Consider the following 144,179-nt stretch of genomic DNA (forward strand, 5'->3'; position numbering starts at 1 on the left):
AGACTGGGTCACTGATCAACACCTCAAATGACAAACTTAAAAAAACACTAAGTCACAAAATGTTAGAGCAGATGTTACACTGTGACTTCTATTATAAGTGGGCTATAGTCACTCCTTTCCTGCAAAATTCTCCCACTGGGCTGAAACATTCCAAAAAGAATGGGAAAAAAAGAACACAATCTAATCTTCTGATTGATACCAAAAATGGAGTTTTGGAGGAAAAATCTGTCCAGCTTTACTGATGGAGGCTGGGGGGGCATTCCGTATATAATTTCTCTGCTTTAAAAAAAAAAATCAAGATCTTCATACACATAGATCTAAAAGACTTGAGCTTTCAAACTTCACATGTAGCTAGTTCGCAGTGAAGAGCTGTTGCTGTGCAAATTATAACTTATTTTTTCTAGGAGATTAAATATTTACTTTCGTGCATGGCAAATAAACCATTTCTACTCTGGTTTAAGATAAGCAATTAAGTGAGACGCTATGTAACTGTGCAAAACACACAAACAAGTAATTTCATAACAATGCAGATCGCATTTTCCCTCTTTCCTGGCACTTTATTTTTTAAAAAAGAATGAAAATTAAAAACTAAAGTTTTGTTAATGCACCATTAACACTGTGAGTTTACTGTACAACCAAAAAAGACACCAAGTTCTCACAGCAGTGCTAACTGATCCATACTGTTCCTATTCATTCATGAATGCAAATATCAGTCCAATTAGTAATCAATACTGGCTTGCAAAGTGGGTAAGTAAACATTGCAGTAAACACTTCAGCATTCGCCTTTTATGTTCTGTTATGAAACATAGGGCAGATAAAACATGGCTGCCTTCCAGGATCCTCACATATGCCCAGCTTCTTCCAGAGAGATGAAAAACGGCAGATAACGTTACAGCCAACCAGTTGGAATTGGGTGGTGCCTTGTAACTGATGGAAATTTCCACAACAGATCTATAGTCAAAGGTACTTTCAATTTGGACTGCAAACAGCAAAATTAAAAATAAACCCAACCATTTAAAGTCACTCAAGTAGCTTTTATTGAACTCTTTATAACGTACATTGAACTTTTGTGCAATAAATATAGCACATTGTATTGAATGATTTTTTCCCTTTAAAACATAAAAGACTTCCCTTAATCACTGTAGAGTGGCTTACATGTTGACATTAAACAGTAAGAAAGAGCGCTGAATGAAGTCTGCAATGGCTAATGTCATTTAAACCAGCGTGTACTACTTGCTGCATGAAGCTCAGTATTGCAATCTATAGGTTAAGACAGCCTCCAGTGATGAACTGTGTGAATTAGATTAAGTTTGTTAATTGGGAGCAATAGAATTACCTGGAATTCTAGAGAGACAAGGTGAGAGAGAGAGAGAGTGTCTTTTATTGGACCAGAAGCTTTCAAGTTACATGAAGGTCTGTGTGGCTCAAATGCTTCTCTCTCTCATCAGCAGAAGTCAGTCCATACAGGATATTACCTCACCACCTTGTCTATCTAATATCCTGGGACCAACATGGCTGCAACTGTACTACATACATGGAGTTCTGGAGTCAGCCACAGATATGGCATGGGTGGAAAGAAGGACTTTAAAGTTCTCTCTAAATCCTTATCTGACATGGGTGAAGTTACAAGGAAATCTTGCAAAGATCAATTACACAGATTTAGTTGAAAAACTCCCTTCATATAAGAAAACGCTAATGTTTTTACAGAGTCACTAGTAAACCAAAAGGGATGAAATTTAAAGAGAAAGACATACAAATGCAATGCAACATTTAAACAAATATCCCTGTGCAAAGTAGTTTTAAGTAAGGTGGCCAGCATCTGTTTACAATAAGCTAAATAATATGGAGGGCACAGACACACACCAGTAAAAATATTTCCAAAGCTTGAATAGAACTAAGACTTGAGTTTAACACACACAAACACACTTCCCTGCCAGCCTTATTTGGTCTTCACAGCACAGTAAATAGAAAGATTTTTAGGCAATCCTAACCTCCAGTTTGAGAACTGCTGCCATAGAGTACACAGGGAGCTTTGAACAAACCACTGCATTTGATGTCTTTTTGTCCAAGTCATTTCAGCACTGGGACGATTCTGTCAGATGCAACTGTCTATTAGATTCCCTTCCACTGGTATTGTTGGTGGGGAAGGGGGCAGCGTGTCTATTTCATTGCTGCACTGTATTAATTACTTTTGTCTACATTTCTCTTTCTAGCTCTGTTCTGCCTCTTTCTTGGTATTCTCCGAGTTCCTGACACTGACAGTTCCATCAATTTATTTAGTCAGAGAATTACTTAAATCAGTCCAGGACCAAGAGGAAGGCAGCATTTCTTTAATGCTATCTAAGCTACGGCTTGCAGCTGCTCACTGGCTCCAAGCAACAAGGAGAGTTTTTAAGTCTTTCAGACACTTTGTGTAACTTCTGTTATAAAACAGTAACTCGAGGGAACTCCTGGTGTTGAGGTAATCATACCCTGGGTTGAACAAGCTTAGAGGCCAAAGACAGAAGCATTTAGTAGCCATGGACATGACATTAAAGAGTTAACATGAAGCAGCCTGAAGTTATGATGAAATTTTTTAATATTCAACTTAAAAGAGTAAAGAGAAAAATCTACAAAACAAAATAGAGAGACTGTCACAATACAGAAGGTAAAGAAACCTCCAAAGCCAGCCTTAACTCTCACCTCCCATCAACATTCATTTCTCTCCTTTCCACACCAGCCAGGCTGCTGTCCCCAGAATAACTAATACTTTTGTTTACAGTGTGTTCAAAACTGAATTGGGAGGGAGGGGCTGCAGATTTTCAAACTGTAAAGCAAGTGTGACAGCATTTGTGGGGCTAAGAGACCCGCTCACCTGCAGAGACTGAAGGAAGGAAATGAAAATGGGGGGTGGGTGGGGGGGGGTGTGTGTGTGTGTGTGTGTGTGTGTGTGTGTGTGTGTGTGTGTGTGTGTGTGTGTGTGTGTGTGTGTGTGTGTGTGTGTGTGTGTGTGTGTGTGTGTGTGTGTGTGTGTGTGTGTGTGTAAAAAAATCCTCTTTTAGTTGATTGACAGCTGCAGATTCTTTGGGAGTTTTTGTCTGGCTTTTTGTGTTAAACTGGAATTTTTCTGCTTCAGCTAAAGGGAGTGAGAAGCCAAGACAGCCTCTCTGTGCTGGCAGAGAGCTTTATTGTGGCAAATAACCTATCAGAGGAGGATCACAGCAGTCATAATAGATATAGGAAATCGATTCCCCCCATCCCCCATCACTGTAGAGTTATTAGATAAACCACTGCAGAGTGGCTGAGAGCTGCTATTAGCCAGTGTACATGGTTAGGTGAACTGAACAGTTTAAGAAAGGGCCACACTAAACTAATGCAAGTCAGACACAAATGAGACTCCAGAAACCTCTGTAGCTAAAAGAAATCCAGAGTTACATGTAGCTAACTGCACAGCATCCCCTCTGACTGGCTCATCCAATGCCACTGCAGTGGGTCACTGGTAAGTTTGGTCACAGTGTGTTCAGTACACTCGTTAAATATTATGGGCCAAATTCTGCCCCCTCATACCTATGCAGCCCTATTGCCTGTAGTCCAGTTATATATGTCTAACGAAGGGCAGGATTTTGTCCTAGATGTGTTTATGTTTTGTTATACATCACAGAAGCTCGTGTTTCTTCCCTGCAGTGACATCTAGAGTTCAGAAGCACTTGAGGAGCCAGGGGGCTGCAATGAAAGGATCTTACAGGGCCTCCCCTTGCTCCTGACTGGAGAGAATTACATTATATGACCTACGTGTAGGCATAAGAACTTCAGTTTGAGGTAGAAGGTCAATCTTAGATAAAAGTTTTCAGGGAAATGCGCTGCCTTCTTGTTGTGCATGAAACACGCCACAACCAGTAAGAATTCGCTCTTTAGAGAGCTTGATCTGATTTTGATTTGTTGTTGTTTATGCCTGTGCTTATTCATCCAGGTAAAAATAAATGATATAAGCTGTCTCTTCACTAATAAAAAGGTGTGTCTTTTACAGTAAGATGACTCTCTTGTGTTAGCTACCTTACTGCAATACTTCAGTTAAGACAAGGCAAGTGATAACTCTGACTCAAAACAGCTGCTGGAGGTAAACCCCTATAGCTGGAGTCCAGCATTTACCTCAACCCTGTTTCAAGTTAACGATCTCATTGTGAAAAGATACACAAATGTTTTACAAGGGAAGGCATACCCATATTGTCACCAAATCCAGTGTCTTGGACTCATTCTATGTCAATGAGCAACACTCTGTCTCACAGACAATCTTTCTAGATCGCTCTTGCCTCAGCTGCCAACACAATGGCTTGGCTGTGACTGTTCAGTTTATTACCTTCAGTTACGTGTTAACAGTGTTTTAGACTTTAAGCACAATCAGTAAGGTCTAACATTTGTTTTTTATATAAATTCTATGCAGATCAACCAATTTCAGGAGGCTGAGAGCTAACAATCCCGAAAAGCTCTGCAACGTTTAGATGTGCTGTTATATCACAGCAGTCAGGATGATCCCACTGTGTTTATTTTTAGAATGTTAAAAACAAAAAACAGGAGATAGAAAATTCTAACGGAGAGAGAGAGACAGAGAGAGAGAGACACACACAGACACCCGATTCTTTCTAGAGACTGCAAAATGCCACAGAAGATGTTGCAAACAGAGTGATCCTTGAACTTAGGTGGCCCTTCTTTCCCGCTCCCGTGCAGTCACAAAGTTAAGCAAGTCAATGGCTGTAACAACGCCAAACACCATCTGTCTCTTACTGGAGGAGCCGTCACTGTGATCTACAGAAAAAACACAAGAAGATTTTTTCTACCTTTGCCAGCTCAAACCAAATACACACTCAATTTTTATACTACTGCTTTCTAAAACTAGAAGCCAACTATGACTCCAAAATACCAGAGGCCTGCAGGTATGGTTAGGAAGCCAACCTACCCAACTGATTATACATTCAGATGAAGGTGAGCTGCCACTCTTATTGACAGTACTCCAGGAATTACTGAAATGAAAGTCTTTGCTAAATTTACTCAGAAGGTTGCAAAGGAAGCTAAATAGTCATGGGAAGAGAGGTACATTTCTGTCACGGATCAGGAACTAGTTGCGTTTTCAACATGGAAGACGTTAGCCATGTAAGAGCCTCACAGTGCTGTACTAGGAGACTTAGTACTTAGCATTATTTGAATGATCTAGAAATGGGGTGAGCAGTGAAGAGGAAACATTTGCAAAAGACAACTGTTTAGGTTAGTGAAGTCTAGAGGGGCTTGTGAGTCACTTCAGAGGGACCTAACAAAGCAAACAAATGGGTAACACACGAACAGGTGAAATTCTGTATAGAAAAATGCAAGGTAATGCAGAATGGAGAGAACAAATTTGAATGACTCTGATGCTATGATGTGTTCTACACAACTTTAAGCACCCACAAAAAAAGCTAGTTGTCAATCATTTTCTCAATGCAAAGTGGTGCATTGTCACAATGCTCATAGATTCTTAGACTAGAAAGCCAGACGGGACCATTGTGATCATGTAGTCTAACCTCCTGAATAACACAGGCCACAGGACTTCCTTGAATTAATTCCTGTTTGAACTAGAGCAAAGTTCTAGGAAAACATCCACTCTTGATTTAAGAACTTCCAGTGATGTGAATTCTACCACAACTCTTGGTAAGTTTGTTATAAATGTGCACTTTTTTCCTGGTCTGAATTTGTCTAGCTTCAACTTCCAACTACTGGAACTTGTTATAAAACTTTGTCTACTAGCTGGAAGAACCCTCTTATCTAATTTCCGTTCCCCACGTGGATACTTATAGATTGTGATCAAGTCACCCCTTAACTTACTCTTTGTTAAGCTAAGCAGACTGAGCTTCTTGAATCTCACTATAAAGAATGTTTCTAATCATTTCATCGTTCGCGTGGTCCAGTGTTGGTAATGGTCTTATACAGGAATACCTACATGGGGAAGGTGGGTAAACCAGAGGCCTCAACCAACTCTTGCCACACAATATCTAATGCCTTAAACATAACAGCTCACAGTGTCATTTGGTACTATTTATATATACACTCCCCCATACACTACCTTTTACAAGGTGTGTTATGTTATACTCACACTGAATCTGTTCATGTACAACTAGAGCAAAGTGGTCTATTTCCAGGATATGCGAAAGTTTCCCCAAGCTGTCTTTCAGATGAATCTAAAGAGAGAGAGTTACCAAACTTAAAAGCAAAGTGTCCTGTAATAACAAAAGTTCAACAGCCCCTGCCCCCCCACCATCTTAGAGACCGTTAAAATTACAATAAATTAGCACTTGCATAGCATTGTTTGTGTTCAAAGTGCTGTACAGTACAACTACTACTTAATTAATTCACATCCCACTGAGTTCTTGGGGTTTGTTAAATGCTGTGGTTTTTGGAAAAAAAGCTGGACAAAAAGAAAAAAAGAAAAAAATTAAGGGGAAGTAGCACCTGAAATTTTCATTTTGACACACGTACACAAAAAAATAAAAGATAGGAGATAGTTTTTTAAAAAAAACTAAGATAAAAATCGGTGTTCCATGTGTCTAATGAAAGACTGTTGCTATGTAAACATGAGAATATACTCACCTGTACAACCCCAGAGGGAATGGATATGAGGGGGTAGGAAATCAGACTGCAAGTTGATTTGGAAAAAGGATGTTTTGGGGAGGGTAGCAGTGAGAAAAGCCAACCAAAAAAAACCCCAAACCAAACTCAAGCTAACATACTACTCAGAAGCAACAAAGAACTCAGAATCAAGAATTTAATGAACCTGCTTAAACGATTATAAGGCTTTTCTTTTGCAACACAGAACATTTAAGCGCTAAAGACCAGATTTTTGAAAGGTATTTAGCCACCTAATTCCCATGGGAGTTACGTGACTAATATGTTTAAAAATTTGGCCCTTCAGGCTGATCTCATTTGCTGGGTATTTAAAAGAAAGCACAAAATTGCATTCCATGCACAATCATGTTTTGGTATCATCTATGTGCTCCCATCAATTTGAAGACAAATCTGGCATATTAGCTGGGTGATTTTCCATCTGAAAAGTAATACGGGGTATCAGCTGTACCTTTTATAAGGACACTTCTGTGAAGTTACACCACAGATGAAGGACAAAGGCTGTACTCTATACAAGGCAAGTTCAAGGACCTCAGTGCTGGACTGGGATATAAATCCTCTCCTGTAAGTAATATGGCCAGAACTGGAAAATGGAGCTTGGGCTCCTATACTGTGAACTAGAGGAGACTTACACCATGTTTGGTTTTTTTTTTTTAAAGGGGTGTTTGTGTGTGTGGGAGAAACAGGACAGACTGACTGCACAAAGTCTTTATTTACTGTACGTGTGTGTGTGTGTGTGTGTGTGTGTGTGTGTGTGTGTGTGTGTGTGTGTGTGTGTGTGTGTGTGTGTGTGTGTGTGTGTGTAAATTGACAACAGCCCAGTTCCTCAAAGATATTTAGGCTTCTAAATTCGCACTGAAAATCAATAGCAGTTAGTCTGGATCCTCAAAGATATTTGGGCACCTATCATTTACATTTAAAAAAATAGGGAGACCAAAAAACCCCACCCAAGCTATTAAGGGAGAAGATAACTGAATTAAGACCTGGAAAAGGCTGGTCAGATCTTTGAGTCTCTTCTTCTGCAACCAGTGTGGGACTTTTCGATGTGGATCAAGAGCAGGATATGACTCTAAGGGATTATCTACATGGAAAGTTACTGTGCCACAAGCCAGGGCTTGACTCAGTAAGGCTCCAGGCAGACTGTGTGTTGTCTTCCACCTTCATGCAGGTTCGAGTTTTCCTTTCTTTATGACAGATATTTTATCTGCAGCACACTGACTTTAAACATTGCAGTTTAACACAAGTCTCAAGTCTAACTGCAATCATTTTAAGCTAAATCTATATAAATCACCTACTTTTCTTAGTCCCTGGCTTTGCACATAGATTGGCAAACACTAATGTGTGTCACAAATACATATACATGCAATGACTGTTAAAGTAAAGGTAAGCTAGGACAAGCCACGACTAGAGTGTACGATTTGCAACTACAATGCAAGCTTCAATTTAAAGTATTTGTTATTCATAATGGAAATCCTGGGAAACTTTCAGAATTTGATTTCGTTTATTCCCCACCATAACCTTTTAAAATATACCTTCAAGACTCCCTAAGACTGGAAGGGTTAGATATGATGGCATGCATTTTGCATATAAGGCCCAATTCAGTACAGAGGCAAAACTCCTTCTCATGTCAATGAAACTACCATAGGATCAGGCTCAAAAGTTTTCTTACCAACTGGCAGAAACTCTATCCTCTGGCTAACAGAGGCAAGATGTAGCTGATTTGTTCACTGGTAAATGGAATGTTGAGACATGTTTCATATCATCTGATTAGCTAACATATGGGGAAGGGTACTGTTTTCTAAACATGAGCTGCAGAGGTGGTTGAAAAAATGGCCCATCAGAACATTTTCATCAGAAAATGCCAATTTGACAAGGTGGGTGAGGTAATATATTTTATTGGACCAAATTCTGTTGGTGAGAGAGACAAGCTTTCAAGCTTACACCAAAACTCTTCTTCAGGTCTGGAAAACATGCAAAGACTGTCACAGCTAAATAGAAGGTGGGACAGGGAGAACATGTCAATTTTGACAAAAAGTTTCATTTGGAAAAAAAATCTAAGCAAAACATTTTGATTTCTTTATTTCTCAATGACTTTGTTTTGACATATTGCAAAATGTCAGTGATAAGGTGATAAAAAATTAAATTAAAGATATAAAAATTTTAAAGTTAAAACCCAAAACAAAATGTTCGAATTGACCTCTAACTAAATCTTTTCAAAATACTTGTTCTGTGGGAATTTTTAACACTTCGGTGTTTCACTTTGAATTGGAATGAAAACAAAGTTAGAAATTGTGGAATTCCCTGTCAAATGGAAATTCCAGTTCCCAACCAGATCTAATGAAGTGTCTATACAAACAGAAAATGCATCTCCCACTAAAAATTCTATTTCTCCCCTTCTCAGTTGACATAGCAACAACTATCTCATTGTGGGAAATTTCTCACGGATTAATGACCTGTTGGTATTAGTGACACAAGGCAATGCATAAGGATGCCAACTAATGCCTCAGGCCAGTTATTATTCCCCAGGATACAGCTCCTGAGCCATGATAATTACAGATACATTGTTACTTCATATCAGTTAGGAAAGTTTTATTTATGGAAAAGATTAGCTTACAGCAAAATAAGAGCTTGTTCCAGTAAAGATTCTCAGGTTAAAACAAATTGTGTATGTTGAATATGAACCACACAAATCAGATAAGGTGTAGCAGCCAGATTTGTGCAAGCAGAAATGAGCCTGAGAACATACAAACCCTTAGGCACCCAGAATTATTGGTGCAAAAAGCTTGGGTGCAAGAATAGAGGCTGATTTTCAAAATAAAATAAAAAGGAAATTTGAGGTTTAGTATCTCTTTTCTATTTCCCGTTCATATTAATTTTAATACTCTGGGGTACTAGCAACTTGAAGTTCTCCAAACACTTTACAGACATTCAGGAATTTAAGATGGACACCATTCCTCTGAGGAAGGATCATTATTCATGGATGGGGAAACTAATGCTCAGGACAGGCTAAGCAACTTGCCCAAGGTCATGCAGGAAGTTGGTTACTGCTCTGGTCTCTTTTCTCCATCATACTCCCTCCGCTGGCACCTTCACTCATGTGGAGTGGTATATCCACCTCCTGTAACATTTTTACTGCTCCTGCTAACATCTGATCCTGATATTTCCCCTCAGTCTACCTCTACTCCAAAAAAGAGTTTTAAAAAACTACAGAAAAACTAGCAACACACAGCCAATCACAATGACTGCTTTGACTGTCAGTTCTCACTTTCTCCACTGTGTCTGTTTTGGTCTGTTTAGTTTGGTAACTTCTCAAGGCAGCTGTTTTTTCCTATACACCTACATAATGCCCAGCATACTTTGGGACCTGCTGTTAATCCCAACACCACCACTCAGATTCCATGACTCTCAGTCTCGTGCCTTTCTCACAAGGATGGCCCATCCTCTCTATTTGGTAATCTGCAGTACCTGTTTTTGAATAGGTTATTTTATGACTGTAATGTTTCATGGTTTCAGGAGGGTAAATGCATATCTCAGTATTTTAAATCAAAAGAGTAATTCTTCTTCAAATGTAAGGTGACCAGTTGGTAAGAAAATTATTGTGACTGCCATACTTGAGAAGGGTTTCTTTTTTTCACTAGGATCACTTTACCTTCCAGTCATACCAACCATATCCATTTTATTTGAAGCGTGCCTTAACAAAGATCTGTTCCTTCAAACAATACTTGACATCATCTTTGGGACAATGAGGACTCTTAAATGTTTCCCAATTTCACTGGCACAGATTCCAAATTAGTTTGAAAATAAAAAAAGCAAACATCTAGGATTTTTTTGTTTTTCTTTTATATACTTAGATTACCAGCACCTTGGGGCAGAAACTATTTTTGTTCTGTGTCTATAGAGCACCTAGCACAATGGGGTTCTGGTTCCCAACTTGGGCTCCTAGGTACTACAGTAAGACAAAATAATAATAGCAGCAATTCAGATTTTTTTTAAAAAACAGAACTGTATTTTTGCCAGCACATTAGCAGTGGCAGATACTAGGGGACGGAGCTGGGGAAAAGAGGGATGCTCAGAGTATTTCAGGAGAAAACGGGAGGAGAGGCACAAAGAACTGACTATTACAGATACAGGCACAAGCAACAAAGGGACCAGCAAAGTGAGGGACAACAGGAACTAAACAGTTTTGTTACACACCAGAGTTTCACCTGATGCTTGATTTGACGTCTAGGGAGAAAAAAATATTTTTCTTTAATTTTGTCTATAAAGCGCTAGCGGCTCCTCCTTTTCCCAAGCTATAAAACAAGCAGCCAGTAGATTATACATGAGAATATAATAATTAGATATAGTTGAATACAGTTCCCTCCCTAGAATTTTAAATATTAATAATTAAAATCCATTATGGACTTAATTTACTACTAAATGTAATATTGAATCTAAAGCCTGAAGAAAGCTATATCACAATCCTTCCACACAAAGGAGGGCCTTTCACCAAAACATAATAGCTTACTATTTATTTTGAGTGTCATAAACTTCCCAGTTAATGATAACATCACCTAGCTCTTGTAGTGCTTATCAGTAGATCTCCAAACGCTTTACACAGGAGCTCAGTACCATTATACCCATTTACTATATGATAAATATGGCACAGCTGACTGCTAGGTAGACTTGCCTGGCATAATGCTTCATGCACTTTGATGGCAGTCAGAACTAATCAGTCACCAGCTTGTGACAATTCCAGTCTTTGTTGCAAAGCGAGCACTTGCTGGTTTCAACTGCCACTGGAATTTACACAAAAGAGCTGTTGGAAGTTCAATTATTTCATCCCATGGAGGCTCACACCACCCAGTTTTACATTCAGGTGTGTGCGGGGGGGACATGAAAAGAAACCCCTATGACAAGAAAAAAAGTCCCTATCAAACCCACAAACGTTCAATGGTCTGATGCAGCACCATAAACCAACTCAAGTCTGGGAGCCTGTCAACGACCCCAGGCTGAATTTAGAGACTGAAATGAGATCCAAGCCCAGGTCTGCATGCATAGTGGCACATTCTCAAAGAGAAGTTTGTGTATGGCCTCACTTCAAACCTTACTCCAGCCTATGCCACTGTAATGCTCGGACACCTACAATAATAATTGAAAAGTAAAGAAGTAAACAGAGAGCAGGATTACCTGTCTGAATTGCTTGTAGATTACTTTGCTGACATGATCTGATGGCTGAACTTTCCCAGCAAGTAATGATGAAAGCATGTTCCCAAGGGTAACCATTCCCAGAATCACACTGGAAAGAGGAGGTATGGTCAAACAATGTCAGACACTCCGGGTTTTCTAGAGACAAGTGAACTGCACTCTCAGCAGGCTTTCCTCAGAGGGATGCCCAAAAGTCAGTTTAATGGTGTAGATCACCATTTTCAGAGGTGGTGATCTCAGATTCTGAGGGTATGTCTATACAGCAAAGAAAAACCAAACAGCTCCGAGGCTCAGAGCCTGGATCAATCGACTCAGCCTTGTGGGGCTAGGAACAGCAGCGCAGATGTTCCTGCTGGGGCTACAGCCTGGGTTCCGAAACCCCTATCCCCCTCACTGGGGGGAGGTGGACAGTGCAGCTCTCCCTCATCTCTGCACTGTCAGTGCAGCTCTCCCTCATCTCTGCACTGTCACTGCAGACAGGGCCACCAAGCGTGTGTCTACGCAGTGAGTGGCAGCCCGCTCCGAGTCCAGGTCGACAGACTCAGGCTTACGCTTCTGCAGTAAAAAATAGCTGCATAGATGCTGCAGCTTGGGCTCTGTGGTTTAGGGAAGAGGGTGGGCTTCAGAGCCTAAGCTCCAGCATCTACACAGCTATTTGTAGCGTGGTAGCACAAGACCAAGCCTGTCGACCTGGGCTGGGAAGCTCTCTGCTGTGGAGATACCCCCCAAGCTAGTTAACTGCTCTGCAAGGAGACTCAAAACTTGGGTGATCAGACATGGCAGTTTTCTGGGAAAGCCTTGGGTTTGGATGGGAATGTCCTGGCTGGATCACATTTAAAATGAGAGTTTTCCCTAGTTTTGCTATAATTAGCCATTTTACTGACCTCCCTTCTACCTGGCTGTGCTCAACTCCCAGAGCCAAAATGAACTTAACTATGGAGTGTGCTGGCACATGCTAAATTCAGAAGGATTTCAAATGACAAGGCTGATGGACACTGTGGCAAGGACTCAGAGCTCCTACCTAGTAATAGAAGATTTTGGTGAACTAGTGGTTTTCCCTGTCTATCCAATCACTCAGTTGTCTGATCACGACTGTGTGTGGTTTAAATGAACTTGCAGATCTAAATAGTCTCTGCTGGCCTCCATAAGAAACCTGATACAAGGCTAAGGTCACTAGCCCACTAAAGATCAGCATTCAGCTTTCTGCCATTCGGCACGCTCACCAATGGAGGCTGAAGGAAAGAAGATGCTGGACATGGCTACAAGGTTTGAGATTTAAAACATTTCTTTAGGCCCAGGTTAGTGACCACTTTCCAGCTTCCACTGCAGCGAAATGCCACGAAGAATCTGGGGAGAACACCCAACCCTGCAGAGGTGATGGTTCACCCTCAGTTTTATTAAATGAGAAGTTTCACTTTGATCTATTCCTTACCAGGAGTTCACAAAGATCCCCCAGACAAAAATGGAGGGACTTCTTCATTATAGACAGACATTTCAAATAGAAGGTCCTGGTAGCTAGAGACCTACTAGACCAAGAGCGGAGTAGTCCTGACAGGACAGCATTTTAAATCTGAAAGCTGTGTGGTATGTAATATGACATTTCTGAACTCTTGCTGACCCTGCAGGAGATCCTGGAGAATGAAGTGACAGAAGGCACACTTCTCATTTACTGTGTGTAAACAATAGATGCATCATGGAGGCGAATGCCTGGCTGCGAAGATGGTGTCGCCAGGAGGGCTTTGGCTTCCTCGACCATGGGATGCTATTTGAGGAAGGACTGCTAGGCAGAGATGGCATTCACCTTTCGAGGAGGGGAAAGACCCTATTTGCACACAGACTGGCTAACCTAGTGAGAAGGGCTTTAAACTAGGTTCGACAGGGACAGGTCAGCAAAGCCCACAGGTAAGTGGGGAACATGAAGACCTGGGAGAAGGGTCGGAAACAAGAGGAAACGTGGGCTATAATGGCAGAGAAAAAGGAGGGTCAGGGCAAAACTGAGAGGCAAGATCAAACCAGTATCTTAGATGCCTATATACAAATGTGAGAAGTATGGGTAATAAGCAGGAAGAACTGGAAATGCTAATAAATAAATACAACTATGACATTGTTGGCATCACTGAAACTTGGTGGGATAATACACATGACTGGAATGTTGGTGTGGATGGGTATAGTTTGCTCAGGAAGGATAGACAGGGGAAAAATGGAGGAGGTGTTGCCTTATATATTAAAAATGTACACACTTGGACTGAGGTGGAGATGGACATAGGAGACGGAAGTGATGAGATTCTCTGGGTTAGGATAAAAGGGGTAAAAAACAAGGGTGATGTCGTGCTAGGAGTCTACTACAGGCCACCTAACCAGGTGGAAGAGGTGGATGAGGCTTTTTTTAAACAACCAACAAAATCATCCAAAGCCCAAGATTTGGTGGTGATGGGGGACTTCAACTATCCAGATATATGTTGGGAAAATAACACCACGGGGCACAGACTATCCAATAAGTTCCTGGACTGCATTGCAGGCAACTTTTTATTTCAGAAGGTTGAGAAAGCTACTAGGGGGAAGCTGTTCTAGACTTGATTTTAACTAATAGGGAGGAACTCGTTGAGAATTTGAAAGTAGAAGGAAGCTTGGGTGAAAGTGATCATGAAATCACAGAGTCTGCAATTCTAAGGAAGGGTAGAAGGGAGTACAGCAAAATAGAGACAATGGATTTCAGGAAGGCGGATTTTGGTAAGCTCAGAGAGCTGATAGGTAAGGTCCCATGGGAATCAAGACTGAGGGGAAAAACAGCTGAGGAAAGTTGGCAGTTTTTCAAAGGGACGCTATTAAGGGCCCAAAAGCAAGCTATTCCAATGGGTAGGAAAGATAGAAAATGTGGCAAAAGACCACCTTGGCTTAACCACGAGATCTTGCATGACCTACAGAATAAAAAGGAGTCATATAAAAAATGGAAACTAGGTCAGATTACAAAGGATGAATGTAGGCAAATAACACAGGAATGCAGCGGCAAGATTAGAAAGGCAAAGGCACAAAATGAGCTCAAACTAGCTATGGGAATAAAGGGAAACAAGAAAACTTTTTATCAATACATTAGAAGCAAGAGGAAGACCAAGGACAGAGTAGGCCCACTGCTCAGTGAGGAGGGAGAAACAGTAACAGGAAACTTGGAAATGGCAGAGATGTTTAACGACTTCTTTGTTTCGGTCTTCACTGAGAAGTCTGAAGGAATGTCTAACATAGTGAATGCTTATGGGAAGGGGGTAGGTTTAAAAGATAAAATAAAAAAAGAGCAAGTTAAAATCACTTAGAAAAAAGTTAGATGCCTGCAAGTTACCAGGGCCTGATGAAATGCATCCTAGAATACTCAAGGAGTTAATAGAGGAGGTATCTGAGCCTCTAGCTATTATCTTTGGAAAGTCATGGGAGACGGGAGAGATTCCAGAAGACTGGAAAAGGGCAAATATAGTGCCCATCTATAAAAAGGGAAATAAAAACAACCCAGGAAACTACAGACCAGTTAGTTTAACTTCTGTGCCAGGGAAGATAATGGAGCAAGTAATTAAAGAAATCATCTGCAAACACTTGGAAGGTGGTAAGGTGACAGGGAATAGCCAGCATGGTTTTGTAAAGAACAAATGGCATCAAACCAATCTGACAGCTTTCTTTGATAGGATAACGAGCTTTGTGGATACGGGAGAAGCGGTGGATGTGGTATACCTAGACTTCAGTAAGGCATTTGATACGGTCTCACATGATATCCTTATCGATAAACTAGGCAAATACCATTTAGATGGGGCTACTATAAGGTGGGTGCATAACTGGCTGGATAACCGTACTCAGAGAGTAGTTATTAATGGCCCCCAATCCTGCTGGAAAGGTATAACAAGTGGGGTTCCACAGGGGTCTGTTTTGGGACCGGCTCTGTTCAATATCTTCATCAACGACTTAGATGTTGGCATAGAAAGTATGCTTATTAAGTTTGCAGACGATACCAAACTGGGAGGGATTGCAACTGCTTTGGAGGACAGGGTCAAAATTCAAAATGATCTGGACAAATTGGAGAAATGGTCTGAGGTAAACCGGATGAAGTTCAGTAAAGACAAATGCAAAGTGCTCCACTTAGGAAGGAACAATCAGTTTCACACATACAGAATGGGAAGAGACTGTCTAGGAAGGAGTATGGCAGAAAGATCTAGAGGTCATAGCGGACCACAAGCTAAATATGAGTCAACAGTGTGATACTGTTGCAAAAAAAGCAAACGTGATTCTGGGATGCATTAACAGGTGTGTTGTAAACAAGACACGAGAAGTCATTCTTTGGCTCTACTCTGCGCTGGTTAGGCCTCAACTGGAGTATTGTGTCCAGTTCTGGGCACCGCATTTCAAGAAAGATGTGGAGAAATTGGAGAGGGTCCAGAGAAGAGCAACAAGAATGATTAAAGGTCTTGAGAACATGACCTATGAAGGCAGGCTGAAAGAATTGAGTTTATTTAGTTTGGAAAAGAGAAGACTGAGAGGGTACATGACAGCAGTTTTCAGGTATCTAAAAGGGTGTCATCAGGAGGAGGGAGAAAACTTGTTCACCTTAGCCTCTGATGATAGAACAAGAAGCAATGGGCTTAAACTGCAGCAAGGGAGATTTAGGTTGGACATTAGGAAAAAGTTCCTAACTGTCAGGGTAGTTAAACACTGGAATAAATTGCCTAGGGAGGTTGTGGAATCTCCATCTCTGGAGATATTTAAGAGTAGGTTAGATAAATGTCTATCAGGGATGGTCTAGACAGTATTTGGTTCTGCCATGAGGGCAGGGGACTGGACTCGATGACCTCTCGAGGTCCCTTCCAGTCCTAGAGTCTATGAGTCTATAAGAAATAGAAACTTGACTTATAGGTTTGTTTTGGAAGGGGAGGGAAGGGAGGAAGATATTGATATCTGAACATACCCACATTCATCAACCACTGGTGCCTGGTCAAATCCCTTCTCTCGGAGGATTTCAATGGTCTTTTCACAGGTGACACCTGGAAGCACTGTCAGGGGAGCAGAGAGACTTAATTCCTGAACTTTGAGGTGCCACCACCTGTAGACAAAACACATAGGTTTTACAACAACTCATCTGATCATTCTGAAATACCTTAAAATACCTTGCAGAATTTCCCCTCACAACCAGCAGAAAGGCTCACTTGGGTCTTCAGAACTCAGGAAGTGAAATAATTACAACTGTGTCCCTTTTCCATTTTATTTGATTCCTATCTTTGAATGGCAGATGGCCAGCAGAAATTACCGATACCTCCAGTTGGTCATTTACAAAAAAGGGAAAAGAACATTTTAATGGACTTGAAGCCATTTAGTGAGACACTTAGATAGTTTGTGGAGTCATGTGCTCCTATCAGCATTACCCTCAGCTTCCATTGCATCCAACTGCCTGGTACAACCACAGTTTGCATCTTGGCTCAAAACTAAATATCCATTATTTGTCATGCGTCATGTCAAGAGGCCCCAGCAAAGGTCACAGCCCTACTGTACACGGCACTGTACATACACAGAATAAGAGACAGTCAGTCCCTGCCCCAAACTGCTGACCATCTAAACAACTGTAAAAAACTAAGCTCTTTGGAGCAGAGTGTGTCCCTTATTCTGTTAGCACAGCATGTAGTACAGCAGAGTCCAAATCCTACCTGGGGCTTCTGGGCAGGGCTGGCTTTAGGCCAATTCCCCCGATTCCCCAGAATCGGGCCCCGCGCCTAAGAGGGCCCTGCGCCTTAGGCGCCTTTTTACATTTTTTTTTTTTTTTTTTTTTTACTTACCTGGTCCACTCCGGGTCTTTGGTGGCATTTCAGCAGCGGGGGGTCCTTCGGTGCCATGGAAGACCCGGAGCGGACCTCCCATCGCCAAAGAGCCACTGAAGCCCCGGGTATTCCAATTGGGCCCCGCAGTTCATAAAGCCGGCCCTGCTTCAGAGCATTACCACAATATCAATAAAGACATTAGAAGGTATTTTTCCAATTTGCTCACTCTGGGTCCGATCGGTGTTCTTTGTACAGACTGTTAGCAAACTTTTCTCCTCCTGTTTGTGTGTGGGTCTTCCAGCAGCAACAGGAGAGACAGGCAGGGATTTGTTTAAAGATGGAAAGAGGGACTGTAAAACCATGAAGACTAGCAAGGGCCTGAGGGCAGTTAAGTACCCCCAAACTTCTTTTAACTGTTTTGATACTGACTAGATGTCAAGTTGACAATGTCCATTTCACTGTACTTGACAAAGGATTATTATTTATGTTACTGCAGTGCCTAGGAGTGCTAGTCATGGACCAGGGCCTCATTGTGCTAGGTGCTGCACGAATAAAGAACAAGACAGTTCCCTGTGCCCAAAAAGCATATATGCATGTCACCCTGCCTAATTAATAGTAGATGACACCATAAACATCAATGAGACATTAAATCACCACGAATAACTGGGCTGGAGGGAGAGTTTAAAGCGTTTTCATTCACTTAAGAATTGCAGGTGTCACCGAGGCTAAAGTATCAAACCTTTCTCAAAGTGAATAACTCGAAAGATTTCTACTGAATTAAGTAGGCTTCACCATCTCACCAAATGTATAGAGGATCAGTTCAAACAGACAAGGAAACATTGCAAGCCCGCCCCATTGCAAGAGGCTCACAAAACTCAAGTGACCATGACTGCCTTACCAAGGTTTGTTAATGATGTCATCTTCTTCTTTCATGAACCCTTTCTGGGTCATCCATTTGTCATTCAAAAACTTCGACCTGGAAACCATCAAGAAAGCAAAGAGGTCATGAGCTTCCCCGCAGGTTACACTTGTGTTGGTAGTACATACAATGGCATATAGTTACATCCCCTATTGTATCCCCAGCACAGATAGCGGTATAATTACAAACACATAATAGCACGCAGTCAGCCAGTCTTTATGGCGAAGAGATATGTGGGTAGAATGTTTGTAAAAAGAAGAAAGGAAATGGCACAACCATATAATGAGACCGTTTGTAATGGAGAAGTGCTGGAAGGTATTAAATTAAATACATTTACAGCTTTGTGTTCCCAAGCTGCAAAATGGGGAACTGAGCAGTGTCGCAGAGTAAAGCTGTATTTTAAGTGTGGGGTCAGGTGAATTTAGTCACAGGACTTAGAGCAAGTGTAACACTGTATCGCTCCCTCCCCGCCCCATAAGCTGTTACTACAATAGTATTCTCTTCAATTCATAGCATAAGGCAGACAGTAGGGGACAACCATTCCTTGAGAAGTCCCAGAAGAGATCTCAATTAAAATGGTTAAAGAAACTCAGGACTCGAACTTTTCCAAAGTGACCAGTGACTTCTGGATGCCCAAACCTGAGAAACCTTAAAGAGGCCTTATTTTTGCTGAGTTCCCACCTTCTGGCCTCAAGTTGGGAACCAAAAACCACTAGACGCTGGGAAAAGCTTGGCTAAACTCTGTATGAATGCCTCACACTCCGTGAAAGCAGCAGGAATGAAGCAGAAAGACAACAGGGCAATTTCTTACATGTAGTTCCTGACAGAGTCGGGCAAGATGACAACACAGCGCTGACCTTCTGTCAAATCCTTGGCAGCCTTCACAGCAATGGACATTGCACTGCCAGAGCTTCCACCTGCCAACACCCAGATCACATAGTCAAGACCACTGCACGTGGAAGCCACTTGTAAAACAGGAGAATAAGACCAGAGAAAGGTGGGTCAAGCTCAGGGATGGAGAAGAGAAGTCTGGAGCTCTAATCCCAAAGCTGACAAGGTTTCCCTTTGACAGGTTAAGTGATTTACATAATACTGCAATCTAATTCACAGGAAACTTTGGAGGATTAGTACCAACTCTTACCGCACAATAATCCTTCCTCTCTGATTAACATGCGTGCCAAAGCAAAAGACTCCTCATCATTGCTCTTGTACCACTTGTTCACCACCTAAAAGAGTGCAGGGGAAAGGAGACAAAAGACATAGCTGATCGTATCCCCTTTTCAGGAAATGCTGTTCAGATGTTTCAAATTATAGACTTACAATTGCGTTCACATCCCGCAACTGCTTTTTTTTGGTCTAATTAACACTACTGTGGTATTAGTGGTGTTCCCTATACTAGTAGCCTTTTGGCTAAGAGAGGTGAAAACATTATCTAGTACTCTGCCTTTTAAATAAGGTGACTGTGGGAAAACCTAGAAGATCTGGTCATTCTCCTCCCTTCCCAGCTGACTCACCAGGAAAGTGAGTCCTACCTCGCACCTGATGTCACTGGACTAGAAGCTATTAGGGAAACCCCCCCGACCCCACCTTACCCAAGGCCCCAGGCTTTTTGCTGAGAATAGAGTAAGAGTAGGCCCTTCAAGAGTTTTAACTCCTGCTAAACTTGTTTTTCTGTACAAAGGGCACGCTGAGGCAAAAATTTGGGGCCCTGACCACATCAAGAGGAACTAGAATTGGATAAAGGGGAACCAGGAGATCTGTTAAGTTATAACAGCTGAGTTATAAGAAAAAGTAATAGAACGGTCAAACCGCAGACTTGACTGGCAAAGACAATAACAGGAAAAGCCATAGATGGAAGATTGGGGTTTTGCCATAGATGGAAAATTAATTGGTCAGCTTGCTTGTTATCATTATATTCCAAATAAGGCAAATAACATGTGTAACCAGCGTGCTACGTTTTGCGGTTTTAACCTTTATAAGCCTGGTAAAATTTGTAACATGTAGAGCAGCAGCCAGCCTCTTGCATTTGGTCTATGCTGTCTCTCCCTGCATATATGCTTGTATAAAATAAAGGCGTCTCAGGCTGTCTGATCAAATCATTGAAGTGGTGGTCTTTTCCCCGACAAGACCAAGTTGTGGGCTGGGTTTTTTTTGGCTTTATTTAAAGGGATTGTTCTGGGGAAAAGCTATCTGCCCAGCATGTTTTCACACAGTATTATGAAAGAGCAAGAGAAATGTGTCCAGCTCAGACATTCACCTGAAGCTGCTTTACCGGCGGGGATACAGTGGGAAGAGGATTTCATTGTGCTTCCTAACCCCTCTAATCTCAAAGAAACACCCTGTGTGCCTCACAGTAGCTGCCATGCTATTTCCAATTTCTCCCCTTGCCCCCCCACACTGCCCCCCCCGAGAGCGGAAGGCAAGGAGTGGTTAATTGAGGAGCTTGACTTACTGATCTGTCCAGCACTGTAGGGACAAAATCATATCCAATCCCCTCCACCTCGTACGTCGTCTTGTCAGTCTTATTCAGTTCTTCAGGCTCAGCAAGAATGGAGCCCTGGGGATCGACACCAATAATCTGGAGAAGGGGATTTCAGATTTGGCTACTGTTACACTGTTTTTTCAAACATAGCCATTAAATCAAAGTGTTATGTTAGGACTATTACCTCACAAAACTGTCATGCCGGCCATACACATACAGGCTGTAGTCATTGAAATGTCTTTTTTTCACTCTGTCCTTTGGCAAGTTCCCTTCTGCAAACCGCCTTGTTGCTCCTACCCCTCAGCAACTCATCCTACTTGGTCAAGGTGTGAGACATTGCAGGGGAAAGGCACAGCTCATTCTACGCAGATTTTATTTCGCTAAATGGAAGGTGTTTGCCCTGATCCCACTCAGAAGTCAGATCTCTACCATTTTGTACCAGGAGCAAGCAGAAAGTCTCCTCAGTGTAACAAGGCACTATTGCTAAAAGCTAGTGTCTTGTTTCCATTGGAAAACAGAAAGCAGCCACCGAGAATCATAAGGTAACAGAGACAGGAACAATATGTGCCTATTGAGGGACACACAAATTTGCATGTCTTGGGGCAAGTTTCATTTGGCCAGAAATTCAGTGATCCCAGAGAATTACCCCTTGTAACAGTGAAGGGAAAGTGCAAACCTCTTTTGGATACAAACAGGTGTACAGAATATACAGATTAGGGAGAAGAACATTTTTCAATATGGGCCATATGGAATTTGTGGTTTAATTTTCAGGATCAAACCCCGACTTGTGTCACAAGTGAAAAGAGAATGAGGTGGCTTCCTATGTTTTTTGTAAACAGCTCAAAACTGTCACCCAGCTCAGAACAAGCAGATGTGTCACAGGTAAGGATTAAAGTGCCTCAACAAAGATGAGAAAAATGGGACTTATTCCCACAAGGAACTTTGCAAGTCACTTACAACTAGAAATAGCTACTAAGATGCTTTAGTTTGCCACTTACTTTGCAATCTGGGCATTTCTCTTTCAGCTTTCTTGCAATGCCAGTAATGGTGCCTCCTGTACCAGCTCCAGCCACCAGCATGTCTATTTTTCCTATTTTAAGTGCAAGGAATCAAATACAACCTTGACAACATCCATTGGGATTACAGATAAAAATTTTATTGCAGACGAGGAATGCACAAGATATATTACTCTCTCCAACGAAAGCGCAGTTAACGTCAGAAAGGTGACAATGTAAAGTAGCCTTTTACCTCAAAGCAGGTGTATTCAGAGACCTAACTTCAGCCCTTGTTCCCCCTTCTCCCCCTCGTTTACTGCAACAGGGCCCAGATTTGTGACAGCCTTTTGTTTTCAAGGCTTTGGAGAAGGGCTGAGGGCTGTATGTGTTGTATTTGCCATCTGTGGATTTGTTTTATGATGTTTGGTGACAGATGTTGATCTATCCTTATTGTAGCTCTTTTTGTGCATTAATAGAATAATCAGGACTTGGCCAACAATTATTTTATCTGATTGTCTTTAAATGATTTATTACCAGAAATAAAAGAGCACTTCACTAACTCTTGGGCACTTATATAAAAAGTGTTGCTTACAAATCAAAAACATCCCAAGAAATAGGGCTTGATTCTGACCTCACACAGGTGTAATTTCATTGACTGAAGCAATGACATCAGACTTACACCTCTGACAGTGAGATCAGAATAAGGCCCATAGACTTTATAAAATGGATTGAGAGTCAAGATGAGGTCTGAGATCAGAATGAGTCTTCAGTGATAGTAAAACCACTTTTACACTTGTAAACTGAGGAAATCTGACATGGGAAGCATGCAGAGACAAACAAAAAAAACTCATTATATAATTCAGAATATAACTGCACTTTACATGCAGGTCATCGTCACTATCAAAATCTAATCTAGGGCTTTCTTACTTTAAATACAGAAATCCCACTGAGAAGCTGAACATGAGGTTTTATGACACAGACCAAGAAACCTTATGTGCAAGCTCCCTCTACTGGCCCCAAACACAACTTACTGGTAAGTATGAATACAATTGTGCCATGGTAAAAACATGCATAATTCCTGGCACTGTGACTGGAAAATAAATAATTTCATGCTCAGGTCGTGGTAACCTTGTGGACTGCGTTGCCGCGCATTAACAGTTTGTCAGTTTGTTTTGATTTACTTCTCTTTGAAACGGGACTAGATTCAAGTGAACTACCGTACTGTGAAGGCATGGCAACTGGGCCCACATAAATGGCAAAATTCCTGGTTCCGTGGCAGTCGTGATCATTGTGACACAATCATGTCCTTGTGAAAAAGCTTGGTTCCTAAACTATGTGTATTCCTGAGGACATCATCAATTGAGGAATGTCTTGTGATGGAGTAAGTGGACTTTACACATAGAGTTTTAGTATTAAACTAAATTAAATTTAAATTAAAGATAAATAAAAAAAAGATGAATAAAAGCCTCTCATGTTCAGTTTAGACTAAGAACTAAGAGTCAAGCCTTTTTAAAAACCACTTCCCATTCATGAACACTCAACTCCCTAGCCCTTCAACTCCTCTGAGCTATGCACACTTCTTCATCTAGGGGTAATCACTTTGCCTGGCCGGTCACAGTCATAGAAAGGTAAAAGCAAAACGTTTTTTAAAAAAATATTTTTTTAAAATCCCACACTTCTAACTAGAAGTGTCTCTCATTTGAATTACGTAAACTTTACACAAACTATCTCAGAGCCTATGCAATTCTATACCTGAGAGCCTCGGTCTGCTTTCCACAGGAGGATGTGATTAAAACAAGAGCACTCCAGAGGTTAATTCAAAAGAATGAGCATACCTTCACACTGCTGCAGGATCTCCTCCGCTGTCGTGTCATAGTGTGCCAAGGGGTTACTGGCATTGCGGTACTACATTGAAATACAATGGAAAACATATGGAAACAGATCATCAAAAATCACATCCTGAGGAGCGGATCAAAAAATGACCAGTGTTGTTCAAGCCCCACAATAACACTGAAGGCTCCCACCAGTTTCTAAACTGTTCAGCCATTTACCAATATTTTCTACCTTGGCCTAGAAGAGATTCCTGCAACTGCCCCAATTGAAAGCAAGTGGTATTTTTGTGCTAAGGTCCCCAACATCCCTGAAAGCCAAGGGCAATCTCTTGTGGGATTATCTTCTGTAGAAATTTGAACTTTCTACAATTCCAATAGGCAGAATTGCCAACCTAGCAGAGAACGTTATCTTGGTCTTTCTGTAATCTATGCTAACATAGGGTGGTTCTTTCAGGGTGGATAAGAATAGATCATTTAAATATATATGTATATTTTTATTTAAAATGAGATTTAAATTAAATCTTTTTTTTTAAATAAAGATTTGAAATTATGGCAATGTATGTTAAGGCCTAAACTTACTATCATTATCAGTATCACTTGAAATAAATTAGAAATGTAATATTAAGCAGTATATGGTTGCTGCCAAAGTTTTAAAGAAAGTCAAACCACTGAACTAGTGGAAGTCACTTGGCTAGTACCAGAAACTACAGTTTGAAGTGCTAAATCAGCTTTGGAGAGCAGTAGCCTTTTCTGCGGGTACAAGAGTATTTTCCTCATTTCAGTTTATTCAACTAGTTCAGTTCACTGACTAAACCATTTTAAATCAAGGCACTGACTTGGAGCTGAAAAAGCAGAGAAGTTGGTTTTCCTCTTCTGATCAATGAGCAAAAACTAAGTGTGAGAAAATGAGATTTACTACTTCTAAAATCTTGAAGGATATGGTGACCAGAAACAACCAGTTCAATTCACTAAGTACAGATGCTTCCCTTGTTTAAAAATCAGTTCGATGTAAATGCAAACCATATTTTACATTTTTTTCTTATGTATCCAGCACATTTAAAGTAGTTTTATTCAACTAACAAAACAAATGCTATTTTGCACATTTTTAATTCAATTTCAATTTCCATCCAAACGGAGCTGGACCCAAATCACAGGTAAAAAAGTTAATCTAGTAAGTAAGAAATGCATCGTTCCATAACATCATAAACCAAATGTAAAAATTAAGCATCTGAAAGTACATTAATCTATGCACAATTATTAAGCAATTCTAGTAGATTGTCCTGGTTAGCAAAAAGACGACCCAAGTTTAGTGCAAAAGCTATATTTAATTGTAAACCAACATATTTTAATGGTTACCACCCAGCCAAAATCAATTTTTCTTTAGGAAAATAACCAAAAAGTATAACTACAAAACAAGATTCAAACTGATGATTTAAATCAGTATTTCTGGTTTGCCGATTTAAATCATGATTAAAATTGTTGATTTAAATTGCTTCAATTTGAAAAGTCAGTTCACCCTGGGCTTTTTGTGCCACTCTACTGATCTGCTTCTTTTGCTGAGCTAAGGAACCTGGTAAGGTAACAGCAATTCGCACTTTTAGATCCAGAGATCCCAGGTTCAATCTACACATACCCTCATCCAGGGCTGTTGTTACCCTTTTATCTGTGGAGTGCAGGAAGAGGATATTACCAACATTTCTCTCTATCCCACACATGCACCTCAGTTGTTCAGGACCTTACCTGGTCTAGGATATGGGAATTGGGTATTTCATTTTTCAGTTGCCATGCTACTCCCACATGAGATTCTGGCGAGTCAAATCTGGCAGTGGTTGGTGTCCTCACAATCTCAGCACCAAGAGCTCTCAGAACATCCACCTGAATCAAACAGAGTCAATCAAAAATCTCCATAGGCACAGAGACCCTTCTGGTATGCCAGAGGATGAAAAAAAGCCAACTATAAGCTTTACATAAACAAGACTGTGCATCTCTTCCATACCTACTGCTTAAAGTCTGTATCAACTCCATCTCCAGAAGCAAAGTGTTTCAGAACAGATGCCTCACACAAGTTAAACGCTATCCTCTCTTGGCTTTTTAAATGTCTAGTGGCCTGAAACACATGATCATTGTTGTTTGCCTACAAGGACACACACTAGTATGTAACCTGCATTTTCAGCTCAACCTAGTTGAAGATCCCCCCTGCTCCCCAAAAAATCTAATTAGTTCTGCTGGTGGAATTACAGAGCTAAAACAATTCTTATCAACACAGCCAGCAACACTGTTCCATTTCCACAACACTTATGTTTCAAAAGCTACGTGACGGATTTGACCTGAAAATGTAACATTCAATGGCAAATAAGAAGAGAGCATTTGGATACAGTCCGCTTGTCTGGAACATGAATCTAGGACTCTTACATTTCTACATACCTTTTTTGAGTGTGTAGTGAGGTGTTACTCCATGCAAAGTATTAAAAACATGTACATACGAGCTACCTTACAGACTAGTAAAGACACACCCAAGACTCCCAGTGCCATAGCCTAGAACCACCATTTTATTTCCAATGATTTGTACAGTGCCTTGCTCACTAGGACCCACTCTTGGTTGGCTCACAGAGAGCACCATAATAAATATGTTAAAAATAAGTATTAAGTGCAGTGATTTCAACATATTATGCAGTAGACCTCCACTCAGATAGCAAAAAGGTAGATCCCTTAACATAGACATCCCCTTATACTTGCCGTCAAACCATGAGAAGTGTGATCTTTTGAAAAAGTCATTAGCTAAGGAAGGTTGGGTGTAGTCAGTGTTTAAGTAACAGGCCTCCACGGCAGATCCAAGTGCTGAAGGATATGGTGTGGGCAATTCAGCATGAAGCACTCTTCCTTTCATGTCAGAACTTTGCCCACGTGCCAGCAGAGTACCAGAGGGCACCTCTGCTGCTGGAGTCGCTGTCTTTTCAGAGGACATTGAAAATAGGTCCTAATCATTTGTGGGCATTAAAAATCTCATGTCGTTTTCATCACGAGTAGTGATGTTAGTTCCAATGGCCTCGCTTAGTTCCACTTCAGTTTTGCCTTCTGCTACAGTTACTATCGTTTTAGGTGGGAGAAAATATTTTTCTTCACTTGTTCTTGATTGTTTTAAAATATAGGAAATATAGGCAGATTTTAAGCTATTTACACCACCCCTAGCCCTCAAGGTGGCTGAATTAGAACAATGGGGAAAGCAGTTCTCATCTGTGAAGTTGGTTGGGCACTTTGGGATCTCTGTGTAAAAGGCACTATTTAAATATATCAGTTGTAATGTTCAGGTACCTCTTCCAGCTATGTAGTGATTTTGTACCCCTAGGCCTGCCTGGGCTCAACAGCTGTGAAGATTTTACTCACCCAAGACTTGGGAATGGAAAATTCTTAAAACAGCTGCGCCGATGCATAACCTGCTGCCTCCACACAGGACGGCCCTAATGCTCCTTGGTTCAAAGAATGAAATGTAAGGAAAAGAAACCTCCCCCACCAAGAAGCCCGTGTATAGTGCCTAGAGCTTAATCATGAACACTCAGCATTGTGTTCTTTGCCATCCAACCTAGCACTGGTGTAAGGGAACTACCTGGACTAAGATCATCTTATTCCCATGGCGAGGTTATGTGCTGCTCTGAATTTTCTCTTCCAAATGGATACCTAAAAATTGAAATCAAAGGAGCAGAGGCTCGATCCCACCATCTTTACTCAGGCCAATCTCTCCTTGACTTCAGTGGAAGTTCTACCCAAGTGAGCGGTGCAGGATCGGGATCAAGCACAGCAAGGTTGAAGTCATGAAGGCTAGAAACTGATCTCTTTCCACTGCTGCTACAATGAAGGGTTCTGTACTGATCTATTCCCCTTTGTCACTAAAACTTCCTCAGCACATTTAGATTCAAATTTCCTTAAGTTGAGGAAAGAACATTTTTGCTTTGTGGCCACTTGCCATCACTTCCCACTGTGTAACCTGAAACAATACACTACAATGTAGCACCCTCTCTCCAATCTCACCATTCTACATAGAACATGATGTTAAAGCATCCAGTTCTTCAACTGTCTCCACTGGCTTCTCTCAGACCCTCCACCATTCAGTGACAGTCTTTCCTTAGATTAAGTATCACTTCAATTTTCTGCTCGCATCTAAAGTCTTTCTTGTCACTGACACGAATTCTTTAAAAATTCCTACATGCAGTGGTGCTACAGCTGCTGGCAGCATCACTTTTATAATTTCTGCCTTTTTGCTTTGTGACTGGCCTACCAATATTCCCCTTCAACATTGACAGCAACCCCCTCTGCCCTCCCCCCATCTCAAGGAAATTTATACATATACTCTGACCAATTATTTAAAAATATCTGACACATGGTAAATTGGTTTGCAGTGCCTCAGTATCCAATTTCACAGCCAAAAAGATGGCATCCTTCTCTCATCAGGATCTGAACATTTTGGACAAATTTATTTTTAATTATTGGCAATACAAGTAGTTCTGACCTTCTCCATGCTCATTTTCTCTGGCATCACAATAATGCAACGATAGCCTTTCACTGCAGCAGCCAGGGCCAGCCCAATTCCTGGAAGCGGGGAAATACAGAGTATGTTGTAAGAGAAACAAAACCACAATGGTAGCTTCTGCATGTCCCAGTTTTAAGAGCTGTTCTCCCCAGGCTTGAATGCGGTATCACTGCAGAGACTAAAAACGAAAAAGTTGCTACCCTCCAAGATAGTTGAAGAGCAGGACTGTCTGCTTTAAAAGCACCATTTGTCTCAGTCCCAGACCAAAGCCATCAACAAGGTGAGCAAAGAGGGAAATTTACAAGTTCTTGTTGCTGTCCCAGCCTAGTTTTTCCTCTGCCCCACCTCTGCCCACGTTACAGATTTAGGGAGTGAATAGAATTTCATAGATTAAAGCCAGAAGGCACCAATTAAAATAATCTAGTCTAACCTCCTATAGAACACAGGCTGTAGAACCTCACTCATTAATTTCTACATCAAGCCCATAAATTCTGTTAGAATTATCCTCACTTTTTTTCTAGGCTGAATTTATTTAGTTTCAGCTTTCAACCACTGGACCTTGCTATGTCTTTGACTGCTCAATTAAATATCTGTTCACAGATCTCTTCCTCGGGTAGGTACTTGTAGACTGGGATCATAGAATATTAGGGTTGGAAGAGAGCTCAGGAGATCATCTAGTCCAATCCCCTGCTTAAAGCAGCATCCACACCAACTAAATCATCCCAGTCAGGGCTTTGTCGGGCCTGACCTTAAAAGCCTCTAAGGAAGGAGATTCCACCACCTTCCTAGGTAACCCATTCCAGTGTTTCACCACCCTCCTAGTGAAACAGTGTTTCCTAATATCCAACCTAGACCTCCCCCATTGCAACTTGAGATCATTGCTCCTTGTTCTGTAACCTGCCACCACTGAGAACCACCAAGCTCCATCCTTTTTGGAAGCCCCCTTCAGGCAGTTGAAGGCTGCTATCAAGTCACCTCTCAACCGTCTCTTGGATAAATGAAGCTCAATCTGTTAGTTTCTCTCCCTCACCTTAAGGTATGTTATCCAATTCTTGAATCATTTCTGTAGCTCTCTTCTGAACCCTTTCCAATGTTATCAGATACAGCTGGCCAGAAAATTAGAACTCCATTTCACAAACGTTAAGGGTTTGGAACTTATTTTCATTCCATATCAGAGCAAAAAAACGGAGACCTTTTGAATTCCCCATCCCCTCCCGCTCCATTAAAAAGAGCCACCTCACAGTAACGAATTGCCCAGTGGTCAGAGCACTCACTGGGGAAGTCTTCTTGCTCTCTCATGTCAGAACTGTTCCACCTCGTATAAATAATTAAATATATATTGTGCCAGAAAGAGTCTGGTGGTTAGAACACTTGCCTGGAATGCGGGAGATCCAGGTTCAAGTCCCTACTCTGAATCATTAGGTATTCTGGGGTGGGTTTCTCTGAGGAAGTTTTGTTGAGACATACACTTCAAAAAAAGTTCGGTTTTGAGAAATCAGATTTCTGATGAAAAGATATTTCATTGAAAAATTCGCAACCAGCTCGTCAACATCCATTCTAAAGTGATGACACCAGAACAGGACACTGTATTCCAACCATGGTCTCACTAAAACCCGATACTGAAGTAAAATCTGACCAACAATGACAATCAAAGACATTCTAAAACCCAAACTCTATTACCCTACACTTTTAAGAGATTAACATGAAAGTGCTGCATATGTCAAACTAGGGAGCCAGGTGCAGGGGAGAGGAGAAATCCTATCCCCTTCTTAGAGAAATTAGCTTAGTAGCTATGGGGCAGAGGCCAGGAGTGACCAGCAATTCCCTGTGCTGCTGTGACCCAAGAACTCTCGATGCCAACAAGAAATGAGGTGCAAGGGGGTTACCCTGATTCTGGGATGTACATTCTGGTTCACCAAAGAATGTCATGTCAGATCTCAAATGAAAGTTGGTGTCACATTAGTCACAGATGTCACTGTGAAACACATGTACAGATACTATGTAGGGTAGTGGTCCCCAACCTTTTTCATCTGGCGGGTGCCAGACAACGAGCCATGGAGGACCATGGCGGTGAACAATCACAGGTCGAAATTCCACCAAGTGGCATTTCGGCGGATGCTCGGCCGCCGGCCAGTTCGCGGGTGCACTTAGAACTCATGGCATCCGCAGGCACTGCGTTGGGGACCCCTGACGTAGGGAGTTATGTATGTATACTGAAAATATGTTCTTAAAGTCTGTATCAAGACTGGTGAAAAGCTGGTTTTCTGTCAGACAGGAGATGTCTATTCTCACACAAATTGAGTATCGTCTTGTTCACAATGGCTCCCCTATCAGCAGTCAGAACTGAATGCAAAGGAAGGATTGTAAAAAAGAACTAACAGGAAGAGAAACACAGCACAGGTAGAGAACCTTATCTGGAGGTGCATAACAAAGATTTACTTGGGTATATCTGGGAAGGGGGCAACTGGAACACCCAGACACTCTTCACTGAGGAAGTAAGAGGACAACGCTTTTGCTTTCTGAAAAAGAGATCTCAACCAAGCGTGACTGAAAATGCTATAGAGGACTCTGGGTGAGATAACCTTCTGTAGACAGGAGGTTAACCTGTTTAGTCTCTAGAAAGTGTGCTATGATTTCAGTTTATATGTAACCATTTGTTTCCAGTATCCTTACTATCACTTGAATCCTCTAGACCTGCTATTTCTGTGAGTGTTCGGTGGATAAGGGGCTGGATACTACAGGGAATGCTCAGAGGGGGCTGGGGAGTGTGTGTGTGTGTCTATTTCTACCAGAACAGACAAAAGAAGGCCTGAAGAGGCCTGGAAGGCAGTGCTTGTGCTGTTACAGATTGTTGGTTTCAGGAGCTGATCCACAGCAGGTACTGACAAGACTCCTTCACTCTAGGGCAGGTGGTGGTGATGTGCCTCAAAACCCTCATTAACCCGGGGAGCATCACAGCTGCCTACCCTAGGCCTTGCCTCCATTCTTCACAGCCTTTAGTAAAGCAAGACAGTCTTCACAGAGAGGAGAAGTCCTTTATCCTGCACATTCCTCACGGTCTCTGCCATTCTACTCCATAGATTCCATGGCAAGAAGGACATTCTGATTTAAGACACCTAGTCCTGTTAGCGTAACAGAACATCGTGTCAGCTATAGCCAGCCGTGTCACCACAGGTAAGGAGTCAGAGGCATGCAAAATACAGATCCAAACTCATAGGTCTCAAAAGTGGGATTCAGATTGCAGTTCCAGCCTTCAAAGAGTGAGTGCTGAAAACAGAGATGTATCTACATAATCACCCAGTGTTTCTGCTAGGATGTCGCATGCCTACCAAAAGCTCTAACCTTAAAGCGATTCTTTTCCCTCCTTTCCAGACCTCACTCCTGCTTGTGCTGCAAAGCTGTATGAAATTAACTTGTGCTGAGCTATCAGCAGCTCTTGCAAGCTAAGCAGGGTCCAGCTGTGTCAGCATTCAGATGGGACACATCTGAGAACAGCTCTGTGCTGCTGGATGTGGTGTTGGTTAATCAATAGGTTCACCGCAGAACTGGTGCCTCAGAATAATGCTCTGTACTACCTGAAGTCATTCGGGCAAATTGTACAGCTAAGCACCTCACCACTTGGACACATATGGCTCTTTCCACAAGCACAACCCATGATGTCCTGGGCAAATTCCAGCTTTGAGTACTCTATTATGTGATACAGTAGCATCTACAAGCCCCACTCACGGGCCAGGAGCCAATTCATCCTGCCCCCCTGCATCCTCTCTGCAGTTTCAGTTGGATACAAGATTGTAGAATAAAGGTACAAGTTAGCAATCCTTGTGCTTCAGAGCAGAAGCTGAAAATGAATTCCAGACTGCTCTCATCGACTATTCTGCTCCCCTCCCACTCACTGAATATCTTCAAGATTACACCATCCTCTGAAGCATCCAGCATCAGCCACTATCTGAGACAGGATGCTGAACTACTGATCTATTCCTATGGACTAAGAGATATGAAAGATGGTCTAGTGGACAGAGTGCTAGCCTGACATTTAGTAGACCTGAGTTTGAGTCCCAGCTCAGCCTCATGTGACTTTTGGAAAGTCACTTATAATCTGCTCTGGACAATGGAGAAAATACTTCCCAACCTGATGTGGGTATAATGAGGACAACAAAGTCCTCTAGTAATTGCGGGGTGCTCAGGTACTAACTTCTATATACATAAAAGTAAGCATTAGTCCCTGCAATCTTAACACTACTTCCCACCCACTCTGAGCAGCACCAAGCATCGTATTTTCCTTCCTCAGATAGATCCTGAGCTGGGAGCAGAACTTCTGTGAGGTTTTCTCCTCCTGTCAGGCAAGGATGCATTTTCTCTTTTGAATGAGCAGCTGTCTCTGCTCCAACTCCTCCCTTCCCTGTTCCATGGAAGCCTTCAGACCATGTTCTCACAGTGCTTAGCAATCTCACTGTGACCTAGAAATTCCTACCTGTGTTTCCTGATGTTGGCTCAATGATAGTGTCCCCAGGTTGCAAAATCCCAGCTCTTTCTGCATCTTCCACCATCCTCAGGCTGATTCGATCCTTCACGCTCCCCCCAGCATTAAAGTACTCGCACTTTGCCACTAGAAACATAATAGTCAAATGTGTAGGGTTTTTTTTGTTTGTTCTTGTTTTTTTATAGAGGCACTACAGTGTTCACCAGAGGAATTCTGACTCCTTACTTAGATCCAAAAACACTCCAGCTAAGATCATTTTTGCCCAGTTAAACACCCCCACCTCTCAACAAGACAATGGACAAGTCAGCATTTCCAGGGTCTTTGGCCAATTTGATACATTTCACAGCTGACCACAGGAACAAGAAGCCCCACACTGTGTAAGTTTCATCTTAATCAGTGGGTCTCTCCTTTTGTCCTCTTTTCTCTGCTTGTTATGCTGAGGCAGAGGATCAGAGAGGATTAAAAAAGCCCATTGGTAGCTCAAACCAGGAGAGGGGACATGAGGACAGGTTAGGGTGTTCTCCCAATGGTACTGGTAATTTTTTAAATAGGCCATTCTCTCGCCAATGAAGGATTGTTCCCTACTGCATTTTCCACCTCTTGGGAGCTTGAGCTAACTTTTAAGAAGTCCATGCTTTAATTTTAGAGCATTTCTCTAAGTTTCAGCCCTTTGGACAACAGTAAACAAAAACTCTTAATCGTCTTCTGTGATGATCCCCTCCATGTATTTTTACGCTATTACCATGCAACAGTCATTGTTTAGCTAAGCTACGCAGACTGTAGTTTGTTCTTTTAAATCTTTCCTAAAAAGTCAGCCACTTCAACCATTTCATCATTTGCACTGCTCTCTGGTGACTATTCTGCAGCCTCATTCTGAAGGGCCCAATGGCAACGCCAAGAGCTGGTTGAAAGTTTCATTTGAAACATTTTGGACCAAAAATGGCTTTTTAATCAAAATGAAATGTCATCAGAAAATGTCCATTTTTGATGTGTAGCGTGTGTGGTTTTCTTTTGGTTTATGCACACGTGTGCGGGGGGGAGGAGGTGGCAGAGGTAATCAAAACACAAGAACCCAAAAACTGAAGAATTTTCTTTTTCTTTTTGCAACTGAAAAACATTCATTTTTGTCAACCTTTTCACAGGAACAAAAAGCTTTTCCCAACCAGCTCTCGTGAACACTGTTAAATAGGGTGATCCAGATTTCTGAAGAAACACCTCTTGCGCAATATCTGAAGATACATTTCTAACTTCTGTCTGCAGCAGGTACTCACAGAGTTCACATTTGAGTCCAAAGAACTTTCCAATCCTGTTGATTTGTACCATTGGAGTATCACCAATTTTCTTCAGAATGTTTGGCAGGATGTTTGGAGACTTTGACCTAATGCACACATGCACAGACACAGACACATCGATCAGTTCTTGACGGTAACACTGGGAGGTCACATGTTTATTTTGGATGTTCTTTTTAAACATACGGAAGTTTGCAATAGAAAGGACTTTCCAAGACAACATAACCCTGATCCAAAACTTTTGCAGTACTCCGACATCAGTGAAATGGTGTGGATAGCACAAGGTACACATATTTACCTCACGCAATGCATAGTTCAATGGTTTTCAAACTTTTTTTCTGGGGACCCAGTTGAAGAAAATTGCTGATGCCCATGACCGAACGGAGCTGGGGATGAGAGTTTTGGGGTGTGGAAGGGGCTCAGGGCTGGGACAGAGTGTTGGGATGTAGAGGTGAGGGCTCTGGGCTGGGACCAGGGATGAGGGGTTCAGGGTGTGGGAGGGGGCTCTGGGCTGGGGCAGGGGATTGGGGTGAAAGAGGGGGGCAGGGTTCTGGGCTGGGGTGCAGGCTGTGGGATGGGACTGGAGATGAGGGGTTTGGGGTGCAGGAGGCTCCGAGTTTGTGGGGGGGGCTAAGGGCTGGAGCAGGGGGTTGGGGTGTGAGGTTGGGCCACGGACTTACCTCTGGTGGCTCTCGGTCAGCGGCGCAACCGGAGTGCAGAGGCAGGCTTCCCACCAGTCCGGGCACTATGGGCTGTGCTGTGCCCCAGAAGTGGCCAGCAGCAGGTCTGGTTCCTAGGCGGAGGCAGCTTCCCCCAGTTCAGAGTGCGAAGCTGGTGTTCGGGGCAGGAGCCGTGCACGGAGCCCTGTGGCCCCCTGCTTAGAAGCTGGACCCACTGCTGGCTGCTTCCGGGGTGCGGCACGGTGTCGAAACAGGTAAGCACTAGCCTGCCTTCGCTGGACAGCACTGCCAATGGGATTTTTAACATCCCGGTCAGTGGTGCTGACCACAGCAACCCAGTGTCTGACATGTTCCGACCCAGTACTGGGTTGCAACTCGAAGTTTGAAAAATGCTGATGTAGTTTATTGTGTTCATTACCAACCACTTAAATTTAAATTTTTCACTTGATCAGGGCAACTGCTTAATAGGTTACTTAACATGAGTTAACTCTGGGTACGTGTACACTAGCAAGTTTCTGCGCCACAAGTTATACCACTTATTACAACGCTGGAATGAAACTGCTGTTGCGTGTCTGCACTGTGCTCCTTGTGCATCCACATTAGCAGCTCTTGCGATGGTAAAGACAGCAGTGCATTGTGGTAGCTATCCCACTGTGCAACTGGCTGCAGGGTGCTTTGGGAAGGGGTTGCAATGCCTCATGGGCCAGGCACAGCATCACATGATGCAGGCTTCCCAATCCCATTGTTCCATGGGCATCCTACTACATTGCCAGCTGCTTTTCAACTGAAGTAGTGGGGCTGGGGGGGGAGGGGAACAAGTCCTCTGGCTTATTCAGCTTCTTAAAGCAAACAGTTAATGGGAAGGGAATGTCTGTACATTGTTAACAATGTTCTTTGTTTAGAAGAGTTGGAAATCTTCTTTATTAAACATCAAGAACAGGCTGTTCTAACTTGGAACGGGTAGGTTAATTTTAAGGAACGAGGTGAAAAGGAATTCTCTGCATCTCAAATTAGTAATGAGGGGGAGCAGGGAGGGAATTTATAAGATTTCAGATGTTTTCTCCTTCTAGCAGATATGGGCTACAATAAAAAGCATATTTTCTGGAGAGATATACAGGGAGAGGGAGATAAAGAATGATTCCCAGGTCAAAGGCAAGAACTACAAAGCTGCGATCCACAGCCTGCTATGCTCACACCATCTGAAGTAGGTTAGGATAAATATCAGCCCTTCCAGGGAAAATGAATGCTTCAGTCATCTCTGCTGAGCATGCATATATAATTTCTATCAGTGCCACGACTGCTCCAAGCCATGGTTTGTCAACAAAAGCAGACTGGAAATAGTCAGACTAGATCAGTGATTTTCAACCAGTTGTCCGTGGACCCCTTGGGGTCTGCAGACTATGTTTAAGGGGTCTGAGAAAGGTGGTTGTTGCCATAGAACGGTGGTTTTTCAACCTGGGGACCGCAGACTATGTCTCAGATTTCCAAAGGGTTGTGCACTTCTATTTGAAATTTTTTAGGGGTCTGTAAATGAAAAAAGTTTGAAAACCACTGAACTAGATGATCTAATATTCCTTTCTGGCTGTATGAATCTATGAAATGCTGAGCACAGATTAATGCTGCAATTACAGGTAGGTGTGACCAAATTCCTGGTGAATTTATTCATTTCTTGCATGCATTTTTGGGGAGGGCAGGTTAAATAGCACCATTTAGGGGAGATGAATGTGAATGTGTAAATATGAGAAAGCAAAAAGAACTGTTAAACACAAAAGATGACCTCCTGACCCCACTGAAGTCAATGGGAGTTTGCCTCTTTTATAACATAAGCTAGGTTTAAACATATTAATTGATCTTGCAACTGTTGGTTACAGATATCGGATAAGGAAGTGTTCATATGCAAAATCATGCCAATTTAACTAATACAGCTAAAAAAATTCACACCTTTAGTTAAACCCATGCAGTGTTCTGAGGGGACAAAGTCTTGGTTAACACTGAAAGGTAACAAGGAAAGAAAGGTATCACTTACAAAGTGAGGTGATAATGAGGAGATTCAGAGGGGGGTTTTCCCAGCTCCCAGGTACATTTGCTAGGGGTGTCAGGTCGGATCCACTTTCTCCCCTCACTGATGTTACAGGGCTCCTTCTCCAGCCCTCCATTCAGCATGCATTTAGCAGAAAAGTGAGGGCAGGAACCAGTGTCCATCTCTGCTTCTGGAGGAACTGAAGGCATCGTGTCTTTGAAAAGGAAAGAAGAACCTGCCATTATTCAGACTCACTTTGCGCATCCTCTGAGAAGCAAAAGGATTACCTCAAAGCCACTTGACATAAGCAGCAGACTACTTTAAATCCTATTTTGTCACGATGCTACAGATTATTATGGTGGCAACTGAACATAAGAGCAATGTAGGCTTACACCACATACTGCTACTGTCTTGCTTTCATTATGACACACAAAGCTGAAGTCTTCTGGAATCTTCTGCTTTCCCCCTGTTCATCCCATCAGAGGAGAGGCTCAGTCTCACGCTGTTCTAGTATCAAGCTCTAGTGAGACAGCATAGCCCAGCTGTCTAAACATACAGCCGGAGCCAGGAACTTCTGAGATCTAATAATGGCCCTGCTGCTAACTCTCTTTGGGGGGCTTAGGCAAATCACTTAGCATCAGAGTCTTAGGCTATGTCTACCCTACGACTTATGTTGGCAAAACTCGTGTTGCTCAGGGGTGTGACTAGCACACCTCCCCGAGCAACACACACCTCTACCCTGCTATAACGCGACCCGATATAACAGGGGTTCATGTATAGCACGGTAGCAGCAGGGCTCTGGTGGCGCTTTAAAGGGTCCGGGGCTCTGGCTACTGCAGAGAGTCCAGGGCCCTTTAAATCACCGCTGGAGCCCTGCCGCTGCTACCCCAGGGCTCGCCAGCGATTTAAAGGGCCCGAACTCCCCGCAGAGGCCAGAGCCCTGCCACCCTGGGGCTGCGGCAGTGGGGCTTGGGCCGCACTTTAAAGGGTCCGAGGCTTTGGCTACTGCAGGGAGCCTCGGGCCCTTTAAATTACCACCAGAGCCCTGCCGCCCCTACCCCAATATAACAGGGTTTCTGCTATAACACGGTAGGGATTTTTGGCTTTCCACAACCGCGTTATAGCAGGTAAGTGTTTCTGGGTTAAGCAGCAGCATGAACAGCACTATGTCACAGAGAGACCATCTCCTTCTGACATAGCTACTGCCAGTCGCGGAGGTGGTTTTATTGTGTCAATGGGAGAGCTCTCTCCTGTCGGCACAGAGTAGCCACGAGTGATCTTACAACTGCTTCAATACAGCTGTGCCGCTGCAGGCTCGCTAGCGCAGACATGGCCTTAGTTTCTCTATACATGAAAAACAAACAACACACAAGGGTCTTTCAAGGGCTGCTTAGGGTTTGTGCAGCACTACGATGACAGTAAGAGTTATGATCATGGTTCAAGCTGTGAAGGGCTTATAACTTAAATGGGAAGTTGGGCTTGGCTTTGGTGCAGCACTGAGTGGCAAAATTTATGACCCCATCCTGTGCAATGACAACCACATGAGGACAGGCTGGTATTAATTAGAAGATGCCCACAGTTTACAGCAGGTAGTGTCCAAAGATCAAGGGACAAGACTGATGAAGCAGTAGAGCAGGGGTAGGCAACCTATGGCACGCGTGCTGAAGGCAGCATACGAGCTGATTTTCAGTGGCACTCACACTGTCCAGGTCCTGGCCACCGGTCCAGGGGGGGCTCCACATTTTAATTTAATTGTAAATGAAGCTTCTTAAACATTTAAAAAAACCTTATTTACTGTACATACAACAATAGTTGAGTTATATATTATAGACTTCTATAAAGAGCCCTTCTAAACAACGTTAACATGTATTACTGACACGCGAAACCTTAAATTAGAGTGAATAAATGAAGACTCATCACACCACTTCTGAAAGGTTGCCGACCCCTGTAGTAGTCTCCCTCCCAATAAAAAAAAAACAAACAGCCCACCACCACTTTCTGCCCCCAATGATCTAGGATCTCCCCATCCCAAGCAGACGGCTGGCATGTATATACCCCACTGATCAGACAGTAGTGCTGATTGCCTCTAGACAGAGCTGCATTTAATGGGGCTGTGCTGTGGGCAGAGAAGGAGGGCAGGGAATGATCATGCTAGAGAGGCAGTTTGTTTCACCACTAGACAGGAGAGAACCTCAAAGGGTGGGTGAAAGTGAGAGCGCGCTACCATAGAAGAACTGGCCCAGCAAAAACCCAGAATCACCCCTGAAAATTCTGCCTCTGAGGAGGGCAGGGGAGCTGGCACCCGCCCTCTCTGCAGCAAGGCAATGAGGGAAACTAACCTGGACATGGGGAGAAACATTAACAAAATCTACAAAGAAAAATAAAGTCTGGAGCTGAATTGCTTCCAACACCAAGCTCCACAGGAAAGTGCGGCAGGCTCGCAGGGCCGGTTTTATGACGGTTTATTTCTGACTATATTTCTTGTGAGAGTCACTCACCAATAGGGAATAAGCAGTAAGCTCCATGCAGATGGTTAACAGGTCTTATTTTAGGTCATCTGTCTACAAACCACCCCCGTACACACACACACCCCGACACAGCTTTTTTGGGGAGGCTAACTGAATCTCTCTCTTTTCCAAAGGCATTCTCATGGGAGGAGACAAAAGAAACCCCATTGCTTGAACATATCGATTTAAAAAAGGATTATATACCCACTACATTTGATGGGCATAACAGGTTTGCCTTTTGCTCTGGGAGTTATTTTCTAGAGATGTGCTAAAACCAGACCCTCAAATTTCTGGAGGGTGAAGAGAATCAGATTTCAAATGCCAGATCCAAATTTCTCTGTTATGATTTTGGTTCCAGATCAGAATGGCTTGAGAAAGCCATTCCTGTGACACTGTCTCTCACAATGGCAGGAATCTCACAATAGCAACTAATCCTATGAAAATTTGGACCCAACAAATCTAAACCCTGGTCCTGATTCGGCTTTGAATTTGACCACCACCCTAAAACTAATTTGGATGAAAGCACTCTTCTTCATTTTATCTCCATTATTTCCCTCTAGACCCATTCCCAGATCTCTCTGCCCAGAATAAACCTAGAAAGATAATATCTGTCAGTGGATTCTAGGATGTGCATCCGTATTAGGGTGTCATTCAGCACAGAAGGTAAATAATTCAGAAGAATCAATTAATCAATATGCTCTTCAAGTTTAATTATCTTAACTTCATTTGCTGCATTAGGCCATAATGCATTAGCCATCCGCAAGGGTAGAATACTGGCAGCAAACAAAACTGTCGGAAAAGCTTCCTGGGGTGTTCGCTGACTCAGTTTCATTTTTCACTTCTACAGACAGGCTCAAACCTCAGATAAAGTCACTCACACATCAGTGACTGGCCAAAATTTTAAAAAGTGACTAGTTATTTTTGGGTACCCATCTTGAGACACCTTGAAAGGGCTTGACATTTTCCAGAAGTGCTGAGCACCCACCTTCTAAACCAGTTCCTTTAAGTTGTCTCAAATTGGCCACCCAAAACCTATTAGTCACTTGGAAAATGTTGGCCAGTGTGTTTATTGGTGTCAAAAAGACTGCAGGCTCTGCTCTGCAGAAGCTCTGGCCTTGGGAGAGAGGGTGGTGCGCCTCAACCAGGGCCGGTGCAAGGATATTTTGCGCCCTAGGTGAAACTTCCACCTTGCGCCCCACCCCCACCCCTCCCCTCGAAGCATCACTTATTATAAACTTTCAAAAATGAATACTGCATAATGTGGCATTGTTCATTAGAATAAATACAGATTTGGCTTGAAAATTTAATTTAGCCTACATATTTAATGAAAATAAATGAATAACCTGACAGTGTGTGGGGCTGGCTGGCTTTGGGAAGAGGAGTGCAGCAGGGGCTGGCTGGAAACAGGGCAGGGGCTGTGGGGCTGGCTGTGGGCAGGGGGCGGCAAGTACCAGGGGCCCCCCCCTAGATATTCTGTGGCTCTATGCAGCCCCCCTGAAAGGGGTGGTGCCCCAGGCCTCTGGGGGGGAGCAGGGAGCCTGGCTTGGGGGGCAGAAGGAATCACCCCCCAGCACTCACCAGCGGCGGGGCTGGGGCCAAGTCTCTGCGTGTGCAAGCCTAGCCCTGCTGCAGAGCTTGGGGGAGTTCGGGCGGGGGCCCTGGGGCAGAGCAAGAGCAGCAGGGAGCAGTGCAGTGCCCCCCAGCAGCCAAAGAAGAAATGACATCACTTCCCGGCCAGCCCGAGCTGATCAAAGCCGCAGCACCCCCTCACACAGCGATGGGAAGAGGGTTACATGTTTAGCCAGTGCCACGTGAGCATCCCAGACATTTTGGGCACTGCTTTTTGGCGCCGTCAAATCTTGGCACCCTAGGCAGCCGCCTAGTTTGCCTAGTGGTTGCACCAGCCCTGGCCTCAACTAGGACCTCACTAGCAGAGCAGTGCAGGAAAGGTTGGACAACAGCTGGTCATAATATGCCTGGCTTTAAACCCTCACTTTCACAAAAACCCCTCAGCATAATTAACCTGTCTCAAGTGCAGGCCAACAGGATACATATCCTGAAAATAAAATAGTGCGCATATGACTGAAAAAAATGTGTTTATAAGAAAGATATTCTAATTCTGCATTTAGGCCAAATTATTTCCTGACAAACCATAAAGCCCCACTGATTTCAAGGCAGAACAGAATTTGGCCCCTTCAAAAAATTTAAACTAGTTATGCTAGACAAATAGTAGCTCCTGTGAGGTGCCACACACACACAGCTGTTCAGATACCTTTATGCATGTTCTGCTGCATTTTTCTTATTTTGTTTATAATTTAAATGGATTTTAGACTTTAACAAGGTTGCTAAGTTTTCTGCTGATATTATGCCCAAGTTTAAAAGCTCTCCCATTTCATTTCTCAGAAACTCATTGTAACTTTAGCTTAAAACAGAAGCCTCCCAGTTTGCCATGTTCCTAAGCATAGATTTAATCCCACAGAAATTTGATCCCCCTCCAAAAATCTTATTACTATTCATCAAAGTAGAATCTTTTTCTCCTGGGCTTCAGGGCACAGGAGTTAAAATATCCCACCATTAAGCCTTCTGTACTGGGCATAAGATGCTGCAAAACAAAGTGGACAGGATTGGTAAATAGGATTAGTAACAGTTGTGTGGTAGCGATATCAGATAAATCTGGAAATTCTGTTAAACAGCGGTTGAAAGATTCTCTAATATGGGAGAACAAATTAAGCCCTCTTATATTACTGCTTGCCAAGATATTTCCACACTGCCCTTACTGATATGTATCGGGGCAGTTGGCTACACCTGTCTCTTCCTCCTCCAGCCCAGCTGCTCAATGCTCACTTGGATCCAGGCAAAGTCTACACGACAAAGGTTGGTGGATTCAAGTTATGTCAGCATACAGCCACTGACTTTTGTCTACCACTCAGCCACAGACAAGCACGCGCTTGCATCAGAGCTACACATTCTCACCACGAGTGCCTGTGTTGACGTAGAATGCATTGCACCTTGAGTAGGTATCTTAGTAGACTATGTTACTTTCCAGCTCGATGCTTTATGAAATACTGGCAAGTCGCCCAGGGATCCTGTTCCCACCTTGCCACTTTCTCCGTCCCATACTTGTCATGCCTTTTTAAAAATGCCACAGTACCACACACCACTTTTCAGGCTCTACTATATCTTTGACAGAAGCACAGACCCTGCGCAGCTCAACACAATTCTTACAAGCATTGCTAATACGGGGGGTACAATTTGCCTGTTTAAATTACAATGATTTAGACATTTTATGTAGGGTCTTATTTTTGCAGACTCAATAAAAATGTACAGTTGTAAGGTGGTGCCCCTGGCCCCCACAGATCCTTCTGGTGCTCACTGCATCTCCTGACCCTCACATTGCTTCCCTGGGCCCTGCTGCTTCCCCCACCATTGCCCTGAACTCCCTTCCATAGTCTCAAGCCCCAAGCTCACTCTGCTTCTTGCCTCTTGACCAAGCCGCAGATGAATCTGGGGGGAGGGGAAGAGCTGATGCCCACCCCCAGAATCCCATAGCTGAAGCTCGCCCCTGGACACTGCAGGGAGGAGCTGCTGCTTTGCCCCTCCACCAGGAGGCAGTCATGGCTGCAGGAAAACCCCCTGGGGCCACATGCAGCCACGGTGGCTGCACTTGAGAAATGCTGGCTTTTAAGACCATTTTAGCAGTCTTATGTTGCTTATTGTCTCTCTCATGTGAGCTTATTTGCTTGTACTTCGTATGGGTGAGTTTCAACCTCCTTCTATGCTTGGGGTAGGCTAAGCAAGATACTGAGTTTCCAGAAATGCAACTTTATTGTGTGCAAAGAAACAGGCAACAAAACCAAAGACCAAACAAACACAAGATTAAAAACCTTTTATCAACATTAACTTGGTGAACTGTATTTTAAGCCCCCAGTAAAAATGGAATTAAAAAAGTAAAAACATCCACGTCCATGTATGTAAAACCTAACACAGTGTAGTAAGTTATGGGAACACATGCACAGACTGGTTTTCACAGCTTTGTGTATATGTAGCTATTGCACTCTTTGTTGTCCCCTGTGCTGTGGAGTGGTAGGAGTAAGGACATACACCATGCTGCCACCTGGTGTGTTGGGGGTGTAGGGAGCAGTGACCATGGAGTTCTCAGAAGACTGGAAAGGCTGTTGAGTTCAGGGTCTTTGGGCATGAAGGTGGATAATGCTCTGCAACATTGAGTTTGTTGCCAGAGTAATCATCCCATTATATCCTGGTGCATTTTCCAATGTGTCTCTTGGTCCTTTTGCTTTTCCTGCAGTAACCACTCTCTCTCCATTCCCAGACCTTTTCCATGGTCATGGGGCCTCTCCAAGCACTGCATTCACTGTCTGAGGCCATAGAGGATTGGAGAATCTCACAGAACAGATCCTCCTAGTCCTATTCTTGCTCCTCCTGTTGAGGGTCCAACATTCAGCAGATGCAGAGTAGCACCCCTTAAGGCCACCACACCTCATGCTGCTGATGAAAACAGATAAATGCACCATTAGATTTGCAACCACCACAGAAAGGGAAGGAAGTGTCAGAACTCCTTTCCCTATGTCCCATAAATACCTTTAGAAAACACTAATCGTCATTTCAGCTTTGGAGCTTATTACAGCACCATTCTGCAGCTCAAACCATAATCAGTATGCCCTAGTGGGGCGGGGGAGGGGGAGGAAAGAGAGAAGAGGACTGTGGAAACTATAAAATGTTTGGCTCACCTACCTGGTATGGGTACAAGGAAAGTGCTGAGAATGCTGGCAATATTTTCCACAGGCAGCGGCAATCTGGGCGGATATTAACTCATGAGAGAACAGAGAACCCAGCTGCTAGCAGAATCCCAAAGCTGCCCGTGGGCTCCAAGCCTGTTTTTGCCTGGCACCATTGCAGTACTCATCACAGAGGGGCATGGAAAGTCTGCTATCTTAGAAGAAACAAGGCTGCCATTCCTAGAAATCTTTGGGAAAGGACTGTAAAGTATCTCTACTTACATTTCACTGAGGTCTCAAGGATACTAAAACGGACAACCCTATACAGATAAAGTACTTTGCCTGGGCTCTCTGCCTAGTTCAACAAGCTGAAGAACTGAAAAGCAGATGCCAACTACCTCTGTTTGTCCTGTGTTCGGGTAGAGGTAGAACACTGATCTGAAAGGGACTGTGTAATACAACTGCCATAACAGTGTTTTTTTAATTTATTCCCTATTCCCATTACATTAGAGAAGAAAGCCTTCAAAAGAGAGTGCCTTTGTTCTAAGATTGAGGATGGGATGGATGCCATTTCTAAATGGGAAGAAGGGCAGAGAGGGAGGGAAGTGAAGTTTTGGGCAATGTAAAGCAAAAAAAGTGAAAACAAAAAGGAAAAATGCATGCAGGCACTTACCAAACTCCTTTCTCCTTCACCAGCAGGTTCATCCACACTTGTGTGGAGGGGCTAGCTCAACTTTGGCTAAGTTTCAGACAATTCCTGGCTTGCAGCATGCTTTTGAGTCCACTGTCGAATCTTTATGTCCCCATCCATCCACCGCCTCCTCCTGCTGCTGGCAGGAGTCTCCACCTTCGGCTCCTGCAAAGTGACCATAGTGGTCTGCAGGGTGCTGGTTGGGCTGCTGCAAAGTATGGCATGCAGGTCAATGTAGAAGCAGCTGGCCTGCAGGACAGCACCAGATTTGTTGCTGCCCTCTCTGGCCTTCTGGAAACCATGACTAAGTTTCTTTGCTTTCACAGGACCCTGCTGCTCATCCCTGTTTCAGCATCCCCCAGAGCGATCGGCGCACTGAGATCAATACTTCTGTGGCTGTTCAGTAGCTGTGCTTACGCAGCCTTTTCTCTCCACAGTCCAAGGGGTTCCCATGATGTTTTGTCTGCTCTAGCAGCTAAGGAGCTCTGCATGGTTGGACGCCCACAAGGGTGAGCTGGTAAGTGTAGTCACCAAGGCAAGCCATCAGGAAACAGCATTTCAAAAACCTAAATGGGCTGACGGGGGGAAGAAGGGAGCACAAGAGGGCAGCAGGTTTTGGGTTTCTATTACCTCTGGGCAATGGAGTTCAAACCTGTGACCAGAACAATGACTTTTGCAGGAACAGGGGTACTGTGGGACAGCTACCGGAGGACTCTAAAAAGTCAACACAAAAATACAGCAGCTACACTTGCACTGGGTCAGCCTAAATAGATTGACCACAGCTTTACATCACACAGGGAGGTGGTGTTATTGTTAGGGTGTCCATCCCATCCTTTGACTCTCTTATGTCATTGATTTGTCACATGGATAAGGGAAGGCCAAATCAAACCTTTGCAGAGTAGCACTAAGCAATGTAACTGTTGGTTAAACTTTGTTTTCAGTGCAGAATTCAGCCTGAAGAAATGTGGCTTTTTAACAAGCTAACCACAAGCTTAAAAAAAACAAACAACAACAACAACAACAACAACAACTTCTTTTATGTTGTCTTAAGACTGCAACGAATAGCACATCTGAAATAAAAATCATGGATATGGCTTCTTCTTTGAGACTTGGTTGAAAATTTATCATGTTTTAACAGGCAGTCTCCTCAGCTCCCCCGGCAGGGCTTTGTTTTTGCATTTGTAACACAGGTAAGGAGATGCTAGGAAGAACTGAGAAAGAATTCTGGAAACGGAAAGGTTCATTAATTGCTAAGTATACAGCAAATGCTTACCACACATGAACACAAAGATGTTTTACTGCAAAGAAGGTTCATAGAGTACTGTGTGCAGGGGAAAAGGTCAGCTTTAAAACATGGTAGCCAGCTCCTCCTCATCCCAATTTCTTAGAACTTATGGAATTTATTACATCCATTCCTATCTCTAATGTAGAGTGAAAAGATTCTTTTCCTCGAGTAAACAGATCTGGACAGATTAACAGAATCAATATTTAGTTGGTTTCTGCAATGTTAAGCTTCAAATTAATTTTAATTTCAATTGCACATGTACACAGTTTTATTAATTGATTTTAAAAGAAATGTATTAAAACGTATTAAAACTGATAACTAACATTTTAAACCTTAAAATTGCAGCTTGTGATAACTGCATTGTATATTTGAGGGCAACATAAATGAACACCCAAGGAAAAAATACACAATATGCTAAGGGAAATGATATTTCTCTAAAATGTTGTTTAAAATAAAGTGTTGTCCCTTATTTTTCATGTGGTTCCCCCTATTTACATCCAAAGGTAGATACACATTTATTGTATTGCTGAAATAAGGTGCTTACATTGGCAGGAGACAAATTTTGGCTTAAGTACATACACAACAACTAGGATGACGCAAGTTGCTTATGCCCACCAAACTTTGCAGGGCAGAGCAGGCTCCAACAGTTAGGGCCTTCCCTTGCTATTCTGGGGCCCTACACAGGCCCACCATGGGGAGAAGGGCAGGCCTCTATGAGAGAGCGGGGGGGCTGTCACCAGCCTCTGCAGAAGGGGGGGGCATGCAGACCCCAGGCCTGCGGGGGAGGGAGGCTCTCTTGGGAGGCAGGGGGAAACCAACCCCCAGCACTCACCAGCAGGAGGGTTGGGGCGGGGTCTGCACTTCCCACCAGTAGTGAGTGCAGACCCAGCCATGCTGCAGTCCCCAGGGGAGTGCGGGCGGGGCTGGGGCCCTGGGAAAGAGCCAGAGCAAGGGCTGCAGCAGCACGCAGCTGCACAGAGCACTAGGAAATTTGGAACACCAAATTTCCTGGTGCCCTACACAGCTGCGTACTTTGCATATGGCTAAGGACAGCCCTGCCAGGGGAAGGAGAAGCTGTAGTCCTGCTGGGGGCTACCAAATGTAGGTGTTATGAGAAGCACAGCACTAAGCAGCCCAACAAACTTCTCCTCCAATAGAGCAATCTGGACAAAAAGCCACAAGGAAAAGCAAAAGCTAGCAGAAATGCTCCCCCTTTGCTCCTTCCCCTTGGGAAGGGCCAATCAAGCTCAACTATGTTATGGAAGAGATCTGTTGAGAGTTCTTCTCAGTTGTAAGCTAGTGCCCCCTGCATGCATACAAAATGAACGTCTCCAGTGCTAGAAGGCAAAATCCAGAAAGAGACTCCATGATTTATAAGCTAGTCTAAGCATACATGTGAAGTTAAACAGTTGGCTGGACTTCGAGAAATTATATGGGCATGACTGGGAATTTTCCATGCCTTCATAGCTGTATGTTTGACAACTAGAAAAGTATCTGTCTTAAGAAAAAGCTTGGACACTTTCAAAGACTTAATATTTTTAAGACTATTTCCATGTTTGTACAGCACTTAAGTAGAATGGGGCCCCAATCCTGATCAGGGTCCCTCGGTACCACTATAATATAAACAGACATGCTATGCATCTAGAGGTGATATTCATTTAATAAACTGGAGAGCCACGAGACAGTGGAACCATGTAAGGATTCTAAAATTTTATGTTAAATTTTATTGATCATGCACCACTGATGAAAGCCTGCCTTCGGTCCACTAATCCATCTCCCTGAAGCGGATTCTAACACTCCAAGCCTTTAAGCAGTTTTAAAGGGTCATCATTAATCCTCTTCCCTCCCCCAAAATACTTCACTTCTCTAAGTGTAGTGTGTTTTCAATGTCTCCTGCCTGCCACCCATAAAACAAAAAAAACTTAAGACAGCACATACCTAAACCTAAGACAGGCCACGTTTCGTCCTAGACAAGGAGTAGGTACCAGCATGAAGTCCAATGTTTGACAGCCATATGGGTTAAAAACTGGAATTTTATATCACTGGGAAATGGGACATTCCCAGCCACCCAGCGGGACTCAGCATGCCATTATATTCGTACAAAGTCCTGAGATACCAATCCATAATATCATGACAGTTTTGGTATAGTAAATTTTAGAGGTTTTTCTGACTTCCTCTGAGGCACATGCAGGTATACATATGATCGATAGAACAGCTGGCGTCTATGTACGCACATGAGATTATGGGCCTGCAGATTTTAAGTTGATATGTGTGTTTACAAAGCATACCCAGTGAGAACACCGTTCTGACACAGCCAATACCTTTTTTAATATTCAAACATGGAAGAAGGCAGTGAGAGTTTTGCCCAACAGGAAAAGATTTGGTTATTTTATTAGTGATGACACCACCTGCTTCTGTAAGAGGGTCAGTTATGAACCTGATACTTACCACCAATGCCTTAAACTTCTTGCTTCAGGGGTCTCCAATACAGTTTGTTCTCCTGAAACAAAAAAATGGAGGAAAAAAAACATGTTTTGAAAGACACTTCTTAAAGAGAAAGACTTACTTTGTGTGCACAATACTGAAACAAGTAATGTCATCTTTGAAGAGTGCCATTTGGCTGGCTGCCGTGAGTAAAGAATAGAAAGGTTGTATATCGTAGCAACAAACAGCAAGAGAACTCCCATCATTGGGCTCTGATTTCGCAAAGGCCCCTTGAGCGATGGCTATGAAGGGGAAGGCGGTAGACTGGTCTCTAGCAGGAACTCTGGACCAATTCAGATTATTCGGCCTGTGCATAAAGCTTTTAAGCCTTGTTGCTATATCCCCTCATGGTGTATAAAGAGTGATATGCTTGAATATTTGCTACAGAAGAGCTTGTATCTATGTGCTGGAGAAAAAGTATATTAGCAGCCTGCTGCCCCCACTGAAACAGGGTTGTAAGCACAGGTGCTGGAACTAGGGATGCTGGGGGTGTTGTCGCACCTCTTGGCTTGAAGTGGTTTTCTTCACTCACAGGGTTTACAGTTTGGTTCAATGGCTCTGAGCACCCCAACTATAAAAATCAGTCCAGCACCCCAGGTTGTGAGGAAGCTCATTCTCTCAGAGACACCCCCTACTCATGGAGATATCTATTAATGCCCCCTCAAGACCATCTTCCCCTGTATATTCCCCCCTCACAATACCTACCTACCTACCATCAAACATACACTTCCTCTCTAGACACATCAGATACCCCTATGAACTCCCATCATCAGCTTTGCTAAAGAACCAGAAACCTCTGCTTCATTTCCTCACTGTACTACTGACTGGTAGATGCCACACAGCTACCACCAGTATCCCAGCTTTGTCAGCAGGCCTGTCTCTCTTTTTAAATCCGTTGTAACAGAAGTTCCATAGGGAGAGCTATATTTGCTGGAAACAGCCTAATTTTAAGCTTCTCTCCCACACTCAGAGTAAGAAAGAGGAATCCATTTTAAAAATTGAGTTTTAAACAACATTTAAAAATGCAACTTTTTTTTTTTTTTTTTTAAAAAGAGGAAGAATACCAAGGTAGAATTATCATAGCTGTCAAATTTTTTATCCTGGAACATACTGTTTCTGAAAACACCCTGCACACAAAAGAATGCGGTGCTGGTATTCAGCAAGGACACAAAAAACCCCGAGGTAAGAGTCAAGCTTGGTTTGTACTCTTTACCCAGAAAAGTCAAGGATCAGTTCCTTATAAGCATCATCAATTATGTTAATAAGCCAGCAATAATGCACTCTATATACCAGCAAGGCACCGAATTTACACTCAGACTGGCTCAAGGCTAAATCTGACATGCAAATTCAGCAAAACACAGGGCAGGACAGCTCTAGGTCCTCCTGCCCAGATTCATCCCAGGGCTATACTGTACTAGCTTTTGTGTCAGAGGCCCCTGCTGGTAGGAAGTATTTTGAGAACGTGGGCAAGGAGGTGGCAAAGTTACAGGAGCTGAAAGCTGCAGTTCCACTTAAGCACCAATGAATAGTTGGCAGGACTAGCAAGAGAGACGTGGACAGGGCAGCAAGGAAATACATTGATTTAGTGCACCCCCACAGGAGCCTCTGCAGGGGAAATCTGAGTGCAACTTTATGCTCCTTCTCCAGCAGAAAAACACAGAAACATCAGCAATCCTTCCCTCTTTTGGGGTAAATCCCTGCTGAGACACAGACACTTAGGCTGGCACAGGGAATATGTAAAAAAAAATTACACCCCTTACCAGTCTGAGTCAAAGGTAACTAAAAAAAGCCCATCCAATCTTTTCCATTACACACCCAAGTACACAACACCAGAAACTAGCAAACTAATTTATAGAAACATGCATAAATATAAAAACTGTAGGAAAGCATTAGTCCCATATCCGCATTCACAGCTTTTGAGAGCAAGTGAATTCTATTCATTCATTGTATCCAGCCCTTTAAACTTGGGGAGATGGAGAACATATTTAAAAAACAGATCTTCTGCTCATTCCTTTACTCGGAATTTTCTTCAGCTAGCAGCCTGCTCTGAACTTTGCTTTCCATATCAGTGTCAGACAAGCCATTAGGGTGGCTCATGAGATTATTGGTGAGATCTCTAAGCACCAGTTTGAGTCCCAACCACGTCCGCAGCGGCTAAAAGTTGTCACTGTGTGATCATAGGGATCTGGACTGAGATCACCAGTGTGACAACCATTCACACCCCAACTAGCACCTCCACGGGGAGTTCAGACTTAAGGAAAACTCAAATGCCTTACTGTCCCTAGAAAAGGTCCCTACAGAACAGGGTTCAAGACCAAGCTAGAAAGCTTTTCCTGACACTGCCTGCACTGTACTTTCCCCCGTTGTACAAGAAGTCAGTTTCCAAGGCTATTTATCCGATGCAGTGTGTGCGTGTTAAACATTCGCAAAATTAAAAATAAATAGATCACACAGAAGCCTCCTGCTGCAAGACAAGCCCAAGAAAGAAACCAACAGAATTCCACTCACCACTACCTACAATCCTCAGCTAAAACCTCTCCAACACATCATCAGTGATCTATAACCCATCCTGGACAATGATCTCTCGCTTTCACAGGCCTTGGGTGGCAGGCCAGTCCTTGCCAATAGACAATCCGCCAACCTTAAGCATATTCTTACCAGCAACCACACACTGCACCACTGTAACTAACTCAGGAACCAATCCATGCAACAAACCTCGATGCCAACTCTGCCCACATATCTACACCAGTAAAATCATCACAGGACCTAACCAGATCAGCCACACCATCACCAGTTCATTCACCTGCATGTCCATCAATGTAACATACGCCATCATATGGCAGCAATGCCCCTCTGCTATGTACATCAGCCACACTGGACAATCCAGATATTAAGAATGGCAATATACAAAAACCTGTAGGAGAAAACTTCAACCTTCCTGGACACACAATAGCAGATTTAAAGGTAGCCATCCTGCAGCAAAAATCTTCAGGACCAGACTCCAAAGAGAAACGGCTGAACTTCAGTTCATTTGCAAATTTGACACCATCAGTTCAGGAACAAACAGACTGAATGACAGGCCAACTACAAAAGCAGTTTCTCCTCCCTTGGTGTTCACACCTCAACTGCTAGAAGAGGGCTTCATCCTCCCTGACTGAGCTAACCTCATTACCTCTAGACTGATTCTTGCCTGCATATTTATACCTGCCTCTGGAAATTTCCATTACATGTGTCCGATGAAGTGGGTATTCACCCACGAAAGCTCATGCTCCAATGCATCTGTTAGTCTATAAGCTGCCACAGGACTTTGTCGCTTTTTATAAATCACACACATTGCATCTAATGTCATGCCTGAAACTGAAGTTAAGTTGTTCAAAATAACAGGTTTATGGGTGAGATTTGATGGAGATCTAAGGGCTGCATGCCAAGTAAAAGGTGGGATGTTGGACTCCATCGTGCCATGTCTGGAGAATCGGACTATATTTCTCTACCATTTATCCTAGTTCTTGACTTGAGTTTGCTACAGAAAGGGATGGAAGACAAATTTTATGTCAGTATCTAATGGCCCCAAACATTTGAGTTGGATCAGTTAGCAAGGCCTTTTCCCTCCCCCCCAGTTAAGATTTTTATTTTTTTTATTTTTAGCAGCATAACACAAGTTTGGTTTTCTATGCATTCTAACATCTATTTAAAGAACGATACAAGAATCAGCTGCAGCCATTTAGTATCTGCAAGTCATCAGGACAGGAAATCCTTTGTCTGCTGATAAGTGCAACACTAACTTATTAGTATAACATTACATGAATTCTGGAAGGGCCATCTTTTTTCATCGCCTAGATCTTCAGAGGCAGGCACACATACTGCTGATACACACCACAATTCTTAATCCATTTGTTCACGGAATGTTAGGGGTGGGATTCTCAAAAGCACTCAGAGCTGGCCTGACTCTGCTCTCATTGAAGTCCATGAGGAAACTTTAATTGACCTCAATGGGAGCAGAGTTAGGCCAACACAGAGTGCTTTTGAAAGTCACATTCTAGAAACAAAACATGGAGAAGAGTGCTCTGGTTAAGAATGCACCTTTCTCCCAAAGCTAGAAGAACTGTCCTGTGACAGCCCAGGCAACAGCCAATCAGTGCCTTGTGATACAGAAGAGATGACCAGACTATACTGTGGGTAGCGAAGCACAAAAGCAGAGAAATCTGAGGTCTTATTAAACTAGTGCATAACTGTGGTTTTCCAAGAATCTTCTAAACTTTCTGGTACTTCAATATTGCAGCAATTGGTGACTTATAAACCCTCACAAGAGGCAAACTCAGGAAGGACTCTAGGGCCATGACTCACCATATGCTTAACATTAAGCAAGTAGTCCAACTGAAGCCAAAGGGTCTACTCGTGTGCTTTGTTGGAGTGGGGTTGTCATAAACAGATAGTTAAGGGTTAATGTCTCTTTTACCTGTAAAGGGTTACAAGCAGTGAACCTGGACCACCTGACCAGAGGACCAATCAGAAGACAAGATACTTTCAAATCTTGGTGGAGGGAAGTCTTCGTTTTGTGTTGTTTGTCTGTTATTCTCTCTGGATTCTGAGAGTAACCAGATGTACCTACAGGCTCTCTAATTTTCTATTCAAATAGTGAGTGAGTATAAGTACAAAGGCGGTTTAGTCTTTTTGATTGTTTTCTTTATTTGCAAATGTGTATTTTGCTGGAATGATTTTAATGTGTATTTGTGCTGGGGGGAAGGCTCCTCTCTTGTGTCTATAAGCTGAAAGACCCTGTAACATTTACCATCTAAATTACAGTGACAACTTTTACTTTTTTCTCTCTTTTATTATAAGTTTTTCTTTTTAAGATCCGATTGATTTTTTCCCCTTGTTGAGGCTCAAGGGAATTGAGTCTGTACTCACCAGGGAATTGGTGGGAGATAGGGAGAGAGAAGGGGGGGGGAAAGGAGGAATCCCTCTGTTTTAGATTCACGGAGCTTGAATCTGTATTACCTCTTGGGGAGGGGAAAAAGGTGCATTCCTCTCTGTTTTAAGATTCAAGAACTTTGAATCACAGTGAACTTCCAGGGTAACCCAGGGAGTGAAAGCCTGGGAGAGGCAATGGTGGGGGAAAGGGTTTACTTTCCTTGTGTAAGATCCAGGGTGTCTGGGTCTTGGGGTCCTCTGAGAAGGTTTTTTTAAGGGGGACCAGAGTTTACCAGGCACTGCAAGTCCTGGTTGATGGCAGCACTACAAAATCTAAGCTGGTAATTAAGCGTGGGGGGATTCATGCTGGTACTCCATCTTTTGGACGCTAAGGTTCGGGGGGGGTTATACCATGACAGGTGCCTACTTGAATTACACAATGGCTCTGTGGAAGACGTACATCAAGAGAGGTACAGAGGGGCTTTTGGAGGATCCCAGAGTTCAAAGCTGTTCAGTCCAATTCTCTTGCAATAGTCTTATCCTATAGATGAAGATGAATATGAATGCACAGGTGTTTCCCTGCATCAATATCATTCTTCCTCAGTGCTGAACTGATATATCCAAGTCCTCCTCTGTGGCTTGAAATACAAGTTTTATTTTTCCCCTGCCCCTTTAAGATTACCACGATGTTAAAACTATGATTGATGGAAAAGTAATGGTGAACACTGGGTGTAAGACTAACCAGCACAAGTTCAGCAAAGTGTCCCATGTTAACATTTCACACAGAAAAGAGGACTGCCTGCACACAGATCTGGAGCTAGAGAGACTGGTGTACTGAGTAGTATAATGACTTCTCATGAAATTTGAGGGTGTGTCAGATCACCTTGCTGACTTACCCGTTTTTGTTGTTGTTTTTTTAAACACCAGTTCAACAGATTTTCTGCATAATAAGACTCCTGTACAGGGTTGCCAACCCTCCTGGATTGTACGAGAATCTTCAGGAATTAAAGATTAATCTTTCATTAAAGAACGTCATTTGATGACACCTCCAGGAAGACGTTCAACCAAAATTGGCAACCCTACTCCTACAAATATCAAAGCATGAGAACATTTGAGAAAAGAGACTGGAAAGTTTCTGTTCCTAATCTGGAGAGGGTAACTTTCATTATCCAATTCTGTATTTAAGTGGACTACTGTTCATACTGAAAGCAGATCTGACCTTTCCTCCCCAGTGAATAAATATGTAGATACTCTGCACTTCTATAAATGCCCTTAATGTAGAGATCTCAGAGTACTTTACAAAGCATAGGAAGGGAAGGAATATTCCTTCCATTGTACAAGTGTGGAAATGGACACAGAGGGGAGATTAAGTGACTCACCCAAGATTAGAGAGCCAGAAACAGAACTCTGATCTCAAACTCCTAGTTCCACATGCAATTCACTAAACAGCTACTGTTCCAAGGTCCTATGCTACTTCTCTTACTTGGGCAATATCTGTGATGAATGCTGATGGAAAGGGGCACCCATCCCTACTGAAAAGACCTGAAGTTAGCAGTTCTGGATCACCTGTTTCTTGCAGGAGAGACTCAGGGTATTTCTATACTACGGGATTATTCCAATTTTACATAAACCGGTTTTGTAAAACAGATTGTATAAAGTCGAGTGCACACGGCCACACTAAGCACATTAATTCGGCTGTGTGTGTCCATGTACCGAGGCTGGCGTCGATTTCCAGAGCACTGCACTGTGGGCAGCTATCCCATAGTTCCTGCAGTCTCCCCCGCCCATTGGAATTCTGGGTTGAGATCCCAATGCAAAAAACAGTGTCACAGGCGATTCTGGGTAAATGTCATCACTCAATCCTTCCTCCGTGAAAGCAAGGGCAGACAATCATTTCGCGCCCTTTTTCCCTGGATTGCCCTGGCAGACGCCATAGCATGGCAACCATGGAGCTTGTTTTGCCTTGTCACTGTCACGGTATGTGTACTGGATGCTGCTGACAGACATGTACTGCAGTGCTACATAGCAGCATTCATTTGCCTTTGCAAGGTAGCAGAGATGGTTACCATCCCTATTGCACTGTTTGCCATTGTAAATTGGCGATGAGATGACTGTTATCAGTCGCTTTGTACCATCTGCTGCTGTCATGGTTACTCCTGGCTGGCCTCACTGAGGTCGGCCAGGGGTGCATGGACAAAAATGGGAATGATTGCCCAAGTCATTCCCTTCTTTATGTTTTGTCTAAAAAAAGAGACAGTCCTGCCTAAAATATGGGGCAATTGTACTAGAGAACCAGAGAGCACAGCTGCTCTGCATTAGAGCCCCAGAGATCCCGCAGAAATGATGAGCTGCATGCCATTCTAGGGGGTGCCCCTGCAACAACCCCACCCATTGCTTCCCTCCTCCCTCAACCCTTCTTGGCTACCGTGGCAGTGTCTCCCTGTTTGTGTGATGAAGTAATAAAGAATGCAGGAATAAGAAACACTGACTTTTTAGTGAGATAAAATGAGGGGGAGGCAGCCTCCATCTGCTATGATAGTCCAGGCAGGACATTAAGGGGGGGCGGGGGAGAGAGGAGCCCAGCCTCCCACTGCTATGATAGTCCAGGCAGTACAGAATCTTTTCTTTAGACATGAAACAGTGGGGCTGATAGAGCTCAGCCTCCAGTTGCTATGAGGACAGTTACCAGCCCTTCTGTACCATCTGCCGGGAATCATTCCCATTTTTACCCAGGCACCCTTGGCTGACCTCACCGAGGCCAGCCAGGAGCACTCACGGGCTGACGATGAAGACGGATATCAGTCATATTGTACTGTCTGCCACCGGGAAGGGGATGCTAGTGTTCAGTGCTGCAGCATCCCGTCTACCAACAGCATGCAGTAGACATAGGGTGACACTGAAAAAAGGCGAGAAACTTTTTTCTCCCTTTTTTTTCGGGGGGAGGTGGAGGGGGTAGGGGGTAGAAGGGTGTAAATTGACAACATATACCCTGAAACACCTAGGAAAGTGTTTTTGACTCTTCAGGCATTGGGAGCTCAGCCAAGAATGCAAACGCTTTTTGGAGACTGCGGGGACTGTGAGATAGTTAGAGTTCTCAGTACCCTCTCCCTCCCTTCCTCCATAAGCGTCCATTTGATTCTTTGGCTTTCCGTTACGCTTGTCACACAGCACTGTGCTGTGGACTCTATCATAGACTGGAGATTTTTTCAAATGCTTTGACATTTCGTCTTCTGTAACAGAGCTCTGATAGAACAGATTTGTCTCCCCATACAGCGATCAGATCCAGTATCTCCCGCACGGTCCATGCTGGAGCTCTTTTTGGATTTGGCACTGCATCGCCACCCATGCTAATCAGAGCTCCACGCTGGGCAAACAGGATACGAAATTCAAAAGTTTGCGGGGCTTTTCCTGCCTAGTGCATCCGAGTTCAGATTGCTTTCCAGAGCGGTCACAATGGTGCACTGTGAGATACTGCCCGGAGGCCAATACTGTCGATTTGCAGCCACGCTAACCCTAATCTGACATGACAATACCGATTTCAGCGCTACTCAGTGCTACTCCCCTCATCGGGGAGGAATACAGAAATCGGTTTAAAGAGCCCTTTATATCGATATAAAGGGCTTCGTTGTGTGGACGGGTGCAGGGTTAAATCGGTTTAACGCTGCTAAATTTGGTTTAAACGCATAGTGTAGACCAGGCCTAAGAGTAAGGCACTCTCAGACCTAGTCTGCACACAAACTTGAGCTAGTTGCAACTAAATCACACTTTTAATTAAAACAGTGAAAATCCCTAGTTGAATATGCATTTGTTTATACCTGGCTCTCCAGGTTTAAAAATGAAATTAAGAGTATCCACATAAGGTTGCATCAGCTTAACAAAACAAAAAAACCACACACCACCAGCAGAACACACCCACATCAAACTTAGTTAAGCAAGTTTAAGTTTGCATAAAGACAATACAAGCTTGATCCAAATACAGAGAAGTACGTCATAATGCTTCTTATGAAAACAGTTTACATTAGCGGTAATGAGTGGACTAGCCAGAAAATTAAACTAACTCAGCAGTGCTGTTCTTTAAATATCAAAGCAACACATTTCTAGAGGATCCCCTTACAAGTCATGTGGTGTAGAGACATTTCTTGCAATCTAACACCTCAAGAAATTAAAAAGATCAGGAGCTACTAAACACTGTATAACACCCTCAAGTTAGAATTTTAACATAAATTTCCTTAATGTGCTAAGCATAACAAAGACAATCACCTGTCTCCTTGGTAGAGACAACACTGAAGCAAGCTTGCCAAAAAGCAGAGCTACATCATAACACATCCACTGCAACAACTTCAAACCCCAGATTAAAACAAAAAAAGCAGGATTTTGTCTTTTTATTTTTAGAGCAGTGCTGTTGCATCACTAAGGTGACTGAAACAGAAGCACTGAGTTACATGCCTCCTTTTCCAACCCCCCACACAATGGTATGCTGTAAATTACAGACTTGAAGAGTTGCTGAGTCACACTCAATAAGGTAGAATTGTGGTAACCAAATCCCCCAAGCATTTGGATTAAAGCACATAAAACTTGCTCAAGCAACAGTATGCAAGGATCTCATTCAACTTTGTGCATGGTGCAGTTTCTTAGTCCCAGAATTACTAGATTAAACAACTCTGACTTGTATAAAAAACACCTTCACCCAGCAGCACATGCCTGTTTCCCCAACCCAATTTATCTCCCTCCATTTTGCCCCTCCCCCACTTTATTCTCATTATACATGAGGTCTCCAGGCCCTTGTTTCACTCTCCTCACTACTCTGGAATTTCCTTCTCCTTATTGAGTGTGCAGTCCCGCATGGTGCTGAGCACTCTGACTCCAATTCACCAGAGTCACATTGGCATATATAGGACAATTACTTATTTAAAGGTGAACCACATGGTTAATTGCTTCATTGGATCAGGGCAGGGGTATGCAACCTATGGTATGCGAGCTGATTTTCAGTGACACACACACTGCCTGAGGACTCTGCATTTTAATTTAATTTTAAAATGACGCTTCTTAAACATTTTAAAAACCTTATTTACTTTACAGACCACAACAATTTAGTTACATATTACAGACTTACAGAAAGAGACCTTCTAAAAACGTTAACATGTATTACTGGCACGCCAAACCTTTAATTACAGTGGATAAATAAAGACTTGGCACACCACTTCTGAAAGGTTGCTGACCTGTGGAATAGGGCCAGCATGCTCAGCGCCTTGTAGGACCAAGCCCTTAGAAAGATATGAGATATACAGAAAAAATGAGGGACTGTATTTATTTAAAAAGGCGGGGGGAGGAGGCGGAAATCAGATCTATTACTGGTCAATTCAATACTGTTTTATTGGCATTGTAATAATAATTTTTACTGTGGTAGCTCTCAGTAGCAATCATAGTCAGGGCCCCACTGTACTGGGGGCTGTATAACACACGAAACATATTCCCCATTCATAACAAGCATTGTAAGAACACGTAAGAGCCCTCACGTTTATGGCAAAGGGAAGCCCAGTATGATCAGATAAAGAATTAGTGCCAAGCTTGTAAGAGACAGGGAGATAAACTGGAACAGCAACACAACAAAGCAGACAAACATACCTATCAAACAGGCAAAAGAGACTCACTCAATAGATGCAGGCTTCCCAGTAGTGAACTCCCAGTCTTCCCCTCCAAATTTGTGCTTCTTTACATTTCCAATGCCTCTCCCACACACAGAAATGTTAACCCCTGCGCATCACAAACTTTCCATTAATCAATATTACTTGCAAATCATCCATTTCTATAGAGTATTTCCCTACACCTTCTGTTTTTCTGCTCACCTCAGAAAACAAAATAACCTCCAAATACATTTTAAAAACACACACACACAGAGGCCTGTGGAAAGACAGTATTTACTATCCTTTTATCAGGATAAGTACTACTGAGATGCATACAGCAAATAAGATTTTTGATAAATTAATTCACAAGAGATCATCTTGATAAGAGGATTTTCCATCCAACATTTTCTCTACTGTCCAGCAGATTGCATTATGTTCTAATTAGCTTTATCTATCTTAAAAACACTAGAATTTAATACATTAGAATTTTGCCAGAACAAAATCCAATCAAACACCATTTACCCTCTGAACTGTAACTGGAGAAAGTTATCCCCTCATCCTATCTGCAAAAGCTATCTGTAATTCTAGTTCGCACTAAGTGCCTAAAGCAGATCCTGTTTCTGGTGCAGCATATTATGAGCACCAAGGATTTCAGCAAGACTTGGAATAAAAATAGATGACTGGAACTTGGCACCTTGGTATCTATATGTGCCAGACTAACACTATCACACATCCATATACATGTTTCATGGCAAGTGGTAAAACTCTCATTCACCAGGATAAGAGTTTCCAGATTTCAACCAGCACATGTGGTTTATTTCATGCAGTTATTTTGCTAAAGACCAGAGGACAAAGTAAGGAGAACTAGACAGCTTTGCTCCCCAACTCAGGGCTTGTCTACATCAGAAAGTTGCAGCGCTGGTGAGGGAGTTACAGCGCTGCAACTTAGGAGGTGTACACATCTGCAGGGCACCACCAGCGCTGCAACTCCCTGTTTGCAGCGCTGGCCGTACTCCCGTTTTGTCTCGGGTGTAGAGGATCCAGCGCTGGTGATCCAGCGCTGGTAATCAAGTATAGTCACTTACCAGCGCTTTTCTTGACCTCCGTGGAATAAGCAGGTATCCCAGCATACCTGAGGAAGCCTCTGGTAATCAAGCTGGTCTCCTTCCCCGGCTTGCTCTCGCGTTCCCCGAACCCCGAGCAAGCAGGTCTCCTTCCCTGAGGTTTGCTGGGTGGTTCCGGGAAGGCGAGAGCAAACCGGGAAAGGAGACCAGCTTCGCCGCGGTTTGCTCTCGCGTTCCGCGAACCACCCTGCAAACCGCAGGGAAGGAGACCTGCTTGTTCGGGGAACGCGAGAGCAAACCGCGGCGAAGCTGGTCTCCTTCCCCGGTTTGCTCTCGCGTTCGCCGAACCCCCGAGCAAGCAGGTCTCCTTCCCTGCGGTTTGCAGGGTGGTTCGCGGAACGCGAGAGCAAACCGCGGCGAAGCTGGTCTCCTTCCCCGGTTTGCTCTCGCCTTCCCCAAAACCCCTTGAAGCCGCCCAACAGCGCTGCAGTGTGGCCACATCTAACACCACTTGCAGCGCTGGTTGCTGTAAGTGTGGCCACTCTGCAGCGCTGGCCCTATACAGCTGTACTAATACAGCTGTAACAACCAGCGCTGCAAAATTTTAGATGTAGACATGGCCTCAGACCATCATATCAACGTTCACCCTACACCAATAGTTCTCAAACTTTTGTACTGGTGACCCCTTTCACACAGCAAGCCTCTGAGTGCAACCCCCTTGATACATTAAAAATACTTTTTAATATATTTAACACCAGTATAAATGCTGGATGCAAAGCAGTTTGGGATGGAAGCTGACAGCTCAGGACCCCCCATGTAATAACCTTGTGATTCCCTGAGGGGTTTGAAAACCCCTGCCCCACACCATCTAGCATGAGAGGCTGCTGACTCCAGTCTCCAGCATTGCCTGCTTTGGGGTGCGGGTAGGAAGAGAGAGAGAAATATAGTGATGTAACTAGGGCCGGCTTTAGGCCAATTCCACTAATTCCCCCGAATCGAGCCCCGTGCCCAGTGTGAATCTCTTCGCTGGCTAGAGGTGCCTTTTTAATTTTTACTCACCTGGCAGCGCTCCGGGTCTTCAGCAGCACTTCGGAGGTGGGTCCTTCGCTTGCTCTGGGTCTTCGGTGGCACTTCGGCGGCGGGTCCTTCACTGCCGCCGAAGACCTGGAGCAAGCGAAGGACCCGCTGCCGAAGTGCCGCTGAAGACTCGGAGCACCACCCGGTGAGTACAAGCCCCACGTGTGGTTTTACTTTTTTTTTTTGTCATCCCTGCCAGGGCGCCGTGGAAACTGTTCGAATTGGGCCCCCCACTTCCTCAAGCCGGCTCTGGATGTAACGATGGCGCAGGTCCAGGGCACACAGACTGCCTTCCCCTTCGGGAAATCTCCAAATCAGACAAAGAGAGAGCAAAAAAAAGGGGGGGGAGCTGAACCCCTTCGTCATCGTAACCACCACTACTTGGGTGACTTGACCTCTCGCAATCCCATCTGCGGGCTGCTGCCTGCCGCACAAGCTGATGCAATCGGAAAGTGGAAGGGCCCCCCCGCAAAGAACAGGCAACTCAGGCAGCAATGACGAAACCCCGGCAGTGCGGTGCATCTCCCCAGCCAACGTGAAGCCCACACGGGCTGCCCAGTCCCCTGGTCCCTCACCCCGCTACCCCCAGCCGAGCTCCCCCATCCGCACTCAGCAGCTCGCCGCCGCGCTGCTACTTGCACTTACCTGGACTGAGAGGAAGAGACAAGCGGCGGCAGCAGCCTGAGTCCCACTGCGCTGGGATGAGCCGCCCCGGATCGCAGCAGCCACCGCAGCTGTTTCCTTGCGCGTGTGCGAAGGGAAATTCTCCCCGTCGGTCCCCTCTCTAGCTTTTGGAGAGGGAACGCGCGCTGATTGGCCGGGCCGGGGGCGGAGGGAGAACACGCCCCACCAATAGAAAAGCAGAGTCGCTTTTGCTGCGCTGGCCCTGCGCAACTTCTCCCCTGCCCGTGTGTTTAGCAAGGGGGGAGGCTGAGGTCCGGCCACTTTGTTTGCGGGGCTCAGGCTGCAGCTTGAGCTCAGAGCCAGCAGCATGCGGCCTTCTGGCTGCCTGGTGCGCGGACACATCCTAGGTCCATCCCTTTAGCCCATCACGTAAGCAGCAGCATCCACGATAGAAGAAACTGGGCCAAAATATATATTTCTGCCAAGCCAGCTATATGCCCCAATCCTGCAACTGGACTTGTTCAGGCAGGCCACTTTATCCACACAGATGCTATTGCAGGATCAGGGTCATACATACCCCAGCTTTGCATCTGTGACAGTTGCTATTACTCTGGTGATGGGTACTATCAGAAGTACCTAGAGAGAGATTAGTGAACATATGTAGAAATAAATTATTTGACATCATTTCACACAACAGTAAATGAGAAAGCTTGGTTTTGTGTTTAATGGGTAAACAAGGGTTGGCTGCTGAAAGGTACAAAGCACTCAGGCACTGACCCAGGGAAGAACTTAAAACTCATGTTTAACTTTAAGTATACGAGTAATCCCACTGGATTTAACCATATGCAGCATCAGGGGCCAAAATGTTCAGTGCTTTGCTGAAGGGAGTCTTCCAGTTGCAGCCCTTTAATGACTCAGGCAAGACCCTCAAATATACTTGGACACCCAACTTCCATTGATTTCAGTGAGAGTTAGGCACCTAAAAACCTGTGAGGATCTGGGCCTCGGTCCCCAACCTAAGGAAGACACAAGCACACTGCCACAGTAGCCTTGTGATGTCAATAATTCAAATAAGCAGTAAATTTCTAATTTATGTTTTACATGGAATATAGAGATAGTAGGCCAGCAGCACCCTGTTCCTGCTGGAGTAGCATTTTCATCCAGTCTGATCTCACCTCCCTCACTCATTGCGGGAAATGCATCCCACTCCAGTAGCAGCAGCTACTTCAGTTTGAAAAGGAGTAGCACCACTCCTACCCAATAAATTAGTGATAATCAAAGAATTTCAAGGCACATGTAGCTCTTTATAACATTACAGGCAGTTCTTGTCTAGGGGTTTAATAAGGTGTCAAGCCATACAATGCACCAATTGTTTTGGAGGAAAAATAGCAATTTAAAATTTACACAGAATATAACTAAGGCAAACAGGATTGCACCAAAGTATGTACCTCACTCAGTTTTTCCTCCTAACAACCAACCCTGCAAAGCCCCAAATAGTGGTTAACCGCTCAGGTCAAAGTGGACAACAATATTTAGCATTTATATAGGATTTTATAATCAGTGACTAATTCCCTTGCAATGTGTTGTGATGATTAATCCTCATTATCATTCCCATTTTTACAAATACCAAAGCTAAAAATGACTGAGTTAATTTGAGCCACAACTGGAAAACCATCTTGTACTTAGTTCAGGTGATGCCTCTTCATTATTGAATAGCTCCTCCTTGTTATCAAAGTTTACTATTAGCTGCTCAGCAAAAGAGCCAACTCAGTTTCAATCACATGATGAGCAGCCCTAGCACCTCACAGCCACAAATATGCTCAATATGTAGAATTTTAAATGCCCCCCCCCCACTAGTTCTGGATGGCTTGGGAGGAGGAAAGTGGATAAGCATAAAATAATGACTGTTAGATTCAAGTCCTTCTCTGCAACAGGAGGGCTAGAAACTTACCAGTGGGCAGAACCACCAAGAACTAAAAGGACAAGGGGGAAAAAAAGGCAGAGCCTCTCCTGTACAGAGTACTCTACAAGAACAAAAATGAGACACAGGAGGTGCAGCACAGGAGACTTCAGAGTTCCCAAGTTTTGACTGTTCAGTAAGTGGCCACATCCTGCTCACTTTATTTGTGTGAATGGTATTAGGGCTTATCCACACAGTTGTACTGGATTAAAAGTGCAATTTCAAATAGCCATATTGGTAAAAAAAGGGTGTACAGTAGTTTAATTTAGGTTGATCAGAAATAGGTTTTAGTTAAACTGAATAAGCCACCACAAGAGCAGCTACACGGGGCTATACACTGATTTAAGTTAAATCAGTGCAATCTGTATGTGCAGAAAAAGCCTAAACCTCTTTGCTGCCTTTGGAACAGGGTGCTAATCAGTACAAACTGCAGTGAGTGTATTTGACATATCAAAACATTTTAAAACAGATTTTAAAATAATCCAGGGACAAAAGAGTAAAGTATGCAGATTGACTACCATTACAGATAAACACCACTACTGTACTGTTAAGGAAAATCGGCATGGTAGATCATGTATTCTGGGGGGTTCACTCCTGACATCAATGAGGACAAAGACTGGACCTGTGATACACACACATGGAATCATGAGAGATGGGTTTTGCTGATTTCCATATACACGACTTACCATTGTAGGCAATTGTTAAAATAAACAGTGACTGTTGAAAAACAGAGACCCTACTAAACGAAAAAGCCTTGTTAACTAGTCCACCAATCAGGTCAAAAATGTTTAGGTACATACAAAGTAAACAATTCTAAGTTTGTGATATATCAGTTTAGTCAGAAAAGAGAAATAAACCTTTAGTATTTCTAGTTACAATGTGTATATTTAATTAGAACCAACTTAAGAATTCTTTAAAAAAAAATCAGTCTAGAACAGAGGCAGGGCTGTGATACTATACAATAAACATTTAGCTCCCAAGAAGTAGCAGAATTATTACTTTTTTTAAAAAATTCAAAGATGCAGATCTCAGGCACTGAAGGCTTTTAGTTTCTACTATGTAGACTGAGATTATACATATGTAGATGAAAAGGACAGGAAATTCAGATTTAACCTGTCTGTGCAGATAGCTGGAAACGTAGTGACAATGTCAGCAGAGGACAATCGCTAACCCTTGCCTGAAACCAATTTATCAAGTTGTGTTGTACACTGACAGGGAGAAAGGGAGTGTACTAGGCTTTTAGGACACTAGTTACGTATTTCCTAAGTTGTGCAAGCTCCTTCTGTCATGTTCTTAAATAAAAGATGTGTTATTAGCCAAGATTGATTTCTACAATCAAATACAAAACCGATCCTGTAGCCTTTACTCAAATATATCCCTTATTGAATTGCATAAGGAAAGACAGCGGTCTACACCTTGTACCATGAGTGCCCAAGTGCTACATGGATTTATAATTGTTTTTAGATTGAGGAAACAAAGACCATTTCCTAGAATGTATATATACACACACACAGAGGTATATAAAGAGATCTGTCTCTTAAATGAAAATAATGGTTTTGTTGACAGGTGAGGTGTTTAAAATTTTTAGCATCTGACAATCTTGCTGGCACAGTTTTAAAGAAAAGTGTCTGGTTTAAAAGAAGGGTTATGTTTCTATTACATGCAGGTTATGTATCAAAACAGATTTATTTTGAACAAGTTCTCCATCTGGTTGTACAGTCTTAACATACATCATATTCATGGACAAGAAGCATTTTACAGAGAAATCAGATTTGAGACTAATACAAATAAGAGGAAGTCACTTGGAATTATGAGTTTATTTAAAATTAAACATATCCAGACATCAAAAGGTACCATATGCTGTCATTTACTTGAGATTAAGAAATTCCATGAGCTAAAAGTGATGTTTTTCAACAGACGAAATCTTGACATTAGGAAATGGTCATCAGTATTCCAAATTTCAAAATTTTTTCCTTGTTCTACACTTTGTATATGGGGAGAGAGGCTTAGGATAATAAAGTAAAGTTTCTCCATTTCCATTAATAAGCCTAAATAGCAGTTTTAAATGGCTTTGAGGAAGTGACATTTATGCCAAATCCTTTTAAAAGTGTAGTATGCAGTATTACAGGTGAGGCTACAATGACAATTGAGTTTGTGCTAGATTTGTGGTCTATGCTCTCACTAGTCAGGTTGTGGAAATGTACAAACTGTAAAAGCTTTTCTTCCTTGTGAAATTCAGTGACATCCCCGGCTTGCTATTAGTGTCCCTGAATGCATATTTGAGTTACATTATTAATTCACAAGGCCACAAAATGATGCATTCAGTGGATTCCAATGAGAGGGAGAAAAATTTTGAAGTAAAATAAAGCAAAGCACAAGAAATTGTGCTCTTTGCAATTCACTTGTGATGTGTACTAGTTTAGGTCTTGTTTACAAACAAAAGCTGTACCAGGCTAAAATGATTTAAATAAACTGGTACAAATCACTGTGTAGAAACTGGCTTATATCAGTTTAGCTAGTTAGCATCAGGACTCTGTGGCATAGACAAGGTCTTACACATGCTGTTTGCCACACAAAAAGTAAAAAAGTAATCCCTGATTTATCCGTAGACGTTGCGTAAATGCACATGAATACTGTCCCTACCTTGCTGGATTTTGCAATCTAACTAGAAAGGGGTATTAAGTAACACAGAATGTCACTGAAGAGAAAATGGGTAAATCTTAACATGTACATTGAGGTGAATTAGAGAGCTAAGCTAACAATCTCAACCTCTCAGTTGGTGGCAGGGCTATCCCCAGGTTTCAGCTCATTGTGATATTGACACCCAAGGTCCTCGAAACACTGTTGAAGTCCTTGAGGTGACAGGAAGCCAGGACCTGATTTCTAGTGTACTGAAAGATAGATCAAAGCCATCTTTACACATCATAATGGTACAGTAAGAGAAATGCTTCTTTTGCTTTGCCATTAGCCTTTAAAACCAAGTTTCTATATGTGCCGATTTCCCCCTAACTTGGTTAGTGAAGGCATTCTGCACAAATCTGGGAATAACTCAATTTTTATTTTGGCCCAAAAGTTCACCTTAAAGAGGTAAGATGTGTAAGATTTTCTGCTTTCCTTCTTCAGTATTATTAATCACTATTTGCCACTTCCAAGTGCCAGCAAGTGCGGTCTTTTCTTACGTTTATCTTTTGGGGATAAAAAATAAAAACAGAAAAGTTAATTATAAGCCTGTCCACAAAATGTCTATATCCACTGCATTGTACAAGTTATATAGCACTTAGATGTTCCAGCAACTCATCAGTTAGAGGCTTTAGAGCTAGAAGAGGCACTGAATCCCATAAAATGTATTTTGCTTTATGAAGAAGTACAGCTTTGATTCACCGTTGCAATGAAGAATGTAGACAGAGTAAGCCTAAAAATATCTTAAGAATGTAATAAAATGCTCTTGTCCATTAGCTTTGCTATGCAAGTGCTTTATGTAGGAAAAGATGCTTTTAACTACAGGTCAGATCTTCTCTTAGAAGTGAGCAACAGATGGAGAAGGTACAGTGTACTTTTCACTAGCGCCCAACTTACTCCTTATCCTGAATACTGATATGCTTTCAGTTAAAAGGACAGCCAATGGAACTTCAAGTAAAAGAAACCTTCCATGAAGGTGGATCTGATACTCAGATATTTTTTATACAGAACTCATCCTGCTGTATGGAGCATGAGCTTTTGCATGATAACTTGATGTTCTGTTATAAGATACTGCATTCATAACTTTAGCCTGAATACTGCACTAGATACACTGTCCTTCTAAGGAATCACCTGAGGCAGGTAGGTGTGTGTGTGAAGAATAAAAAAAACTCTTTAACTATGAATTCTGGCACAGCCAGGAGTAGCAACTCAACTACTCGAGGGCTTAGAGAATAGGCTTTAGATTTTACACCAATGAATTGGATTTATTGTAAATGCCACAGTCACAGTGATAGACAGTGCACAGACTTCTATTAACATATATATTTTTGCAACTTAGCATTTCTACTGAGTAAATAAATGCACTTTGCACAGCCTTCCTTTAAATGTGCCTAAACTAACCTAAATAAGCAAACAAAATAGCAGAAAAGGGAAACTTAAATTGTAACTGTCTCTTAAGCAATATAGTACTTTATCCATGTATATAATATACTATTTTATATTATATACACAGGCTTGCACATTTTCCTTAACAGTTAATTCACACCTGAATTTAAAAACTTGCACCTCCTATACATTTGCCACCTTTACTGCAAGCATAGTTAATCCAGCTATTTGTCAAGAAAGAGGAATGACAGTTAACAAAAGACTTCCCCCACAAGAAACAAGTTACACAAAGAATACTGTATCACTACAAATTTTTATTCAGAAGCCCATCTTTTTTAAAAAAAAATCTCATTAGGAACTTGTTTGGTCAATTGACTACAACACTTGCTACCAGACACAATAGTAAAAATGGCATGGCTCAGAATCGACCAGATCTTTCACGATCTCTTGACCGCCTCCTATCACGTTCCCGTCCTCCTCCTCCTCCTCCGCCACCACCGCCTCCTCCTCCACCACCACCACCACCTCCACGACCACGATCTCTGGATCTAGAACGACGTTCACGGGACCTTGACCTGGATCTATGCCTGCAAGAAAGCATTAAGATTGTAGTTCTTAAATATGGTGAAACAATGCAGCAATATTCTACAGAGTACCAGGGATCAATCACTCAATGAAAACACTAGAAAAAGCAGTAGAGTTTGAAATAAAGTAGTGATTAGGTACTTCCACCACCTAAGAGCCTAGCACCTTCAAGCCAAGGCCATCATTATAGAATTCTTCAGTTTTAGACAATGAAAGGTCAGTATGTATAGTGAAAACTGTTACCTGCAGTCACTTGTCTGAATGGCCAGAAAAGTGTCAGTTCCCTGGAAGTACCCCTCTAAGTTAATTGCACTATTACACAGAACCAGTTGGAACATTGTGAGAAGTCTTTTGTAGTCATTTACAGATTTAATGGTACACTACAAGTCTAAAGCCATAGGGACAGCTATATATAAAAAAAGCCTAACAAATCAGGATTTTCTGTTCTAAATTTCACAAGTAGTATGAGATCAAAGCATTTTCCTCCTCTTCAGTCTCCACCTTCTCCATCACTAACATAGTAAGGCCAGTGAGCTGCAAGAGCCCAAAAATGCATCTCTGATGTCACAGCTACTCAGAGCTCCAGAGCCAGCCTCTTAGGGAGGAAGGTCACAAAAATATTTGAGAAGGATTTTGAAAAGCTTTAACCAGTCATTTCTATTACCAAATAGAAAATTATACATTTAAATTTTTTTTAAAGTTATGCTACTAAATATGAACTACAGAGTTTTTTTATTTATAGGCATTGCTGTGGAGCTCAAAGTGGAACTGAGCAACTGTGTTTGCCTCAACTTGCGAACACACCAAATTTCAGAGGAGTTGGGGGGTGATCTAGGACAATGAAAGAATGTGTCACAGCAAAACTGTGTGGTGCTTTTTTTTTTTGAGATAGGGTAGAAGTGTACATGTGTAAGGCAAAAGATGAAAAAGCAAGATCATTCGTGCTGAATGTTTACTTGGCCCCTTGTAATTTGGAACATTTGTCACAAGTCTCATTTTGGTTACAATACTGGCAGGTCACCTTTAAATATACATAATCCACTCTTGAAAATCCATATTCATAATCTCACAAGAAAGGATGAGGGAAGACTTTTCAGAAAGAGAGGCCAAGCTCAAGTGTTTCTGACTAAGGGAAAAGAGGTCAGGAACCAGAAAAGTAACTATGACTCTTAAGTCAGCAGCACATCTTTTACAATATCATAATATTCTTAGTATAAATATATCTCTGACACTTTCAATTTAAAATTAAATAATACTTAATTTATCAGGCAAGCAGGAAACAATGCAATATGAACTTTTCACAATTAAGTTTACTCCTCCAATTCCAAAATATTGCAAGACAATTCAACAGCATTTTTAGGAAAAATATGAATGTGTGTGTTTGTGAAAGTGTTTAATTGATAATACTGGAAAGTGAAGTCCTATCAACAAAAGAGGTTTCATACTGATAGCAGCAATGCAACGTTCGCCAACGTGCCTGAATTAAGATTATCAGAAACCTTTTTGCCACTGTGTGGAACTCTATCTATTGCCCATTCGATACACAGCACGCCTACCAAGGGGGAACAGTAGCGCCAACGGACATGGAATTTTGTGATGTTGGCAACTGTCCACTAGCAATGGAACCAAGATCACCAACTCATCTGACACATGCACCAGACATCACTTTCACTTTCCCAACATGGAATGGATATGAACTGATTGGAAACTCTGTACTTCACATTACTGACTCTCTCTGCCACCCTCCATTTTTGATTATTTTTAAAATTTGCCATAAAGCCAGATTAAGTCCTGAATATTTACAGAAGAGTCAGATTGCAATTCCACACCAGAACTGGATCAGGAGAGGAAAAAATGATTTAAACAACTTTCCTCAAAGTCAGATCCTATTCTTTATGTCTTCAAAAAGTTCAGGGAAAAAATCCCTAAATTATTTGCATCAGTTGGCTTTAAATTAAAAATATAAAATGCTTACTTCTTACGACGACGTCCATATAATTCACGTCGCAATTCTCGAGAAATGGGCTTCAAATGCATAAAGTTACAGAAACCTCCTCGCGTACACTCTCTGTGGAGTAGAAGAAAATTATCACAAAGAAAGCATTTCCAATTTATACTCTTAGCTTTTCTTCTTTGTAAACCTGTGGTCACGTTAACTGATCTGTGATTTTTTTAATGTAACATTAAACAATTTAAACATTAAATTGGGAAGCATGACTCTTGGTAAAATATCGTAATTGCCCTGAAGTCAGAGTTACACATGAGCATAATTTACATGGAATTACCTGTGTGCCTGGTGCATGAATGTCCAAAAGTGAAGAGAAATTTTTTGTAGAGATGAAGAGACTGAGTGCACATGGTGCTAAGGCATGTGAATTGAGCTTGCTCTAGAATCTAGATGTTAGTGTAGCTTTAAGTGTATTTTCTCTGAATGCATCGTTTGGAAATGCACTTGAAACCTTACACTCATGAAAAGCTTAACTTGGAGGTATCTCTAAGCTACTATAATAAATAAGCAGTAGCAAGTATCGTTTCATTACCCCATTTCATACTGACGGCAACAAGCTTCTCTGAAGTCAGTCACAGGTGAAAGTTCAGCATGAATTGGCTGACCATTAAACCAGCGATTGTTCAGATCAATCACAGCCTTTTCTGCATCTTCTTCACGACGAAACTGAGAAGAAAGTAAAATTAACATTCTCAAAATATTACATAAATGGTAACGTTTGATCTATTTTAATTCCCGGCTGGATATTTAACACATGCTCAAGGCCAGCATTAAAACTAGAAGTCCATTTTATATTCTATTTGCCCCTACTCTTAAATGGTGTTTTAATGAAACATATGTGGGTCCATTCAGTTTATTATTTAAGCAGTAACATTTTAAACATGAACAGTCAATCTGGAGAAGACTTAGTGGTTTCTCTTCAGACTAAATAATTTTGTTGAACATTAACATTTCATGTTTAAAAGATTAATTGGTCTTAGACTCTCATAGACTCATAGGTCAGAAGGGACCAATATGATCATCTAGTCTGACCTCCTGCACAAGGCAGGCCACAGAACCCTACCCATCCACTTTTATAACAACCCCTAACCCAGGACTGAGTTATTGTCTTGCAGGCATTTGTAAGGAATATGAATCAAATAACATCATAACTTGTAAGTATATCAGAAAATCGTTATCTAACTCACTAGTTACTGGACAATTAGAGCTTAAAGAGGCTGTCAAGCATTTTAGACCATGAATTTATGTTCTCTAAGAAGGTTTGATAAACACTTAATTCAAAAGATTAAGTGTGCAATAACAAGGTTCTGGGAGATTTAAACCAATATTCCACCTTTCAGTGTTTACACTCCAAAACAATACACAGTGCTAATTACATAATAACCAGAAAGCAAAACTGACTGGAAAATAAGCATGTGATAAATACTTTTCGAATTCCATCAATGATTGGGGTTAAGAAGGGTGTCAGGATAAATCTAGTAATACTTAAAATGGCTGTATGCATTTCAGCAATTTTGTAAATGCTCAGTTACTCTCTCCTCCCCCCACTCCCTTCAGGGTCAGGCTTGTACAAATGCCATTTCATTTAATCTGTTTTTTATACCTATTCCAGTTTGCATAATGATCTCATCAACATTACAAAAAAAATCGTCTCAATGTTCAAGTTGAGCAAGGTGCAAAGAGCAGGCAAGTTATGACAGTTCTAATAAATTCAACTGCTAGCAAGATGGGTAAGAATTTTTAAAGTATGATTTTCATCTGATTGACCCCTTTAAGCATACTATACTTCTAATTTTAAAGTTTAATACTGCAATGCGCAACAGTGTAAATATTCTATTTATTACGTTTCACAGGAAGAATATAAAACAAGCTAACGTCTTGCAACATCTGAAAAAAACTGACTGGAATTTTATTTTAAAAATCTACTTGTATTGTAGTTTAACCAGTTGACACACAAATTAACACACAGTAAGACAGTTCAGTATTTTTTACTCGAGTGGACTGAGCTGATCCCGGTCACAATTAAAGTCAAAACTGAACCCAGCTATTCTAGTCTTCTCCTAAAAACCATATAGTGTGACTGTTCTGAGAGGTTTTAGAGGAATTGCAAGACATTCTGTGTACATGGAAACTCCTCTCAAGTGCATTTGCTGAATACAACCAGGTCTTTCTCCAACAACGAAGTAATTAACATTTAATCGAGCAGGTCACAGTCACACTTGTAAGTTAACAATTTTATAGTTCACTGCTCTGAATTTCAATGCTCAAATGTAAATCAGACAACAGTTCACCTATGTGAAATATCTTCACAACTAAAAAGGTGAGATCAAACTTTATGAAAACAAGACAGATTCAACTGTAAGGGGATGTATTTCCCCTCTGCCGGGTTTGGATTCTAATCCATTCAAACAAAAACAAAAAAAAAAAACCAAAACACACACTCTCTCTCTCCAATGTACAGGTATTTACTTTCATAAAGGTGCCGCCATGTTTTGAAAATGTTAATTGTGTATATTAAAGAAAATTTGTATTCATAATGTATTGCAGAGGTGCTTTTGCATCTTACCTTTACATATACATTTCCAACTAGATGATCTCCAAGGTTATCACAAACGTTCATCTCCTCAACTTCACCATACTTTTCTTCCATTTCTGTGAAGACCTCCTAAATATAGAGAAATTTATTAAAAACATATTGTGCAAATTAGACGGATTAAACATACCTACAAGACAATTAATCACTACTAAGCAGGAAGACTATTCTCTCTCCCAACACCCTTCATACATTTTTGTTCTAAGACTGTAAATTTCTGGGCAGGCACTGTATCAGCCTGTGTGCATGGACAATATTTAATACACTGTGAGCACTACAAGGATAAAGTAATTAACTACACAACTAAAAAGTAACTTTTCTTTATTTAGAAAATGAGATATACAAGACACTAAAGCCATGCCTTTTGGAAAGAAAAGCCAATCTTCCAGTCTACTACACTTAGGGTGAACAGATGTCCCGATTTTACAGGGACAGTCCCGATTTTTGGGTCTTTATCTTATATAGGCTTCTATTACCCCCCTATCCCTTGTTCCAATTTTTCGCACTCTCTGTCTGGTCACCCTACACTTCAAAATTTATAAATTGTTTGCTAACACTGAAGTATACTTTTTAACTCAACTGTGTGAGGAAAAAACAGAGTGCGAGACACACCAAAAATAGACCATACAGTATTTTGTTCTGAAACTTGGAATCCAAGGGCTAATATAAACAATAGAGTTATATGTAAATTAAAGAAGGACTACAGCAGGGACTATATGTTTAATATGTAAAACTGAAGTTATACAAAAAATATCTAGACACTAACAGGATACACATTTCAGTCAAGCAACCAAATGTCTAATTTGTGTTTTCTTCCCCCTCCACCATCCTTCCCTGATCACTCCCAGAATCCAATCTTATTATCATTTAAACAGTACACTCTTTGGGGCAGGGAGTATTTCTTGTAATGCACATTTAAAGCCCTATTTATCAGAATTAGAAGTGGTAAATCTGAGAGAATTATAGTTTTCCTTTTTCTGTCCCATCAAGGATTAGCTGGAGGGTTTATTTTTGTAATTTTTCACTGCCACCAACTAAACTTTGCCTTTGAAGAATATAAAACATTTTTAACAGTGAATTTCAACATACCTCAAAGAATTCATCATAATGTTCCTGCATTTCAACATCGCTCACAGCACCTGCAAATTCCAAGAGTCGAACAGATTAGAATCAATATTTGAATGACAAGACTCTGAACATACTACAAAATATATTTTAGAGAACAGAAGTAGTCATTTACCGAAGCATAAGAGATGCTATGCAGTTAACCATTAAGAAGTATTAAAAATAACTGTGAGCAGCTTTGAGTCCCAAAAGATAGGAATCTCTCAGTATGTGATACTAATATGGTCAAATCAAGACAAGTTTTAATCAGCATTCAAATGGTACATGCCAAATTTAAGGGGAAAGTATTTACTTTGAAATGTGACTAATTAAACGTAGAACCCCACCCTCTGCCAATAGTTTACCTACACAGAAGGCAAGTGCTTTGCCATGTTAACTATTTTAAAGCATGATTATTAAGATTTCTCTTCCTAAAGGCAGAGCTTTGTTTAAAGATGTTCACTCCTCCAGTATAAATACACTAGTTTGAGAAATCACTGATGTGATTAAAACTGCAGCTCATCGTAATCCATTGAATTTGTCCAGAATACAAGATACGCTTTTCTTGTTCCCTCAGTAGAGTGAAACTACGTGGCTTTGTGGTAGAAAGCATTTCTCCATTTTATTTTTAATGCCAATTTATCTTTCTGTAATACTGTAGAATGGTTTTTCTTTTGTTTTTTTTTAAATGTGAGAGAGGCTGGCTATATATTCACATTAGATCATATTCATACTCCTAGCTGGCCTTTGCAGTTGAGTGCTGCTTGCCTGCTGCTAAAAAACTAATGTAAATTAAAATTTTGCTCATTTTTCAAATATTAAATATAACAAAATAAATTACAAGAGATATTTTCAGTTCTACACCATTTTACCATACATTTTATTTAATAAGTCATATACATTAAAGCCAGATTGATTAAATCTTCAGTTAAATGGCTTTATTACAATCAAATAGAGTAGCTTTAAAACAGATGTGGCACTTCATGCATGAACAATGTTTTAACCTTTAAAATGCAACACCATTGCTTTACTGAGCAAAACTTGCAATATGACAGGAGGATCCAATAAAGCTATGTTTATTTGCCTCAGTCGCTGTGCAAAAACAGGTGCTCTGAACCCAGTCATTTCTGGATCACAGTGCAAATCATGCCATTTAGAACAGCTTTTCATCTTTACTGAAAGATGCTTAATATTAATCAATCAAAAGCTACCTAATCTTCGTGGAACTATGGACGATTTTTCTCTATAAGGTTAAAGGGATACTGGTCAAGTAGTTTAGGCTCAAGATATTTGACCTTCCAGATTCAACGTTTGCTTTTCAAGAGACCCTTCCTTGCCTATGCACCAATTTAAAAATCTCCCAAACATTTAGTCAACATTCACTACACAGAGACAGTTTAATAACTAACCATATTCCCAGGGCTGTGCCAACATCAACAATGATAGCACACTAACATCTGAGTGATTTAAAAAAGCGCACCAGTTTGGGCTCCATAGAAAGAAAGTGGCATGATCAAAGTTTACCAAATGGGAAAGTGCTGAAAACTGATACGGATATTCCACTGTCAAGCTAAGATTATAAAAAGAAAAGTAAAGAAATTGGAAGTGCTTGAGAGTTTCCCTCTAAGGTGGAAAGGGTAAGAATCATACACAGACTTCACAAACATTCAAGTTCCAGGGCTACCAGTGTCTGAACCTTGAGAAGCCCAACTACTAGATAAAAATCAAGACTATTGCAGGTCAAAATTAACATTAATCCTCTATGACAACAATGGAGAGGAAAATAGTAAAGCAACGACATTAAATAGCTACCCATTAAGAATACATGCGGTATTTAAATAGGGACAAAGCTGAAAAGATACGGGGAGGGTTTCAGCACACTCATTGATAAAATAGAGCTATAACTCTACCATACCCGGTATAGTTAAGCTCTGTTATACAATTACCCATCTATCAAGACAAACTAAAGTTTAAATATTAGTATCAAACTCTAGTTTGGAGAATCTGTTTACCTAAAGACTCCTGCAAACTCCAGGAGGGTCTGGGCAAATAAAGTCTAAACAGCTGCACAGCAAACCAAGCAACTTTAATTCTGTGCAAATTAGTTACCAGCTCTCTGAGAATTTAGCTGATGTGTAGGAAGTACCCAACATCCAACTGCATATTTTTAGCAATACACAGATAGTAACACCATAAACGTCTATAACAAAAAGCCTACAGGCCAACAGAACTTTATAAATCCATACAAACTTCATAAGCAACATTCTACTTCTAAAGAAAAGCCCTGGTTTAACAACTGACATTAAGTGTCAAGTCGATCTATTCAAGTGCATTAGTTTTGTTGTAAGATATGCTGTTTATGCTAATCTTATGAATCACATTTCACTCTGAAATTAGTATTTGATTTCATAAAATAGAATGTTGTCTAATTAAATGCTGGTAACCAGTGTTTCCTCTAATTGTTCCCACTCATGTGTGGAATGAATTTTGTTACGTTAACCAATATGGAGGTGATGTGCGACAACTGTCATTTTGGTGCACACAACAAAATTCAAGTGGTGGGGTGGGGGCAAGGGGTTTGGAGAGTGAGAGAGGGCTCAGGGCTGGGGCAGAGGGTTGGGGTGCAGGAGTGTGAGGGCTCTGGGGTGGGGCCAGAGATGAGGGGTTTGGGGTGCAAGAGAGTGCTCTGGGGCTACGGCAGGGAGAGTACTCCCCCCACAGCACCACCTGGACTTGGGGTGGGGGGGCAGAGGGGAAGAGGTGTCTCTCCCTGTGGCAGAGCTCCAGGGCTTGGGCCACAGGATAGGCGCCCCAACTCTGGCCCCTGCAGGTCTGGCCGGTGCTAGGTCAGGGAGGGGCACCCCGGCCATGACAAGCCCGGGCTGAGGCTTGATTCAGGGAGTGGTGCACTGTGACAGGTCTGGCTGCACGGCCCTGGCTGCAACTGGGTATGGGCACACTGCCCTGGTTTGCGCCGTGCTGCCCAGATTCAGGCTGGGGTAGGGGAGCCCCGGCCGCAGCAGGTCCAGGTTATGGCATAGTTGGGGCCATGGAGCTGGGGGCCGGGCAAGGTTGGGACCAAGAAAGGGTCGCCCCTCCACTGGGGAGGGTTCCCTGAGTGCCTGTGCTATGCTAAATAGGCTGCTGCATGGCCACACAGGAAACTTAGCTGGTAACTAATCCAAACTAGTTTATGATCTAGTGGCTAAAAAAGTAATAACTGAACAAAACTTTAGCACCACATGCTCAATGTTCAATTTGTTATAAAATATTAGAAAAATAACACCTATCTTTTTTAGTTCTAAAGCCCTTAAGATCTTTTTCTACTAGTGTCATTGGTTCAATTGTAATGACAGATCAATAGTCACAAACTGACAATCTCAGTCATTTAACTTCTGTCATGATGCACAGTATGAGACTTTTTGCCCATTTCCTAACTACAGAAGAGTTAAGAAATTAGTTCATAACAATATCCAAACTGTTTCCTTTCCCCAAGTGTACTTTTAAAATTATTTCCTACTATGAAAATATGTAACTTAGTTCTGGAGAATTTGAATTTTCAAAGTAAGGGAGAATTTGCAACATGCACTAATCCACAAGGACAGCTGCAGAAGAGTAGAATTTGTCAGTCTATATTTATCTTCCAAAGTAGTCACTAAATGGGAGCTGCATCATTAGTCTAGGACAAATATTTTTGCAAGCAGTCTTAAAGGTCCAAATCTGATGCTCTCAACATTAACATAATGACGAGAAACATGTTACGGATTAAGTTAATGTGTGACTGTCCTGCTTTTTGAGCAGCGAAGTCTAATGCATACCTTTAAAACATACAGCAAAAATATGTCTAGGATGCAGGCAAGTGACAAAGGGGAAGAAGGGGAAAAAGGAGACAGCAGTGGATTAAGGCTGCTTTACAGGGGTTACCAATTCAACCACTTTTTGATATAATGAACAAGTATCCAATTTCTCCTAAGAAACAAATTCTTGTGTGGTGGGGGAGAGTGTGAGAGAAAAGGACAAAAAATTGTTGACACATTTTATGAAGTGTGGGCAGTTTGATCCATTAAACTAAAATGGTAGACCAGCTTAAGTCGACACTGAGCTCTGACAATCAAGCCCAGGGAACCAGTGAAGGAACTTGTATGAACTTACAGCGCAAACCGTCAGCAGACTGGGAAGAGTTTTGAGGGTTACGGTAAATGTTCAAGAGGGCAATGGTCTGAAATACAAAACGCAACAACTTTATATTATGGAAAAGAAATTTAACACGAAACTGGTTTCCTTTTGGTGATCGCTTTAGCCGAGTCTCAGTGCTGAAAGAGAGGCAGTTATTTTCTCCCAAGAGGAGAAATTTTCACTTAGCTGGTGACCTTTCTGAACAAACCTAACACTGTAAAGCAATAGAGATCTCATGATACTCGATTACTGTATTTTTACTTTAACAGTTACTTTGCTCACCTCCATTATAATTGAGGTGTTTACATGGGGTTCAATCAAAAAAAAGTTTGCAGTATAATGAATGGTATCCAAGTGTCATAGTAACAGCTGTAACATGTAAGGTATCATCATATGCAGATGTTTGATTTTGGCCTTACTGAACAATTAGTGAATAAAACAACCCCTCAAGACACACTAAAACCAGCATGACTCTAATGTATAACACAGTAATCATGGTATAACATGAAATCTCCATTTCCTAAAGAAAGGAAAGGTGAAATAAAATGCACAATTTTGGGCAACTTACCGTACATCATAAATATACCTAAGTTTTCATATTATATCAAGAATTTGAGAAATGCTTGCAAAGTAATCATTTAAAAAATGAATGCAATAAGTGACAGGGCTTAACAGTTACAGGATGTAATGCTCATGCACTGTGCAAATGATTTTGAATCAAGGAAGTCCAATTAGCTTATCTTTTTATAAAAGTCACTTTCCGCACTTTATAAACACGTACATTTACCAAATTCTTGATATATGCGCAAGGAGAGTTCCATCACTTGTCCTGTTTGCAACAGCTTTATGTCAGCAGCTCAGAAGCCAACATTATTTTCTCATAATTATGAGTGGGCTCTTTAACACCATTCTTTAAAAAAATTTCTCCAACTGTGGGACTTACAGTGTGAGCCGTCAGCCGTCTGTGCACTGTTTTGGGGATTACGATAGATGTTTTGAATCAAGATGGTCTGCGGGGAAAAAAAAATAAAAAGGGGAATTCTACTGGCTGCTGTGCATATAACAGACAATTGCAAAGAGACAACTATTCATAAGATATTTCCTTTTGGATTTGCAGAGTATCTTCTGAAACTGCATCCAAACCATCATATTATGAAAACAGTTTTAAATTAACCACCAAGAAGGAGCTGTGTTTGGTTTCCCTACTGAACTGTCCCAAGTATATTTACTGAAACTGTTTATTTGAAGTAAGTGTATGACATCTTGTGTCAGAAGTACAATGTCACCTTGCACTTCAAGCTGCTCAGTTATAAAGATACCCAAATTTATCTTAAACCAAATTCATTACTGCAAGCCTAGAAAAGCTGCATTTGTATCAGTGCACAGTACATAGCATGTGATGCTGTAAAGTCTTTAAATGGTTGCCTCAGATATCAAGTTTTTCGAATATCAACTAGATACCCCCTATTGTCTGATCAAGCAGTTTCTTGGTGAAATTTCTGTTTAAATAATATAATAGTTTTAAATGTTCACGTTTTCCGATCCTTCAATAAAGATCAATATCCTTTTAGCCCTTCTGCTTTTTACTTGAAGAATTAGACCACGCAGGCTTGAAACCTTACATTTGTACCGTTCTTCTTAAAATCAAGTTGTCTGAAAAAACAAACCATGTTTAAGTTAGTAAACTAATATTACATAAAATTACAATGTCCATATAACTGTAATCAGCTCAAAGAGATTCAGATTTAATTACTTAATATACAAGTTTAATGTTAGTTTGCATGAACTTCCATCCCCAATTGAATTTAACTGGTGCAACACTTGTTTTCTGATGCCACCAAGAGAGTAAAACATGTTAAATTACATTTAAATCATATAGTGATTTTACTAACACATCAACCAAACCAATACTTGCACCAGTGGTGGCAACACAATAAAATATAACCATGGCAATAGCTCTCTATTAATAAGATCTGTTCCTCAATTTTCTATCACAGCTGATTACCAATATTTGCACAAAGTCTTCCATAATCAAACTGTTACACATCAAATTCACTAGTGACATCACAATCCAGCTTGTGTGTCAAGTCCAATGCCACACATACTAGACTATGACTTCACAACATGACCCTGTCAAGCCCAGCAGTTCACTTCAACTGACATCAGATAAACAAGGACTAAATTGCCAGAGAAAAAATTGCTGGTCCAGCTTAAGAAACAATTACTTTTAAAATCAGGTTTAAAAAGAGATTTCTGAAAACATGTTTAAGCCAGACAGCATGGATGGCAAGTATCCATTAGATGTGTTATTAAGGGAAATCAGTGAAAGAGTTAGGAATCGAACCCAAGTTTCCCTACAACTAGGCCTGCGCTAACCCACATATACTAAACAATAAATTTGTAATCATCTAGAGGATAACAGGATTATAAGGAATAGCTAGCATGGATTTGTCAAGAATAAATCATGCCAAATCAACCTAATTTTTTCATCTTTGACAGGGTTACTGGACTTGTGGATGGCGGGAAGCAGCAGCTATGATGTATCTTGATTTTACTAACATTTTTGATACAGTCCCGCATGGCACTCTCATAAGAAAACTACAGAAATGTGGCCTGGACGAAATTACCATGAGGCGAGTGCACACTGGTTGAAAGACCATACTCAAAGAGTAGTTATAAGTGGTTCGCTGTCAAACTAGGAGGGCATATCCAGTGGGGTACCTCAGGAGTTAGTCCTGGATCTAGTACTATTTAACATTTTCATTCATGACTTGGATAATGGAGTGGAGAATATGCTTTAAAAGTTTACAGATAACATCAAGGTTGGGGGAGTTGCAAGCACTTTGGAAGACAGGATTAGAATTAAAAAAACCTGGAAAAACTGGAGAACTGGTCTGAATTCAACAAGAGGAAATGTAACAAAGACAAGTACTTCACTTGGGAAGGAAAAATCAAATGCACAACTACAAAATGGGGAAAAACTGTGTAGATGGTAGTGCTGTTGAGACGGATGAGGGTTATAGTGGATCACTAATTGAATATGACTCAACAGTTGCGAAAAACAGCCATGAAAAAGGCTAATATTCTGGGGTGTACGAACAGGAGTGTCAAATATGTCAGACATAGGAGGTATCTGTCCCACTATACTTGGCACTGTTGAGGCCTCAGCTGGAATACTGCATCCAGCTCTGGGTGCTACAATACAGGAAATGCGTACAAACTGGAGAGAGTCCATAGGTGAACAACCGAAGTGATAAAAAGTTTAGAAAGCTGACGTCTGAGGAAAACGGTCAAGAAACACTGGGCCTGTTTAGTTTTGAGAAAAGAAGACTGAGGGAGGACCTGAAATCAGTCTTCAAATATGTGAAGGGCTGTTACAAAGTGGAATAAGATCAACTTTTCTCCATGTCTCTGGTAGGACAAGAAGTAATGGGCTTAATCTGTAGCAAGGGAGATTTAGGTTCAGTATTAGCAAATACTTCCTAACTATAAGGGTAGCTAAACTCTGGAATAGGCTTCCAAGAGGTTGTGGAATCCCATTCATTGGATGTTTTTAAGAACAGATTTGACAAATACCTGTCAGGGATGGTCAAAAATTTATGTGGTCCTCCCTCAGCACAGGGAGCTGGACTTGACTTCCTCAGGTCCCTTCCAGCCCTACATTTCTATGAATCCATATTGTAATATTAAAACATTTTTTAAAAATACATGGTTTCTGACCACTCTCATTAACATAGCTATGTTTGCAAGAGGAATTTTAAAGCAGCTTCTTAAAAGGGGAGGATTCTACTGTAGATGAGATTTTAGAAGTGGTCCCTCCAGGTCACGGTTGAGGCATATTAGCAAGGCACTTCCACTGTTGCATATACTGCATTTCTGTGGGTGAATAGCTGGAAATGCAGGAGCTTTCCTAACCACTAAAAATGAGAAATGAGAAATCATCTCTTTACCTGCATTTCTCGACAATCAGCAATGATAGAAAAAGTAAATGTAAGTTGAAATTTAAATGTGGAAGTTTTCCAGGAGCATGGAAGACGTTCTTTGAGAGAATTGTAGTGCTAATAAACCAAAAATACATGTTAACCAATGCCCATCTCTTTTTAGCCTATATCCATTCCTTATTTCACAGGTAACATTTAACCGGCCACTGTCTGGATAACATGTAGAGCCAATTGTATATCCTTAAGCAGCTAAAGTAGAGAAGCAATCCTTCCACACCCAATGGGCTAAGCAAGTGACCGCTAACACTTTTAGCCTAGGCCAAAGATCATGAAGGAGCAGGGGAATCTCTTCTGACCATGTCAGATAAGGAAGCAAATTTGCTTTAAAAAAATAAATAAATCTTGGAAGTTCTGACATTTGGCATGGGTAGAACATGCTGCCATTGTTTGTGATGTAATCAATCTAGGATGGTTTAAGTGCCTAAACATCTGTGAGAAAGCACACACCTTACAGTTAGCACTGTTTAGTCTCTACTATAGACAAGCTTACAACAGCATTGCTCCCTGCAACCATTAGGGAGATAGGAGAGCGCTATAAATGCTGGGAGAGGAAAATGGAGGAGAAAACACTCTCTCCCCAGGAAAAAAAAAAAAAACATAAAAAAGTTGTTTGGCCTCAATTAATTCTGGATAATTATTCAGTTAATTATTCATCTGAAGTGCTTAGAACCTACATTTAAAAGAGATATGTACATAAATTCTACAAGAGGGAACAAACCTGGCTAAATGTTGGTTTATTGTGCAATCGAGAACATCTGTCCCCATGACGGCAAGCTCCAATTTTGAAATAAAATGAACAGTTGACTCTGCAAGTAAAAAACAAGAGATAATTAGTCTATGGAAATACAAGGCAAGAGAATATGAATACACAATTAGCATTTAACATAAATGCACCCTATCAACTTAACTTTAAAGCACAATTAAATACATCAATCAAATCAATAAAGTCCAAGACAGTAATGGGACTGGTTAGTTTATACTGATTCCCCCTCATCCATGACTTGAGAGAGCTGCTGAACTCCAGGATAATCAAAAGCACACAGAGCAGCTGCAATCTGAAGTACTTAAGTGTACTTATTCAGTACCTTATTGTTATATTCAGCATCAGTCAGTGGGAAAATATTCTCACCTGTAACCACTATTGTTTCCATTTGTTTCTCCTCCTTCCTCATCCTTTCATTTCTCCCCTTCCCCTCTCTCTCTTCATTCAGGCAAGCCCCAAATCTTTCCACCCTCTCAGTCAGCTTCAGTTCCATCCCACCAGCTAAAACAGTCAACAGTTAAATAGCTGACACTTAAGGGATGTCTATACTGCAGCTGGGAGGTGCGATTCTCAGCACAGGAAGACAGACTCCACTATCTTAGCTCCCCCCTCTCCCTGCACGCTGCAACACACAGTTCAATGCCCTGCTGACTCCCAATGAAACATACAAAATGAACACTTAGTATTTCTAATTTCCCAAATGCCAACAACTGCTAGACCTAGCCTTGACTATCTTTATAATCAAGAGCTAATTTTTACCACAGTAGCATAAACTCCCCATGAACCAATGAGAACAGGACTTATTTACCTTGGTTATGAAAAGTAATCACAGGCACTAGATACTACAGAGAGCAAGGAGAGTGAAAACTGTCAATAAGGGCTATATGCATACACAAAGTATATAACCTTGCTTTTATCTAAATTTACTTTTCTTTATCCATACACTCACAATTTACAATAATTCCTTCACATTTCCTTTTGTCGAGCTGAAAAGGAAACCAACTTGTTTACTGGCTATGTCCCCACTGTCCCCTTCCCCCTCAACCTTAACTGTGGTATGTTTAGTACAGTAACTAAAAAGCAGAACTTAAATAATTGGCAGATTTCACATTGTAGCTCCAGCTACAAAGAACACACAGAGGAACAGAGTGAAAAGCACTTAATTCTAATGGGCTGTGCATAACACGTATTGCATGTTGACACCAATGATTTTAATAAATTCCACTTTGCAGGCACAATGACAGGCATGGAAAAATTCTGAACGGTGTTCAAGTGTATATTTGGGCTTCTAGACAGCAACTTCTATCACCAGATCACAGCATGAAACATTCAGCACACATTAAAGATTATATTCTAATTCACATCTGGCCTACACCTAGAATTTAGGTTGACTGAGCACAAAACTTTTCACAGCCCTGAGCAATGTAGCTACGTTGACCTAACCCCCACTGCAATCAGATGAGAGAATTCTTCCATCAACCCACCCATGCCTCTCAAGTTTGGTCTACAGTGGCTCTCGACCTTTCCAGACTACGGTACCCCTTTCAAGACTCTGATTTGTTTTGTGAACCCCCAATTCCACCTCACTTAAAAACTGTTTACAAAATTAGACAAAAATACAGAAATGGCACAGCACACTATTACTGACAAATGGCATACTTTCTCATTTTGTCTGTATTAAATTGTAGTTTGTACTGACTTCACTAGTGCTTTTTATATAGCCTGTTGTAAAACTAGGAAAATATGTAGATGATTTGATGTACTCCTTGGAAGACCACTGCATACCCCCAGTGGTATGTGTTCCCCTGGTTGAGAACCACCAGTCTACACTAACAACTTACGCTGGTATAACTACGTGACTCAGAGGTGTAGAAAACCCACAACCCTGAGTGACACAGTTACACCAACCTAACTTCCTATGCACTATGTTGATGGGAGGACATTTCCTGTTGAGACAGTTACTGCCCTCTTATGGTGGATTACCTACACCAACAGGAGAAGATCCCTCCCATCACTGTAGGTAGCATCTTCACTGAAGTGCTCCAGTAGTACAGCTGCATCAGTGCAGTTGTGCTGCTGCAAAATTTTAAGTGTAGACAACCCTCAGAGACGGATATATTACAGCAGTGGTCTCCAATTTTTTTAATGCACAAGATCACTTTTTGATTTTAAGATCAACCCCACCCCTTTTCTGAGGCCCTGCTCACTCCATTCCCCCTACCCCCCAGTTATTCGCTCTCTTCCACCTTCACTCACTTTCACTGGGATGGGGCAGGGGGCTGGGGTGTGGAAGGTGGTGCAGGCTCCGGGCTGGGACCAAGGGATTTGGAGTGTGGGAGGGAGCTCCAGGCTGAGCCTGGGGCAGGGGGTTGGGGTGCAGGAGTGAGGGGCGCAAGCTCTGGGAGGAAGTTTGGGTGCAGGAGGGGGCTTCGGAATGGGGGTTAGGGTGCAAGAGGGTGTGAGGTGCAGGGTCCGGCCCGGGAGGCGCTTACCACAGGTGGCGGCGCAGCAGAGACCAGGCAGGCTGCCTGCCTGCCTGCCCTGGCCCCACCCCACTCCCGGAAGTGGCTGGCCACACCAGCCCCTTCCTCCACGGCAAAAGAGATATGCCAGCAGCCAGCCACTTCCAGAAGCAGTGTGAGGCCACGGCAGGCTGCTGAACCGCCGGACTTTTAGAGGCCGGGAGATCGTGATCGACTGGCAGAGGCTCCAGGATTGACCAGTTGATCACGATCGAAGGGTTGGTGACCACTATATAACTGCGATGGAAAAACCTCTTCCATTGCTATAGTATGTGTCTACACTATAGCAGTACTTGTAGTGTAGACACACCTTCAGATGCATATCTCAGAAAAAAAGAAAAGAAAACTGAGTACTGAGTTCACTCCAAATCCAAAGCTAAAAACCAAACTACAAAACCTCTAATAATTCATAATAACCTCAACAATTTCAACTCAATGACCATTGCAAAGTTTCATTTTCAAATTCTCCTCACTGAGGATGAATAGGACTGACATGGGGGTAGGGGAGTGAATCATGCGCAGTCCCTAAAGGGATCAAAAATGTTTGCATGATTAACATCAATCTATTCCATCAAGTAGGCAGCAACATTAGGAAAATTCAAAAGCCACAAACCCTCATTTTCTGACAGAAGGATGACCATGAGCCATCAAAAATCCACTGAGGCAATGACATAATCAAGGGCAACACCCATTTCTATAGAACCTAAGCTTGTTTTTAAAAGCAAAGCAAAAACAAACAAACAAAACTGCAGGCCCTCGAGTTTGCAAAAATGAATCTTCCAGACATCCATCAAGTGTAAAGAGGATACATTAGTGCTCCTGACTGAGCACAGCAACGGCTCCAGGGCCTTTCCTGAGCAGAGCTTCAGGAGCAGCAAAACGACAGCAGAGCCGGGAGGGTCGTTTTCGCCATTGTAACCCAGAGCAGCAGGACCTGGATTTACGTGGCCTCAGGGTATCGAGGAGGCGATTCTATAGAGGGCGACGCGGGGAAGGGAGCTACTAGCCTGAGCAGACTTTGAAAGCAGCCCGGGGGGAGGGGCCACTGGGCCCCATCCGCATTTGTTCACGGCTCCAAACCGGGACACGAGGACCCGCCCGGCGGGAGGCGCGCCCGCAGCACGACGGCAGACTCTGATCGCCAGGGGGAGCGCGGGAGAGCACGTGGGGCGCTGCTCCGCGCGCAGACTGCCTCCCCCCGCCCCGAATGCGGAGGTGTCCGGGCCGGCTCCCCATGGGGATCGTCGAACAAGCGCGTGGAAAGTCTCTGCTGCGCGCAGCCCGCCTGGCGTGGGGACAGTTACCGCCGTTAACCCACACGGCGGTTACCCACTGCGCGCGCGGGCCTGGTCTCTGGAAGGCAGCGCGCGCCGTCCAGTTTCCTCTCCCACCCGCAGGAGGGAGAGCGCGCGCGCGCCGCCACGTTCCAATCGCCAAGGCCGCTCCGCCTGCCCCTGGACGGGAAGCAATAAACTGCGGCAGCGGCGCACGCTGGGCGCGCGCACGCGCGCTCCATGGCACGAGAACCCAGAGAGGACCGATGGGGGGGGGGAAGGGGAAGCCTCCGCGTTGAAACCCATTATGTGAACAGGCCGCACGAGCCCGACCCCCGCCATCTCTCCCCTGCAGGGTACCCGGAGCGCTGGGCCGCCGCCAGTGGCGCGGCTTCCGGCACAGGGCACTCACTTGTCCTTCTCTGTGCCGAAGATGGAGGCCAGATACTCCGCCATCTCCCACCACCAACCGACCGCCGGAGAGGCCCCGGCGCCGATTGAGCGCGTCACAGCTTCGCGCCGGAAACACTGCCCCGCCCACCGCCTCCAGCCTCTGCCCAGAGCATGGGGGAGGGGTTGCTGCTATCCGCGCATGCGCCCCCAGTGTTTCACCAGCTTCCTTTCCGCGGGGGGGTCAGAGTGAGTCAGGGCGGGGTCCCTCGGCCCCGCGTCCAGCCTGGCCCCACCCCAAGGCTCCCGGCACTCAGCAGGGAGTCCGCGTGTGGAGCGCAGCGTCGGGATCCCTACGGCGGCCCGGCACGCGCCAGACCCCGCCCAGCCCTCCATGTCACGGGACGGCTCAAATCAGCGGGGGTCAAACCCCAGCGGGGGCAGGAGCTCCTCGTGCAGAGCTTACCCCTGCGCCGGGTGTAGTAATTGGGAATCTTATCTGAGGTTCACACGGGATCACAGGCCTCCCGGTGCTGGGGCTTTCAGGGCAGCAGCTTTGCACTGCCAGACTCCTGCTACAATCACAAGGGTTGGCAAGACTGGATTGTGCCCTTGGCCAAAAGGGTAGTCAAGATCCACCCTCCAGAAGAAAGAAATTTTTTAAAAAAGAGTGTTAATTAAATAGAAAGATTTCAGGGTCTGTTCAAAAGTGTCTGGGGGTCTGGATTTGGCCCACAGTCTGCCTATTGACTACCGCCTAAGCGAACAGGAGCAGGCTTACGGTAGGGCAGGGCTGTGCTCTGCTCGGTTTTGAAGAGGAAATAGCAAAAAGGTATAAAACCAAGCCACAAAAAATCGTTTAAGGACATCAAAAGTAGGAAATCGGTATTCCCCAAACAGACCATATAATGTGCTTCTAGTCCTACATAAAGTTGTACAATAACTATCAGGGTATGTATGGAAATCAGCAGAGAGGATTATTCTTTTGTCTAAAACAGAAATAAGTGGCTGAGACCATCCCTAAACACAATTTACTGAAGTGATTAGGACAATTCACATGCATAAAGTTGTACATACCCATTTGTATCATTGGGGGCCAAAAACAATCCTAATTGAAATTAACAGGCATTCCAGTTCTGGGGATAGAGGAATAAAAATGGCAACTGAAAAATGCATTGAACGCTTATTCTTTTGGTTGGTTACAAAAGAGACCTTTACAAATACGTTTGCTTTTTAATATGCAACAAAAGTTTTAGTAACATTACTGTACTTTGACAATGGTTTCACCCAGTGAAAGACATTCAGTTGATTTCTAGGCATTTGTCAACTGCACACAAACAAAATGCCACTGTGTGCGTCAGCTGAGCTAGTGATTGTCAGTAAGGGATGCATCAGGAAAACAAAATAAAATGAACTTGGCAAGAGCTGACGCACTGACATTTTAAAATAACTTTGGACATAAACCTTTGCTCAAATATCTCTCTTAAAATGGTAACTGCCAGGCTTTGATGAATGGATTGCTGTATTGCTATAGGTAATTGTGTCAGTTATCAAAATGCTATATAACTTTTCTCCCTTTAAAAGCCCATTTAAAAATCCCAGCGGAGGCACCGTATGAGTAATATTTATATAATGCTTTTCATCCTAAAAGAATCCAGAACTTTTCTCTAGCTATCGACATACAGCACCACTGAACTGGAGCCACCTAGGTTCCTGGACTCAGTTCTGGGCATCCTATTCTTAAAGATGTTATGTCCTTGTCCTAGTGCAAAAAGGGATCCATGCTTTATGGCTTTGGTGAGACCCTGCTTGGGATCCTGTATTCATTTCTGGGCACCTCAAAAGGCATCATGACCCAGAGCAAGGGCTAGGCCCTCCTGGCATATTACGTTCAGTTGTTATCAGGAAGCTTTTGATAAACTGAATGGAGTTCAGAGAATAACAACAAAAATAACTAAGCCTTTGGAGGCCCTGATTTATGAGTAAAAGTTAAGATAGGAAAATTTGGGTTGCTTGGTCAAAAGACAACTGGGAGGGGGAAGACATGGGATAATGTGCAACACTGTTAACATGAAGGAAGGAAAGGAACTGTGTACCATTAGAGCTGGTCAAGAATGTCCCATCTGAATAATTTTCTGAGGGAAAATTCACTGCCTGCAAAATCAACATTTTCTGCTGGAAAATTCAAATTATTTTTTCCATCAGAACATTGTTCCCACCTCTCCAGGATTTCAGTAGGTATTCCCCAGGAGCCCTGAGCAGGCTGTTGGGAAGTTCACGCTCCCAGGCTCCAGGTCAGCCTGCCTTGGAGCCAGGGTTTCCCATAGGCATGGGAAGTAGGGGTGCAGGGGCATGCTGCAGCAACCCCAGGTTTTGCACCTGGCATCCAGGCCCCTGGCCCTGTGCCCCTGCCGCCCGGGGTCCTGGCCATCAGCCCTGCTGCTGCCCAGGAGCTCCACTGCTGGCCTCAGGTCCCGCTCGGCCACGGGTCCCACCTGGCTGTTGGCCCCACATGAGGAGTTCTGACCTCCAGTCCCTTGCCCGGGGTCCCAGCCATCAGCTCCATGCCCCTAGCTGTGCACCATGCCTCTGCCACCTTACCCCTGGCCACAACCCCGCCTCCTAGAGCCACAACCCAGCTCCCAGTCCCAGCTCTAGGAGGTGGTGAGGGGCGCAGACAGGGATGAGAGCACCCCCACTCCAAAAACTGTTCCAGTGCCACTGGAATTTCCACTTCCTTGGCAGCTGCCTGACTCCCCATATGTTGGGCTGCTGGAACCCCAGGCAGCAAAGGGAGCCTGGGAAACATTTTGAAAAAGATCAAAATGCATATTTTGACTGTTTCAAGACAATAATTCAAAATTGCCATTCTGCAGGATATTTTAAAATTTCCATTTTTTGTTCTGCTTTGGAAAAAATTTTAATTTCTGGAATTTCCCACAGAATGAGAATTCCAGGTCCTGCCCAGTTCTATTTAGGGTGACGTAGTACGGTATAACTTGGAGAAATGGGAAGAGATTAAGAATTTAGGCCAAATATTAGGCAAATCTTCCCCCTGGAGATGAAAGGAGACAGGTTGAGCTGTCCCTGTGATACCATGGTGCTGAATCAAAATGTCACCACATGGCAGTGTGATTGCTATGATAAGGGTAACACGTAACAGTCAACATCCTAATTTCTGTTCTGGCAGTAACAATGACTTCCAGCATGCAGACAGCTTGATGACATCAGCTGTTGGATAGGCTCTCTGATTCTGCTCTACTGCTGGTCCTCACAGGGGCCTGCTAGAAGAGCTTCCCCATGAAATGTTGTCTCATTTGCCTTTTGAGTACTAGAGTTCTGTGGCTGCCTGCTGCTTTGTGCCAATGGGGCCCGTCATTTGAAGTGTTGTGATCCAGCTGGCAAGCCTGCAATCATCCTGCAGAATTCAGAGAGCTGGAATGAGAGAGGAAAAGAAACACCTTTTGAATGACTGTCTTTGTAAGTTATTGCCAAGGGACTCTGATTCCTTTCAGTAAGTGGGCAGTAGCTACACATGAGACTGGACTCAGATCTTCTGTAGAGAGGAAGGGCCACGTTTTCAGTGCAAAAAGAATGAGAAGTACTTGTGGCACCTTAGAGACTAGCAAATGTATTTGAGTATAAGCTTTCGTTGGCTAAAACCCACTTCATCGGATGCATACAGTAGAAAATACAGCAGGAAGAGATATATACACAGAGAACATGAAAAAATGGGTGTTGCCATACCAACGGTAACAAGAGTAATTAATTAAGGTGAGCTATTACGTGAGCTATTATCAGCAAAAGAAAAAATGTTTGTAGTGATAATCAGGATGGCCATTTCCAACAGTTGACAAGAAGGTGTGAATAACAGTAGTGAGGCCCACTTGCACACCTAATTGCACACCCTATACTTGCCTGTAGTTACTTCAGACTGACACTTGTTTAAACAAGAACAGAATTTGCCCAGTGTTTCAGCAGCTGTAGTGATCCCCCACTGCTGCTGTTGCTCTTTTGGTCTGCTTTCTGTGTGCTGAGGGAGACTGTTAGGTGCTTAGAGAGTCTCTTTAGATAGTGACTGAATCTGTGCAGTGGTGTTTATAGTTGAGAAAATACTTCAAATCCAACTCACTCATATGCTGGGCTTTCATTCGCTCCAGTACAGTGGGAACACCCCCTCACTCTTCTCTGAGACTGGGTTTGAGCACTAGAGGGAAGAGGGTAGCTTGAGACCTTAGGCTATTGGTTTCTCACTGGTCTCTTGCGCTCACATTAATTCCACAGTTAGTTGGATTTTGGGGTTTTCATTTTCTGATAACTTCAGATTTTTTTAAAAGCAGGCAAAATAATGCAACAGCGATTGCTGTTTTTATTGGCTTCAAAAGAGGGTGGGAGAAGTGTTACTACCCCCATTGTACAGATGAGATCTAGAGATAGAGTGTCTTGCCCAAGGTCATGAAAGACATTTGTGTCAGATGTGGGAATTAAACCTATGCCTCCTACTCCAATGCCTTAACCACAAGGCCATCCTTTCTCTCCCTGGGGGGAAGGACATAGAGGTTTGCAACCAGAAACTAACTGAAAGTAGGAGCTAGCCATAGCTGCTGTAGATTCTGTAAAACCCTAGAATTTTTCTCTTATTTAATGTTACATCTATAATTTTTTTTCTGTAAGTGAAATAGAAAAGGAACATCAAACCAAACGGTAGTTTAGGGGGAGAGCCTTCAGCAAATAAGCTATTTCCATTATGCAGGTTGATTGTATGCTTCCCACTTCCCTGAACCCCTCCCTCCCCCCCCCCCCGAAAAAAAGCCCAAACCATGCCAAATTTATCCTGAAAATGTATTTACAGGGGAGATTTTGTTAAGAAAAAAAAGTCCAGTCATAAAAAGCTGCAACCTGAAAGACAATACACCTACTTAGGGCCCTATTCAGCTTTCTTTACTCAAACTTCCCAATAAAACCAGTGGGGGAGTTCCCCGATAACCAATGATTAGGATGTGCTGGTGAATAGGGCTTTTTCATTATAAATGTAACAGATGCACAAGTAATTGATGAAAAACTTCATTTTAACCTTCATTTGCATTGCTGTAACTCCCTCCAGTAGTGAAAAATTAAACCATTCACGCAATACTTCCAGTTGAGGATTAAGGGCCACATGCAGACTGCACACAGGAAATAACTTTATGTGGCAGTAAGATAAACTTCCCTGATTCCTCTGTTTTGACCCAGCTAACGACTCAGGTAATTATCCTTTACTAACATGCAATGCTGTAATCTATTCTCTGTTCAATAAAACAGACCTGGAGTTCAGGTACTGGCAGTCTGTTCTCCTTGTCTGCTAGATTTGCAATGAGAAAGATGTGAAGTGCTTTATTCTCAATCTATGCTTTTTTGGGCTATATTTCCCCTACTTCTCCTCCAATATGGATTGCTCCCTCAGATCAGAGAAGCACTCAGTATTTGTCTTTCTAAGAACACTTTTCCTTCTATAATTTTATGCTGGAGTTTGGGTAAAATCTGTTGAAGCTGACGGTGTAATGGCTGCCCTTCATTCAGGATAAATGGAAAGAGCAAATGCAGGCCATGTGCAAGGCTGGTCAGGAATCTGAGCTATGTGGTTAGGGGGGTTTCACTGGGAGCTGAATGCAAATGCAGGGAAGTGAGTGTGAGTGTGAGTGAAGATAAAAAAGCAGCAAGGAAGCCCAGAGACAGCCAGAGAAGCACTTGTAGGATGACCCTGATAGACAGCGAAGGGAGTGCTTTTGATCAGAGTGCAGGCTGGAAAGAAGCTTTGGTCTGTGACCAAATAAACTGTCTACTGCTGTTTGATTCCAGATGTGTTCAGGAAAACAGGAAGTTGCACATTCTTTCTGACTTAACTGGATTGCACCAAAGAAATGCCTAACTCCGTCATCAGTTTCTTCTCTTAACAGAACAACCTTCAAGACCCCAAATACTGGCTAACAGCTCTGATCCAAAGGGGGTAACAATAATATATTCTTGAGATCATGCATCTTAATTTTTGAATATGTCTGAGTTTTTCTGTTTGTGTTTTCCGAAAAGACAAGCAAGTCTTCCTGGATCAGGTGAAGAGCAGTATAAGATGTTTGCAGCCTCTTCTCTGCCCAGGGCCCCAGAACTGGGCAGTGAAGCCTAGCTGGTAAGGGGCAGGCAAGGCCAAGATACCTGGGAGATGTAGAGGGTTATGTGTGTGTGTATCTTGCAGATAGGGTCTCTATGGACCACTGCCAGACTATAGGGCGATGCTCTCCTAGTGGAGTTGAATTTCCACTCAGGAGATGCCAGTCCCTCAAGCACAGGGGATGTAAATCAGAGCCTCTGCACTTGTAGCAGGTGTCAAGCCCAGTGTCCATGGAATAATATGTAGCCCTGTCACAGGAAGATGGTTTCCTGCTAGGCTGCTGAGGTTTTAATGGGAACTGTATGCTGAGACAAAAAGTAACATTTTCAAAGTCACCTACGTTACTTAGGAGGCTAAGTCAATGGGAATTTTACGGTTGGTCTCAATATACATTTCAGTGTGATATAGGCTCCTAAGGCACTTGGGTACTTTTGAAAATAGGACTTAGGCTCCCAATCACTTAGGTGCTTGTGAAAGTTTTACTCAGTATAAATACATTTATTTTCAAAAGAGGAAACACTAATCCCCTGACAATATTCTTTTCCAGTTATGACATGCAAAATAACTGCTATAACTCTGATCAATTTCTCTAGTCAATACTACTAAAGCACTAGCATCAACGCTGTTTATTTTAATACTGTTGAATAGCTGCAATTGCATTGTATGAGTTCTGTTAATTGTAATTTTAACAGCTAATTACAACTCTACAAGAAAATAAGGGACTTCTTCACTAGCACTTGAAAAGACAATGGTCAGATATGGAAACAGAGTTAATGTTGCTAATGCTAAATTATTTTCTGAGTATTTTCAAACACTTTCCTACAGACCAACATATAGTATTACTACTCAGGGCAGCTTTAAAAAAAAACAGCAATGAAACCCCCAACAATGCCATTTTTGAACACAGGAGGCAAGGTCATCTCTCTCTATTTACAATACTTTGTATTAGTCTGGGTTCAAAAAGAAAAGGGGGCCCAGTCCTGCCACAGGAAACTCATGCAAATCTCTGACATCAGCGAGTGATCTGGGTGCATGGCAGGATCTGTCCCTAAGAGTAATAACATGCTATACAGGTACTTCCTTGCCAGGAGGACTAGAAGTTTAGTAGAGGGCAAAGGGAATTTGCCAGTAGCAGAGTGTTAGCTTTTAGAACTATGCTTTCATACATGTATTTTTTAAGGTATTTGGAAGTAACAAAAGAGTTAAATGGATGCAAGTTTAAGTCTGAATAAACTGGAAATCAGAAAGGCAAAGACTAAAACAGCAACAAAACATTATCCACTGTTAGCCTCATCAACAACAAACAGAGAGTTGGAAAGTTACAGATTATTGAAAGGGGAAACATTCACATGCCTGAGAGACTGAGGCCTTGGCTACACTTGAGAGTTACAGCGCTGTTGGTGGCTTTATAGTGCTGTAACTAAATCCCCATCCACACTGGCAAGGCATATACAGCGCTGTATCTCCCTGGCTACAGCTCTGCTTGTACTCCACCTCCCCGAGAGGAATAAAGAGAATAGAGCTGCTGCTGCAGTGCTGGGGTGCCAGTGTAAACAGGGAATAATCTTAGTATGCTGTAACTGACCTCCAGAAGCTTCCCATAATCCTTTTAAGTAAAAGTCCTGCTCTTTGTTTTGTTGTGAACTCCAGGCTCTGGAGCTGGTTATCAAAAAAACAAACACAGCTACTGTTTGCTATGAATGAGCAGAGGCAGGGGGGCTCCCTTTGGAACGCCCAAAGCTAGAGTTTGCTTGAAGAGAGGGGGAGGGAGGGGGCTTGAGGAGAGAAGCAGTGTGGTGGGCGGGGGGGCTCCGTTTCAGAGCCTCTGCTTATTTGGTCTGTGAGGAAAAAAACAAACAGCTGTTGTTTGCTTTCAGTGAGTGAGAGAGGGGTGGGGGAGGGGGTCGGAACTTGCAAGGCAGCTGCTGACCCAGTGTCGGCTCCAAAAATCCACTCTCTCTCTCCCCCACGCTCCCTGTCACACTCCACCACACCTCTCCTTTTGAAAAGCACATTGCAGCCACTTGAACGCTGGGATAGCTGCCCATAATGCACCGCTCCCAGTGCTGCTGCAGATGCTGCAAATGTGGCCACGACAGTGCACTGTCAGCTGTCAGTGTGGACAGACTGCAGCACTTTCCCTACTCAGCTGTACGAAGACAAGTTTAACTCCCAGCACTGTACAGCTGCAAGTGTAGCCATACCCATAGTTAAATCAACCTAAGCCTTGGTATAGACACCACTAGGTCAATGGAAGAACTCTTCTGTCGACCTAATTATTGCCTCTGAAGGGGGTAGATTTCCTACAACAACAGAAAATTCCCTTCCATCACTAAATAAGTGTCTACACTGCAGCAGCGTAGCTTCAGAACTGCAGTTGTGCCACTGTAGTGTAGACAAACCCATAAAGTATCAGTCATTTAGCTGCTCTTAAATTGAAGAGTGTTTTTCTCTCTCTGTCCCTTCCAAAAATCTCATCGCTGAAAGGGTCTTCATCATTGCAGCTCCTGCCACCTGGAACATCCTTCCTGTCTCTCATTGACTCATTAGCTACTTTCAGACTTAATTCAGACAATGGGAGCCCATTGGCCTGGAGCAGCGAGCCATGGCCAGTGAGATCCGCGATTGGTGAAACCAGCAGACGGGGCAGGTAAACAAACCGGCCCAGCCCGTCAGGGGCTTTCCCTACACAAGCAGTGTCCCAAGTTTGGGAAACACTGCCCTAAATCATGTTGCCTCTAGCCTCTCATGCTATTGGGCTGCCCTTCCTTGTGCCTAAAAGCCTCACTGTGAATTCAGCAGAGAGGGTGGCTCAGCTGCAGATGGCGGGCTGCCAACTGGAAGAGAACTTGAGATGTTCCTAGTAGGGCTGCCAATTAATTGCAGTTAACTTACAGTATTAACTCAAAAAATTTAATCGCGATTAATCATGCTGTTAAACAATAGAATACCAATTGAAATGTATTAAATATTTTTGGATATTTTTCTACATTTTCAAATATATTGATTTCAGTTACAACACAGAATACAAAGTGTACAGTGCTCCCTTTATATTATTATTTTTTATTACAAATATTTGCATTATAAAAATGATAAACAAAAAAATAGTATTTTTCAGTTCACCTCATCCTAGTACTGTAGTGCAATCTCTTTATCATGAAAGTGCAATTTCATCATCATCATTATAAATATCAATAATACTTAGTTCTTATATAAATCAATCCCTTTGCAAACTAAATGCTGATTTTTTTTGTTACATAACGGCACTGTAAAATGTAAAACAATGTAAAACTATAGCCTACAAGTCCCCTCAGTCCTACTTCTTGTTCAGCCAATTGCTAAGACAAACAAGTTTGTTTACATTTACAGGAGATAATGCTGCCCTCTTCTTATTTACAATGTCACCTGAAAGTGAGAACAGGCATTCGCATGACACTGTTGTAGCCGGCATTGCAAGGTATTTACATGCCAGATATGCTAAACATTCATATGTCCCTTCATGCTTCACACACCATTCCAGAGGACATGCTTCCATGCTGATGATGCTCGTTTAAAAAAAATGTTAATTACATTTGTTACTGAATTCCTTGGGGGGAGAATTCCATGTTTTCTGCTCTATTTTACCTGCATATATTTCATATTATATCAGTCTCGGATGAAGACACAGCACATGTTATTCATTTTAAGAACGCTTTCTTTGTAGATTTGACAAAACACAAAGAAGGTACCAATGTGAGATTTCTACAGATAGCTACAGCATTGGATCCAGTGTTTAAGAATCTGAAGTGCCTTCCTCTCATAAACAGATAAGTAAGAGTTAATAGAACAAAAGTGCATCATATCTCTTTTGCCTGGAAAGGGTTAACAAGAACCGTGAGCCTGGCTGTCACCTGACCAGAGGACCAATCAGAGGACAGGATACTTTCAAATCTTGAGGGTGGGAAGTTTTTGTGTGTGCTGTTAGTGTTTGGTTGTTGTTCACTCTGGGGGCTCAGAGGGATCAGACGTGCAACCAGGTTTCTCTCCAATCTCTCTGATACAGTCCCTTATATGTCCAGAACAGTAAGTACTAGGTAGATAAAGTGAGTTAGGCTTATGGTTGTTTTCTTTATTTGCAAATGTGTATTTGGCTGAAAGGATTTTAATTTGTACTTGTATACTTAGGCTGGGAGTGTGTTCCCAGTGTCTATAGCTGAAAGACTTTGTACCTATTCCATTTTTTAAATTTACAAAGATAATTTTTATTGTTTTTTCTTTCTTTAATTAAAAGCTTTTCTTGTTTAAGAACCTGATTGTTTTTTTATTCTGGTGAGACCCCAGGGGACTGTCTGGATCCACCAGGGAATTGGTGGGGAGAAAGGAGGGAAGGAGGAGAGAGAGGCTGATTTCTCTCTGTGCCAGGATTACTTTCTCTCTCAGGGAGAGTCTGGGAGGGGGAGAGAGAAGGAGGGGGGAAGGTGAATTTTCCTCTCTGTTTTAAGATTCAAGGAGTTTGAATCACAGTGATCTTCCAGGGCAACCCAGGGAGAGGAAGCCTGGGAGAGGCAATGGTGAGGGAAAGGGTTTACTTTCCTTGTGTTAAGATCCAGAGGGTCTGGGTCTTGTGGGTCCCCGGGCAAGGTTTTGTGGGGACCAGAGTGTACCAGGCACTGGAATTCCTGGTTGGTGGCAGCGCTACAGGTTCTAAGCTGGTATTTGAGCTTAGAGGAATTCATGCTGGTACCCCATCTTTTGGACGCTAAGGTTCAGAGTGGGAAATTATACCATGACACTTCCAAAATCTGAGAGGAAGGAGATGTGGAACATGCTTTCAGAAGAATTAAAAGAGCAACACTCTGATGCAGAAACTATACAACCCATACCACCAAAAAAGAAATTCAACCTTCTGCTGGTGGCAGCTGCCTTAGATAATGAAAATGAACGTGCAGTGGTCCATGCTGCTATGGATCATTATTGAGCAGAACCCATCATCAGCATGGACGCATGTCCTCTGGAGTGGTGGTTGAAGCATGAAGGGAGATATGAGTCTTTAGTGCATCTGGCACGTAAATACCTTGCTACGCTGGCTACAACAGTGCCATGCGAATGCCTGTTCTTACTTTCTGGTGACATTGTAAACAAGAAGCGGGCAGCATTATTTCCTGCAAATGTAAACAAACTTGTTTGAGCAATTGGCTGAACAAGAAGTAGGACTGAGTGGACTTGTAGGCTCTAAAATTTTATATTGTTTTATTTCTGAGTGCAGTTTTTTTTGTACATAATTCTACATTTGTAAGTTCAACTTTCACAATAAAGATATTGCACTACAGTATTTGTAATGGAATTGAAAAATACTATTTCTTTTTTTACAGTACAAATATTTGTAATAAAAAATAATAATATAAAATGAGCACTGTACATTTTGTATTCTGTGTTGTAATTGAAATCAATATATTTAAAACATAGAAAATATCCAAAAATATTTAAATCAAATGGTATTCTATTATTGTTTAAAAGTGAGATTAATTGCGATTCATTTTTTTAATCGATTGACAGCTCTAGTTCCTAGCACTAGCACCAGCAGCCAGGACAGCATCCTTCCTTCTGCCCCAAAATGCGGGGAGCTTACACTGTGGGATTCACTGATCCCTGAGCAGTAGCGGGGCGGGGGAGTGGGTGGGTCGGAGGGCAGTGAATAACTTACGATTTTTTTAAAGAGCTCCACTATAATGTAGTTTCAATCCTAGTGATCAGGACTGCACTCCTATCACTACGGTAATACAAGTAATAAATAGGTAAATTTCAAGAATCTGAAGAGGATTAACTCAGATCAGATCTCAAGACACTGGCTCAAATGGGGTTTGGTTTTGGGCCACTCTGAATGATCGAGGTGTAATCATCAGATCCAGAAGCCCACTTTCTTTGGTATGACTGTTGAGATAACAAAAGGATTCACAAGGGAAGGTCTCACCAGGATTTGGTGTGGAACATGGCTACATTCCCATCCTGCAATGCTAAAGTGGTCAGTGGGAAAGGCACCTCTGGGAGGTGGCAGTGGGATTCTTGAGCTTCCTTCGCAGAAGAACCACTGACCTTGAGTACTGTCGTTCTCACTCTCTCAGGGCATGTCCACATCTCAGTCAGGCTGCTTGTTAGTATGTGTGTTGTTGCCTGTGAACCCTTTCCCCTGAATGGCCCCTGGCAATTGGGTGCCTTCCGTCAGGGTTACTGCCCCAGCTCCCCTCTTGGGCCCCAAGGGGTCCCCAATAGATTGTCTTATTTCAATAACGCCCCTCATTGGGGCCAATTTATTACCAAAACACGGTGCAAATAATCCATAACAAAAGTCTCCAAATAAAGCAGGGATAGTTCTTAAAATTCCCCAACCTCCAGTCTGTTGACATCGCACTTCCACCCCATTCAGGCTCTTCTTCAGTCCTCTCCTATCCTGCTGTGACAGCCACCCTAGCCCTTCCAACTGGAGTGTAACCCTGCGCTTCCCAGCAGGCACCCCCACCACCTCTGCTGGGAGCGCATCCTCCCCAGGGGAGCAGCCACCGCTCCTGGCAGCCTTTTACACACTGGGGACACCAGCAGGAAAGCTCCTCACTGTCCCCTATCTTCAGCCCCCTCTGGCCCCTGGCTCCAGCTCAGATGTCTGCAGACAAACTCCCTCTTCTACTCTCTTGCCATCAGCCTTCTGGACCAGGTTCTCTGACTTGGGAATGACAGGTAATAAACTTCTCTCCTGCTTCCAGCCTTCCCCTGTAACCTCCTACAACTTTCTTCACCAACCTTCTTCTCTGATTCTCCCTGATCCTTCATAGTCCCAGGTGCTGCCCTGATCTCTTAACTGGGAGCACCTGTTCTGGCACAGGAAAGCTGGACCAGCTTCATTTAAAGGGCCAGCCCCCCCTGTGATATTGTCCACACATCCCCATACAAAACCCCTTAAAGCACATGCTCACAAGTGCATCGATCTCGTGCTTGGCTGAGGGTATGGGGTAAAGTACATGTTGTTCTCTCAACGGCCCACTTTGCAGTGTGGGGGCAGGGAAAACACATGAGAACAGCCATACTGGGTCAGACCAAGGGTCCATCTAGCATCCTGAGCACCTTGTTCCAAGAGTCTTCCAATGTCATCCCACAATTCCCAGTCCCTATTTGTTTCAGCCCTCCTACCTACTCTTTCTCACTCACCCCCATGCACTGGAAGCTACCTTGTGGTTTATACATACCTGGTCAGCACTTAACCCATCATTTCCATGCGGTCTGCTCCATTTTCTGCACTGCTCACTCCAGCTCTGCCAAAGGGCATTACAAGATGCCCACCACCCAGCCTGAGTGTCTAACTGTCCGGAAGAGCACTCCAGATTTATGCTTAACCTCTGCCGTCAGTACAGCAAGGAGCATAACTTTGGGTGATGCACTTGAAATCTGCAATTGTTTAAGTCTATCTCAAACCCTTAAAGACCATCTACTGCTAGGCTAAGGATGGCAACACCAGGTCCAACAACTCCCTGGCTACCTACCCCTATTATGAGGAATTCAACTGGGTGCTCTCTACCACCCAGAGCCCAGCTTCCTGTCTGACAGGGCTCTAAGCAGGGACGGTTTAATGCTTAAACTGGAAGAAAAGTGGACAGGGACAGCACCAGAGGAAACCATGGTGGAAGGGAGGCAAAATCCCAGGAATAGGCTGTGATACTGGAAGCCCTAATCAGGCCAGATGAGCTAATGAGTGTCCCAAGTCCATTTTCTGAGGACTTGTTCAGGGATGTGCTGAGGGAACAACATGGAGAGGGAGTGGTGTGGGAACTGGATCCACAACCCAGTAAGTGGCACCGGCCATCTTTAATATTATCATGAGGGAACTTGAAGCATACGTGGGAGGGATTTCCTGGTTATTATAACCAACACAATTATTGTAAGCAGTGTTGTTGTAGCTGTGTTGGTCCCAAGATACCAGAGAGACAAGGTGAAGAGCTCTGTGTAAGCTTGAGAGCTTGTGTGTCATCAACAGAAGTTGGTCCAATAAAAGATATTACCTCATCCACTTCATTTCTCCAATGAAATTATTGTTACATATATTAGGATGGGTTTAGCTTCAGCTGAGGGTGGAAGCCATAACATTTCCCTGGACGCCCTTCCCCCTCCCTCTACACGAGGTGTGATCCAAGAGAAGGAAGAATATAAACATGCAGCTAATGATTCATTTTTGCTATCTTTGCACTTATTATTTTTAAAAAAATCAGGATTACAAGATTAGCCAGCGTGAGTGCATGTCTCCGTATAGCATTCTCTTTCTAACTCTGTCACAGCGCTAGGATGATAGAGTTACGGCATGATTAGAATTAAAGCATTGTCACAGACAATATGGATTATAGGACCCAGTAGCTGTATTAAGCGGAACAGTCCCCTATGGACCTCAGTGCTTTGTCTTCCGGTTCTGTCTGTTCATGGCATGCTGTGCAGGCTGGGGAGGGAAATCAGCTCCGCTGTTAACAAGACTCTGCATCGATGTTCAGCATCCTGTCAATGTTAACCCGAATTTTCCCCCTACTCTTGAGAATTTTTCATGCAGGAGAAACTCAAGGCAGTCTATAAAATTTTTGGATAGGGCAAACTTCCATCAGTCATGTTGCCTTCTCTATTCCTTCTCCTTCTCCACCAGCCTTCTCCGTTCCTTGATATGCTGCTCTGTCAACAGGCAATGAAAATATCCTTTGCGTGGATAGATTGAATTCCACCACTTGCCTGGAAAATTTGGTTCTTCTTCCACTCTGCGACTTCCAGAACAGTAATATCCTCCCAGGCTTCTCCATCCTGAAATAATGTTGACACCCATACTGGTAACTGGGCCCTGAGCTGCTCACCTTTACCCTCCAACCAGGGCCCACTTTTTAAAAATGAATTAAATTTAAAATGCTTACCATGGCGTGTCTTTGGGCTGGGCATGTTACTAGAAGGCTTTTGAATAAGTCAGTGTATAAATGTGGAATAAAAGCTTACCAGGTTGATAAAAGTATTGAACTGTAACCTTGTTTTGATGCAGATGTAAAAGAGAGAAGGGATTCTTTCCTATTTTTTTCCCATGAAAATGCTCTTTCATTTCCTTGGCAGGTACTTGCAACTCAGCTGCACCAAGGGAGGCATCAATCAAAAGAAAAGGAAGAGTGTTAGAGATGACCAGATGTTATATGACATGCAGAGCAGGTCAGGTGAGCACCTGGAATACCAGACAGCAAAGGAGCAGGATGGGAAGTGGCAGAAGAAATTGTTTGCCAATTTCCTTGAACATGACCAGAAGAATAGCAATCAGGTTCAGGTACTGTTAGAGCAGCTGATCATCGTGATAGCCACCAGGCTGTACCCCCCTGTACCAGCTCCAGCACCAGTGCCCGTGCACTCTCCTCCATGCTATCACATCATGAAGTCACTGGAAAATTCTGCTCTTAGGTGGGCTATGAACACATCTATGAACTGAAATAAGCTGATGTACCTGTGCATTCTGGCCCCATACAACCTAGGCAATGTGATAAACCAGGGAGAAGGAGAACAGAAGCAGGCTTCTGACGTTCAGTTTCATTACCATTCAACCTGTGGAGCTAGGACTTCAGTTAATGACACTGTTTTGCACATTTTATTTAATTTTTCATGTTTGAAAATACTTATTTGTGGACAGGCACCTGGCATGCCTGCAAAGGTGTCAATGATACTTCTGGTTATTATACTACTTTTAGTTGTGCTAATAAATCGGTTTGGCTGTACAATACAGCGAAGTCTGAGTGCTTGGAAAAGAAGGAAGAGACAGTAAGTTGTATCCAGGGCTGGTGCAAGGATGTTTCGCACCCGAGGTGAAACTTCCCACTTTGCGCCCTCCCCCCTCGTGCCCCCACCCTGAGGCGCCCCTCCGCAGCAGCTCCCCTCCTCCATCCTGAGGTGCCCCCCCGTGGCAGCTCCACCCCTCCGCCCTGAGGCCCCCCGATCAGCTTAGGCGCCGCAAGCCTGGGAGGCTGGAGAAGTGAAGAGGCCACAGCATGCTCGGGGAGAAGGCGGGGCAGGGGTGAGCTGGGACGGGGAATTCCCCTGCATGCCGCTCCCGCCCTTACGTGCTGCAGGTGGCCCTCCCCGCACGCCCCTGCCCCAGCCTAAATGCTGGCGGCGACCAGGGCGGCCGAAGATCTGGCCACTGCGGTTGCTGCCAAAGAAAATGGCACCCCCCAAATGCCAGCGCCCTAGGCGACCGCTTAGATCGCCTAAATGGTTGCACTGGCCCTGGTTGTATCCAAAGCTTTTAAATAAAGTATTAAGCACTCTTATCTCACATAAAACCAAGAGCAAACCAGCAGTTACCACATAAATTGCTAGGTGTACTATACAAAACACAGCATTAGAAGTCCCTCATCACAGTATCCTATTTCCTCAGCCACATCACACTGCAATGCAAGGGTGTGGGCACACAAGACGTCCCTTATTTCCCTTGCCTACCTGGATCTAACCTCAGTAATGACAGGTGCACTTTCTGGTTGCCTGTCTCAGGCCTGCAAACCAGCAGTGTCTTGGGCCCACTCTATGTGAAAATTATTGCACTTATCCTTGTAGATGTTCAAGACGCAGACAATCAGATGAATGTCTGATTGGAGCCTGGTATGCAGGATGAGTTGTGTGCAGCTCTGCAGTGTGGCCGCTTGGAGGCAGACTTGGCTACCACATGCCTGAATGCATGCAAGCCAGGTCATGGGTACACACACTGTAGACATACCGACAGTGTCTGAGCCGTAGCAGCTCCGCTTCCTAAGGCATGGCCATTCTCAGCACACATTTTCTCACAGGCTCTCTCTCTTTTTCTCAGAAATCACCTGCAAACAGAATGAGTGCCCCAAGGCAAGATACACTGCACTTTACTTGACCTGTCAAGGATTACAAGAGGACTCCTTTCCTGCCCCATCCAAACTGCTTTCCTAAGCAGTAGTCTTCACTAGAACATCATGGGAATCCCCCCTGCTTTGTTTTAGACTGGACGTGGTTTAAGGTCACAGCAGCAGAAGGGCCTTTTAGCGATGTTCAGTTATTGAGCAGATGTATTGATGTAGGCTGGTTAAAAGCGGATATTGACTTGCACATGCTTTGCAATCAAGGCGGATTCATGCAGCTGTCATTCTCTTCAATGGAGCAGGTTTTGTGAGGCTAGACATCAGCACTTGTGCAGTCTAGCTGGAGGACGAAAGAAAATCTTTCTGGTCACTCCATGTTTCCCTCTGATTTACATCCCCCATCTGTCAGTCTGTCCCTAATTATCCCTCTGACCCTCTGTTTGTTGGACTCTTTAACCTAGAGTCCCACCTGAACGTTGGACCTCTGGGCAGAATGGAGAGGGGAGCATAAAGGAGCTGGCTCTGACTCTTTGGTTCTGAGACCAGTTCTATTCTAATCCCAGGGTAGATTAGAGTGGCCTAGGGGCAGCCCTAAAATATATCAGACAGCTATGGCTCCCAAAGATCTCTCCAACAGCTACAAATGCCTAGAGTGCTCTGACAATGCCCCACCCACCCCAACATGCCCCCATGCCTGTTGCTACAGCAGTGAATGTCAGGAGTTAACTATGCCAACTGGGGACTCCTGCACATTGGTGCAAAGGGAGTAGAACACATTAGAGAACATGGACCATTAGCTCGACTTCAGGCTATGGACGCTACTACACTTCAAGCTGAAAGATACTCAGGAGGCAAACTTCAGATCTGGATTTTGCACAGCCCAGCGTCCAGAGGTTTCAGAACCACAGTTTGGGTTTGGCTCATTTCTTATCAGGATGGGGCTAGTGTGTATAGTCTGGATCTGTATCCAGACTTGGACTGAGAGGGGAGGATTGGATTTCCAGCAGGAAGATAAAATGTAGGTAAGAGGACTGGAGATTTTCTGAGGTAAAAGAAGTCCTTTTCATGTGACTGAAAATCTGCCTTGAAAATCCCAGCTAGACAGGAGATAGCTCCAGTTTTTCCAAGGCTTGCAAAATCTTCTTCATCTGTGCCACAGTTTGCTCTGAGAGCTTCACAAAAGGGAAAGCCCTCCCTGTGCTAGTGTACTGTCATAATCCAAGAGAAGCTACATGAAAGGCATGTGGAGCACATTGTGATTTCAGCTGAAGACTGCACATTACGCCTGATGTGCTGTGTGCACTGGAAAAATTGCCTGCACTACAGTCTGTGGCGATCAGAAATGAAAGGAGGTGCCATGTGAGGTCTGCGATCCTGTGTTTGGAGCAGCCTTGTCAAAAGCCTTGCAACAACATTCACAGCAGAAGATAGCAATTACAGGGCAGTTTTTTTTAGGGCAATTTCTCTTTTCTTCTACATGAAGAAACTTACTTCATAGCATTTCAAAGGCTGTGATTTTATTTGCACACACTGGCCTCTTTCTGAATTTTCTCAGGCTCTGGGAATCACCCTGGGAAAAATGAGAGCCCAGATTTCATTGTGCTGCTCTTGTTTTCTCAGGAGGATGCTAAACTTCTTTCATGCTTTAAAAAATTACAGTGTGCATTCCCTCTGTTGGTTGTTCATTCATTCAGGTAATCTGTATCTGCACAGCCCTGCACTAAACATGACATTATGGGTCAGAGCTTGTACTTGTGTAAGCTGGCTTTGCTTCAGAACTGAGAGGCACAGATTTACAACCAACTGAAGGTGTCGCCCATGACGAGCTGCATTACATTGTGAATAAACCTAATGCATTCTGATGTTTAACAAAACACACAGCACACAAGAGTGGAAGTCAGTGGTGGAAAGCAGTGGAGGAAGAGCAGGTTTGTGAAGGGCAGTGGAGGAGGAGAGTGAAGGTGTTTGGTGCATTGGCAGCAGGTGCCATTTTTCAGATCATTTCCTTTGAAATGTACCCTTTCCATGGAGTGTCTGCTGGCTCCTGTACTATGGGGCAGGGTGATAGCTGTCAGGCGTCACTTCGTATTGGTCATTCCTGTATTCAATTCTGTCATGGCCTCTCTTTTTCTCCTTTTCAAGCTAACTAGCACCAATCTCTAGCTTCTCATCAGGTAAGGCCAGCCACATATACATTGGCTACACACACTGCCATCAGGGCCAGCTCAAGGTACCAGCACTCCTTGTGTTTGGGGAGGCAGTTTCCAAGGGGCGGCACTCCGGTTCCTTTTTTTTGTTTTTGTTTGGGGCACAAAAAGCTGGGTGCCAGGCCCTGAGCAGAGGTGAGCTGTGGTGGTGGGGGGCGCAGGGAGGGCCGCAGGAAGTAACCCTGGGGAGGGGGCCAGAGGAACTGCTCCCCTCCAGCTCAACTCCACTCTACTGCCGCCTGCTCCCCCCAGCATGCCGCTGCTCCACTTCTCACTCTCCCTCTCAGGCTTGCCGTGCGAATCAGCTGTTTTGCGGCAAGCCTGGGCGGGAGGGGAGAGAAGCGGAGTGGCAGCAGCGTGCTCAGGGGAGCAGGTGAAGCGGAGGTGAGCTGTGGCGGTGGGGGACATGGGAAGGGCTGCAGGAAGTAACCCGGGGGGGGCAGAGGAACTGCTCCCCCCCCAGCTCACCTCCGTCTCCTCCCCCGAGCATGCCGCCACTCTGCTTCTCCTCCCTCCCTCCCAGGCAAGCCTAGGAGGGAGGGAGAGGTAGGAGGGGAAATGCACTATGTCCGGGGGATGAGGTGGGGATGAGGATTTGAGGAAGGGGTTGGAATGGGATGGGGAAGGGGCAGAGTTGGGGCGGGGCCAGGGGGCACAGGAAAAATTTTTTGCTTGTGATGGCAAAAAACTCAGAACTCACCCTGACTGCCATGCACCAGATCTTCAGTTAGTGGAGCTCAGTCTGTTTACATCAGTTAAGGATTTGGCCTGGTCTGGTATAATGAATTTTACACTTTTCTATGGATTCTGATTTAGTGAATGTAATGATCTTCTTACCGATTATTCCTCTGTTTACCATCTTTCTGTCTCACTCCCATTTCTGTGTTTGAACCACTGTCTTGTGTGCTCCAGGTAAGCTGTCTGAGGCAGAGACATTGGGCCACACTCACTGGTGTGCTCTGGCAATGCAAAACAGCCATAAAACCGGAGTGCAAAGCAGGTGGTGTGGACTGCTGCATCAGACCCTTTGTGTTTTTAATGTGCTCCATATAATGACATGTACAGAGCCAGTCTCAGCATTTTGTAAGATGGCCTATGAAACATCCATACCCCTGAGCAAAGCAGTTAAGATGACCTAACCCCCAGTGCAGACAGTGCTAGGTTGGCAGCAGTATTCTTCTATTGCCCTAGCTATCACCTCTCGGGGCGGTAGATTAACTACGGTGATGGCAGAACCCCTCCCATCGCTTTAGTGAGCGTCTACACTGAAGCTGTACAGTGGCGCAGCTGCACTGCTGTAGCATTTCAAGTGTAGACAAGCCTTCAGTCTCTTTTCAAACCCATCTTGGAGGTCACCTAGCTTCCAAACCATCGCTGACTTGCAGATCCACCTGTGGTTAAATAATTCATCTGAGGCCATGGCTACACTGGCGCTTTACAGCGCTGCAACTTTCTCGCTCAGGGGTGTGAAAAAAACACTCCCCTGAGCGCTGCAAGACACAGCGCTGTAAAACCTCAGTGTAAACAGTGCCGCAGCACTGGAAGCGCGGCTCCCAGCACTGCAAGCTAAACCCCATTAGGATGTGGAGTACGTGCAGCGCTGGGAGAGCTCTCTCCCAGCGCTGGCGCTGCGACTACAATCACACTTCAAAGCTCTGCCGCGGCAGCTGTCCCACAGCAGCGCTTTGAAGTTTCGATTGTAGCCAAGCCCTCAGACCTGTCAGTGGTTAATTCACTGCCAGTTCACCTGTGATTAGGCAATTTCTCACACTCTTGCGGGCTAGGGAGAATTAAACAATTCTCACGATAGCATTCATACTTAGCATGTATTTAGCACTTAACCTCCCCCCACCCGGCCCAAGCTCTGCACAAACAACCTGATGCAGCCTCAAGAGTAATTGAACAATTCAGTGCAGAATTACCACAGAGTTACAGTGCACCTCTGATTGCCTCTCCCCCTCATCCTATGCTCTAAGGACCCTCCTTCTATAGTACCTTCTCTTCCTCTCTCAAACCCCTTATAGCAATCCCCCGAATCATCACAGACTCACTAGCGAACACATTTGTTCACTGCCTCTTCTTCCCCCATAACATCTACAACATTGTTTGTGTGTGGTACAGGGTGATCTGGGAGTTAAAGTGAGTTAAACTACCCAGACAGGTATGCCAGTGTCCTTCAGTATTTTCTTTAAAAAAAGTTCTCTGGCCTGAAACTAACGTTTTACAAGGCAAAGAGAGGAGCCCCAGAAGTTCTTATACATGAAACCTTGCTTGCAAGCCAATGGAGCTCTAAGCCGCTACTGCATGAGAGGCAGTGTGATCCAGTGGAAAGGGCACTGGACAGAGACGTGGGAAAATGGCCTTCTAGTTCTAACATTGCCTCTGGCCTGCTGAGGGACCCTTAACAACGCGCTTTCCCTGATTGTTTCCCCAGTGAAATGGGGATAATGATACTGACTTCCTTTATGCAGTGCTTTGAGATACGCAGACTGCGAGAGTTAGGTATTATTGCTACTTAAACCGCCATAAAATTCCAAACACGCGTCTGCTTCAATTCTCCTGTTCTCTCAGTCCTGCTCTGCTATGCTCCTGCTGTACCTTCTAGCTTGCAATGCTGCAAGCTGAGGTGCTGAGAGCATCTCATTCACTATGTAAACCCATTGATGAAAACATTAAGTGCATTGTGCTGCTGAAACTTGCTGAGCTTGTTTGAATAAATGCCAGGGATTAACAGTGTGTAAATTCATCAGTGGTTCAACAACAATGACATTATGTACCCCAAACACTGATGGGATTTGTTCAGTGTTCAGGACATGGGCTCTGAGGTGGAAAAAAGGGATTGCTAGTAATTTTTTAAGCCTCTTTGGCTGCACTGAAACAGACTGTTGACATTACATAAATTCTTTAGATCAAAAAAAATCTGACTTTGTGTGAGGAGAGCTGATATTTAGCTTTTCCAATGTACAGCTGATCTGTGAAGAGGTTTGAAAATAGACAGATAGCTGTACAATAAAAGAACCCCATGCATTTAAAATAAGGAGGAAGTGGATATAGGAGTGGAAATCTGTCTGATGCTAAGGACCAGGAATCAAGCACAGGGCATGACTCTAACTGAAGTGATTTTCCAGCCTTTTCTCAGATCCTCAAAGGTATTTAGGCTTCTAACTTCCGTTAATTTTGTTAGAGAGACAAGAGGGGTGAGGTAATAGCTTTTATTGGACCAAACTTCTGTCTAATAAAAGATATTACCTCACGCCCCTTGTCTCTCTAATATCCCAGGACCCACACAGCTACAATAACACTGTATACAACATTGATTTCACTGCAAGTTAAGAGCCTAAATACCTTTGTGGATCTGGGCCTCAGGCCTGCTCTACACCTCAAAATTAGACCAACCTAGCTACATTGCCACTGTAGATATAACGAGGCTGATGGAAGAATTATTCCATTGATATAGCTACTGCCTCTCAGAGAGGTGGATTACCTACATCGACAGAAAAAACCCTTCCATCCATGTAGGAAGCACCTACACTACAGTGCTACAGCAGCACTCTGTAGTTGTGACACTCTAGCCACTGTAGTGAAGACGTGGCCTCAGTAACTTCCAAACCAATCTTCCCACAGTCCTACCTTTATGGAGTAAATTCAACTGTGAATAAGTTTGTGTTACAAGTGGCCCCTTTCGTATGATATAAGAGCTGATAGTGCACCAAGCAGAATGAGAGAGATGCTTGACTTTGCTATCCCACAGGAAGCCCAGGATCAATTACCTGTCCTGCAGTTCCTCCAAGCCATCAGGGCTAGAGAGTGCAATAGAGGCAGAGCCTGGTCCAGATCCTCAAAGATATTTAGCCAAGAGCCTCAGCTTGCTCTGTAGTGACCTCTGTGGCTGATTAAGTAGTGGGGTTGATAGAATCCAAAGAATCCCCCTTCCCATCTGAAAGGTTGGTGATTGCAAGGCAAAGCCTTGTAGGAGGATTCAAGTGGGGAGGTGTGTGTGAATTCGTAGAGTGCTGTGGGGGACATGGAGATCTCTCTTACAAAGAAATTGAAACCAATTTAATAAAAATTGGACCTTAATGTTATGCTCTTAAATCTATATTTAAGCATCTAAGTAAGTGGCCTGACTTTCAAACGTGCTGAGCAGCCAACAGCTCCCACTGACTTCTTTCCTTGGATGGGCCAAGGTTTCCATTTTCCTGTGAAAGTGATCAAAACACATGCCTCCAATCCCTTCCTCCCATGATTGCATTAATGCTTCCTTGCCCACCTTCATTCTTGTAAGTGTGGTGCATGAATTCTGATAATTTGTCCATGGAAAAAGTGCTCTGTAGGGAGGCACTGGAATTCAACACTGAGTGGCAATTGTTACCTGTTATTGCCTTTTTTGGTATTTAAAGAAGGCAAGGAGATGAGTGTTGCTATTATTTCTTTATCTCTCATTACAGTGGCCACTTCAACTCTATGAGTGTCCCAGAACAGATATGGCGACAGGCCTGCTAGATCCACAGTGGCGGAAAGGCTCACAGACTTTCAGCCCAGGAATGAGAAGAACTGTTCCTGGATGTGAACAAGGACGCTGACTACACAGACAAAGTTTGAAGAGCACAAAACAAGGCTCATGTTTCAGAGACAGGACAGCTTGAGGCAAGAGGACAGGGAAACAATGCAGGAAACTCTCCCTAATGAGAGAGAAATATGATGGAGGACAAACACTTCCAGAGGGAAATTTTTAGCAAACATTTAAGGACTCTGAAAGAATGACAATAGTGTTTATGCAACTGGCTCCTGCAGCTATATCTGCCCCCTGCATAATATCACCATTTGTGGCCTTGATTCAGGACAGCATTTTAAGGGAACAGCAAACCGGGAACTGCAAGTTGTGAACCAAGTTTGGGAACCCCTGACCTAGTGTAATTGCCAACAGTTCAAAGTTACCACACAGCCCTTTCTAAGCAAGCCCCTTTATTTCTATGGTGAAATCATTACAGAGAAAACACAATAAAAGAACCTACACACTAATCCAAGAAGGGCTGTGGTAGGTTTTAGTCCTTCAAACACCACCAAGGGGGTGTTCTGTGGTTACAAGTTCTTAACAGCCGTTAGCTCAGAACAAGCACCCCCATGAATCTGGGACTCCTTCTGTTATACATAGAGTCCTACGAAATTCACAGTCCATTTTGGTCAATTTCACAGTCACAGGATTTTAAAAATCACCAGTTTTATGGTTTCAGAGGTTTACGTCTGAAATGTCACGGTTTTGTAACCGTGGGGGTCCAAACACAAAAGATGGTGAGTGGGGGTTACAAGGCTATTATAAGGGGGTTATGGGATCGTCACCTTTACTTCTGTGCTGCTGCTGGCAGGGGCACTGTCTTCAGAGCTGGACAGGGGGTGGGCCTTGCCTCCCAGCCAGGCTCTCTGAGGAAAAAGCAGCTCTGTCCTGCTCCCCACCCAGCTGCCAGGGAGAGCAGTCAAAAGTGCTGGGGGGATGGCGCAGGGAGAGAAGGACAGAGCCACTCTACCTCTTCGCCCCTGGGCAAGCCAATCTGGGGGAGGGGGACTTGACTCCCCCATTCCCTCTCTTCGTGTCACCTTTGCTTCTCCTTGATGTTTCCCAGGAAATCCACCTCACATGTATTGTCCCAAAAGTTCAGGCTTGTCTGCTATATTGTTCAGCATAAACCTTTGATCATCCAGGCCACAATAATACATCACCTTTGTATTTAATATAGTGGACTCCAAGGGTTTGGCTACACTTGCAGGTGTGCAGTGCTGGGAGTTAAAGCTGTCTTCGTACAGCTGTGTAGGGAAAGCGCTGGAGTGTGGCCACACTGACAACTACCAGCACTGCAGTGTGGCCACATTTGCAGCATTTGCAGCAGTGTTGGGAGTGGTGCATTATGGGCAGCTATCCCACAGAGCACCTCGTCCCATTTTGGCACCATTTTGGTGCTGTAGGTTGTGGGAAGGGGGCGGAGGGTGTGGGTCATTCTGCTTCCTGTCCCAACACCCCGTGATGCATCACTTCACATCCCAGCAATCCCTGTTTTTCCATCAACGTTTGGTGCCCTCTTGACTCTCTCAACTGTTTCTGTGCAGTGCGATTTCTGTGGGAAATGGAGCCCGAACTGCTGAGGAGTATGCTGACGAGTCTCGCCAGCACATCAAGTTTGGCAGTTGAGCTATTCCTTAAGATACAAAGTGATGAGGAGTCTGACGATAATAGCGAGTCTCCTGATGCGTATGACACTAAATTGCTTCTGGCATTCACGGAAATGCTCAGCACCATGGAATGCCGCCTTTGGGCTCGGGAGACAAGCACTGAGTGGTGGGATCACATCGTCATGGAAGTCTGGGATGACGAGCAGTGGCTGCAGAACTTTCGGATGAGAAAAGCCACTTTCATGGGACTGTATGCTGAGCTCGCCCCCATCCTGCGGCACAAGGACACGATATTGAGAGCTGCCCTGCCAGTGGAGAAGCGGGTGGCTATTGCAATCTAGAAGCTGGGAACTCAGACAGTTACCAATCGGTCGGGAACCAGTTTGGAGTGGGAATGTCAACCGTTGGAATCGTGTTGATGCAAGTTTGCAGGGCCATTAATCGCATCCTCCTAAGAACCGTGACTCTGGGGAACGTGCAGGACATTGTGGATGGCTTTGCACAAATGGGTTTCCCTAACTGTGGAGGGGCGATAGATGGGATGCATGTTCCTATTCTGGCACCACCCCATCTAGCATCCGAGTATGTTAATCGAAAGGGGTATTTCTCTGTGGTTCTTCAGGCACTTGTGGGTCACCATGGGCATTTCATTGACATTTACACAGGCTGGCCTGGAAAGGTGCATGATGCACGCATCTTTCGGAACACTGGCCTGTTCAGGAAGCTGCAGGCTGGGACTTTTTTCCCAGACCGAAAGATCACAGTAGGGGACGTCGAAATGCCCATTGTGATCCTTGGAGACCCCGCTTACCCGTTAATGCCTTGGCTCATGAAACCGTATACAGGGAAGCTTGACAGGCGCAAGGACTGGTTCAACTACAGGCTGAGCCGATGCCGAATGACTGTGGAGTGTGCTTTTCGCCGTTTAAAGGGGCACTGGCGATCTCTGTATGGGAAGCTAGACTTGGGGGAAAGCAGCATCCCTGCAGTTATATCCGTGTGCTGTACCCTCCATAATATTTGTGAAGGGAAAGGTGAAACATTCAGTCAGGAATGGACCTCCGAGGTTCAACGCCTGGAGGCTGAATTTGCACAGCCAGAGAGCAGGGCTACTAGAGAGGCCCAGCACAGAGCTGCAAGGATTAGGGATGCCTTGAGGGAGGAATTTGAGGCTGAAAACCAACAGTAATGTTTGGTGCCTTGCACGGGAGTGAAGTGCAGTGGTTACAATGTTAGTAGGAATCTGTTTTTCCTAAAATGATTTGCAGTGCCTGTTTCTTTCCTGGGCTACGATATCTTTGACTTTCTGCAATAATAAAGACTGTTTTCAAAGCCAAGAATTCATTTATTGAAAAGAAAATAACTTTATTGACAGACACACAACATTTTGGGAACCTAAAAGGGCAGGGGAGTGGGGTGGTGAACTGTACAGTCACAGGTTTGAATATGTCCTGTCTGGAGTGCTGTGCAATGACTGCTGCACTTCAGGATGGCTATACTGCATGGTGATGGGGGTTGAGTGCAGAGGGTAAGGGTCATAGTTCTCAGGGCTGGTTGGTGAACCTACTGATGTTGGAGGCAACTGGTGGTGGTAAGAACCTGGATGCTGGGGAAAGGGGTTTTGAGCTGACATTGGGGCACAAGGGAAAGAGCTTTGGGATGCGGGGAGGGGAGGCGGCGCGGTAGTGCTCTGCCTGCATGGCTACGAGCGCCTGGATAGAGTTTGCTTGGTGCGCCAGGATGCTTATCAGCTGCTTTGTGCTTTTCTTCCTGGCTGCTGCGTTTTTCTGGCTGATCCTGCTTTCCCTTTCCCTCCAGTCCTGTGGCAGAGTGATCCATAACTGCTTGCAGCAGGTCTTCTTTGCGTTTTCTTGGCTTCTTCCAGAGGTTTTGGAGTCTTTGAGCTGTTGATAACACAGGCAGCCGAGAACTCAAGGTTGCTTGTGGAAAGGCAAAAAAGGCAACACTTAACAGAGGCAGCATTGTTTATATCTCAGACAGTTATTCCCACACAGTGAAGGAGTAACATTCTTCACAATAGCATAATTTTCCCATACCAAAGAGAATGCACATAACCCACAGGAGCCCCAAAATGGTGAGTAAGGGGGACTGATTGCTTCAGGGCTGTACTGTCCTCAAGGTTTCTGTGCTTTGGGGAAAGCAAACAGCTGCAGGGGGCACCTACTCTGAACACTCTCCCAACATTTTCCACAGAAGTTGATCCTGGAAGATATCTCACTGCTGCAGGTCACCTGGGAAGAGCGGGAGGGTCTTCCACAGCAATGCAGATTCCACCCTGGCCCCTATGCAGCTTGCCTGTGTTCAGTAATGGTCCCCCCACCCCTCGCTATTCCACATCTAGGCATGCATGCAGAACCCTCCCTCCTCTCCCGAAAAATTTCCATCCTGAAAATAAAAGCTGCTTACCGGGAACCCGCTCCTCTGTTTGTCCTCCACCAAGTACCGGCTGCTGCGACTGGCTACCTTCCTCCTGGCTTGAGAAGAGCTCCTGGCTGCATGCCTCCTGGGACTCCAGGGTGTCTCCCCGCACCCAAGTACCCTCACTCTCAGTTTCCTCTCCCCCCTCCACATCCCCCTCCTGTCCCCGCTCTGAACTATCCATTGTGGTCGTCGGATTGGCAGTGGGGTCACCCCTAAGTATCGCGTCTAGCTCCTTGTAAAAATGGCAGGTCGTAGGAGCAGCACCTGAGCGGCGGTTTCCCTCACAGGCTTTGCAATAAGCACTCCGCAGCTCCTTCACTTTAACCCTGCACTGCACTGTGTCCCGGTTATGGCCCCTTTCCAGCATGGCCCTTGATACCTGCCCGAAGGTATTGTAATTCCTACGGCTGGAGCGCAGGTGTGACTGCACAGCTTCCTCCCCCCAAACACTGATGAGGTCCAGCAACACGCTATTGCTCCATGCTGGGGCTCGTTTGGAGCGTGGAGGCATGGTCACCTGGAAAGATTCACTGATTGCACTCCACACCTGGCTGAGCAAACAGAAAGGGGATTTTTAAAATTCCCGGGGCATTTAAAGGGTGGGTCACCTGAGACCAGGGCAGTAGAGTTTGAACTGATGAGCAGAGTGGCTGAACAGGCATTCTGGGATACCTCCAAATACCTCTGGAGGCCAATTACAGCACTTTTGGTGGCCACACTGCCGGAGCAGCACTGCATAACCAGCACTGCTGTTGTTATTCCCCAGGCCGAGGTGGACAGCCAGCGCTGTAGCCAGGGAGATACAGCGCTGTATGTGCCTTGCAAGTGTGGACGGTGAGTAAGTTGCAGCGCTGTAAAGCCACCACCAGCACTGCAACTCTCCAGTGTAGCCAAGCTCCAAGCATACTTAAACTTAATAAAGTTTTTCAAGGATACTGCAGGAAATTGCCATAGCTGTCTCCTCTCTCCACTTCTGTTGGTGAAAAACTTGTCTCTCTCACCAACAGAAGTTGGTCCAATAAAAGATATTACTTCACCCACCTTGTCTCTCTAATATCCTGGGACCGACATGGCTACAACCCACTGCAAACATCTCCCCACTAAAGAAGTGGGGGTAGCTAGGGAGAGTAACTGGCATTCTAAGGAAACCAACTGATTTATTTCCTGGACAGGTTTATTCCACGAGTGGCCTTTCATAATTTAACATTTCAACTATTCACATGATAAACATTGTTGCTAGCAAACCAGCTGACATTCTTCAACAATCCCTACAGAGCCATTTCACCACCAGCCCATATAATTTCTTTCTTTAGCACCTATGGGGCTCTTGCCTACCCTTTCTTACCTTTGTCATCCTGAAACCTTTGGGTGCTTGAGACCTGGTCACCCCACTCCCACATGGCTTCTAGGGAGTGTGTCTAGTGTCTCTTTGTCCCTGAAGGGGTTGCCTGCCCCAGCAATGGGTCGAGGTCCCCCCCAGAAATATTTCACACAATACTTCTTTGGGCCAAAGAGAAAAATCTGTTATGGCTGCCTCGCTGTGCAGTGGCTCACACCCATGTACTGTTTTTAACAGCAGATGAAAGAGGGCAAGTAAGGGAAATTCCTCAAACCTCCCCCACAGCCAAATTCCTTTCTGTGCCTCACCCATTTGGAGGCTGGGGAGGGGACTCCAGTGGCCTAACTTTAGCTTCTCTGGGGCAGGGGAGGGCAAAGAAGGGGAGGAGTATTGATTCCTAACCCCACTGGGGTGGCGTTTTGTTCCCCACACACTGAGTCAAGCTGAGTGTCTTTCCTGTCTGTCATCCTCCTCACTCACATGTATTTGTCTGTGTACCTTGGAAAGGTAACTTGATTCCTTTAGAGTTCTGGCAGGGATGACATGATCTCCCTCCTCCCTGTCTGCTCCTTCATTTGCTATTTGACATAGGACTTGGCTACACTGGAGAGTTGCAGTGCTGTAAACCCACCACCAGCGCTGCAACTTACTCACCGTCCACACTTGCGGGGCACATACAGCTCTGCATCTCCCTGGCTGCAGCGCTGGCCGTACTCCTGCTCTGCCTCGGGTATAAGGATTGCAGCGCTGGTGATGCAGCGCTGCTCTGCAAGTGTGGCCACCAAAAGTGGTGTAATTGGCCTCCGAGGTATTCGGAGGTATCCCAGAATGCCTGTTCAGCCACTCTGCTCATCAGTTCGCACTCTACTGCCCTGGCCTCAGGTGACCCACCCTTTAAATGCCCCGGGAATTATAAAAATCCCCTTCCTGTTTGCTCAGCCAGGTGTGGAGTGCAATCAATCAGTGAATCTTTCCAGGTGACTATGCCTCCATGCGCCAAACAAGCCCCAGCATGGAGCAATGGCGAGTTGCTGGACCTCATCAGTGTTTGGGGGGAGGAAGCTGTGCAGTCACAGCTGCGCTCCAGCAGTAGGAATTATGATACCTTTGGGCAGATATCAAAGGCCATGCTGGAAAGGGGCCATGACCGGGACACGGTGCAGTGCAGGGTTAAAGTGAAGGAGCTGCGGAGTGCCTATTGCAAAGCCCGCGAGGGAAACCGCCGCTCAGGTGCTGCCCCCACAACCTGCCATTTTTACAGGGAGCTGGACGCAATACTTAAGGGTGACCCCACTGCCAATCCAACGACCACAATGGATAGTTCAGAGCGGGGACAGGAGGGGGACGTGGAGGGGGGAGAGGAAACTGAGAGTGAGGGTACTGGGGTGCGGGGAGACACCCCAGAGTCCCAGGAGGCATGCAGCCAGGAGCTCTTCTCAAGCCAGGAGGAAGGTAGCCAGTCGCAGCAGCTTGAACTTGGTGAAGGAGAAGCAGAGGAGCAGGTTCCCGGTAAGCCGCTTTTATTTTCAGGATGGAAATTGTCCCTGCCTGCAGGTATATGGGATCTTGGGGAGCAATTACCACACAAGTGGGGTGCCAATTAATTTCTTTATTAAAGGAAAAAGGAAGTGGTGGGAATTTAACAATGAAATAGGATGGGATGGGGTGTATAGGGTGTTTACAACAGACAATGATGGGGGGGTTCTTATTGAACAGTGTAGGGAGTTCTAACAGTGGGGTACAGTAAGTGAGGTTCAGCACAATGGGGTACAGAACAGTCAATAAGCATATCAAAAAGAAATGCAAAATAAAATGGTAGCTTCTATATAGAATGGTCAACAATTTTAGATAGAATATATTAAGTGGTTGGTGGCCTTATACACGATGTAACACAATGGTATCAATGCAAATACAAAATATATTAGAAAAGTGGAAGCAACCAATGGGGTGTTATAATTACAAGTAAAATGTGAATATAAGTGAATTTATGCAATGTAACGGTATGAAAGAAAAGTAATGACTTAATTTGTGAGGCTAGGATAGCAGATAATCTGCAAGAGTGTAGGGGGGAGGGGAGTGAATGATTAGTGGCAACTGATGAGAAGAGAGTGCGGCTGGAAGCAGCAAGAGACTCTGAAGCCCTGCAGGGTAAGCACAACAGAGCAGTGTGATGGTGATCTTCGGTAGGGGAGGGGCAGCGGAGAAGTGTAAAGAAGAGCTGGGGAGAGGTTTAAGCAACAAGCAGACACCAAAAACAAAGGGAAAAAAGCGGCAAAGGGTTTGGGAAGTTTCACAGGGGGAGAAGCAGCAAGAGGTTTGGGGAGTTCGGAGGGTGATGCAGACGCGGGGGAGCGGGGAAGCAGCAAGGAGTTGGGAGGTTCGGAGAGAGTGCAGATGCGGGGAAAAAAGCAGCAAAGGGTTTGGGAAGTTCGGAGGGTGATGCAGACGCGGGGTGGGGGCAGCAAGGCGTTATAACAGGGAGACACGGAGAAGCACACAGAGGGGGAGATTGGAGCGGGGGAAAAACGGACACGAGTTCAAGCGGCAAAAACCTTGTCTATAGACACGGAGCAGTACACAGAGGGGGAGATTGGAGCGGGGGAAAAACAGACAAGGGAAAGTTCAGGGAGAGATCGGGACAGAGGGAAGACGAATTTGAAGCAGCAAAAACCTTATCTAACTTAACAACGACTAGGCAAAAGAACAAATATCACAATTCTAAGCAAAACTATAACAAGCAACTATACGGAGCAACAAAACAGTAAACTATAACAAGGCAGGTGAAATTTACAAGCTCTACAATCTTAACAAACGATGACTTATTAAACTAAAAAAACCAAAACCTATGGTGCACCGTATGCTATGGGGAAGTCACAGAGGGCAGAGTGGTATGTGCCCAGGATACAGCTCCCAAGGAAGCCAAGGGATGGTGGCTGAAGCCAAGGGATACAGCTGAAAGCAGAAAGCCCCCAGGCAAAGCCCACAGGAGCAGAGCTTAGCAGCGGCACAAACTTATTTTTAGCAGCAAAGCCCTGCGGAGTTTAAGAGAGGTTTTAAGACACAGACCAAGGTTTAGCTTGAGTCTGTGTGCTGGGGAAACAGAGCCAGCAGCTAAAATAATAAAATAAAAGTAGGGAAAGTTTCACAGAGGGATTCTTACGGGTCACCAAGGCAGCAGCAAAGGCAGAAGCAGCAGCAACATCAGAAGAAGCAAGGAGGGCTCGGTACAGTCTCAATAATCAGGAGATCTCTCAGGTAGCAATTCATTCTTCATGGGGGGGGGTCAAAAAACGGGGGTACGCTCAAAAAATAAAATGAGAGCGGAGAAAGGACCCCCCAGAACCCCTGGCTGATCAGACCAGGCAGCAATGCAGGAACCTTTCTGATGTTGGTTTCAAAAATGTCTGTTTTTAAAGGCAAACTCAGGCAGTTTCCCGCCAATAATCCTGATAGGCTCCCTCTGTCATAGGGGAGGAGGCACAGGGAAAAACCAGGCAGGTGAGCACAGAAACATGTCTGGGCAGAGTCCTGTGCAATAGGTGACTCAAAAGCACGTGAGGCCTATGACTCATGCCCAGGATCTTAAAAACACAATAGGTCTTGCAGCTCTGGACATTGCCTGCCCTACACCGAGCCCAGGTTCAACAAGGTGATAACAGGACTAACCCTTTGAACAGGGCAGTGGTCCCATTTAGCACGCAGCACAAGTGGCCATCCCTTTGAGAAGGGCAATGGCTCTTGTTAAACAACTTAAGGGGTCCTGGTAAACAATTTAACAGCCAGGGCAGGTCGGCCACAGGAGGAGAACAAAAACAAAATGGAGTATGGAGAAATAGGGGGATAGCTGTAACAGATAGAAATGTTTCAGGAGAGGAGGTGGGGTTAGGGCTGCATGCATGCATGCCTAGATGTGGAATAGCCCATTGATGTGGTCTATCACGTCGCAGTAATCGGCCTCGGTAATCTCTTCAAAAGTTTCTGCCAGAGCATGGGCAGTGTGCTTGCGCAAGTTTACAGGGAGAGCCACTGTGGTCCTTGTCCCAGTCAGGCTAACACATCCCCGCCACTGTGCTGCGAGGGGGGGGACCATTGCTGCACAAAGGCAAGCTGCACAGGGGCCAGGGCGGAATCCGCATTACTGTAGAAGACCCTCCCTTGCTTCCCAGGTGACCCGCAGCCAGGGCCGGCCTGAGGATTTATGGTGCCCTAGGCGAGATTATTAAACTGGTGCCCCTGTGCCTGATCTGCTCTTAGCAACACAAACATAAGCTTACAGTATTGGAAAACTTCCCACATTCACATTATTAAAACCAGTTTAACTTAATTAAGCACACTGTAATGCTGATGGACTAGCACTAAAGAAGCAGCACTATAGAAAAAATTCTGATATGACAGAATGATGCAAATAATATAGTTTTTTTAATTTATCAAAAATTTATTGGACATTTATATGAAGAGGTATTGAAACAAAGATTTGTTTTTAATTAAAAGCAATCTTTCTGGCTTTTTTGGCTGCAAAATCAGTAATAATGTCTTTGTATGACAAAGACAAAGTCGTGTCTTGTTCGATTGCAAGAATAGCAAGACCAGTTAAGTGTTCCTGACTCATTGTAGAGCGGAGATAGCTTTTAATGAGCTTTAGTTTTGAGAAACTCCGTTCTCCTGATGCTACTGTTACAGAAATTGTCAGTAGAATACGAGTGGCAATGTACACATTAGGATATATGTCAACAAGTTTGCGGGTATGAATAAACTGTACAATGTCCATCACCGATTTTGCATGTGGCAACATTGATGACAGTGTACTCAATTCTTCATACGGTTCAAGTCCATTTAAATCAAAACTATCACCGTGCTTCAGGAGGCTCTCTGGTTCTTGCACTTTGTCATTAGTTGCTCTTGTTTTCCTATTTCGTTGAATTTAGTTATGTCATACAAAAATCCAAACTGTTCATGGTGTACTTGCAGGGTATTAAACCTTTCATCAACAGCAGATACTGCTTTATCCATCACAACATTAAAAAATTCAACCTCAAATTTCTTTTCTGGATCGTCTATGGGCATGATCTGCTGTACAGATACTTCATAAAGAAGTGTTCCTGGCCTTTTAAACTCATATTAACTATGTATTTACTTTATGAAAGTTGGAGAAAACATTGTGAAAACGTAAAACATTGGCTGCCCAACTTCTGGGCTGGCAAAAGTTATACTGACTCACAGGGGAAAAAAAAAGCAGGAGAATCTTAGTACAACATATGGTCACTCTATATCAGGGGTCAGCAACTTTTCAGAAGTGGTGTGCCAAGTTCACTGTAATTTAAGGTTTCTCGTGCCAGTAATACATTTTAATGTTTGTAGAAGGTTTCTCTCTATGTCTATATTATATAAATAAACTATTGTTATTATCTGAGGTCTTGGCCACTGGTCCTGCTCAGGCCACTGCCAGCTGAGTAAATGAACCCCCAAACCGGCAGCGGGCTGGTGGCTGGAACCCTAGGCAAGGATCCCAGGCCCTGCTCAGCCCGCTGCTGGTCTGGGGTTGTGACCACCAACTCCTGCAAGCCAGGATCCTGGCCACCAACTCCCCCTCAGCCCACTACCAGCCTGGTATTCTGTTCACCCAGGCTGGCAGGAGGCAGAGTGGGGCTGGCGGCTGAGCTCCTGACTGGCAAGGGGCCGGCAGCCGGAACCCCGGAGTAGCAGTAGGCTGAGTGCTGCTGGCACCCCAGACTGGCAGCAGACTGAGCCACTCAACCCCCAACCGGCCCTGCTCAGCCCGCCACCAGCCCACTCAGCCCGCTGCCAGCTGAGTGAATGGAACCCCAGGCTGACAGCAGGTTGAGTGGTTCAGCTGGCCTGCTCAGCCCACTGCCAGCCTGGGGTTCCTTGGGGGTCTCCAGGCCAGCAGCAGGTGCTGAGTGGGGCCGATGGCTGGTATCCCGGCTGGTATCCCAGCTGGCAGTAGGGCAGCAGCCGGAACCCCAGAGCAGTGATGGGCTGAGCCGCTCAGCCTGCTGCTGCATACCATCAAAAATCAGCTCACCTGCCACCTTTGACACGTGTGCCGTAGGTTGCCGACCCCTGCTTTATACACTAGTAAGGAGATGAGCATATTACAGATGTTGGAGGGCTCTTATCAGGAGTAACAGGCTATAGGAAAGTCAGTCAACATTTTTTGTTTCTCTGATGAAAACTGGCCCACTCCCTGCCTCAAACCAAACCTGTCACTAATAATTGTCAACAACTTAATTTTCTGTTTTTGGCTAAGATATTGATTTTTATTTTTTTAAATATTGAAATTGGATTCAGGATTGTTAGCAAGAATTTTTGGCAAACAAAGTTGTTAAATGACAATCTAAATGGCAACACAGTACTGCTTTCATGCTTGGCTTACCCCCCAGCCTGCTGGTCCAACAGCTGCAGTAGAGGAGGAGATAGGTGGAAAACTGCAGGACCCCAAAATCCACCTCTTGGGGTGCAGAGTGGCAACAGCAGCCGCAGACCCTCAGACCCCACCTCCAATCACATGCCAATGGGCACCACCACCAGCCTTACGGACCATGGTGAAGTTAGCACAGCATCTGATCTCAGGGACAGGGCACCCATGGAGCCACAGCAGCTCATCCTGCCCTGTGCAGCTCCCCCCGGATGAGATGGATCGCTGGCAGCTGCCAGCCCATGGGAGAGGCGCTCCCCAGCTAAGGTGGCCAGATCCAGATGTCCTGATTTTATAGGGCCAGTCCCGATATTTGTGGCTTTTTTTTATATAGGCACCAATTACCCCACCTAGAGTGACCAGACAGAAAGTGTGAAAAATCAGGACAGGGATGGGGGGGTGGGGGGTAAAAGGAGTCTATATAAGAAAAAGACCCCAAAATTGGGACTGTCCCTATAAAATAGGGATATCTGATCATTGTACCCCAATCCCCTATCCTGATTTTTCACACATCTGGCTAACTCCAGCCAAGCCCTGTGTGACATTCCAATCCTGGCTGCCTGCCGAGGAAGTGAGTTACTTTCACTTTCATTCCTCAGCAGGCAGCCAGCCTCCCCTCCTCCCCCAGCACCTCACCCAACCCAGCCCTGACGGAGGGGAGGGAGGAGAGAGAGAGGGGTGCTCCTGGGGAGGAGGGAGAAAGGAGGGGGTGCTCCATGGGGCGGGGGGGGAGAAGAATGGATGTTATGGGGGACAACAAAGGATACTGGTTCCAGAGCCACAGCGCCTGCCTCACCTGACCTCAGCCGGGGGGAAAGAGTCACACTCACAGGTGAGCTCCTTTCCCAACTCCCACCCCCTCCCCTTCCCAGAGACCCCAGCAGCCAATCCCGTCCCTCAGACTGTGCTGCATTCGGCTCTCTCTAGGACCCAGCAGCTCTGCTTCTACACTGTCTGGGCTGCCTGCAGGGTAGTGCCCCCAGGCAGAGTGAGGCCCTATGCGGCTGCCTATTCTGCCTATGCCTAAGGACTGCCCTGCCTGCAGCAGCAAGATATCTTCCAGGATAAACGCCTATGGATAATGTTGGGATAGTGTTCAGTGTAGGTCCCCCTGCAGCTGTTTGCTTTCCCCAACGCACAGAAACCCCAGTACTGCCCTGAACCAATCAGTCCCCCTTCCTAGGTGACCTGCAGCAGTGAGATATCTTCCACGATTAATTAACTCCTGTACCCATTCCCCCTTACTCACCATTTCTTCACTGCTTTGGGTTCCTTGTGCTCTGTTTGGTATGTGGAAAGTATGCAAAAGTGAGACTATAAACTCCTTCACTGTGATTATACACAATGCTGCCTCTCTGTTTAATGTTTCAATTTTTGTCTTTCTAATAACAGTGTCCTTGAATACTCGACTAGCTGTATCTGACAGGCTACAAAACCTGCGGAAGAAGCCAAGAAAAAGCAAAGAAGATATGGTGAAAGCAGTTATGAATCAGTCTGCCAGAGAAAGTGAAAAACAGCAAGAATGGAGGAAAAAAATGCAGCACTGGAGGGAAAGAGAAAGCAGAAGAAAAGGCAGTGGTTAAGAAGAAAAGCATGAAGCAGCTGATAAGCATCCTGGCTCGCCAAACGGACTGTATCCAGTCACTCGTAGCCATGCAGGCAGAGCACGACCGTGCCGCCTCGCCCCAGTCCCAAAGCTCTTTCCCTTGTGCCCCAATGTCAGCTCAAAACCCCCTTCTCCAGCATCCAGGTTCTTACCACCAGCAGCTGCCCCCCAACACCTGTATGTTCACCTACCAGCCCTGAGAACTACGACCCTTCCCCTCTACACTCAACCCCCATCACCATGCAGCATTTTCATCCTGAAGTGCAGCAGTCATTGCACAGCACTCCAGACAGGACATATTCAAACCTGTGACTGTACAGTTCACCCCCCTACCCCCCTGCCCTTTTAGTTATTTTCTTTTCAATAAATGAATTCTTGGCTTTGAAAACAGTTTTTTTTCTTGCAGAAAGTGAAAGGTACTGTAGGCCAGGAAAAAAACAGGCACTGCAAATCATTGTAACCACTGCACTTCACTCCTGTGCAAGGTACCAAACATTACTGTTGGCTTTCAGCCTCAAATTCCTCCCTCAAGGCATCCCTAATCCTTGAAGCCCTGTGTTGGGCCTCTCTAGTAGCCCTGCTCTCTGGCTGTGCAAATTCAGCCTCCAAGCGTTGAACCTCGGAGGTCCATTCCTGACTGAATGTTTCACCCTTCCCTTCACAAATATTATAGAGGGTACAGCACGCGGATATAACCACAGGGATGCTGCTTTCCCCCAAGTCTAGCTTCCCATAAAGAGATCACCAGCGTCCTTTTAAACGGCCAAAAGGACACTCCACAGTCATTCGGCACTGGCTCAGCCTGTAGTTGAACCGGTCCTTGCTCCTGTCAAGCTTCCCTGCATATGGTTTCATGAGCCAAGGCATTAACGGGTAAGCGGGGTCTCCAAGGATCACAATGGGCATTTCGATGTCCCCTACTGTGATCTTCCGATATGGGAAAAAGGTCCCGGCCTGCAGCTTCCTGAACAGGCCAGTGTTCTGAAAGATGCGTGCATCATGCACCTTTCCAGGCCAGCCTGTGTAAATGTCAATGAAACGCCCACGGTGATCCACAAGCACCTGAAGAAACAAAGAGAAATACCCCTTCCGATTAACGTACTCGGATGCTATGCGTCCCGTCTATCGCCCCTCCACAGTTAGGGAAACCTATTTGTGCAAAGCCATCCACAATGTCCTGCACGTTCCCCAGAGTCACGGTTCTTCTTAGCAGGATGCGGTTAATGGCCCTGCAAACTTGCATCAACACGATTCCAATGGTTGACTTTCCCACTCCAAACTGGTTCCCGACCTATTGGTTGCCGTCTGGAGTTCCCAGCTTCTAGATTGCAATAGCCACCTTCTCCACTGGCAGGGCAGCTCTCAATCTTGTGTCCTTGCGCCGCAGGGTGGGGGCGAGCTCCTCACACAGTCCCATGAAAGTGGCTTTTCTCATCCGAAAGTTCTGCAGCCACTGCTCGTCATTCCAGACTTCCATGACGATGTGATCTCACCACTCAGTGCTTGTTTCCCGAGCCCAAAAGCGGCGTTCCACGGTGCTGAGCATTTCCGTGACTGCCACAAGCAATTTAGTGTCATACGTGTCAGGCAACTCAACATCATCGTCGGACTCCTCACTGTCACTTTGGAGCTGAAGGAATAGCTCAACTGCCAAACATGATGTGCTGGCGACGCTGATCAGCAAAGTCCTCAGCAGCTTCGGCTGCACAGAAACCATTGGGAGACTCACAATGGCGCCAAACGTCACGGAAAAACAGTGACTGCTGGGATGTGAAGCGATGTACCATGGGGCGTTGAGGCAGGAAGCGGAATGACCCGCACCCCTCCATCCCCTTCCCACAACCCACGGCGCCAAAATGGGATGAGGTGCTCTGTGGGATAGCTGCCCACAATGCACCACTCCCAACAGCACTGCAAATGCTGTAAATGTGGCCACACTGCAGTGCTGGTAGCTGTCAGTATGGCCACACTGCAGCGCTTTCCCTACACAGCTGTATGAAGACAGCTGTAACTCCCAGCGCTGCACACTTGCAAGTGTAGCCAAGCCCTAAGGCAGGCCATTGCAGCTATGGAGCTAACTGAGGGGAGTCTGATTGACCCTTTCTGCTTTTAAAGCCATAATATCATTCCCTACCGCAAAGAATATGGACTATCTGACAATATCTCTACAACCAGTCCCTGACCCTTCCTGAGGCTATATAGAAAACTGTGCTGTAGGTGGAGGGAAGGCTTTTACACCCAGAACTCTAACAGGCTGCCTCACAACCATTGCCTAAAATTCCACGCCGACTCAAAACTGTCAGAAGGAAAACTGGAATCAGACTGAGATGCATTTTATTATCCTTTAGAATAATATGTCTATTGTCCTTTGTTGCCTGCATGTTAACTTCTTTTTTTTTTTTTTTTTTTTGCTATCACAGCTGGCCTGAAACCATTCCTTGCAAAGGAAAGTTTTATGTAATTTGCACAACTGTTCTTTCATTTCAAAAGTATAACAGTTCACTTCTCCATATACATAAAAATGATCAAGACCAGTGTTTCTCTACCATTCAAGTTGGCAACCTTTTGTTCAGAGTAAAATATTTTCATGACTCACTTGTCTTTACTATAAGAGTAAAAAAAAAGTATCAATGCTAAGCCTGTATAATTTATTTGCATGTGTGTGTTGAGAGGTTGATCACAGATGCTGCCTTTGATTGGTAAAGGGTTAAGAGAGGTGGGGAGTGTGAGATTTTATTGCTCTAGAATGTCATAAAGTTTGCAATGCCATGTGACTCCCTCCCCATCCTGATTGCCTTTTGTGATCCCCTGGGGATTGTCACTTACCAGCTGAAAAACAATGATCTAGAGCAGTGCTTCTCAAACTATCTGATGTGGCGAACCGGCAATTTTTGTTCCCCAATGTGCCAGGGACCGGTACCATATTTGTGCCATATTATTATCATTTTCACATAGACACGTAGCACATCAGATCAGAAAAACTAACATTCTTCACTGTATTAATTGGAATGGGAGTGTGGCGTACATACAGAGACGTTCCCATTTAAATACATTGAAGACTGACTGAAAGGTTGTGCATCTGTGCAGATAGTATAAAATGACTATTATTCATTTATGATCCAAGAAAAGATTATTTGAACATTTGTAGTCATATTAATTTATATCAGAAACAATATAATGAATAAAATAAAAGTTGGCAGACATTTTTTATTTTATGTTTATTTTGCAAACAAATAATACAATATTACAATACAATAATAGGCATGTTAAAACCTTAACCTTTACTAATGTGAATGGGGAGCCTGCTTCTTCTTTGTTAGCTTATCCAGTCATGGTTCAACTGAGAACAGTGCCACACACAATGGAGAATGACTATCCATACTGTTCCTGTACTTTGTCTTAATGACACTCATGGTTGAGAAGCCAGTCTCGCAGAGGTGTGTTGAAGGAAATGGGAGAAGAGTTTTCAGAGCAGTTTCAGTAAGCTCAGGATATTCTGCTTTCACTTTTATCCAAAAGGAAGCAAGTGATGTTGTAGTTTCGAAACTCATCTTCAGTCTTTCATCAGCAGCCAGCTCCAACAATTTATCCTCCATAATGATGGTTAAGTCATCTTTCAGTGGAATAAGCAGATTGCAGATCCATCCAGTCCCTTTCTGTGGATCTTCTTCTGCTGGAAAGTAAAACTCAAAATGTTCTGCCAAATTCGTCAAGTGTTCACTGATGACGTTTTGTAGAGATGTAACATCAAGGTCTTTGCCTGCATAGGCGATGATTGTCGCTAAGTTGTGAAACATGTCATAACAATCTCTTGACACTCAACTCTTTCATGCTTTTGGCTTTCGTTTCTGTTGGTCGATCTTGTCTGCCATTGTAGGAGACGAAGCCATCCTTCCCTACATGAAGGTGTTGAGATCATTAAAGATGGCAAAGATATCAGCCAAATAAGCCAGCTTGGCTATCTAATCCACATCTTGGAGCAATTGTGACCAATTTGTTTTTTTGTCCTGAAGAAACTGGGCAAGCTCGTTTTGGAACTCAAATACTCTTTACAGGACTTTTCCCCTCGATAACCAACGTACATCGGCATGCAATAGGAGCTATTTATGATCAGCTCCCATATCATCATATAATACAGCGAATAGTCTCGAATTTAAAGCATTCGCCTTTAAACAGTTCACAATTTTTACGACCTCGCTGAGCACGCTATTTAGTTCTATTGACTTTTTTTTCACTTTCTCAGTGAAGGAAGCAGTGCATCAACCTGCATTCAGGTGCAAGCGCCTGAATCTGATTTACCACTCCAGAATGCTGTCCTGTCATTGCGGCAGCACCATCAGAACATACACCTACACAAAACTTGAAATCCAACCCACATTTGTTAATGATGTAGTCGCTCACAGTCTTGAACACTTCAGAACTAGTTGTTTTTGTTGGTAGAGAAGCAGAAAACAAAAACTCTTCCTTCTAATCACCCTCATGTTCAAAGTGTACATATACCATCACAATTGCCATATTAGCAATGTCTGTACATTCACCAAGCTGCAAAGAAAAGTACTTTGCTAATTTAATCTGTCCTATGAGCTGATCATCCATATCGTGAGTCAGATCGTGAATTCATTGAGCTATAGTGTTATTTGAAAGTGGCACCTGAGCCACTTTCTTTGTTGCCGGCTTGCCCAGCATTTCTATGCAGACATCTTTAATCCAGCCTATCACTAGTGTCTTACCGATTGTGTACAGCTTTTTAGCCTTAGCAACGTGAAGTGCTACTTTATAAGAAGCTCACAAAGCACAAGTATTTATGTGTGACACTTCAAAGATCTGTTTCTGATGGCCTTTTAAATCAACATGCTTTCTTTCGAAGAACTCTTCCAGCTTTGAACTAATTTCATTATGTTTTGTATTTAAATGCCTCTTGAGTTTTGACGGCTTCATTGCATCATTAGCCAACACATTGCCATAAATAACGCACTGTGGTTTTGGCACTCCACCATCATTCGTGGCCAAAAAACTGAACTGAATGTATGAGGAGTCATATTTCCGAGTAAAGCTAGTACGAATTCTTTTTGTTGACAAAACTTCGGTTTTATTGCCGTCATTTGATTCAGAATTACTTGCATGTTCAGCAACCGGATATCTCTGCTTGATAAATATGTCGATTGGGTATCTCTTTGCCATCAGTAAATTAGGCATAAAAATAATTAATATAAATTCCATTACCCTGGGTATATACTTAATTTATGATATTAGGCTGAAAGCTGAATAAATGCAGTGGGAATGCTTTTATTGAGAAATATGTGCGGTAGAACATTGATTAACAAGGTAAGTAATGTTAGGATAAGAAAGTAATATAAATTTCAAAATCAAATTGCAAACAGGATAATGATTGGAAAGTTAAGATGGTATGAACATATAGAAAGAATGAATAATGAACGTCAAAAATAAGATTTACCTATCTGAAAGATATGGAGTGAGAAAGCGAGGAATTTCGAGAACTTCCTGTCAGAAACACATAGGTTTGATTCTAGAAGAGAGGAAGGCTATAAGTATGAACAATGAGAGTGTGTGTGAAATGATATATGGATATGGAGAAAGCGAGGATATTATGCTCATACAAAGCACACGTGATCTTTTCAGGGGGAACAGTCTCTCTCTCTCTCTCTCTTACACACACACACACACACACACACACACACACACACACACACACACACACACACACACACACACACACTCTTGCCAGTTGATGTTTATAGTTACCAGTCTGTTGTAGCTCGAGTCAATCTGATGGTCAGTTAGATTGAGCACCTGTGAGGAGCTGGACTCTGTCGGTCACGATCCGATGCTCCAAGGCTTTGCAGGACTGAAGACAGAGTTCCATGGCAAAACACTGCAGCTTTATAGTTGTAAATTCCCATTTGAGTCCATGCATTTTGCAATGTCATCCTGTAATCATTAGTTCTTAAGTGGTGTTAATCTTGGGTTTTTCTGCTGTTATCATTTCATGGTTATTGTCGGGCTTCCCATCGTTATCTCCTATTTGTTGTCTCGCCTTCGGGGGTGCCCGCCTCACCTCTGAGGTCATCAGTGCTGCTAACATGTTTAGCATCAGATACAATGGATGTTTTCTGATTGTCTTCTGGTCTTTCCAAGTCTCTCACTTTTTCTTGACCATCTGCACATTTGTGATGGCTTTCACACTTTATCTTTTCCTGATGCATGTATTCCTCGTTCACACAAACAGTCTCTCACAGAAACCTTCAATGGTATACAGACAGCAGTATTTTATATTCAGCAGAATACATTGTAAATCAAGCCTTGTTAAATCTTATAACTAAAACAATTCACATTGGGGCTTCAGGCTCTCAACATTTCTCTAATCTATTTATCATAGACACAATATAAAATCCTGTCTCTTACTAACTAAACTTTATAACAGGTCCTAATAGTAATGCATATTGGAAACAGGATCGCAGTCTCAGATGGTCATTCCTTTCTGTTATTCAAAAAGGGTGGCTGGCAGAATGAAATCAAAGTTTACATCAATTCTTATAGTATAATTAGTACAATTATAATATCCTGCTCCTACAAGGACTGTCTATTTGGCTATAGGTGTGTGGTGCTCAATTGTCTCTATCTACTTCATAAGGGATACAGCGGAATAGGATAGAAAATAATTATTAAAATGTATAATATTATTAGTACTTACATTCTCAGATCAGTGGGTTCAGACGGGGTCCCAAATGACAAACACTCAGAGATCTGTATCACGCTCTCTATTCAACTTCTAGATGGTAACTGCCGGTGGGGCGGAGTCTTTATATGCAAAGGAATAGGGTAAGTGCGCACTCGCACGTCTCATGCAAAACATGCTGTAGCGCTATCCATAATTATCAATATTATAATATGTGCTTCTGAAAACATATTATTTAATATTGTCGACTTTTATCGACTGATAATCATTCTTGATGGAATTCCAGTGTGATTTTTAAATGATACTATTATTTCTCTCGTTTTTTCCTGGAAACTCATCGCAGACCAGCAGCCAATGGCTTGCGGACTGGCACCGGTCCACAGACCACCACTTTGAGTAGCACTGATCTAGAAGCATAATATGACCATCACCTCAAAATCACATGAAGGCACTTCCCAGTGGCAACAGCGGTAATGACTGCCTGCTCAATAGAATGCCTTAAATACTTACTGTGGTGTTAGTACTGTGTTTGAACTCAAGAGCCAGTATGGGATTTAAACCAATGATCTGGCCTAGAAGTGAGAAGTCTACAAAATAAGGCATATTGACAAACTAATGACAGTTCAGAAAATCTGCCCCTTGCCCACTAGACATCTGTTTTACTCAAGGATGTGCTGTATTCTTTGGAAAGCATAGTGAAGAAGTATGTTGGCCTTTGCTAAATGAGATGTTTCTCATGTGCCTGTCTTGGTGGTTCTGGATGAGAATTTAGCTTTTCAAAAGTGTCAAAGTGAGCTAGCGGCACAAGACTCCCCTGAAAGACCATTTGAATGAAAATCCTACTACTGCACCTCTTTGGGGGCATGCTGCGTCAGTGTGTAATGAGAGATATTCCCCAGTATACAGATGCTGCAAGAAGACATTATTGGCTGCTTAAATCACCTGGTAAAATTGAAAATAAAACTAAATATAAACAAACTACTGATCTGAAAAAATATGAGTACAGTCATGGGTGAACCTCAAAAGGTTAATAAGCCCTACAAATCCTCCTTAACTAAGATATTTTAGTTTCTGGCTACCTTTTCCCCATCACCAAAAGAAAGTGCTCCTGCCTTACAGCCACCTGCTCACATGCTTTACCCATATTCATGACCTCCTTCCAAGCAAAAGCAGCCCAACTTGGATGGCTTTTCTTTCTCCCCTACTCAGCTGTCCTTCCCTTCCCTAGATCATCTCTGGAACCCTGTGAAAGGAATCCACAGAGTCCTGTGGCCCTTGTCACTGTGGTTGTGTATTCAGCCATGTACCCTCAACTCAGACTAGCCCCCAGGTATGTTTTGGGAAGTACCGTGAAGTATGGGATCATTGCAGTGACAATAGTGGTACAAGGGAGCAACGGTCCCCATGTCAGCAAGTCTGTCATCAGAAGTAGGGATTGGGAGGGAGGAAAAGTCAGCTAAGTTGTGGGAGAGGAGGAAGAAGTGTTGGGCATGCAGCTGTAACATTTGGAACAGTCCGGCCTTCTGGGATGGTAAAGGCAAATGTGTGAAGTGACACACACTTTACGGTAACTTATTACCAGGGTAACCCTTCTGCCAGGTGAAACTTGGCAGCAACAAGGGTTGGGTTCATTATCTAGGGGTTCCTCTTAACAATATGACACAGAACTGGCTAAAGCCTCCACCCAGTAATCTGGGAAAACATAACACTACCCTAGGTGTCTCTAAGAGGCAATACTTTCCCACTCATAAGCACTGAGTCTGTGTATAACAAAAGATAACTTTTATTAAAAGGAAGGGAACCACATGCACATTTGGGAAAACATCACAACCTCACTCAAAAGCATATAACCATAGGAAAACCTGACCCACAGTGCACTGGGCAGCGTCCTGTACCTGTTTCCCACCTTGCAGTGGGAAAGTCTGAAGAACAAATGTCCCTTTATCACATCGCTCTCCGCACCCTCCACTGAACCCTACTCACAGTTGACTGTCCTTGATTAGAGAAGACCCAGAGTTCAGACGTGCATTCACAGGGGTTCACCTCCAACCCAAGAAAGGAGGGGGGATGTTGAGCAATGTCTGTGTGGTTGCTGTGCACCTCTGCAACTCACTGTTTGCCATTGCCTCTGCTGCTTTTCCCTGCTGCCACTGGTCACATGCTTCTGCTGTTGGACACTCAGTGCCATGTTCTGAGGTTTAATCCAGGTCTTTAGTGATGTCAGCTCTTACTGATTTCACTGAGTAGCAGGAAACCTCACTGCCAGTACTGCCTCTGCATTGTCTTTCATTTAACCACTGTCCATACACCAGGTCTAAGGCATAGACCCAAATCTGCTTATCAATGACCCAGCTCTGGTCATCACTGAACAGAAAAAAATGTCTCAATTGAGTCTAATAAGCTCTGTCCTTAAACGCTGGGCAGGGGAAGGTCAAATGGTGCCTAGGATTCTTTCAGCAGACTCCACACCACCAAATAGAAACACCTATCCCCAACTCCTCTCATCTCCACTGGGAGATGGCATCTCTACCCCTGCTTAGAGCGTGAGGTTCATTTTAGAGTGATCCCCTCAATCAGGGCAAGTGAAGTACTGTTCTGCTGCCCTGTACTCACACCATAAGCATAACAACATTTCATTACCTCTGCACTCAATACGAAAGGGATTTATAATCCAACACCAGGCAAAAGGGATCATTTTAGAAAAGCAGCTCCACCATGTTGCGTACCTAGTCTTTTCCACCAGCTCATCACTAGATGTCAGGGGAGAGCTCATTCAGACCCTGCTTACACTAGAACAGATCTAAAACTGAAAAAAAAAAAAAAAGTCTGGTGGAGGACTATGTTTTGGACTGGTTCCAATATTTTACAAAACAGGCTAGGTCATCACTACAAATAAAGGGAGCATTTTTACGAGATAGCTGTCTTGTTGTAAACTCATAGTGGAGAGACAGGGCACTGTCATTTTAATCCTGATGCCGCTAGTGGAAGTCAACTCCAGGTGGAGGTATAGGGTTGATCTGGGCTAGCTACATTTACAGCAACTCAGTGTAAAAAACACACCTCTTTCTGCAATGAAGACGAAGCGTAGCTCTTTATATGAGCACCCACCAATCTCATTGATTTTGCATAGTAGGTGATACACTGCCTGAAGGCTCTGCTTCACACTGCCACTGGTGAAGTATGTAACCTGAATTAGACTAAAGTATTACAGTCCTCAGGAGACTGCACTGCTGTGTGCCAGAGGCACAGAACAGAAGGGACTGAAGTGCATCAATGCCCTCAAAGATTAAAATGTTCTGTCCCCCAAACAGTCTAATTTAATACCACAAGGCTCCTTAGAAATGTGTGTACCCTAAATAAAGAAACAAAATGAAAGAAAAATGTTTACCATATTCCAATCAGTTCTCATATTGAATACACACACCAATACCCATAAACGTGATAGCAAGAAACAAGTCCCACTGAATACACTTAAGGGATGTCTGCTCCGCAGTTGGGAAGTATGATTGCAGCATGTATAGGCATACCTGAGCTGGCTCTGATCTAGCTAGATCAAAGCTAGCTAGAGTAACTGTATATAGACACCTTTAGAAAATTTCCACAAGAAATTAAATTAAGAAGTCCTGTTTGAATTGCTTGTCTATGTTAAGAGTTAGAGCCTATTTTCTCTCTGGGTAGAGGTAGCCCCAGATAGCATAGCATGCTGGAAAGTAGCTACTGTCCACAGATATCTGGCACTGATTCTAACCAGACTGTCATTCTCAGGTCAGCCTCTGCATTTCTGCTGACCAGATTGCCTTAATCATGAGATCATGTCTTTCCAGAGAAATCCCACTAATGCCTTTATTCTGTGAAAGTAGTATATAAAGAGGGAGGCTTTCTGAGTCTCCACTGTGCAGTCCAGCAAAGACATCACTGTCCCCAGAGGCTGCACTGTCTTCTCTCCATCGTCGAACTTGCAGAAGCAGAAAACATGGACATTACCATCCAGCACCCCTGGTTCAAACGAGCTCTTGGACCCTTATTTCCAAGCCGTTTGGTTGACCAGTATTTCGGAGAGGGTCTTTTCGATTATGATCTCCTGCCTTTGTTCTCTTCCACCATCAGCCCCTATTACAGGCACTCTCTCTTCCGCACCCTTCTGGAATCAGGCATTTCAGAGGTAAGACTCCTTTACTGAATACCATTTACCTCTGCTGTCAATTCATTAATAGTAACAACCACCTGCTACTTTCCTTGATTCAATTAGACTACATCAATTGGGTCTGATGTGAACAGGTGCAGGAAAACTAGCAGGTTTCCTGCAAAACAGTAAGCCCACCTGACCATCACAGAAAATTATCACAGGAAATCTTAGCAAAGGAAATCATTTTTTTCCCTTTAAGAAATAGATTTGAGCTATAGGTTTTTTACAATACTGTAAAAGGATCACTTTATGACCCTGCCAGCAGTTTGCCATGTGCTGGGGAAAAAACAAAGCTTCCTCTGTTATATGAACATTCATATTCAGCTTACTTTTGTTGGGGATGGGACTCCAGGTACAAATTCAATCTTGAGCATGAACATTCTCCTTTCGTTTCTTTTGTTCACCATCTCATGACCGCCGTGTTACAATCTCATACTGGAAATACCAAGAACAGTTCTCCAAAGACTATATGCAAAATGAACATTTTGTACATTGGGCTGTATTCAAAATAGTCAGATCTGAAATGTCAAAATGAGCGCAGATGTTCATTTTTTCTGCATTCTACTAATCTTCCCCGGGTTTCCTCCAAAAATCTAGCAGAAGCCCAGCAGAGCTAGAGCCACAAGAACTTTATTAGACTTACAAGCCAGTCCACAAAACTGTAGATCACACTTTCTTCCTGAATCTATGCAGCTTTGCAGAGGAAGTGTGGTTTAAAAGCGAGAGTAAAAAGCAAAAGTGCTAGCTTAACAAAACAGGTGAAGCTACATAACTGATATAATTTCACCACTAGCTGCTGAGCACAACCCAAATGTCTAATAAATCTCTAATGATAGATTCTGAAAAATATTCAAGAGATGGAGTGACACAATGAGGGCAATGTGAAGGGATGCAAACTCAAGGAGCACTATGGATGTCTTGGAATTCTACCAGCCTGCAATTACAGGGCCTTAGCCAAAGCACATTGACATTATTGGAGAACCCTATTGACTTCAGTGGGCTTTGGATCAGGCCCATAACCATTCTCTAGCCTTCTTAAATCACTTCTGAGACAATCATGCTCAGGGTGAGACTGAGAATTACTTTGTTTTTGAGTCAACAAATTATTGGTTAATTTTATTACCATATTAATTGCAGGTAAGGTCTGACCGGAACAAGTTTACAATCCTCCTGGATGTAAAACACTTCTCTCCTGAAGATCTGAGTGTCAGGATTATGGATGACTTTGTGGAAATCCATGGCAAGCACAATGAGAGACAGGTAAGCAGAAAAAGCAGGCAACTTTGGAGGGGAATTATCCTGCTCTTTTCTCTTTCTGACTTGAAGGTGTTCCTCAGTTGGGGAAGTACAAAAGGGAAGGATAATGTTCTCTACTTTTTCCAGAATTATTTTTCAAAGGATTGCTAATGTAGTTCCTATTTTTAAGAAAGGGAAAAAGAGTGATCCGGGTAATTATAGGCCTGTTAGCTTGACGTCTGTAGTATGTAAGGTCTTGGAAAAAATTTTAAGGGAGAAAGTAGTTAAGGACATAGAGGTCAATGGTAATTGGGACGAACTGCAACACGGATTTACTAAAGGTAGATCGTGCCAAACCAATCTGATCTCCTTCTTTGAGAAGGTGACGGATTACTTAGATAAAGGAAATGCGGTAGATATAATTTACCTAGATTTCAGTAAGGCGTTCGACACGGTTCCGCACGGGGAGCTGTTATTTAAATTGGAAAAGCTGGGAGTGAATATGAAAGTTGTAAGGTGGATAAGGAACTGGTTAAAGGGGAGACTCCAGAGGGTCGTATTGAAAGGTGAACTGTCGGACTGGAAGGAGGTCACCAGTGGAGTCCCTCAAGGATCGGTCTTGGGACCGATCTTATTTAACCTTTTTATTACTGACCTTGGCACAAAGAGCGGGAATGTGCTAATAAAGTTCGCGGATGACACGAAGCTGGGGGGTATTGCTAACACGGAGAAGGACAGGGATGCTATTCAAGAAGATCTGAACCACCTTGTAAACTGGAGTAATAGAAATAGGATGAAATACAATAGTGAAAAGTGCAAGGTCATGCATTTAGGAATTAATAATAAGAATTTTGGATATACGTTGGGGGAGCATCAGTTGGAAGCGACGGAGGAAGAGAAGGACCTTGGGGTACTGGTTGATAGCAGGATGACTATGAGTCGCCAATGTGATACGGCTGTTAAAAAAGCAAACGCGATTTTGGGATGCATCAGGCGGGGTATTTCCTGCAAGGATAAGGAGGTGTTAGTACCGTTGTATACGGCGTTGGTGAGACCCCATCTGGAATACTGTGTGCAGTTCTGGTGTCCCATGTTCAAGAAGGATGAATTCAAACTGGAACAGGTTCAGAGACGGGCTACGAGGATGATCCGAGGAATGGAAAAACTGCCTTATGAAAGGAGACTCAAAGAGCTTGGCTTGTTTAGCCTGGCCAAAAGAAGGCTGAGGGGGGATATGCTCGCCCTATATAAATACATCAAGGGGGTTAACGTTAGGGAGGGAGAGGAATTATTTAAGTTTAGTACTAATGTAGCCACGAGGACGAATGGGTATAAACTGGATATTAGGAAGTTTAGACTTGAAATTAGACGAAGGTTTCTGACCATTAGGGGAGTGAAGTTCTGGAATAGCCTTCCGAGGGAAGTAGTAGGGGCAAAAGACTTTCCTGGCTTTAAGACAAAGCTTGATAAGTATATGGAGGGGATGTTATGATAGGATCGTCAATTTGGGCAATTGATCTTGAATTACCACCAGACAGGTTTGCTCAATGGTCTGCGGGGAGATGTTGCATGCGATGGGTACTGAGTTGCTGCGGAGAACTCCTTCTTGGGTGCTGGCTGGTGACTCTTGCCCACATGCTCAGGGTTTAGCTGATCGCCATATTTGGGGTCGGGAAGGAATTTTCCTCCAGGGCGGATTGGCAGGTGCCCTGGAGGTTTTTCGCCTTCCCCTGCAGCGTGGGGCACGGGTCGCTTGCTGGTGGTGTCTCTGCAGCTTGAGGTCTTCAAACCATTTTTGAGGATTTCAATAACTCGGTCCTGGGATAGGGGTTGTATAAAATTGGATGGGTGGGGTTCTGTGGCCTGCCTTGTGCAGGAGGTCAGACTAGATGATCAGATTGGTCCCTTCTGACCTATGAGTCTATGAGTCTATGAGTCTATGAGTCTAAAGGTTAAACCCAAGTCACTAAATGAAGGTTCCCGGCTCTGGCAAAGATCAACCTGATTTCTGATAATAATGAGAAAATTTGTCTGTTGTTTATTTTCAATCATCATGCTCCATAACAGTCAGATGACAATATGCACTGTTCAGTAATAATGTCTGACTAGAAAAGAACGTTATTTGAAACTGTCAAAGAATGACTGAGTTTCCATAATCCAGGATTACTTGTGGAAAGCCAAGTTTTCATATGCTGGGTTGGACGAGAAGAGCAAAACAAACAAACCCAAAACAACAAAGGGCCTAGGGCTTGGAAACTGACCATATATGACATGGAAATTCAAGCGAGGATTGAAGTGTGAATAACAATAATACCAATGGTGGGAGGGAGGACTGGGCACAAACTCTTCTCATCCATGAAGACACTTGTTGGGAAAACAAAACTTCAGAGCCCAATCAGTATTTGCCGTAAAGGGAGAAAAAAGCCACTTTAATGTCATTCTTTCTTTTTATTTCACATTCTTTCAGCCAACAGCATCAGAGGAGCCAGAATTACAGCCTCGTTTCATTCACTGATGGTTCCAACATACTGAAATATAGGCATTGATTTTCAGAGCGCTGAGCACTTACAACTTCAGCTGAAATAAGTGGGAGCTGCAGGTGCTCAGCGCCGCTGACAGTCACGCCCAACATCATGTGGTAAGAGCCAAATTCTGCTCTGATTGACACCCTTTGTAGCTCGGTTGGCATGAGTGTTGTTGCACAGGATATCAGCCAAGGCAGGATTTGTCCCTAATAAATTGTAGTGTAGAATAAAATGCATATACATTCATAGCCGTGCCTGAGATAGTGGCTTTGAAATAACTGTTTGGAATTCAATGTAAACATGGAGTCACACTCTGATGATGTAGATTAAAACGTGCTATGGGGTGTGCCTCAAGTCACACCAGGCACCATTTCTGACTGAGCCATCTATTCCCTCTGTCTGTTGTCAGGACGACCATGGCTACATTTCCCGCGAATTCCACCGCAGATACCGCCTGCCTTCCAACGTGGACCAATCTGCCATCACCTGCTCCCTGTCTGCTGATGGCATGCTGACTTTCTCTGGCCCAAAAGTCCAGTCCAACATGGACACCAGCTACAGCGAGAGACCCATTCCTGTATCCCGAGAGGAGAAGCCTGCCTCGGCTCCTTCTTCCTAGGCTGATCCTGCTGATGAAGCATCCAGGAGTCTGTCACTGTTCGCAGGCCTCATTCACAGAGTCATTACATAGGTATCAGTGAATATCTAGAGGGGTTATTTTTTGTTTTAAATTTTTCTTGGATGACTGAGGGGCTGGGCGAGCAGCTAGTGGATTTTGAAGCTTAAGCCTAAACATTGTGATGTCAGGATGACATAAAACAAGTGTGCTGCCAAACTGATGTATTTGCTGAAAAGGTCTTTAAACTGTACTGGATTTTGGTAACATCCACCAAATATGAATGAGTGCACAATTAAATTAGCTCCCAACACACCCATCATTAACGCAAGGCTTGTATGGTGAAAAGCCTGGCAGACCTGCTCTAGCCTAAAGAAATTAAAGTCGGAGCTAAGCTGATTGCTGTGAAAAAACCCTGAGAGACTGTGCACTTGCAATGAATGTGCCATGAGTTTCTTAGAACAAAAGCGAGAACAACAGTGTGCAATGTTTGGGAGTTGCAACATTTTTTCAGCAAAGGCTTTAAGTGCATCTGTTTACACCACTGCAGAGTCATCTTCCATTAGTGACAACTGATGCAAGGATAAGCATGTCTTTCCAACGTGTTTGTAGACCCTTTGGGGGGTGTGTGTCCATCATTGTGCTGAGGCTTCAAATTCCTACCGAGCTCTCCCCAGCCTGCATGTAGCACACCATCTTTCTTAATCTTGCTGTAATTCTAATATAGCTCCAACTGTTCTAATGATATCTGACACACAGTTTGAGAACTCAGTCAGTGGCAGTCAATAAAGAAAATGTGAAACAAGCAATTGGCATTTTGCTTATTTATTTCCTTCCAAGGTCTTTGTAGTTAAAATGTGACACACTGTCTATCTCTGCTCAGAATACGTGTTCACTCCAAACAGAAATATCAACAAAAGACCAATTCTTACACTCGCCTATTTTTCTCTATTAACACCCCCCGATATTTAATTCAGTTGCTTCAATAGAGATGACAACGAAGACCTTTTTTATGTAATAAAATATAGCGGATAACATTCCAAAGCTTTGATTAAATATTGTTGTGAGCAAACATAGATACATTCCCTTTTAACTTTCCCCACGATTAAAATGCATTAGGTCAACAGTTCTCCAATCAGTGTACATATACTGCTAGTGGGATGCGGTTTGCAATCAGTTGGGATGTGGTTTTTTTTTAAAGTACAGTGTCAAGATAAAAATCTATTAAAAATTAATATTAAAAATCAGGAACGTTTTTGCTCATATATAGGGCTAATCACTCCTAACTAGGGACAGTAGATGTCAAGAGTCTACTTAGATATTAGACCTATTAATGCTTGGTGGTAATATTCCAAGATCTATCTACAACAAAGCAGATTCAAGAGCACATCAAGCACACAGTCCTCCGGGAAGATCATCCTTCTATTCCAGGGGTTCTCAAACTTCATTGCCTCATGACATCTTTCTGACAACAACAATTACTACATGACCCCAGGATGGGGGATCGCAGCGTGAGCCTGCCCAATCCCAGCTGCCCAGGTTAGGAGCCAAAGCCTGAGCCCCACTGCTCTGGGTGTGGGGTAAGGGGGCAAAGCTGAAGGCCAAGGGCTTCAGCCCTAGGCGGAGGCCTGTAACCCTGGGCCCTGCTGCCCAGGGCTGAAGCTTTCAGGCTTGGGCTTTGGCCCTGGGCCCCAGCAAGTCTAACGCCAGCCCTGGTGATTCCATTAAAATGGGGTTGTGACCCACTTTGAGGTCCTGACCTACAGTTTGAGAATTGCTGTTCTGTTCCTACAAAGGAAGTGGCAGAGCACTTCAAAAAGAGTGCTAGCTCAAGATCAGGCTTTGCCAGACAGAAATGCTCACCAGACTCTTCCTCTCCACTGTGGTTCACTTGGTAACAAAACAAATGTTCTCTGTTTTGGTATGTGTGAGATTAACTTCCTCGGACTGCACCTAGTCCCTAAAGCCAGGAGTATGGGTAGGAGGTGAGGAGGAGAACTTCAGCTGTTAATCAGGTGCCATCAGAAGAGCCTCGGCAACTCGCTTCCCCATTCTGTGCTTGTGATTCCTCTCCCACCCTTTATCTGCCTTGAATATTTAGTTTGTAAGCTCCTTGGGGCAGAGACGCTCTGCATAAGTTTGTACAGTGCCTAGCACAGTGGGAGCCTTTGATATCATTTGGGGCTGATAGGCGCTACTGTAATATACATAATAGTAATAATCCATCGTAAGACAAAATAAAGTACAGATGGAGACAATGAATTTGCTATTTGGCTCAATACAGCAAGGTATTGAACTCTGCGTGTGCTGAGAGCACTCAGTATCTCACAGGAGCACTCTGCATCTTGCTGGGTAAATCACATAATAAAGAATGGTATTTGCGTTGCCTCCTGTTTTAATTCATGGCCAAAATCTGTTCTCAGTTACACTGAAGTAAAAGCAGAGTAACTCAACTGAATCCCTGGGCATTGCTCTGGGTTTACATTGGTGTAAATGGCAGCCGAACTGGGCCCTCTACACTAGCTTTGCGTTTGATATGAGCCAAGCCAGCCCTCTCACAGAACTGCATTTCACAGTACAGCACACATTCAAGCTGATGTTGACTCTCTGTGCTGTCTCCATCTTCACAGGTGGCTGACCCATCCCTGTGGCTGCAGACAGGGAAGACTCAGGTGATAAAGGCAGAGGAAGAGGAGGAGGAAGCAGTGTGCCTGTGTATGCCTGGCACATTCCCAGGGTGGGCACAGTGACATGTGCCTGACAAGCAGGGAGGAGCTGTTGCATGTGTAGCCTGGCCTGAAGCAGCCTGAAATCTGCTGCCGCAAAAGCCAGCTGATAAGCATCTGAGGAGAGAGGAATCTTCTTCTTATACTCCCCTATGAGCTGTGCCTGAGGTGAACCCTTTCCCCTGCAGCAGCCTAGGCCCCAGGCAGTGGAGGGAGGAAAGATGCTGAGACTGATACCCAAAGCAGCACTGTGCCCAGTGCCTTAAAGGTATGCTGTTGTCCCCCTGTGAGGGGCATGTGAGGGTATAGATGGTGGGAAAAGCAAGGGGGAGCTACAAGGGGTGCAGGAGGCAAACAAGAGGGAGGCAGAGGTGTGAACGTTTTGTAATTCATATGTGATGGGGTGTCATGAATTTTATTGTCCTCTGCTTTTACTCACTTGGCAGTGGTGGCTCCAGCGCTCCAAGCGTGTGCCTGGGGTGGCAAGCCGAGGGGGGCACCCTGTTGGTCCCTGCGAGGGTGGCAGTCAGGCTGCTTTCGACAGCTTGCCTGAGGGAGGTCCGCCGGTCCCGCGGATTCATCGGCAATTCGGCAGCGAGTACAATGAAGCCGTAGGACCGGCAGACCTCCCGCAGGCAAGCTGCTGAGTCCGTGGGACCGAGGACCTCCAGTAGGCAAGCTGCCAAAGGCAGCCTGCCTGCCGTGCTTGGGGAGGCAAAAAAGATAGAGCCGCCCTGTCACTTGGTTTTTTATTTCATTAATTATTGAGAGAGTCTAAGGGCTTTTCTCGTTTCCTTTTTTAAATGAAGAGTTTGCTGAATTTTATTCTTGATGGAGGAAAACATGAATGAACGTTTCCCGGGGAAAACAAGCTTATAACAATGTAAGGCCTATATTAGAGTGATCAATTGGAAGCCACTACTGCCACGGTCCTGAGGCTACCCCAACTTGGACTGACAGCTGAACTGGCCCCTGCTGCCCTCAGCACTAGTGTGGGGGTGTGTATAAAGGTAACAGAAAGCCAGCTACGCTCCCCTCCTCGTATGCAGCAGAGGGGCACCTGAGAAGCTGCCTGTGATGTGTTCATAGCTCATTCCTGAGAGGACACATTACTCAAGCTGCCCTGCCAAATGGGGGCACAACAAATGCCTAGTTGCTGGTGTAACTAGTTGTGCAAATTTGCATGGGCAGGTGAGCAGAGGCCAGGTTCACTATTCCTGCTCCAGCCACTCTGCATGACTTCAGTGGCAGAAAGGGAGGTAATCTGGCCAGCTGAGAATTCCCCCAAAGGAGAAGAGCGCCCTACTGGTGTAAAGTGGTGTGGGCAGTTCCTACACCAACCTCCCCCACCTCAATGTTGTAGGAGGTGCGTCTGCAGTGGCATTCTGCTGACTGTCTATGGGTGCAGGACCACCAGAGCCAGCGGGTATAAATTAGGGAAGCCTCTAAGCAGTTCTAATGTATGCCAGAAATGGAGCTGGGATAGCCAGTGAAAGAGGTAAGTGTAACTGGCCCTCTTCCCAGCCTGCATCAACTGTATCTTGCTGGAGTAATGAATCTATCAAACTGTTACTTCATGACTCTTGCAGCCTTTAAAAGTAATAGTCTTTTCATGCACCCACATACTAACAGCCACAATGACTCATGATTTTTCAAATATCTAGCCCAAATGGCTAAATCCTATATCATTCGATCTTTCCCACCTGGAAGCAGCTACTTTAATCTTTCATT

At 43.8% G+C, this 144,179-nt stretch overlaps 3 protein-coding genes and 1 pseudogene across 10 annotated transcripts; 1 reads left to right on the top strand and 3 right to left on the bottom strand.

Moving 5' to 3' along the window:
- Positions 1-2,903: 2,903 nt before the first annotated feature.
- LOC127042979 (cystathionine beta-synthase-like) lies at positions 2,904-105,253 on the bottom strand. 7 transcript variants are annotated; one of them, XM_050936597.1, is made up of 19 exons: positions 59,283-59,367; positions 59,088-59,190; positions 48,490-48,541; positions 36,829-37,036; positions 34,105-34,211; positions 32,825-32,959; positions 28,333-28,412; positions 25,569-25,703; positions 23,832-23,901; positions 22,000-22,091; positions 20,972-21,097; positions 19,661-19,745; positions 19,331-19,436; positions 18,499-18,576; positions 16,757-16,891; positions 11,797-11,905; positions 10,822-10,851; positions 6,101-6,185; positions 2,905-4,782 (listed from the first exon to the last, which is right to left on the bottom strand). In XM_050936597.1, the coding sequence occupies exons 4-19, from the start codon at positions 37,029-37,031 to the stop codon at positions 4,673-4,675; spliced, it is 1,686 nt and encodes a 561-aa protein (XP_050792554.1). In that variant the 5' UTR covers positions 37,032-37,036; positions 48,490-48,541; positions 59,088-59,190; positions 59,283-59,367; the 3' UTR covers positions 2,905-4,672. The 7 variants fall into 7 exon arrangements, with proteins under 7 accessions (XP_050792557.1, XP_050792554.1, XP_050792556.1 ...); XM_050936600.1 differs by lacking the exons at positions 59,088-59,190; positions 59,283-59,367 and adding an exon at positions 61,847-61,974 and having other exon boundaries at positions 2,904-4,782; positions 20,972-21,076; XM_050936599.1 differs by lacking the exons at positions 59,088-59,190; positions 59,283-59,367 and adding an exon at positions 105,241-105,253.
- U2AF1 (U2 small nuclear RNA auxiliary factor 1) lies at positions 65,584-87,399 on the bottom strand. Of its 2 annotated transcripts, none has more exons than XM_050936724.1 (8): positions 87,289-87,399; positions 83,036-83,123; positions 78,293-78,359; positions 74,126-74,175; positions 73,010-73,108; positions 70,976-71,109; positions 70,411-70,503; positions 65,584-68,437 (listed from the first exon to the last, which is right to left on the bottom strand). In XM_050936724.1, the coding sequence occupies exons 1-8, from the start codon at positions 87,330-87,332 to the stop codon at positions 68,269-68,271; spliced, it is 744 nt and encodes a 247-aa protein (XP_050792681.1). In that variant the 5' UTR covers positions 87,333-87,399; the 3' UTR covers positions 65,584-68,268. The 2 variants fall into 2 exon arrangements, with proteins under 2 accessions (XP_050792681.1, XP_050792682.1); XM_050936725.1 differs by lacking the exon at positions 78,293-78,359 and adding an exon at positions 79,260-79,326.
- Positions 105,254-127,746: 22,493 nt separating the features above from the next.
- On the bottom strand, positions 127,747-129,643 carry LOC127042972 (SCAN domain-containing protein 3-like; annotated as a pseudogene).
- Positions 129,644-135,121: 5,478 nt separating this feature from the next.
- CRYAA (crystallin alpha A) lies at positions 135,122-139,765 on the top strand. The gene is made up of 3 exons (XM_050936736.1): positions 135,122-135,321; positions 136,483-136,605; positions 139,516-139,765. The coding sequence occupies exons 1-3, from the start codon at positions 135,133-135,135 to the stop codon at positions 139,723-139,725; spliced, it is 522 nt and encodes a 173-aa protein (XP_050792693.1). The 5' UTR covers positions 135,122-135,132; the 3' UTR covers positions 139,726-139,765.
- Positions 139,766-144,179: the final 4,414 nt, after the last annotated feature.

Source organism: Gopherus flavomarginatus, chromosome 1 (genome assembly GCF_025201925.1).
Source record: "Gopherus flavomarginatus isolate rGopFla2 chromosome 1, rGopFla2.mat.asm, whole genome shotgun sequence".
Classification (NCBI taxonomy): Eukaryota; Metazoa; Chordata; order Testudines; family Testudinidae; genus Gopherus; species Gopherus flavomarginatus.

Coding starts and splice junctions, on each gene's coding strand:
- LOC127042979 (XM_050936599.1), bottom strand. CDS start 37,031: ATGCCTTCAGTTCCTCCAGAAGCAGAGATGGACACTGGTTCCTGCCCT. Junction 22,092..23,831: donor GATCCTGCAGCAGTGTGAAG/GTATGCTCATTC, acceptor CACTTAAAATAG/GAAAAATAGACATGCTGGTG. Junction 21,098..21,999: donor AGAAATGCCCAGATTGCAAA/GTAAGTGGCAAA, acceptor CCCCTTCTCCAG/ATTATTGGTGTCGATCCCCA.
- U2AF1 (XM_050936724.1), bottom strand. CDS start 87,332: ATGGCGGAGTATCTGGCCTCCATCTTCGGCACAGAGAAGGACAA. Junction 74,176..78,292: donor GTCTGCTGACGGTTTGCGCT/GTAAGTTCATAC, acceptor TGGAATTTGCAG/GTGCTGTGAGCGATGTTGAA. Junction 70,504..70,975: donor TGCCGTCAGTATGAAATGGG/GTAATGAAACGA, acceptor TCTACTCCACAG/AGAGTGTACGCGAGGAGGTT.
- CRYAA (XM_050936736.1), top strand. CDS start 135,133: ATGGACATTACCATCCAGCACCCCTGGTTCAAACGAGCTCTTGGACCC. Junction 135,322..136,482: donor TGGAATCAGGCATTTCAGAG/GTAAGACTCCTT, acceptor TATTAATTGCAG/GTAAGGTCTGACCGGAACAA. Junction 136,606..139,515: donor GCAAGCACAATGAGAGACAG/GTAAGCAGAAAA, acceptor GTCTGTTGTCAG/GACGACCATGGCTACATTTC.